This window comes from Lampetra planeri, chromosome 18 (assembly GCF_965212315.1).
Source record: "Lampetra planeri chromosome 18, kcLamPlan1.2.h2, whole genome shotgun sequence".
In the NCBI taxonomy this organism is placed as follows: domain Eukaryota; kingdom Metazoa; phylum Chordata; class Hyperoartia; order Petromyzontiformes; family Petromyzontidae; genus Lampetra; species Lampetra planeri.
This window is the reverse complement of record NC_136124.1, coordinates 13277719-13421897: the sequence shown is the minus strand read 5'-3', so window position 1 is coordinate 13421897 and position 144179 is coordinate 13277719. Positions and strand designations below refer to the sequence as shown.

Genomic DNA, 144179 nt, shown 5'->3' with positions numbered 1-144179 from the left:
CTCACCACTCACCTTCACCACTGACCCTCACCACTCACCCTCACCACTCATCCCCACCACTCACCCCTAACCACTCACCCTCACTACTCACCATCACCACTTACCCTCACCACTCACTATTCACCACTCACCCTCACCACTCACACTCCCCACTCTCCCTCACCACTCACTCTCACCATTCAACTCACCATTCAGCCTCACCACTCACCCTCACCACTCACCGTCACAACCACCACTCACCCACACTACTCACCACTCACCCTCACCACTCTCCACTTACCCTCACCACTCAACATCACCACTCAATCTTACCACTCACCCTCACCACTCACCCTCACCACTAACCAATCTCTCACCCCTCACCCTCACCACTCACCCGCACTACTCACCACTCACCCTCACCACTCTCCACTAACCCTCACCACTCAACATCACCACTCAACCTTACCACTCACCCTCACCACTCACCCTCACAACAGCCACTCACCCTCACCACTCACCACACTCACCACTCACCCTCGCCACTCACCCTCACCACTCACTAATCACCACTCACAACCGCCACTCACCCTCACCACTCACCCTCACAACAACCACTCACCCTTACCGCTCACCACTCACCCTTACCACGCACCCTCACCACTCACCACTCATCCTCACCAATCACACCCTCACCAATCACCACTCACCCTCACCACTCACCACTCACGCTCACCACTCACCTTCACCACTCACAAATCACCACTCACAACCGCCACTCACCCTCACCACTCACCCTCACCACTCACCCTCACCACTCACCCTCACCACTCACCCTCACAACAACCACTCACCCTCACTGCTCACCGTCACCGCTCACCCTCACCACTCAACCTCACCACTCACGCTCACCATCACCACTCACCCCTCACTAATCACCACTCACAACCACCACTCACCCTCACCATTCACCACTCATCCTCACCAATAACACCCTCACCAATCACCACTCACCCCCACCACTCACGCTCACCACACTCACCACTCACCCTCACCACTCTCCCTCACCACTCACCCTCGCCACTCACCCTCGCCACTCACCCTCATCACTCACCAGTCACGCTCACCACTCACCACTCACGCTCACCACTCCCCCTCACCACTCACCCTAACCACTCACCACTCACCCTCACTCACCCTCACAATCACCGCTCACCCTATTCCCGTTTTAAAAAAACTTGCTTACGTGTCGCCAAGTGTACACCACTCACGCTCACCGCTCACCCTCACCGCTCACTAATCACCACTCACAACCGCCACTCACCCTCACCACTCACTCTCACTACTCACCACTCATCCTCACCAATCACGCCCTCACCACTCACGCTCACCACTCACGCTCACCACTCATGCTCACCACTCACGCTCACCACTTACGCTCACCACTCACCATTACCACTCACCCTCACCACTCACTAATCACCACTCACCCTCACAACAACCACTCACCCTCACCACTCATCCTCATCAATCACACCCTCACCAATCACCACTCACCCTCACAGCTCACCCTCACAACTCACCCCTCACTAATCACCATTCACAACCGCCACTCACCCTCACCACTCACCCTCACCCCTCACCCTCACCATTCACCCTCACCCTCACCACTCACCCTCACCACTAACCCTCACCACTCACCCTCACCACTCACCCTCACCACTCCCCACTCTCCCTCACCACTCACTCTCACCATTCAACTCACCATTCAGCCTCACCACTCACCACTCACCACTCACGTCACAACCACCACTCACCCTCACCACTCACCCGCACTACTCACCACTCATCCTCACCAATCACCACTGACCAATCACCACTCACCCTCACCACTCTCCACTAACCCTCACCACTCAACCTTACCACTCACCCTCACCACTCACCCTCACCACTAACCAATCTCTCACCCCTCACCACTCACCCTCACCACTCACCCTCACAACAACCACTCACCACTCACCACTCACCCTCACGTCTCACCACTTATCCTCACCAATCACACCCTCTCCAATCACCACTTACCCTCAATGCTCACCCTCACCACTCACCCTCACCACTCAACCTCACCACTCACGCTCACCCTCACCACTCACCCCTCACTAATCACCACTCACAACCACCACTCACCCTCACCACTCACCACTCATCCTCACCAAAAACACCCTCACCAATCACCACTCACCCCCACCACTCACGCTCACCACACTCACCACCCACCCTCACCACTCTCCCTCACCACTCACCCTCGTCACTCACCCTCACCACTCACCAGTCACGCTCACCACTCACCACTCACGCTCACCACTCACCCTCACCACTCACCCTAACCACTCACCACTCACCCTCACTCACCCTCACAACCACCACTCACCCTATTCCCGTTTTAAAAAAACTTGCTTACGTGTCGCCAAGTGTACACCACTCACGCTCACCGCTCACCCTCACCACTCACTAATCACCACTCACAACCGCCACTCACCCTCACCACTCACCCTCACTACTCACCACTCATCCTCGCAATCACGCCCTCACCACTCACGCTCACCACTCACGCTCACCACTCACGCTCACCACTCACGCTCACCACTTACGCTCACCACTCACCATTACCACTCACCCTCACCACTCACTAATCACCACTCACCCTCACAACAACCACTCACCCTCACCACTCACCACTCATCCTCATCAATCACACCCTCACCAATCAGCACTCACCCTCACTGCTCACCCTCACAACTCACCCTTCACTAATCACCATTCACAACCGCCACTAACCCTCACCACTCACCCTCACCACTCACCCTCACCACACACCCTCACCATTCACCCTCACCCTCACCACTCACCCTCACCACTAACCCTCACCACTCACCCTCACCACTCACCCTCACCACTCCCCACTCTCCCTCACCACTCACTCTCACCATTCAACTCACCATTCAGCCTCACCACTCACCACTTACCACTCACGTCACAACCACCACTCACCCTCACCACTCACCCGCACTACTCACCACTTATCCTCACCAATCACCACTGACCAATCACCACTCACCCTCACCACTCTCCACTAACCCTCACCACTCAACCTTACCACTCACCCTCACCACTCACCCTCACCACTAACCAATCTCTCACCCCTCACCACTCACCCTCACCACTCACCCTCACCACTCACGCTCACCACTCACCCCTCACTAATCACCACTCACAACCGCCACTCACCCTCACCACTTACTCTCACTATTCACCACTCATCCTCACCAATAACACCCTCACCAATCACCGCTCACCCTCACAACTCACCACTCACCCTCACCACTCACTAATCACCATTCACAATCGCCACTCACAACTGCCACTCACCCTCACCACTCACCCTCACTACTCATCCTCACCAATCACTCTCTCACTACTCATCCTCACCAATCACACCCTCACCATTATATTTTTGCCCCAGTCAACGCCGGATATTTCCCATTTGTAGCAGTTTATATCGACTCTATAACCAACTTATATTAAACGGGGCGATTCTAAATGAATCTACAACCTTCGATTCCTTTGCGCGATTCAGAGAATCGATTCTTGGCGCGGTCGGTTTTACATTTTAAATTACACAGTTGTATTTTCATTGGTATGTTATGTTTTAAAGTTTTCAGAAGATTTTAAATGTATTTTCCCCCCGAGCAACGCTGGGTATATCGAGTTTATACCACAAAGTCGTCACCTGAGACGCGTGAGGTGTCGAGGCCTAGTACCGTGCAGAGCCTTCGGCCTCGCCTAGATTGCCCACCCGGCCGAGGCTGGGTGCTGTGGCCGTTGCCCCCCCCCCCCCCCCCGCGCTACAATAATACTGTCTAATCGCTATAATTTTATTATCTACCGACCCTATGATAGTAATTGCACACATTGGGGTGGGGGGGGAGTGAAGAGGACGTGAAACTTTAGTGAATTTACCTCAGCGTCGCGTGTTAATGCGTGTGCATATTTTTAACGGGAATAAAAAATGGCGTCCACCCCACAGCGACGGCGTTGCTGCCAACCGCCCGTTGCCAGGGGCAACCGCCTTCCCGCATGCCAGTCGGCAATAGTAAATAAATAAATAAAGAGAAATCGCTGTAAATCGATAATCGGTCCGATTTAAAGTGTAGAGACGAAAAATCGGAAATGCCTAAGTTTACCGCGGGGCCGGGGGCGTGCCCACCTGCAAATGTAATCTCGGCGAACCCCACGGTCCGAGAGCTACATCCCCCGGAAGCAAGCGTACGCAGACGGACAGACAGACAGACAGACGGACAGACAGACAGACGGACAGACAGACAAAAAGTGACGTTTATAGGTAAGATTAGACATGCGTTTTTCTGGATTTTGTTGTTGTTATTCTGTCTCTCACTGTTCAAATAAACCTACCATTAAAATTATAGATTGATCATTTCTTTGTCAGTGGGAAAACGTACAAAATCAGCAGGGGATCAAATACTTTTTTCCCTCACTGTATCACCGTAGGAATGGCTAGCTTCATAGTGCTATCCATGGTTTCCACCATGAGACCACTCGCTCTTCTTCCCGCTGTCTCCATCAGTCCTGAGCATGTTCTGAGAGTGTATGGAAAGAAATTCCCACATACGCTTAGCTGATCAAATAACTCTGACCTTGCCAAAGACTTGTTGCTCTGATTGTCCATTATGGCGTACATCCTTACTGCCCTTTCAGGATGTCCTTTAGGATACACTCGGACGAGGCCTATATTTGAGCAAGATTTCCTTTGAAGCCTTCTCCACAGACGTCTGTGAATTTGGTTGTGACTGACGAAGTGGATGCGGCGGTCTCACCTTGCTCCCCGCTGTGATCTGCTTCGGGATCGAAAGGCTTAGTGCCACTGGGTTTGGATTAAGGCCACTGTGTCTGAGGCGTTTTGAGCTTCAGATATGTCTGCTTCAACCCGGTCCCATGCCCTTTGTATCTTGGCATCAAAGTCTTGCTTCTCAGCATCATAGCTTTCCAAGGCCTGTTGTGTCAGCCTGGCCTCTCTTTGGGCCTTGAACTCCCTTGATCCTCTTGAGGCAGAATGGGAGGTCCTGGATTGCTTAATTCACTTGCTTCAGCATCTCTCCCTGCTGAACTGTGCCTTTCCTGCTGTGATGCTTGGAACAGAAGTTTAATGTAGACTCACTGCAGAACTGGCTGCTTGAGAGCTCCAAGCCTGAGGAGCTAGCTGGTTGAGAGCTCCAAGAAGAGTATCTTTTTACTGTGTTTGCAGCACAGGTTTAATGTAAACTTGATGTGGAGCTGGCTGCTTGAGAGCTCCAAGCCTGAGGAGCTAACTGGTTGAGAGCTCCGAGAACAGTGTCTTTTTACTGTCTCGGCCTCGCTGTGCGCTGCGTTGCACCACTATCCGAGTAGTTAACCTCGCATTCAATACACCTTCAGAGCCAGGGTGAACATCCGACTCCAACGTATTTAATTAATAGAATGAGGTAAAAAGACAATGCTTCTCAAAGTCCCACAATGAACAGATGCACCTGTCTTCACTGAGATGCTATTTGTGCCTCCATTTTGTATTCTATGTAATGGCTGACACAGCCAATTAGTACGGTTTGTCATATAAACAAAACGTGCCAATTCGTTACTAGTGTAATGAGCAACTTCCGCGACACGTCTTGAAGAGGGCACTCCCTCTTTTATTCATATATGGGCACAACACAGGCCAACCTTATCTCTCACTCTGAGTACAACACTTGGATGTTAGCGTCTCTACTGGCTACGCACACACGGCCAATCACTTGGCGTGGTTCCACCGTCCACACTCGGCTACGCCGCTGGCTGGTGTCGTGCCGAGGAGGGTGGCGGAAACCCGCAGGGGATCTTCCACGTGGCCGGACGATGGAGAGAGATCACGGCGAGCAGCGACTCAGTCCGGGCCCAAGACTTCACACACGAACCCCGAGCTCCGGTCCGGCCCTGCTTATTTCCTCCCAGGCGCGGCTAGGCTCCGCCTCTGGCCACGCCCTATTGTGGAACCTTAAAGCAGGTTCCCGGAGCGTCTCGGCCATCCCCGCCCATTACCTTTGCCCCAGATACCTCTCCCTTTCAGATTTGATGTTTTCTTTAGCGGTGCCCGTACCCGTGCTTCCTTTTCCAGCCAGCAGGTGTCATCATGTCATTACACTAATACAGCACACCGGTGTGTTGGAGAGTAAACGCACAACAATTACAATTCGAGTATGACGTTTCGCGAGTAATTACAATTAGCATCATCAGGTGACAGCCAGATTTGTGGAAAAAGATCCCCCATATAGCCTTAACAGACTGTTGAGGCAAGTGCCGTTTGCGAGCATCTATGAAGGCCGGAACGGCACACGAGGGGGTGAGTGGCCAGCACCACGCCCGGCCACCTTTGTATCCCCAAGTGGCGATGTTTATATATCATATCAGGTAATTATTTGAGGCTGAGTCGACCTAGGGGAGGCCCAGGACCAGTTCAGATAATCGTCACTGTTGTTGACCATGAGCGGGAATCAAACTCGGGTCGCTGGGTTTGTTGCGTAGCGCGCTAACCACTACACAACCGATCCACACACCAATAGCAATACCCCGCCATTCGCCACAATGTGACGGTGACGTCACCAGGCTGCCTGTGCCAGGCGCACTTTGAGGCTACCACGTGTAGTGTCGAAGGCTTGCTGGCAGGAGGTCTCGGGACAGACGCAGCAGGTGCCATGGGTTGGCTTACTGAGATAACAGGTATAGATGCACACCAGCTTTACCCCCTACTGTGCCAACTTGCTGGAATTTATCCACCCGGCGCTCCGCTCGTTGTTGTGAGTGTCGCTCCTCTGCCCTTCGTTGTTGCTGGAACGCGACTGCCTCCAACTGCCCAGTAGCATCCTTCACGAGCCCCCTCCACAGAGCCCGATATTGACACCGCTGGTAATTAGTCTTCGGCAAGTCCACTGAGCTCCACACCCTTCCATAACGCATCAGCTCCATCTCTTCTCCAGCCCATGTAGTGCCCGTTTAGCCTTCTCTACGTGGCCAAACAGAAGCTGCTTGAAAGATCCTTGAAAGACCCCCACACACTCACTTTCACACACACACACACGCGCTCACACACACACACGCGCTCACACACACACACGCGCTCACACACACACACGCGCTCACACACACACACGCGCTCACACACACACACGCGCTCACACACACACACGCGCTCACACACACACACGCGCTCACACACATGCACAAACATACATGCACAAACACTCACCCACCGCGCGAGGCTGACTCATTACATCTCGCGGAGGATCTCTCCGCTGAGCAAAAAAGTTTTGCGGTTTAGTTTGCAAGTGCGAGTTCGCGTGTTAAGTCGGCGTAAACAAATGTCATGGAAGCTGGTTCATAAGTGCGGGTGTTCGTAAGTCGAAGACTGCCTGTACAGTATATATCTTCTTAGGTGTTGTTCCCCTTGCTGTACGACATTTACGTGAAGTAGAGTGTACATTGTAGAAAGGTGCATTATAACTCCAATATATTATTGTCGTTATACAGTATCAGGCTCACCCTGCTGCTATTCCAGGGGCCAGGGCGCTCCCCTGACACATCCGACTTGAGCCGATTCTCTCCTCTCTCAGAAACCCTTGGCTCAGGTCATCCGCTGGGATGCCTGGGCAGAAAACCTTGGGTGGGAGAGCTCTGACGCCCCCCACAATATAATGATATAAAAAATAAAAATTGCTATGCTACGACGGGCAACCATGCACCGCCGTCCAAAATAATCATTAGCAACTGTAATCATAATGATAACTAAACTGAACAAATTGCCATTATTATTACTACCGGTTCGAGTATTACGGTGTACTGCAATTCTGCGTGTGGTGGTTTGTCCAAGTGGTGTTGCCGTACCCCAGCAGAAGCCGTTGCTCGACTGCTGTGGGTAGGTACAATCAATGTCAAACACTGTCCTGTCTCTCCATTTCATTACTTTCAAATGTATTAAAAAGTGGAAAACTAGAATTTAATATGGGTGTTACGTAGGCTATATCAATGTCGAGTGGAAATACACGTTTTTGGTGAAAAAGGGGCCGATTTGCGATTGCTAATCAATCAACCTTCACTAACGTGAGCTCGCATCGCTAAGTAAATTACTTGGCAAGTTAATTAGCCACACAGTCACCCAGCGACCAACAATGGCGCTCATGGGCGTATTCAACTAACGTTAATGTCTTTATTACGTTATATTTGTCAGAAAGCCCACGTGAAGTTTGAGTAAAGTGAGAATATGTTTTCCCCTTTTTTCTGGCAACAAAACAGGTGTTAAGATGTTAAAACACCAAACTGAAATATTTTACAAGGAATCATGTCTGCATTAACCACAATACAAGCTATATATGCAATATATGCATTGTCTTTGAAACTGATTGGTCCACACCAGACGCAGCTTTCTTTCGAGCCTCGTCTCAAACGGTGTTAGACCAGAGGAAGCATTGTGGTTAATGCGGACATGATTCCTCGTTAAAGGTTTCAGTTTGGTGTTTTAACATCTTAACACCTGTTTTGTTGCCAGAAAAAAGGGGAAAACCTATTCTCATATTTTGGTACTGGCAAAGGAGGTCCCATGATCTGAGTAAAGTGTCAATCTTTTATGTTGTGCTGCATGTGTAATATTTGTAGACAGTAGTAGCTTTCATTTATTGCATATTCGTATAGTATAGTGTACTTGCTTATGATAAATTGCATTATTAGCTGTTACTTTGATTAAAGTGCAAGCAGTTTTATTACAGTTAGCTTTCATTCACAGTGAGTGTCATCATGAGCAAGAGGAAGGGTGGCAGTGACATTCGTCAGTTTTTTGGGCAGCCTCAGAAAAGAAGAAAAGTAAGTTGAGAGCAGTGAGAAAATGAGTACCAATCAGATGATATAAGTATACAGTAGTACAAGAGATGAATCAATGTTTTTCGATATAATAATAATTGCTATTCAGATCAGAAATGGTTATTAATCCATTCCTGAACATCATGGCAAGAAACACCACTTGTTTACTGATATTTCGTTCATGTTCACTCTGGTGCATTCAGAGTAAAGAGAGAGAGAGGGTGAGAGAGAGCATGAGGATGCCGACAGGGCAGGGAGAGTAGGTGACATGGAGGTGAGTGAGAAAATGAGCAAATATTGATGGTTAAGACCGAATAATTACATCACAACAGTCTAATCCTAATGTTAATTTAAGCTGAAATATTCCTCTAAGTATGGCTTCTCATGTGTATTTCAGATAATACAATCAAGCAGGGAGAGTGAGTTTGAGACAATGACAGAGAGAGAAAGAGAGCAGACAGGCAAGTGAAGATGAAGGTGCAAGAGAGGGAGGGGAGGAGCTTGGACCTCGCCCAAATCAGCCAAATGTTAATGTCATACCGAGTCAAACCCTATTAAATATGACACTCTACTTTCAGGAGAAATGGTTTAAAGATTATACTTGGCTCCATTACATCCCCTCCTTAAAGGGGTCCTCTGTTTCTATTGTGCTAAATACTTTGCAACACAAAAGTCTAAGCTGGCGTCAAAAGCAGATTCAGCTTTTGTCAAGACTGGCTTTCAAAATTGTAAGAAGGCACTGGTGAAATTTAGTGCGCATGAAGACAGCCAGTGTCACAAATTAGCTGTGATGACTCGGATTCAGGAGCCAAAATCTGTTAATGTGCAGCTTTCACGTGAGCTTGAAAGACAGCAGCAGCAAGCGAGTAGAAATCTTATGAAGATTGTTTGGGGTGTGAAATACTTAGGACGGCAAGGTCTGGCTTTTCGAGGCATTGATAAGGAGAGTGGAAATTTCAGCCACCTTCTAAAGTACAAGGCAGAGGGCGATGCAGAGATGACCACCTGGCTGAAAGGTCACTTTGATTTTACCAGTCCCCAAATACAAAACGAAATTTTGAAGCTGGTGGGCAATACAATCGTCAAAGAAATTGTGTCGGAAATAACATCAATGCCAGTGGTCCAGTTCGCACTTATCATTTATGGCACCCAGGATATATCAGGAGTTGAGCAGGAGTCCATATGTTTGCGCTTTGTAGATGCAGATCTATAACCAAGGAAGAATTCCTGGGACTCTACGAAGTGTCATCAATGACAGGGCAAAATATAGCCAAGATGGCATGTGATGTGATGATGTGTCTCTGTCTTCCTCTGTTCCAACTTCGAGGACAAAGCTATGATGGTGCTGCAAATATGGCTGGATCATTGCAGGGGGTGCAAGCCAGTTTAAGGAAAGAACAATCGCTGGCTATGTATTATATTCTTTGTTATTTGGTTCTTTCGTTAAAGTCACGTAGATAGAAAATAATAATAATAAAGTGAATAAAAATGAAAATTATAAAAATAATAAAAGAAAAATTAAAACCACGACGTTTCGATCGCAACACAAGCAGTCGTCATCAGTAAAAGGGGGGGGGTTAGCCTCTAAAGGCAAACTGTTTATAAAGGTTTAAAATTGGCGTAGCCCAAGTGTCAGCAGCATGGGCAGGCAGCTAATGTTAATGTAAGTGGTGGAACACAGCGGTGGTGGGTTTCCACCAATTAAAGGGCTGCCAGGTAAAGGTTTAACATGGGCATAGCTCAGTTGTAGCAGCATCGGCGGGGCAGCTAATGTTAATGTTGTTGATGGTGGAGGTTGCTGCTAGAGATGATGGTAGTAGTGGGTAATGATGGTACAGGTGGTGGGCTTCCACCAACCAGAGGCTACAGCTAGTGGTGATGAAAGTAGTGGGCAGCCATGGTCCTGGTGGTGGGCTTTCACCAATTAAAGGCTGCCAGGTCTAAAATGGAAACATTACAGCCAGTAATGACTTGAACTGGTTGATAACGTCCTTCCAGTGATTGCTGAGTTTGTACCCATCTTCTTGGTTGAAATTGTGTCAATGTCTGTATATATGGATGGCTTCATGAACAAATATTTGTTGATACCCAGTGGGTTTGCAAAATACCTTCGTCTTAGAGAAATAAATTTCGTGTGAGCCAGCCGCATTAAAATAATGATCAGCAACGGCAGAACTATTGGTCCTACCGTGTTTCACCAAAAACGTGTATATCTCCGCTGAGCAAAAAAGTTTTGCGGTTTAGTTTGCAAGTGCGAGTTCGCGTGTTAAGTCGACGTAAACAAATGTCATGGAAGCTGGTTCATAAGTGCGGGTGTTCGTAAGTCGACGACTGCCTGTACAGTATATATCTTCTTATGTGTTGTTCCCCTTGCTGTACGACATTTACATGAAGTAGAGTGTACATTGTAGAAAGGTGCATTATAACTCCAATATATTATTGTCGTTATACAGTATCAGGCTCACCCTGCTGCTATTCCAGGGGCCAGGGCGCTCCCCTGACACATCCGACTTGAGCCGATTCTCTCCTCTCTCAGAAACCCTTGGCTCAGGTCATCCGCTGGGATGCCTGGGCAGAAAACCTTGGGTGGGAGAGCTCTGACGCCCCCCACAATATAATGATATAAAAAATAAAAATTGCTATGCTACGACGGGCAACCATGCACCGCCGTCCAAAATAATCATTAGCAACTGTAATCATAATGATAACTAAACTGAACAAATTGCCATTATTATTACTACCGGTTCGAGTATTACGGTGTACTGCAATTCTGCGTGTGGTGGTTTGTCCAAGTGGTGTTGCCGTACCCCAGAAGAAGCCGTTGCTCGACTGCTGTGGGTAGGTACAATCAATGTCAAACACTGTCCTGTCTCTCCATTTCATTACTTTCAAATGTATTAAAAAGTGGAAAACTAGAATTTAATATGGGTGTTACGTAGGCTATATCAATGTCGAGTGGAAATACACGTTTTTGGTGAAAAAGGGGCCGATTTGCGATTGCTAATCAATCAACCTTCACTAACGTGAGCTCGCATCGCTAAGTAAATTACTTGGCAAGTTAATTAGCCACACAGTCACCCAGCGACCAACAATGGCGCTCATGGGCGTATTCAACTAACGTTAATGTCTTTATTACGTTATATTTGTCAGAAAGCCCACGTGAAGTTTGAGTAAAGTGAGAATATGTTTTCCCCTTTTTTCTGGCAACAAAACAGGTGTTAAGATGTTAAAACACCAAACTGAAATATTTTACAAGGAATCATGTCTGCATTAACCACAATACAAGCTATATATGCAATATATGCATTGTCTTTGAAACTGATTGGTCCACACCAGACGCAGCTTTCTTTCGAGCCTCGTCTCAAACGGTGTTAGACCAGAGGAAGCATTGTGGTTAATGCGGACATGATTCCTCGTTAAAGGTTTCAGTTTGGTGTTTTAACATCTTAACACCTGTTTTGTTGCCAGAAAAAAGGGGAAAACCTATTCTCATATTTTGGTACTGGCAAAGGAGGTCCCATGATCTGAGTAAAGTGTCAATCTTTTATGTTGTGCTGCATGTGTAATATTTGTAGACAGTAGTAGCTTTCATTTATTGCATATTCGTATAGTATAGTGTACTTGCTTATGATAAATTGCATTATTAGCTGTTACTTTGATTAAAGTGCAAGCAGTTTTATTACAGTTAGCTTTCATTCACAGTGAGTGTCATCATGAGCAAGAGGAAGGGTGGCAGTGACATTCGTCAGTTTTTTGGGCAGCCTCAGAAAAGAAGAAAAGTAAGTTGAGAGCAGTGAGAAAATGAGTACCAATCAGATGATATAAGTATACAGTAGTACAAGAGATGAATCAATGTTTTTCGATATAATAATAATTGCTATTCAGATCAGAAATGGTTATTAATCCATTCCTGAACATCATGGCAAGAAACACCACGTGTTTACTGATATTTCGTTCATGTTCACTCTGGTGCATTCAGAGTAAAGAGAGAGAGGGTGAGAGAGAGCATGAGGATGCCGACAGGGCAGGGAGAGTAGGTGACATGGAGGTGAGTGAGAAAATGAGCAACTATTGATGGTTAAGACCGAATAATTACATCACAACAGTCTAATCCTAATGTTAATTTAAGCTGAAATATTCCTCTAAGTATGGCTTCTCATGTGTATTTCAGATAATACAATCAAGCAGGGAGAGTGAGTTTGAGACAATGACAGAGAGAGAGAGAGCAGACAGGCAAGTGAAGATGAAGGTGCAAGAGAGGGAGGGGAGGTAGCTTGGACCTCGCCCAAATCAGCCAAATGTTAATGTCATACCGAGTCAAACCCTATCAAATATGACACTCTACTTTCAGGAGAAATGGTTTAAAGATTATACTTGGCTCCATTACATCCCCTCCTTAAAGGGGTCCTCTGTTTCTATTGTGCTAAATACTTTGCAACACAAAAGTCTAAGCTGGCGTCAAAAGCAGATTCAGCTTTTGTCAAGACTGGCTTTCAAAGTTGTAAGAAGGCACTGGTGAAATTTAGTGCGCATGAAGACAGCCAGTGTCACAAATTAGCTGTGATGACTCGGATTCAGGAGCCAAAATCTGTTAATGTGCAGCTTTCACGTGAGCTTGAAAGACAGCAGCAGCAAGCGAGTAGAAATCTTATGAAGATTGTTTGGGGTGTGAAATACTTAGGACGGCAAGGTCTGGCTTTTCGAGGCATTGATAAGGAGAGTGGAAATTTCAGCCACCTTCTAAAGTACAAGGCAGAGGGCGATGCAGAGATGACCACCTGGCTGAAAGGTCACTTTGATTTTACCAGTCCCCAAATACAAAACGAAATTTTGAAGCTGGTGGGCAATACAATCGTCAAAGAAATTGTGTCGGAAATAACATCAATGCCAGTGGTCCAGTTCGCACTTATCATTTATGGCACCCAGGATATATCAGGAGTTGAGCAGGAGTCCATATGTTTGCGCTTTGTAGATGCAGATCTATAACCAAGGAAGAATTCCTGGGACTCTACGAAGTGTCATCAATGACAGGGCAAAATATAGCCAAGATGGCATGTGATGTGATGATGTGTCTCTGTCTTCCTCTGTTCCAACTTCGAGGACAAAGCTATGATGGTGCTGCAAATATGGCTGGATCATTGCAGGGGGTGCAAGCCAGTTTAAGGAAAGAACAATCGCTGGCTATGTATTATATTCTTTGTTATTTGGTTCTTTCGTTAAAGTCACGTAGATAGAAAATAATAATAATAAAGTGAATAAAAATGAAAATTATAAAAATAATAAAAGAAAAATTAAAACCACGACGTTTCGATCGCAACACAAGCAGTCGTCATCAGTAAAAAGGGGGGGTTAGCCTCTAAAGGCAAACTGTTTATAAAGGTTTAAAATTGGCGTAGCCCAAGTGTCAGCAGCATGGGCAGGCAGCTAATGTTAATGTAAGTGGTGGAACACAGCGGTGGTGGGTTTCCACCAATTAAAGGGCTGCCAGGTAAAGGTTTAACATGGGCATAGCTCAGTTGTAGCAGCATCGGCGGGGCAGCTAATGTTAATGTTGTTGATGGTGGAGGTTGCTGCTAGAGATAATGGTAGTAGTGGGTAATGATGGTACAGGTGGTGGGCTTCCACCAACCAGAGGCTACAGCTAGTGGTGATGAAAGTAGTGGGCAGCCATGGTCCTGGTGGTGGGCTTTCACCAATTAAAGGCTGCCAGGTCTAAAATGGAAACATTACAGCCAGTAATGACTTGAACTGGTTGATAACGTCCTTCCAGTGATTGCTGAGTTTGTACCCATCTTCTTGGTTGAAATTGTGTCAATGTCTGTATATATGGATGGCTTCATGAACAAATATTTGTTGATACCCAGTGGGTTTGCAAAATACCTTCGTCTTAGAGAAATAAATTTCGTGTGAGCCAGCCGCATTAAAATAATGATCAGCAACGGCAGAACTATTGGTCCTACCGTGTTTCACCAAAAACGTGTATATCTCCGCTGAGCAAAAAAGTTTTGCGGTTTAGTTTGCAAGTGCGAGTTCGCGTGTTAAGTCGACGTAAACAAATGTCATGGAAGCTGGTTCATAAGTGCGGGTGTTCGTAAGTCGACGACTGCCTGTACAGTATATATCTTCTTATGTGTTGTTCCCCTTGCTGTACGACATTTACGTGAAGTAGAGTGTACATTGTAGAAAGGTGCATTATAACTCCAATATATTATTGTCGTTATACAGTATCAGGCTCACCCTGCTGCTATTCCAGGGGCCAGGGCGCTCCCCTGACACATCCGACTTGAGTCGATTCTCTCCTCTCTCAGAAACCCTTGGCTCAGGTCATCCGCTGGGATGCCTGGGCAGAAAACCTTGGGTGGGAGAGCTCTGACGCCCCCCACAATATAATGATATAAAAAATAAAAATTGCTATGCTACGACGGGCAACCATGCACCGCCGTCCAAAATAATCATTAGCAACTGTAATCATAATGATAACTAAACTGAACAAATTGCCATTATTATTACTACCGGTTCGAGTATTACGGTGTACTGCAATTCTGCGTGTGGTGGTTTGTCCAAGTGGTGTTGCCGTACCCCAGCAGAAGCCGTTGCTCGACTGCTGTGGGTAGGTACAATCAATGTCAAACACTGTCCTGTCTCTCCATTTCATTACTTTGAAATGTATTAAAAAGTGGAAAACTAGAATTTAATATGGGTGTTACGTAGGCTATATCAATGTCGAGTGGAAATACACGTTTTTGGTGAAAAAGGGGCCGATTTGCGATTGCTAATCAATCAACCTTCACTAACGTGAGCTCGCATCGCTAAGTAAATTACTTGGCAAGTTAATTAGCCACACAGTCACCCAGCGACCAACAATGGCGCTCATGGGCGTATTCAACTAACGTTAATGTCTTTATTACGTTATATTTGTCAGAAAGCCCACGTGAAGTTTGAGTAAAGTGAGAATATGTTTTCCCCTTTTTCTGGCATCTAAACAGGTGTTAAGATGTTAAAACACCAAACTGAAATATTTTACAAGGAATCATGTCTGCATTAACCACAATACTTGTGGTCAGAACACAAAAAAACATACTCTGATAATATATGCATTCAATCTTGATTTGAAGCTATATATGCAATATATGCATTGTCTTTGAAACTGATTGGTCCACACCAGACGCAGCTTTCTTTCGAGCCTCGTCTCAAACGGTGTTAGACCAGAGGAAGCATTGTGGTTAATGCGGACATGATTCCTCGTTAAAGGTTTCAGTTTGGTGTTTTAACATCTTAACACCTGTTTTGTTGCCAGAAAAAAGGGGAAAACCTATTCTCATATTTTGGTACTGGCAAAGGAGGTCCCATGATCTGAGTAAAGTGTCAATCTTTTATGTTGTGCTGCATGTGTAATATTTGTAGACAGTAGTAGCTTTCTTTTATTGCATATTCGTATAGTATAGTGTACTTGCTTATGATAAATTGCATTATTAGCTGTTACTTTGATTAAAGTGCAAGCAGTTTTATTACAGTTAGCTTTCATTCACAGTGAGTGTCATCATGAGCAAGAGGAAGGGTGGCAGTGACATTCGTCAGTTTTTTGGGCAGCCTCAGAAAAGAAGAAAAGTAAGTTGAGAGCAGTGAGAAAATGAGTACCAATCAGATGATATAAGTATACAGTAGTACAAGAGATGAATCAATGTTTTTCGATATAATAATAATTGCTATTCAGATCAGAAATGGTTATTAATCCATTCCTGAACATCATGGCAAGAAACACCACTTGTTTACTGATATTTCGTTCATGTTCACTCTGGTGCATTCAGAGTAAAGAGAGAGAGGGTGAGAGAGAGCATGAGGATGCCGACAGGGCAGGGAGAGTAGGTGACATGGAGGTGAGTGAGAAAATGAGCAACTATTGATGGTTAAGACCGAATAATTACATCACAACAGTCTAATCCTAATGTTAATTTAAGCTGAAATATTCCTCTAAGTATGGCTTCTCATGTGTATTTCAGATAATACAATCAAGCAGGGAGAGTGAGTTTGAGACAATGACAGAGAGAGAGAGAGCAGACAGGCAAGTGAAGATGAAGGTGCAAGAGAGGGAGGGGAGGTAGCTTGGACCTCGCCCAAAACAGCCAAATGTTAATGTCATACCGAGTCAAACCCTATCAAATATGACACTCTACTTTCAGGAGAAATGGTTTAAAGATTATACTTGGCTCCATTACATCCCCTCCTTAAAGGGGTCCTCTGTTTTTATTGTGCTAAATACTTTGCAACACAAAAGTCTAAGCTGGCGTCAAAAGCAGATTCAGCTTTTGTCAAGACTGGCTTTCAAAATTGTAAGAAGGCACTGGTGAAATTTAGTGCGCATGAAGACAGCCAGTGTCACAAATTAGCTGTGATGACTCGGATTCAGGAGCCAAAATCTGTTAATGTGCAGCTTTCACGTGAGCTTGAAAGACAGCAGCAGCAAGCGAGTAGAAATCTTATGAAGATTGTTTGGGGTGTGAAATACTTAGGACGGCAAGGTCTGGCTTTTCGAGGCATTGATAAGGAGAGTGGAAATTTCAGCCACCTTCTAAAGTACAATGCAGAGGACGATGCAGAGATGACCACCTGGCTGAAAGGTCACTTTGATTTTACCAGTCCCCAAATACAAAACGAAATTTTGAAGCTGGTGGGCAATACAATCGTCAAAGAAATTGTGTCGGAAATAACATCAATACCAGTGGTCCAGTTCGCACTTATCATTTATGGCACCCAGGATATATCAGGAGTTGAGCAGGAGTCCATATGTTTGCGCTTTGTAGATGCAGATCTATAACCAAGGAAGAATTCCTGGGACTCTACGAAGTGTCATCAATGACAGGGCAAAATATAGCCAAGATGGCATGTGATGTGATGATGTGTCTCTGTCTTCCTCTGTTCCAACTTCGAGGACAAAGCTATGATGGTGCTGCAAATATGGCTGGATCATTGCAGGGGGTGCAAGCCAGTTTAAGGAAAGAACAATCGCTGGCTATGTATTATATTCTTTGTTATTTGGTTCTTTCGTTAAAGTCACGTAGATAGAAAATAATAATAATAAAGTGAATAAAAATGAAAATTATAAAAATAATAAAAGAAAAATTAAAACCACGACGTTTCGATCGCAACACAAGCAGTCGTCATCAGTAAAAGGGGGGGGTTAGCCTCTAAAGGCAAACTGTTTATAAAGGTTTAAAATTGGCGTAGCCCAAGTGTCAGCAGCATGGGCAGGCAGCTAATGTTAATGTAAGTGGTGGAACACAGCGGTGGTGGGTTTCCACCAATTAAAGGGCTGCCAGGTAAAGGTTTAACATGGGCATAGCTCAGTTGTAGCAGCATCGGCGGGGCAGCTAATGTTAATGTTGTTGATGGTGGAGGTTGCTGCTAGAGATGATGGTAGTAGTGGGTAATGATGGTACAGGTGGTGGGCTTCCACCAACCAGAGGCTACTGCTAGTGGTGATGAAAGTAGTGGGCAGCCATGGTCCTGGTGGTGGGCTTTCACCAATTAAAGGCTGCCAGGTCTAAAATGGAAACATTACAGCCAGTAATGACTTGAACTGGTTGATAACGTCCTTCCAGTGATTGCTGAGTTTGTACCCATCTTCTTGGTTGAAATTGTGTCAATGTCTGTATATATGGATGGCTTCATGAACAAATATTTGTTGATACCCAGTGGGTTTGCAAAATACCTTCGTCTTAGAGAAATCAATTTCGTGTGAGCCAGCCGCATTAAAATAATGATCAGCAACGGCAGAACTATTGGTCCTACCGTGTTTCAAATCTGCCTTATGTTCACGAACATGGTCCAAGACATGTCGCTTAGTTTCCCCAACGTAACTGCTGCCGCAGATACAGCTTAGTTTGTAGACGCCGATATATTGCATGTCAGGGATCTTGTCCTTAACAGATGTATTGTCATATTCTTGGTTCTTTCGGTAAAGTCACGTGACTTTACCGAAAGAACCAATAATATGAATCCCTGCAGTCACAAAAGCTGTGTATTGTCACTGTGGTCCACACTGTGTGAACTTAGCTACGCAGGCCACCTGTGTAGCCTCTCCACTCGTAATATAATTGTGGTGGAGTAACGCGCGTGGGGTTTTGCAAACAGTGTGCATGTACATGTGAGCTGCAGAAAGTGAAGTCACGCCAGGACAAACAGGTGCGGTGTGAGAGTAATCCATAGAGAGACGACCAATTAGAATGCATAGCGGTGATTGGCTGGCTGCAAATGCAGAAACAGTGTCGGCGCCTCAGAGTCTGCAGATTGAGGCGATAGCTTCTGCTGGTCGTCCCTGCCTCCTCTGTTGAGGCTGAGAGGAGTTTTACTGCTCTGAGGAGGCTTAAGACATGGCTTAGATCTTCGATGAGTCAAACAAGGCTGAAAAATGTGGCCATGTGTCACGTGCACCAGGAGAAACTGGACAGACTGGATCTTGAAGAAATATGCCAGTCTTTTATCGGTGTCAACGATAAGCGCAAAAAGGCCTTTGGATCCTTTGCTTGAAGAATGGCAAGTCAAAACACTTGTCATTGCCTGGAGAGGAGATGAGAGGATAGGAGAGGAGAGCAGAGGATAGGAGCAGAAATTACTGCAGAGCAGGGGAGAGGAAAAGAGATGACTGGAGAAGAGAGGAGACTATAGGACCAGAGGAGATGAGGAAAGAGGGCTGGAGAGGAGAAGATAGGAGAGCAGAGCAAACGCCCCTGCTGCCCACCCAAGTTTACTTGTAAATATGTAAATAAAAATAACAATCTGCTAAACCTTGGCCACAATATCTGGACTTGTCTTCATATAACAATGCATAGATTTATGTTTATATGATTGTGGTTATGGTTGTACTTATTAATCCCTAATGTCTGCCATTACATACAATGCAACAAGAAAAGGTAAAAAAGAAAAAAACAGAGCAATGTAATACAATACACTATGAGACATTATGGGAACCTCATTTGCCAGTAAAAATATGATAATTGTTTTTTTACCCTTCTATCTGGCAACAAAACTGACACCTTTTTACAAGGAGTCATGTTTGCATAGACCGCAATACCTGCAGTCATAATACAAACAAAAGACATAACTCTGATAATGTGCACTGTCCTTGAAGTTGATTGGGCCACACCCGAGACAGCTTTCCTTAGAGCCTAGTCTCACATGGGTTGGACCAGATGACGCCAAAAGGCGCACAACTCAAAGACAATGCACCATCAGAGTATGAGAGCTCGGGGCAAGCATCTACAATATGGGAACCTCATTTGCCAGTAAAAATATGATAATTGTTTTTTTACCCTTCTATCTGGCAACAAAACTGACACCTTTTTACAAGGAGTCATGTTTGCATAGACCGCAATACCTGCAGTCATAATACAAACAAAAGACATAACTCTGATAATGTGCACTGTCCTTGAAGTTGATTGGTCCACACCCGAGACAGCTTTCCTTAGAGCCTAGTCTCACATGGGTTGGACCAGATGACGCCAAAAGGCGCACAACTCAAAGACAATGCACCATCAGAGTATGAGAGCTCGGGGCAAGCATCTACACTATGGGAACCTCATTTGCCAGTAAAAATATGATAATTGGTTTTTTACCCTTCTATCTGGCAACAAAACTGACACCTTTTTACAAGGAGTCATGTTTGCATAGACCGCAATACCTACAGTCATAATACAAACAAAAGACATAACTCTGATAATGTGCACTGTCCTTGAAGTTGATTGGTCCACACCCGAGACAGCTTTCCTTAGAGCCTAGTCTCACATGGGTTGGACCAGATGACGCCAAAAGGCGCACAACTCAAAGACAATGCACCATCAGAGTATGAGAGCTCGGGGCAAGCATCTACACTATGGGAACCTCATTTGCCAGTAAAAATATGATAATTGGTTTTTTACCCTTCTATCTGGCAACAAAACTGACACCTTTTTACAAGGAGTCATGTTTGCATAGACCGCAATACCTGCAGTCATAATACAAACAAAAGACATAACTCTGATAATGTGCACTGTCCTTGAAGTTGATTGGTCCACACCCGAGACAGCTCCCTCACTATGAGACATTATTGTAAAAAGAAAATCCATCCCATGTGTTAGTGAATTTTTTTTATATTTTAGGCAGGAAATTCGTTTTCAAATTTCGAATTTTTTTCTTCTGGGGGGGTGGACCCCCAGACACCCTGGAAGATTTGGTCTCCCCCAATGTTGACTCCATGGCTACGGCCTTGGTTTGTATTGTTTGTGATAACTTTCTGACCCACCCCTATGAATAAGAGCTTCATAGCTCATCGGATTTGTCCACGATAAAAAAAAGATTATGATACTGGTAAAGATTATAAGATTATGATAGGGTTGAAGCTTTCGTGACTGCAAGGAATCATATTCTTAGGTTTTTTCGGTAAAGTCACGTAGGTAAAACATCAAAATTAATAAAATATTTTATTTTCATTAATTTTGATGTTTTACCTACGTGACTTTACCGAAAAAACCTAAGAATATTATGATAGGGCCTTGTACCTACCCTCAGTGCGCCTCCTGCAGTCCCCCTGCGCGGCCATTCCATTTACATTGGCAACGGCTATATCACTTACACAACGCAGTGTGCTCACACCATGTCATGTATGTGTAGAGGTGTTATGGGAGGGCGAACAAACACACCAGGGGTGGTTATGCCCGCACGCGGAAGGATGCTTACATCCACGTCCGCACCGTTTAGCCTGGGGGGCTGAAACGGCGCTGTGATCCCCCACGGCCCCACCCCTCGGTGGGGGAGTTGCTATATAAGGCGGTGAGCCGGTGGGCTCAGGGTTCAGTGTTTTAGCTTAAACCAGTAAAGAAGGAAGACCGGCTAGATAGGCCCTGGGACTCCCCTGGATCGCCGTGCTTCTAAGGACCGACCAGGGCAAGCCAGTAGCGTGGCCCCGAGAGCCCAGAGCCGATGTTCTTGTAAGAGCCGGTCTGGGGACTCAGGGTGCCGTAATCCCAGCTTGGCCAGAGCTGGATCAGCTAGCCTCCCCTAGCTCTGTAGTGGAGGACCTGGGAGTAGGCTAGCCGGGATAGAGATCGTGGGATCTCCCTGATAGACGGGTGAAGGGGCCGATACCCCTTTGAGTGTTGTATGCCTTGGCCTGTATAGAGTGGAACGGTTAATAAATAAGTGTACCTCCGACTACGTCGTCCAAGTCTCTTTGAACCTACTACATATGTAAAACTTATTTCGCACGTTGCAAACTATGCTAATCGGAGGTGCGGGTGGAAGGACAACAGGCTAAACAGTTGTAAAGAAATTAGTTTTGTCAATCTAGATGATGATTTAAAAGTCCATAGCTCCCAGTGGTTTCCTAATATTGGAAGGAAGAGCGTTCCAGACGGCCGCAAAAGCGCATCTGAAAGCGCGCGGTGTAGTGACCGCCGTCTTTGTTGGATGGCCAGCCGATAAGCTTGGTTAGCGGACACATTCTTCATCGTCTGTTTAATTAATCATTAAAAGGACGCAGTGGTTAGAACTCAACTGCACTATTAACGGAGAGAACAAATGTAATCATTAACCTATACACGTGGTCTGTGACAATAATATGTACAATAGAAACGCGCTGTCTACAGCTGAACGAGATAGGGGGGAGAGACGGGCGGGCTGGGGGTGTCATATAAAAATTGTTTTGAGATATTCAAAATGGGACAAGGTTCATTTCACCAACTCCTACACAGATAAAGATCCCCCGTGTAGCAAAAACATACTGTTGGGCCAAGTGCTGTTAGTGAGCACCCTATGAAGGCCGGTAAGGCACACGAAGGAGTGGGTACCCAGCAACCACGCCCGGCCGCCTTTGTCTCCCCAGTGGCGATGTTTACACACCGCACCAGGTATTCGTTTGAGGCCGACTCGACCTATGGGAGGAGGCCCTGGACGGGTACAGATTATCGCTCTCACCGGCGTTCACCGTGAGCGGGAATCGAACTCGGGTGGCAGGGTTCGTTGCGCAACGCGAACCGCTGCACCACCGCTCCCCACTCCGATGCACCGAAGTGGAGAAACATTCTCGGAGCCCCCCTCCCCCCTGCCAAGTTTGAAATGAGCTGCTCGCCACAATTTTACTTTAGTCCAAGACATCAACAACGATGGAGGAGGGCCTTTAACCCGGTGGCAGGCGACCAACTCCGTGGCTTAAAAACAAAATAATCGCATTGTTCACTCTTTCTCCAGAAAGTAAAAACTGACGGGGGTGATGCTTACTCGCATTTATTGTCGTTTCCCCCTGCGTGTGTCAGCTATTTTGTCCCAGTCACGACGCACATGACTCCTCATCAGCCCCGCTTGTGATGAGCGAGCAAAAACGAGCCAACGAAACAAAGTCAGTACGACTCAAGTACGAGGGAGGCTGCCAGGGAGGATGGGTGTGAGCAGCAGCTGTTGCGGAGCGCCGCGGCTTTAAGTTCGCGTGACTCGACACGTGGCTGGCCGGCTCGGTACGGCCGTGTTCCCAGTCGCTGGACCACATTCTTCTCACGGCCCGGGAGCCACCGTTGATCGCGTGAACACGGGGGAGGGAGGGTGGACGTGAGCCGGACTTGCCGCAATGGCTCCATCGCCTCCGCGGCGGCTGGAGCCTCAGGTCCGCCCCACTGGCCGAGCTCGACAGACAGGCGGCCAACAGCCACTGGCGAGGTTGCTGCTGCTGCTGACATCAGCCATCGTTGCGCAGCCTGGCGTCTGCCACCCACAGTGCTTGGACTTCAGGCCACCGTTCAAGCCCCCGCAGCCACTCCGCTTCTGCTCGATTTACAGCAACTTCGGCTGCTGCGATGCCGAACAGGACGCTGCGGTGGAGAGGCGCTACTGGGAGGTGGCCGACTACCTGCAGCCGGACGGCTACCACCACTGCAGTGGCTTTGTTCGAGACATTCTGTGCCAGGTAAATATTCAAGTGGGCGAGCCTGTCGCTACTGGATGGGGTTGTTGTTGTCGCACGATTGGGGTTGTTTTCACACGATTAAACCAGTCTCCATAATAACCTCACGTATTTTTTGGATGGTGGAGTTTGACTAATACATGGGGGATAATGAGTTGGCCTGATAATTTGAATCTAAATTGTCTTATGGTTGTTATTGTTTGACTTGCATCACACTGGAATTTTTGCACATAGCGTTGTAATACGGTGGGTTTATTTTCTGGAAGATTTGCTGGTTTATCCAGGATGTTTCTGTTGCGCGTCGTCGCTTTAAGATGTTCTCTGTTCATATTTTGTTTGTTGCGGTTGCACCCGACTCAAGAGCCGCATGGCTCACAGGGCTACACCTAATACATGAAACTTGAAGAGAGATGAGGGACGCGCACAGTGGGCAGCTGAGCTGCAGGAGCGGGCCATGGCCTGTGATTGTTGGAGTCCCTGCTAGCTTTGCTGTTGGTGCTGTTACGTTTTTTTGATGACCTGTACTCGGCAGAAATCTCAAATTCACAAAACAACTGTCACACATTATTGTGATGGTCACAAGTGTACATTTGGTATTTTATTCAAATGTTACCCCTATTCACATCAATCATTTTACATCATGCTCGGACCTAATTGTAAAAACATAACATCATAATTTTCCATGTAGCTCTGCTAATTTGGACATCTGTGAAACGAGCTTCAAAGATCACGAGATTCCTCCAGTCTAAATACATATTCTGACGCTGACTTTAAACAATGCAGTCCGCTAAGACTGTACCTCAGGTCACAAGCCAAACTTATTTTGGAAAATATTTTCCAGAGAGCGGAAAGGAGCGTTTCTGTGTGCTTCCTGGGCCCACAGTGTCCCGGCCTCAGCACTTCTCACAAGCGCTGAAGCTGCCAAAATTGCAAATTTGAAAATTGGTGCAATATCCCCCCAAAGAAAAAATCACGTGAGAGGGTTGCTGTGTTGGTGGATTGTTTGTTGTTTACACAACAAAAAAACCCGTTTTCTAAATATAAATGTTTTATAAATGTCATTCATAGGTAAATAATACTTTTGGTATGACTGCAGTGAAACGCTGTTTTGTCTACGATCCTATTATCTGTGACTCCTCTTAACCTATGACCGAAGACAAAGACCCCCCTCGTATAGCCTGTAACAGACTGTTGGGGGCAAGTGCTCTTAGCGAGCACCTATGGGAGCCGGCACGGTACACGAGGGGGTGGGTGGCCAGCACCACGCCCAGCCGCCTTTGTCTCCCCAGTGGCGATGTTTACTACACACCGCACCTGGTACTCATTTGAGGCTGAGTCGACCTAGGGGAGGCCCAGGACTGGTTTAAATAATGGTCACTGGTGTTGGCTCTGAGCGGGAATCGAACTCGGGTAACCGGGTTCATATCACAGCATAGCGCTAACCACTACACTACCGCTCCCCTCCTTACCCGTGACCTCAAACAAATTCACACACATCCTGCTCTCATATTCATTTTGTATACCCGTGATTTGTCTCGGTAGTGCCGACCCTTCATCATATGCACAGTACCCATGTGTATACGTGGATGAGAGGATGACAGTGAAGATACCAACAATATTGAGAATCATCAAACAACTCCCCCCAGTAGTTCTCCCACGTTGTGTCTGCCCTCTAGGCCTTCGGATCATATTAATCTGGACATTCCAGGATTTCCCTCCACAACACCATCGCGTCTACAGCTGTATCTCCCATACAAAATATACCTCCATAAAATCCACACAGCATACCCAACATTTTGACGCTTACGTTTTCACAGCCAATGTGATTCACAGTTGAATCTCTTTCATTCTTTCTCGATATCACTTTCCCACTTATAATTCCACCTCAATCTTCTCAATCTCCATCTCTCTCGGTAAACTTTGTTTGCAACCAAGTAACCTTTAACACGTAGGCTTTTGCTACCAAAACATGCAAGAAGAGCGCACAAGTGTTTTCACCACATCTACGCCTCTATATAAGGAACAAAACAGGTGTACTTCTCCGAAAAATCTGGCTGTCGCCTGATGAAGCTAGTTGTAATTACTGGCGAAACGTCGTACTCAGATTGTTAATGTTGTGGCTTGGCTCTACAACACACCGGTGTGCTGTAATCGTGACGAATTGTCATGTTCTGTTTACGTGACAAACCTTACTAGTTGGCTGTTTCGGGTGGTGGCAGGTTTAGTGACACATTTATATATCATTGGAACCTCCTTTGCCAGTAGCAAAATACCCTTTTATCTGGCAACAAAACTGACACCTTTTTTACAAGGAGTCATGTTTGCATTGATCACAATACCTGCGGTCGGAATGCAAACAAAAAACACAACTCTGATAATGTATGCACTGTCCTTGAAATTGATTGGTCTACACCCGAGACAGCTTTTCTTAGAGCCTACTCTCACATGGTGTTGGACCAGATGACGCCAAAAGAGGCACAACTCAAAGACAATGCACCATCAGAGTATGAGTGCTCGGGGTAAGCACTTACACAATTGGTTGTAAAAAAAAAGGTGTCAGTTTTGTTGCCAGATAAAAGGGTAAAAAAACAATTATCACATTTATATATTTACGTGTTCTAACCCAAAAACCTCTTATGAACCAAGTAACCATATAAAACTTATTTCAATCCCTTAAACATTGTTTCTCTCAATAACCCTGAAACCCACGCATCTTCATCTTACCCTGTCCTGTTGCTATTTTTATTTCATTTTACCAGTTAAGGTTTACTGAGCTGTATAGCTCTTTTTCAGAAGCGACCACAAATGATACCTCAACGAAGTGGCTTATCATCATGTGGAAATTGATACCAGCTAAATATTCTAAATGCGTGATGTTGAATTCTTAATGGGGAGGGAAGAACCGGATGACCTGGAGAAAAATCCACGCGACCGCGGGGAGAGAGAGACACAAACTCTAAATATACAGCAGCAGGCGTCAGGGTCGGGATCGAACCCACGACCTCCTGTATACCAGGCGAGGTAGTTAACATCTCACCACCGTGGCGCACCTCTCACCCCAGGCGTGTGCTTTGCATGCCAAACAGGGTTGCATGATGCCCAAAACTCGTCAGACCCAGTAACGTCAACACCGACACCTCACGGCGCCTCCCAACATTTCCCACCGTGTGGCCCCAGTGGAAAGAGAGAGCGAGTTCCAATCCTGGTTGAGGGTTGACTTAGTCCATCATCATCTCTTTGGGGGTCAGTAAAATATGTACCATTTTGTGGGGTAGTCAATAGTAGTTGTCCTATGGATAAACTCACCCCCCTGCCATACGAATGTGGAATTTCCACCACTGTAAAAAGGGAGATAAGCACCGGCTCAATCCTCATTTGGTCAGGGAATCACTCGAATATAACGACACACGGGGACCTCTACACATACGAATCCACCGACGTTTCGTTTACAGGTGTGCTCGCCATACGCCGCGCACCTGTACGACGCCGAGGACCCATCAACCCCGACGCGCTCCCTGCCGGGCCTGTGCCCCGCCTACTGCAGCCTCTTCCACCACCGCTGTCGCCCGACACTCAGCCTCCTGGCCGCCCAGGCAGACGCCCCTGGGCTGCACGAACTCCTGCAGAGCTCTCCCGGCGACCTGGAAGCTGATCGGCAGCACATCTGCCGCTACTTGTCGCTCAGTGACCCCGACTACTGCTTCCCCAGTGTTGTCACAAACACGCGGTTTTCCAAGGGACTAGGTCGTATCCTTGCTGGCGAGTTTCGCACTCATTTTTCGGATCATCACCAATTTCTCAAATAGCCGGAAAACGATGAACATCACAGAAGGGGAGAGTGGCACTTGGCTCAGCGGTAGAGCGAGCGGCTCCTCAGAATGGGAAGGTTACGAGTTAAACTCCTGGTTGGAGGTTGACTTAGCCCATCATCTCTTCGGGGTCATTAAAATGGATACCATTTTGTGGGGTAATCAACGGTTGATCGTCCTATGGATAGATTCGCCCCGCCATATGAATGGTGAATTTCCACCACAGGAGATGAGCACCAATACCTCAATGTTTATTTGAGCAGGAAATCGTGTAGTTTACAATTCCTTTGAACGATAAATTAACTCCAGTTATTACTCTAAAGAGTTGTGCTCTTTTTTATTCTTTCAAGACAGGCAAATATAATTTTGTGATCTTCTGCCGTAAACCATGGGGCAAGGCACGCGTTTGGCTGAACCTGCGTCTCTAATTTGGGCGCATCCAGCAAACACCCGAGTGAGGGTTACACTCTGTGGTTTAGTGAGAGGATTGATGGGCACCTGATGTAGCCCCCACAGGATGTATCTCCCCCAGGATGTAGCCCCCACAGGATGTAGCCCTTTTGTAGCCCCCCATATGATGTAGCCCTCACATGGTGTAGCCCCCACATGATGCTCCTTGTCTCCAAGTCGCGCTCGAACCTTAGTCCGCTTGCGAAATTGTTTCACAAATGAGGATTGCGTTGCTTGTTGACTCCCCCGCCTGATATGCAGAAGGTTCGTGGGTTCGATCTCGAACCTGACGCCTGCTGCATATTTGGAGTTTGCGTGGCTCTCTCACCGTGGTTGCATACCATTATCTCCGGGTCCTCCGGTTTTTCCCTCCATATTTAGAATCAACATCACGCGTTTAGAGTTCTTGGGCTGCGATAGATTTCCACGTGACAATACGTCACTTCGTTGAGCTATAATTTGTGATAGCCAGATCGCTTCTGAAAAAGAGCCGTATAGCTCAGTGGGCCTTACCTGGTGAAACATAAAAAAGGTTGTAATAGTTTGTGATTTTCCCTGATGGAAGACAAAACGAGTTAGATTGATGGAAACTGCCAAAGCATCATCCTCCCCAGGGGGAGACTCAACACCCAGCGAGGCTCTCCACGCAGTCCCCACCCCCGCCGTGTTAGGATGACACTCGCGGAGAGCTACGGGCGCCGAGGGACGCTCAGTTTAGCGACAAACGTGCTGCGGGTCGACGCTGGGGAGTCCGGCTCTGGGTGCTCACGTGCGCCGCTCCACACTTCCCCCCCCGCCCGTGCGTGCGCAGGGGCTGATGGCTGTCTCCAGCTGTGCTTGCAGGAGGTGGCCAACGGCCTCCGGAACCCCGTGGCCATGGTGCACGCAGGGGACGGGTCGCACCGCTTGTTTGTGGCCGAGCAGGTGAGGAACGTGACGATGACGACGACGATGATGATGACGACGGTGAAGAGATGACGATGATGATGATCATAACGACGATGATGATGCCGATGATGACAACGATGATGACGACGATGATGATGATAAAGGTGATGATGACGGTGATGACGATAACGATGACGACGATAACGACGACGATGACAATGATAATGATAACGACAATGGTAATACAATTATGACGACGATGATAATGATGATGATGAATCATAATTTATGGACTCGGCCGCGCAATGAGAAACTTAAATTTATGTTGTAAAAACCTTCCACCACCCGACACAGCCAAACTAATTAAATTGTCGCGTTTAACAATGCACCAATTGTGACTGTTTCGGCTGAGTTGAAGAAAAATTATCTCAACTAAATTTAGCAATCGGACACGATGTTTCGCCTGCAATCATCTTCAGGTTATTCGAACTTCGTGGATTTTGCTCCAACTCCCTGAATCCTGTCCTGAAGATGCTTGGCGCAGTTCCAAGCGTAAACGTCCGCGTCTCTTAATTGAGCTGACTCCGCTTGTGAGAATCGCTCTTTGCCTCACCGGTGAGCGAGCCGCTGCGATCGTCGCCGCGTGACGATTTCACCTGCGTGGCCGTGTCGGGTTGGCGGTGGAGGGTCTTACGACGCCGGTTTGTCCGGATCGTTACGTGGCCCTAACTCAAAAAACCACTATTGCATAAAACACAAAATTGGTTGTGTAATATTTACTACCTGTCAATTATGATGTTGTATATTTCAATAATTACAGGATGATGTGGAATAAACGACAGTGTTATTGACAGGAAAATCAGCAACAAATGTAATATCAATTGTAATGTTCATGATGTGTCTGATGTTTAAGAAACGAGCTATATAAAGGTACAAGTGACATTGAAGGTGGTGGTGGTGATGGGGCAGTGGTAGTGTAGCGGTTAGCGCTGCGCTGCGAACCCGGCACCCGAGTTCGATTCCCACTCACGGTCAACACCAGTGACGATTACTGAACCGGTCCTGGACCTCCCCTAGGTCGACTCAGCCTCAAATGAGGTGGCTGGGCATGGTTGCTGGCCACCCACCCCCTCGTGTGCCATGCCGGCCTTCGTAGGTGCTCACTAAACAGCACTTGCCCCAACAGTCTGTTAAGGCTACACGGGGGATCTTTGTCTTTGTAGGAGTTGGTGAAATGAATTTTGCCCACACGGGAATATAAAGGGAATATAAAATAATGTTTTATATTACACCCCCATGCCGCCCGTCTCTCCCCAACCATCTTCTTCAGCTGTAGAGAGCGCGTTTCTGTTGTACACATCTGATCGTCACAGACCACGTGTAATGATTACATTTCGTTTCTCTCCACTTTAACAGTGAGGTTGAGTTCCAACGATCTGTGAAGGCTTACATAGGGGTTGGGGGGATGGGGAACTTCGTCTTTGTCTTTGGTGGTGCTCTTAGGTGGGCGTCGTGTGGGTCTACCTGCCCGGCGGGTCCCGCCTGGTGACCCCTTTCCTAAACATCAGCGAAGCCGTGCTCACGTCATCGTGGGAGGGCGACGAGCGTGGGTTCCTGGGTCTCGCCTTCCACCCAGACTACGCGCGCACGGGCAAGGTCTACGTCTACTACTCCGTCTACGTAGATTTCGATGAGAGGATCCGCATCAGCGAGTTCATCCGAAGGCCCGACGATCCTAATCGGCTTGACCACAAGTCTGAACGGTAAGCTTGGCTTGCGAGGAGAGACACAAAGACAGAACTTAATGTAAGTCGTTGTTTATTTATCCACACTGAGTCCAAGGACTCTTTTTTTCAGGAGGGTCCTGCGAGGATCTTAAGATGTTTTCAGTAAATGTTTGAGTTGTTTACACAAGTCGGGGAGGAAAGGGGAGCAGTCAGAGAAAGGCCACGCCATGCACTAGCACACAGCACTCTATCCCCATACAGACGGAAACAGATGGCGATCAGTCCACTTGCTGCTGTAAACGTCTTCTCCTGGCGAGCAAGGGTACGGGCACCTCCTTGACGCTCACGGGTAGAAGGGAGTTTCACAACGTTTGTGCAGTGATCCACCAACCCTCCTCTCCTCCACAGTGCTGGATTACAGGCCACTGGTATAGCCACCAGCACCCAGCCGGCCACGCTGTGTTACGAAGCTACCACGATCCCTCTATTAAATTTCGATTTAAAGCTTTCGTGACTGCATGGATTCATCTTCTTGGTTCTTTCGGTAAAGTCACGTAGAATGGAAATAATAAAATATTATTTCCATTTACCGAAATAACCAAGAAGATGGATCCCTCTATTGTAACGGCGAGCAGAGATATTAACACGTAAACGCTATTGTTGAACTCAACTTTATTCGACAAAAACATTCAAACGAAGCGTCAAGTGATGTCTTGCTCCACCATGGCATAAGGCAGAGATAAAATCTCAACCTGAGTGGATTAATTTTATTGAGATGTCTTTAGTAACAAAGAACGTGTCTGAGGAATTAACCCATTTCCGAGATGAAAAGAAGGAAGTTTCAGGCGTTACACTTAACAAGCCAGTAAACCATACATCACATGTTATGACGCTGGTAATGATTATTCAATTGCTGATGGCGTTGATGATTCACCTGGTCATCTGATCGATGCCATGATTGTGTCTGTGCCCCACCTCCTCACCTGCTGGCCAGGTTCATCTTGGAGATCACAGAGCCAGCGGCTAATCACAATGGGGGGCAGCTGCTGTTCGGTGAAGATGGCTTCCTCTACATCTTCACCGGCGATGGGGGAATGGCAGGAGACCCCTTCGGCCGCTTTGGAAATGCCCAGAATAAGTGAGAGCATTCTGCCAGTCACTTAAACTAAAACTATAATCTATGTTTTTTTTTACTTTAACAGTTAAGGCCTACTGAGCTGTAAAGATTTTTTCCAGAAGCGACCTGGCCACAAATTATAGCTCAACGAAGTGGCTAATCATGTGGATATGGAGAGCAGCCAAATACTCTAAACGCGTGTTTATAAATGTGGAGAGAAATACCGGAGAAAAATCCACATGACCACATGACAACTCCAAATATACAGGTGTCGGGGACGGGAACGAGCCCACTACCTCCTGTATACCAAGTTAGGTAGTTAACATCTTGCCAGCAGTATTGTTGTGTCTACCTGTCATGTATCTTCACCATCATCAATGGTGGTGATCAATCCACTGCTGCTGGATAAAGACCTCCTCCCCACCTCACTGCCATCCCTCACGCGCTGGGCATTCACAAGCCACCTCATTCCCGCATTTAACAAAAAAAAAATCACTTCACGTTTGGAGCGCTACGCTTCATCGTCGGTCTCATATTAACGCACTTCAACACGCCGCCACCCCCGCCACCCCACTCCAAGGTCTGCCCTGCTGGGAAAGGTCCTGCGCGTGGACGTGGACGGCAACGACGTGGGGGCGCCGTACCGTGTGCCGCCCGAAAACCCTTTCGTGGGGGAGCGTGACGCCAGGCCCGAGGTGTACGCCTACGGCGCCCGCAACATGTGGCGCTGCTCGTTCGATCGCGGCGACCGGCTGACGGGCGCGGGCCGCTCACGCCTCTTCTGCGGCGACGTGGGGCAGAACAAGTTTGAGGAGATTGACATCGTGGTGCGGGGTGGCAACTACGGCTGGCGGGCCCGGGAGGGATTCTCATGCTACGACAAGAGGCTTTGCGTCAACACCTCGCTCGGTGGGGAGGGGAGCACCGCGGTGCCACGGCAGTCACGTGGGATGGGGAGGGGGAGTCGTGGCTCAGAAGAGCCAGCTTCGTTTTTAAGATTTTGGCCACCCGGATGTTTATTCCTTTTGGAGCATGATTTTGATTTCTTGGGTTCAACTCCTTTGCTAAAATCCTGGTGGCAGCGTTCAGTTGTTTTATTCGGAGGTTAGCCATCCACGTTTTATTCTCGGAATGTATAATTGTTACTTGTTTCTGTGCTGAGCATACTTCATTTTTTAAGGAGTCTAGAGTGATAATAAGTTATTTTGATCGTGATTGAGCATCAATACCAGGGAGGCAGAGGCAGCTGGGCATACATCGTGTTGGCCACGTAACTTACTGTTATTTTACCAGGTAAAGCCCACTGAACGACACAGATCTATAGCAGCCCAATACTCTAAACGCATTATTCTAATTATGGAGGGAAAAACCAGAGGACCTGGAGAAAAATCTACGTGACCCTGGGGAGAGAGACACCGCAAACTCCAAATATACAGCAGGCGTCAGGGTCGGGATCGAACCCACGACTTCTTGTATACCAGGCGAGGTAGTTAACATCCCACCACCGTGGCACCCTACTTCATCGAGTCCTGCCAGCCCCCATCAAGGCGGTGATCACCCCCAGCATGTGATCCGACAGTCAATCTCGGTTTAACACGTAGGCTTTCGCGACTAATATCATCCATAAGAGGGTTTTTTTGGGTTAGATCACGTCAATATATAAATGTGTCGTTAAATGCGCCACCACCCAACACATCCAATTAGTAAGGGTTGTCATATGAACAGGATATGCCAATTCGTCACGAGTACAGCACACCGGTGTGTTGGAGAGCCAAGCCACAACGTTTACAATCTAAGTACAACGTTTCACCAATAATTACAACTAGCTTCATCAGGCGACAGCCAGATTTGTGGAGAAGTCCACCTGTTTCGTTCCTTAAAATAGAGGCGTAGATGTGGTGACCGCACTTATGCGCTCTTGCGCAAAGTGGGGGGGAGGGGGATGATTAATGTGTCAACGTACATTATGCATGCGCATTATGCAAGCACATTGATCTTGTCCTTCCTGTCCATTGTGTGACCTAATATCTCGGCTGACAGCCGGGAACATTTCGCGTTGCTGACCGACGACGCATGGCGCACACCTGCGAATGTTTTCCAACTCCCCACCCTGCCGCTGCGATGGAGTGGTGCAGACGACATCCTGCCAATCTTCGCGTATCCTCACTCGGTGGGCAAGTCGGTGACGGGGGGTTACGTCTATCGAGGCTGCGAGTCCCCCAACCTCAACGGACTCTACATCTTCGGAGACTTCATGAGTGGGTGAGTGCACACCCGCCCGTTGCCGCTTCATCTCAACGACCAGGTGACTCGCCGATTCTTAAATTCAAGGAATGGACCAATTGTTGCTGGTGTAGCCCGGTGTGAGCTCACCTGTGGATAATCGCACGTATAATTGCGCACCGCAGTATATGGGACCCGAAGAAAAATGTTGTATTACATTCATAGCTGTCAACCCCTTATCAGCACCTACCTTATTACAGGCCAATTCAGACTTTATTGGTCACCCGTGCCCTGATCAATCTCGAAGTCCATCCGACAAAGTCCCATCACGAGGGAGAACCACAAACAAATAGACAAAATGTTGCCCGTATTGAAATGGCTGTACGCCATATGGACCTGAAAACACAATTTCCCTGCACAAGAACACGGAGTAAACCATATGGGCCGACAGGTATGCGATATTAACTATGGATCTACATTGACAGAAACCAGTGTGTGTCCGAGTAAAATCGTTTGAATTGTGGAGTGTCTTTTATTTAAACGCATATCAACAATACATTGCCTTCAACATTTGAGTCTTGCGTGAGTTTTATTAAACCATGTGGTGGGTTGACAGGTATGTACGTTTCATGGCTGTAATAGCTACGGGGCAGCCAGGAGCATTTTTTTATGTTATTTGAATGCAACGGTGATCGGGGATTGTACCCCGAGCACCATGTGCACAGCAGAGTTTAGATTGGGGCGGATTCCGTGCTGATACGCTACTGCCCTTTCGAAGAAGACTTTTTTTAAATGAAGTTTTTGCCATTTCACAAACACCCCTCTGGTGCTTGTGGAATCGCCCAGCTTCTCCTGAGGACAGAACAACAATGCGGAGCCGCATTTACTCAGTCTCCGAACTTTATAAAAAATATATTGTTGCTGTTGTCTATTTGTAGTGACATCGCGGATGTCACTGTGTAATGCCGGCCCTAGAGAGGCACGGCGTGCGATGTATAGACATAGCGGACACCACGTATATGTGGGTGCAGTACTGGCCCTAGAGGGGCTCGGTGAGCGCTGACTGACAGTGCTGGATGGCACCATGCTCCGCGTGCAGTGTCGACCCCTACAGGATAGGGTGTGAGAGTGCTGGCAACAGGAATGGGGTTACTAAGGGCCGTGGCACTCTGGTTGACCCCAGAGGACACGTGACCGGTTAAGTCTACACAGAGCCCCCAAGTGGGGGCTAGGGGTGGTCACGTGTCAGGGTCGAGATCCTGCTCGGAGATTCTAGATGGTCGTGGCTAAGGGCGGGGCCAGCCACGCCACAGAGGGACCGGCTGCTGTTATTCATCGTGAAGAATCTACGTTCTACGTCCTACGTCCTACAGAGTCACCAACACGTGGACCGGGACACAAGCTGGGGTCCGGTCCGTTGTAGCTAGTAACGGTGTAATTAGTATAGTTAGCCTGGTGGTCCGCCACCATAGATTGTTATCTTGTTAAGGGGCAGTTACCCCTTGTGTTGGTATTAATAAATGTGTTGCCTCCAAAGAATACATCTGCGACTCAGTTGAATTCACTACAACTGGTGTCGGAAGTGGCCAAACATTTACATGAAGCAGACCACGTACCAGGACGTCGAGGACGAAGACCTCATCCCTCAAACAGCCCCCGGGATGGTGACCCCGGAGGAGGGAGGTGAGGCACCGTCGGCGGAGCAATGCACCGACCGGACACGCGACAGCTCACCGCCGTCGGGGAGGGAGTGCTGGACTGCACACTCCCGCCTCGCAGAGCTCCTTCGAAGCCGTGGCGTCCATTGTCACGGAGCTCCACCGCGAGGAGCCAGCGGTGGAGGGGAGAGTGACGAAGCTGCACGGGAATGAGGATCCCGCCGCCATTTCCCACCAACCGGGAACCTCCGTGGCGCAGCCCACGCTTACAGCCGCCATTTTGGTGGAGGAGTGGAGCGCGGAGCCCGCCAAATCTGAAGCTGCATTGAGGTTGCCTGTGGACGTCCCATCTCTCCAGCGACGACTGCCCTCCATAACATAATTTACAGCTGCCGGAGGCGACTGGGTGGCCTTCAAGTGGCAGTTCCTGACGAATGCCGACTTGGGGCGGTGGACGGAGATGGAGGCTGAGAACGCTGCCCGCTGCACTTGACGACGATACCCTGGTGGCGTTTCTCACCATCCCACTGTTGAAGAGGGCCACGCTGACTCAAGCCTTTGACCAAATGGCTGCGCGGAGGGCGGAGGCCGAGACGCCCCTTGCCTTCCATAGCACACTTTTGGTGCTAGCGAAGGCTGCCTTTCCGAAGATGGACCATGATGGAGTCGACTCGCTGGTCCTTGAGAGATTGCTGGCTTTGGCTAAGGACCTCAACATCGTCCTGCCGGCTGTCGACAATGACGATCTATCGTCCATCAAGGTTGCGAGCTGCATCCAGACGCAACAGCTCTTGTAACGGCATAAGGTGTTGGCGTGTACCATGCCTCGTGAGGTGCACAGTACACCTGAAAACGTGGAGTCCATCCCAGCCTGCGCATCGACCCAGGGCGGATGCTGGCGAGGAGATGGCATGGTGCAACGGATGGAAGAACAGCGATGGCGGAAGACATCTCGTTTTGGGAGCGGGCTGGTCACGTGCTACAACTGCGGGCTGCCAGGACACGTCTCGTCAGGCTGCCGCGTGCTGCAACGATGCCTCTCCGGACCACCGCCATCATCTGCCTGACCGTCCTCCACTCCACTACACCTGCAGGTGAGTCGCGATGCATCCCACACTCGGCCCCTGAATCCATCTCAACCATCTCGTTCGTTTGGATTCCATTCCCGTCCTGCGTCGGTGCGAGAGGGTTCGGAATTTGATCGGGCCAACCAGCCACTCCGACCGGGTCAGTGGTCGGCGTTGGCCCATAAAGTGATTGCAGTGACCACAGGTTCGTCCGTGGTTATTGGATTGATAGAGGGGGTTGAAATCAGGATGCTAGTACCTTATACCCTGTTGAAGCTCCATGCTTCGCCGCAAATGGCTGCTCATTGGGCATCATTGGGAGAAAAACATCGGAGGTGTGCATTTCAGATGTCAAATTGATGGGACCGATTCTTGTATCGACGTCCCTTGCTATTCCTTGCCTGCTTGGCACCGATTTTTTGCGGAGGATGCCCTTTAAAATTCGGATCGACCAAGGATGCCTTGAATTACCATCCGGACGTCGAATGGCATTTTTGCCTTCTCCCACTCACTTGTGCATAGCCAACGCTACCGTGCAAGCACTTGCACATAGGACAGTTAAGATTCCCCCTGGTGCGCAAATGTTGGTCCCTTTGCGATTGCGGAAGCCGCTAGACCGGGAGGCAATGGCGGGAGGAATCCTCTTGGGACCCTCTGATAAGACTGTTCGTGGGTTTACGTTAGTAGGGGCCCAGACGTTGGTATCCAACAATCAGAAACCCTTCATTCAGGTCCTTAATGCAGGGTCAGAGACGTCGATCATTCAGGAGGGTACCGTGCTTGCTCATTCGTCGCCCACGCTTCGTGAAGGAAGCATCATTGGCAGTGTGGGGGCCGCGTCAAATATGCGGCCGCACAAGAGTTCTGGTGAAGGGTGGATGAATACGCTTGGTTTGGAAAATGCGGAATTGTCCGAGGTCCAGAGGGGGAAATTGAGGGCACTTTTGCGCGAATTCTCGGATGTTTTTATCAAAGACAAATTTGACATCAGCTGCACTACGCTTTTGAGTCATCACATCGATACGGGTGACGCCGCTCCCATCCGGCAAAATCCCTACCGGCTGAGCCCTATGGAAAAAGAACACGTACGGCTGGCGGTTGATGAAATGTTAGCCGCGGATATTATTTCACCGTCCACTAGCCCGTGGGGAGCCCCTATTGTCCTTGTTAAAAAGCAGGATAGTAGCTTGCGCTTCTGTGTTGACTTCCATCAGCTTAACAAGATCTCTGTTAGATTCGAAGCTTTCGTGACTGCAGGAATTACTCTTTGGTTCTTTCGGTAATGTCACGTAGAAAATAAAATCAAATAATAATAGAACACGACGTTTCGATTGCAACACAAGCAACCATCATCAGGTAAGAATGAATGAGAAAAAACAACATAGTAAACTTAGAAACACAATGCAACACAACACAGAGAGCCGGACAACACAATAGCCAACACCCCACCTGGCTGACCACGCTCCTACAAAGAATGACAAAAAGAAAGACAGCGCCACTGTGTCCAGGCTTTAAATAGAGAGAGGGGGGGGGGGATTGGGGCAGAGGACATTGAGATGCCATGCAGACATCCACCCTACATCCCTCCTTGTGGAAGAGATACATAGGTGACACGTTCGTCATCTGGCCTATATGTCTCTCTCTCTTGTGTCTCTGTGTGTCTCTGTGTGTCTCTCTCTGTGTTTCTCTCTGTGTGTCTCTCTAGGTCTGTCTCTCTGTATGTATCTCTGTGTGTGTGTCTCTGTGTGTGTGTCTCTCTGTCTGTATGTGTCTCTATATGTGTCTCTCTGTGTGTGTGTGTCTCTGTGTGTGCGTGTCTCTCTTTGTGCGTGGGTGTGCCTCTCGGTGTGTGTCTCTCTCTCCTTCCCTAGATGTGGTGTCGTTTGTTTGTCTAACGAGCTGGATGTCTCACGAGCACAGCCTCCGTTACCGTTGGTTCGTTTACATTGACATTCTAATCTCTCATAATACAATGGCCACCCCCTCGGCTCTCGCAGCTCTCGCATCAACCACACCCCCCCTTCCCCCCCCCCCCATCTCGGTTCCCATATTTAGATTTACACTCGCCTAGGCACAATCTCTAGCCCCCACCCTCTTGCCCGATGCGGCAAATCTCCCCTCCCCCCTCTCGGCTCTAATATATATAAGGACTTGTTTCAACAGCCTGTTTCTCTATCCTACCCACCTGAGGACGATTGCTTGTGTGGCGATCGAAACATCGTGATCTATTATTTTTTCTCTCTACGTGACTTTAGCGAAAAACCAAAGAGTATGGATTCCTGCCGCCACGAAAGCTTCAAATCAAGAGTGTATATATTGTATAGGTGGGTTGGGGTATTTATTTGTTAATTGTTATTGTTGAGACACACATAGGGGTTTTACTCATTTTTTACACTTTATTTGCTTTGCTACTTCGTTCGTTTTAAAGGGGGAGTTGACAGCCAGGACGGCTGAGTACTACGAAGGCGGGGGGTGGGGGGTGATGTAGTGACATCGCGGATGTCAATATGTAATGCCGGCCCAAGAGAGGCACAGCGTGCGATATATAGACATCGCGGACACCACGTATATGTGGGTCAGGTACCGGCCCTAGAGGAGCTCGGTGAGCGCTGACTGACAGTGCTGGATGGCACCATGCTTTGCATACAGGGCCGACCCCTTACAGGATAGGGTGTGAAAGTGCCGGCCACGGGAATGGGGTTACTATAGGCCGTGGCACTCTGGTTGACCCCAGAGGACACGTGACCGGTTAAGTCTACACAGGGCCCCCAAGTGGGGGCTAGGGGTGGTCACATATCGGGGTCGAGATCCTGCTTACGGATTCTAGAAGGTGGTCGTGGCTAAGGGTGGGGCTAGCCACGCCACAGAGGATATAAGCCGGGTCCCTGAGAAGGACCGGCTGCTGTTGTTCATCCTGAAGAATCTACGTTCTACGTCCAACACGAAGTCACCAACACGTGGACCTGGGCCCAAGCTGGGGTCCGGTCCGTTGTAGCTAGTTACGGTGTAATTAGTGTAGTTAGCCTGGTGGTCCACCACCATAGGTTGTTATCTTTCGATTTAAAGCTTTCGTGACTGCAGGGATTCATCTTCTTGGTTCTTTCGGTAAAGTCACGTAGAATTGAAATAATAAAATAATAAAAATAAAACATAATAAAATAATTCTAACGACGTTTCGGCCACAACGCAAGTATCCGTCCTCAGGTGGAGAACAGGTCTGTCGAGGAGACAGTCTGAATGACAAGCCCTAGGCTTGGAGCGACTATTTAAGCTGGGATGGAGGGGAGAAGAGCGCCTTGACAAAATAATTTGCATATCAATATGAATTTAGCATATTTATGAGAAATGCAGATATGCGATTAGTACTACTTGTGAAATGCGTAGGAGGTTTGGCGAGGGGTTTAAAGTCATTATGCCCGTGCATTATGCAGGATTAGCAGCATCAAAGGGAGGGGATAGGGGTAGCATTCATAAAGGGAAGGAGTGTTAATAATATGTAGCTGCAGTAACTAAACCACCACGTAAACAACTAAAGTATAAACTACATAGTATACTAAATATACTCTACAATAAGCTGAGTAACTAACAGTAAGTAATACATTATAATTCTATGTCGCAAAAAATGTAATATGCTACCATCTAAACTTTATTCTCTTACATCACACGAGTCTACACCATACTATATACTGCCATAGACAAACCCAACATTAAATTATATACTGTATTGCTATACACTACCTTATACATTGTGTAGTGGTGATACGCGCTGGGGTAGCGATCGGGTGCCAGCGCGTAGTGATTGGCTGTGTGTGTGGTGACGCGCGCTGACGGTGAAGGATCAGGGGTCAGCGCGGGGTCGTGGGTTATGTGGTGCTGATTGGCTGTGTGCCGGTGACGCGCTTGAGAGGGAGTGATCGGGTGGCAGCGCGGCGTGATTGGTTGGGTAGTGGAAACACGCGCTGGGGGAAAACGAATCGTAGAGATAGCGCGTCGTGATTGGAGCGATGCTCACGTCGAGGTCCGCATCCGCTCCGTCTCCCGTGAGGAGGGACTATATAAGGTGATGCACACAGGCGTACGGGGAGAGTGTGTAACCAGCGAAGACTGAAGACGGAGAGGAAGAGATAGGGCCCTGGGGTACCCAGTCCCGCTGTCCTGTGGGGACCGGGACTCTGTGTAACCCAGAGGCGGAGTGTAGGGTGAGCATGCAGTGTGAGCAGGCAGTGTGTGTAGCCAGAGGCATAGGGTCTACACGAGACGAGTGATGTGTGTGTAGCCAGAGGCATAGGGTCTACACGAGACGAGTGATGTGTGTGTAGCCAGAGGCATAGGGTCTACACGAGACGAGTGATGCGTGTGTAGCCAGAGGCACAGAGTCTACACGAGCTAAGTGAAGAGTGTAGCCAGAGGCATAGAGTCTACACGAGCTAAGTGAAGAGTGTAGCCAGAGGCATAGAGTCTACACGAGCTGAGTGAAGAGTGTAGCCAGAGGCAGAGAGTCTACACGAGCTAAGAGAAGTGTGCAGTCAGAAGAATAGAGACCACACGTTGTATCGTGACAAGTCAAGATTTAATAAAGAGTGTGTTACCCGTCAAGGAGTTTCCTGCCGTCATTGCCAATACTTCAACTGGTGTCAGAAGTGAAACAGTCTTCCAAGCATGGATACAAGGAAGACCAGTCGGACCCACGGGATTGACCGCGAGGATAACCTTGACGACCCGGGCCAGCTGGCATCGGGGGGTGAGGACGAAGAATTGCCCACGCTGCAGGATCCGCCGACGGCGCCGGGCGAGCGACTGGGGACCGATGCCGTGCTCCGCGAGGCGCACTCCCGTCTGGCGGAGCTGCTGCTCGCCGCCGCGTCCATCCTGGCGGAAATCAGCTCGTCGGGAGGAGCGGGGACGGCGGCGGACATTCTACAGGGTCGCCCCGCAGATTCCCGCCAAAATGACTTGGCGATTCCCGCCATTTCATCTGCGCCGACTTTTGGCGGGAACGCCGACCGCCACGTGGTGGCGGTTCTCCAAGCGCGCCCGCTTGCGTCATCAACGCGCGCTGCAGACCGCCATCAGACACCCGCCACTGGGGCCGCCATCTTACACACCGACGGGGCGGCGGCGAGGAACCACAAGGCAGAGGACGACTTCATCTTTCAACAGCGCCTTCCCACATTGTCAGCCTTCAAGGCGGAAGGCGGGGACTGGGGCCAATTTCAGCGCAGGTTTTTGGCGCATCAGGAGATGGCCGCCTGGTCCGACGCTACGGCGCTGCGGGCACTGCCTGCCATGTTGGACGAAGACGCGCTCGCGGCCTTCATGTCCGCACGGAGGTCGGACCGCTCCACGCTTAAGGCAGCGCTGGGTCTCATGGCCAAGGTCTACGGACCTCCCTCGGCGTGTCGCCATCATTTTTATGCAAGGCGGAAGGCGGACACGGAGACCACGCTCGCCTATCGCACGGCGTTGCTGGCTCTCGCCGACGCCGCGTTCCCTCGTATGGATGAGGAGGGGCAAGATGCGATGGTTTTGGAGCAACTGCTCAAGTTGGCGCAGGACCTGGGGGTCCCCATCAACACGGCCGACGAGATCGATATTTCTTCCTTGCGGGTCGCTACAAGTATACAAGCGCACGAGGTCCTTCAACGCAAACAGGGGGTCGTCTGCAACGCTGCCGTGGCCTCAGCTCCGGGCCCGGTAGTCACCGAACCCCAAGTCGTCAGCCCACGAGAGGAGGCGTTCACCGCGGGACGACCAGGGGACTGGAGGTCGGGGGGTCGTTCGCCTCTGCGATCGGCCCGCAAGCTGGAGCAACCGAGATCTCCGACGACCCTCATCACGTGTTATAACTGCGGCCTCCGGGGCCACGTGGCGTCCGGTTGCCGCGCTCCACGTCAGCGCGCCATGGGACCTCGGCTGGACGACGACCAAGGCCCCAAGTCATCCCTACAAACCCCGGCGAGTCGTGGCACCTCACATGCTCGGCTTACATGCACGACACACATGGGCCGTCGCGTTGCGGCAGAGGAGAGCCGGTTAGGGTTCGGGGATTCGGTTCGGCGAGGGGGGTTCGGCCGGGACCGGGGGGACATTAAATGGTCGGAGTTGGGGCACAGAATAGTGGCTGCCTCGGCGGGATCATCCGTCGTTACGGGATACATTGATGGGGTCGAGGTCAGGGTGTTAGTGGACACGGGGGCGTCGGCGACTATTATATCGGACCTCATTTACAACATTCTCCCCGTCCAATGTCGACCGCTGCTCCCAGTGGACGTGCCATTTTACGCCGCTAATGGGGGATCATTGGGCATTATCGGTCAGATTAGGGCGTCCATTTGCATTGGAGATATCAAATTGTCGGGACCCGTTTTCGTTTCTTCTTCCTTGGCGGTTCCTTGTCTATTGGGCACTGACTTTTTGGCTAAAATGCCCATTCAAATTCTCATTGATCAGCGTTGCATTGAACTACCATCGGGTCGCCGTATTTCATTTTTGACGGGCCCTACTGAAATTCGGACGGCGTGCGCTACGATACAAGCGTTGGCGACACAGACCGTGCACGTGCCCCCGGGTTCACAGATGTTAATTCCCCTCCGGTTGCGGAAACCGTGGGTGGGGGAGACTTCGGAACAAGGCATGCTTTTGGGTCCTACTAACAGGGCTGTCGGGGGTGTCGATTTGTCGGTGGCTCACACTTTGGTTCGGGCCGACAAGGATCCGTTTGTGATGGTTTTAAACGCTGGGTCGCGGCCGGCCGTCATTCAGCAGGGCACCGTGCTAGCTCACGCGGCGCGGGTCCCTGCGGATGAGCGGCTGGTTGCGCAGGTTGATCCGAGCCCCACGCAGAACATTGAATCGAGGGAGGACCTTGAATGGGTCCATTCGCTGTGCGCGGACTCGGACGATTTGTCAGCGGTACAGTTGGGTGCGCTGCGCGAGTTGCTAATGGAATTTTCTGATGTGTTCAGTAAACATAAGTATGACATTGGGTGCACGGATTTGTTACGCCACCACATTGAAACGGGCGATGCGGCACCGGTCAGGCTAAATCCCTTCCGACTAAGTCCTGCTGAGAAGGAACATGTTCAGTCGGCCGTTAACGATATGCGGGAAGCCGACATTATTTCGCCTTCCTCCAGTCCTTGGGGAGCACCTATTGTGCTGGTTAAGAAGCAGGACGGCTCCTTGCGATTTTGCGTAGATTTCCGTCGCCTGAATAAGATCTCTGTGGCTGACACGTATCCGCTCCCCAGGATGGACGAGTCCCTCGATGCATTGTCTGGTGCGTGATATTTTTCGACTCTTGATTTATTATCGGGATTCTGGCAGTTGCCACTCGACGAAGAGTCAAAACCTAAGACAGCATTTCGGACTCCAGGGGGCCTGTTCCAGTTTAACCGGTTACCCATGGGACTTCACTCTTCTCCAGCGACGTTTCAGCGCCTTATGGAGTTGGTTTTGTCGGGCTTGCAATGGGATACGTGCTTGATTTACCTTGACGATGTCATTGTTTTCAGTAAAACATTTGAGGAACACCTCCAGCGATTGAGAGGGGTGTTCTTACGAATGCGATCGGCTAAATTACAATTTAAACCGGCCAAATGCCACCTTTTTCGTAAGTCCGTTAGATACTTGGGTCACATTGTCGACTCTTCGGGGATTTCTACCGATCCCGCGAAGACGGACTGTGTCAGTTCATGGCCGACACCCACGTCAGTTTCGGACGTGCGCAGTTTCATCGGTTTTGCTTCTTATTACCGCCGATTCGTTGAGCACTTCGCCACTATTGCAAAACCCTTGCACGCTCTAACGGCGAAAGGAGTGAAGTTCCGATGGGGACCGGAGGAGGAGGCCGCGTTCTGCTCCCTCCGGGACGCCTTGGTGGGTGCCCCACCCTTGCGCTATCCGGATTTTGCGAGTCCCTTCTTGCTAGATACGGATGCTAGCGACACGGGCATTGGGGCGGTGCTATCCCAAGTCGTTGGGGGAGTCGAAAGGGTGGTCGCTTATGGTAGCAGGGTGTTGTCACCGGCGGAGCAGCGCTACTGCGTCACCCGTCGCGAGCTGCTTGCCATTGTTTTTTTGTACAACAATTCAGACCGTATCTCTATGGTCGTCACTTTACGGTCCGGACGGACCACGCGGCGCTACAGTATTCATTGAGGGTCGCCCAACCCTCGGGCCAATTGTCACGGTGGTTGGAAGTCCTCCAGGACTATCAGTTCACGACTACATACCGTAAGGGGTTGCGATACACAAATGCTGATGCCCTGTCGCGATTGTTGCCTTGTCATAAATGTGCATGTATATCGGGATCGGCGCGCTGTAAACCGCCAGTCGTGGAAGCTATGGGGGCGTTGGCTGCGACCGCGGGCGCACCAATCGGGGATGTCCCCGCTACCTCTCAGGGTCAGGACTCGCTGCTCTCACTGTCGCTGAGTGAGTGGGGCCGTCTCCAAATGGCGGACAGCTCCCTGTTAGCATTGCGCCGCAGGGTGGGGGGTCCCAAAGAGGACCAGGAGCGAACTGGCTCCTACGTACTTAAGCGAGGCATGTTAATGAGATGGGACAGTTTGTCCCGGCGGCACGCACTTGTGGTGCCTTCCGCTGTGAGGGGGAAAGTTGTCTTGGCCGCACACGAACGCCTCTTGCATTTGGGAGTAAGCAAAACGCTTGCCCTGCTTCAGCGTGACTATTATTGGCTGGGGATGGGGATTGACGTGGTGAATATTCTGAAGGGATGCGTTGAGTGCGCCAGACGGAAACCACCGCCCGTAGCAGCTAATCCACCGCTGCAATCTATTCAAGTCTCGCGCACCAACGAGCTCGTTGCGCTCGATATTCTGGGGCCTTTTCCAGTCACGCCTAGGGGTAATAAGTACCTGTTGGTGGGGGTCGAATATTTTACCCGGTGGCCTATGGCGTGGCCACTCGCCAACCAGTCGGCGGCGGCTGTGACGGACGCCTTTGTCCAGGGCTACGTCCTGGACAAGGGGGCTCCCGAACGCTTGCTGACCGACCAAGGGAAAAAATTTTCTAGTAAATTGCTGCAAGAGGTGTGCGATCTGTTGGGTACTAAGAAGGTGCGTACCTCCCCGTACCACCCGCGGACGGACGGGATGGTGGAGAGACTCCACAAGACTTTGACTTCTATGCTGTGCCAGCGGGTGTGTGAGGCACATGTTGATTGGGACCTGCAGGTCCCGGGGGTCCTCGCCGCGTATAGAATGGCCCCCCATGCAGAGACGGGGCTTTCCCCATTCTATCTGATGTACGGTCGGGAAGCCGACCCGCCCATGGAAACGCAGCTTGGCCTGTCCGCACCACGAACTAATTCAAACTTGGCAGAACATATTAAATTTAATATTCATAAGCTGACAGAGGCAAGGGAGGCCGCACGGCTTAATTCGCGGGCTCGCCAAATTGCAAACGAGCGGTTGCGTGCACGGAAGGTGTCCGTGCACGACTGGAAACCAGGTGACAGGGCCTGGCTGCATTGCCCTCAGGCACCTTTGGCTACGTCGCCTAAATTGTTGAAGCCATGGCGGGGACCCGTGGAGGTCGTGCGTGTTGCACGCCCCCAGTGCGTTCAGATAAAATGGGGAAAGCGACGGTGGTACGTTCACCCCTCCCGACTGAAACCGTTCTCGCCTCCATATGGCCTCCCCTTGTGTCGTGAGGGCCGAGCATGTGACGTGACCGACGACCCAAAGGGGGAAATGTCTCTGCCTGATCCTCACATGTTTCCGCCTGATCTCCTCCCAGGTGTCTCGGAACTGACAGCTGCCGACCACCGGCGGCCGGATCTTCGCGGCGGGGCCGGTCCTTTCAGGCCCGATCCGCGCCGTCTAGAGCAGCCGGAGCCACCGGACGGTCGTCAGCGTCCCGTCCCATATGACGGACCGGCCAGACGGACTCGCGCCAGGTCGCGCTACTTTTTATGACCTACCACGTGAGGAGTCGAGGAAGCTGGAGCGCCTCGTCACTGCGTTTAGTCACAGAGACGCTGGGCGCGTTCATTTTCTGGAAATCGCTTTTATTGTGTTGTTCGTCGGGCTGTATATAGCTTCTTATCGAGGTGTTGTGTGTGTTGTTGTTGACTTTTCTTGTGTTAGTTGTCAATTTGTACATAGGTTGCTGTTGTGTTGTTGTTGCGTTACGGGGCACACTGGGGGGGTGGGGTTTTTGTTGTGTTAACGTTGTGTGATGTTGTTGGTTAGCAGCCGGGCCGGCTGCAAGCTATGTGGGAGGGGGTGATGTAGTGGTGATACGCGCTGGGGTAGCGATCGGGTGCCAGCGCGTAGTGATTGGCTGTGTGTGTGGTGACGCGCGCTGACGGTGAAGGATCAGGGGTCAGCGCGGGGTCGTGGGTTATGTGGTGCTGATTGGCTGTGTGCCGGTGACGCGCTTGAGAGGGAGTGATCGGGTGGCAGCGCGGCGTGATTGGTTGGGTAGTGGAAACACGCGCTTGGGGAAAACGGATCGTAGAGATAGCGCGTCGTGATTGGTTAACTAAGGAGCGATGCTCACGTTGAGGTCCGCATCCGCTCCGTCTCCCGTGAGGAGGGACTATATAAGGTGATGCACACAGGCGTACGGGGAGAGTGTGTAACCAGCGAAGACTGAAGACGGAGAGGAAGAGATAGGGCCCTGGGGTACCCAGTCCCGCTGTCCTGTGGGGACCGGGACTCTGTGTAACCCAGAGGCGGAGTGTAGGGTGAGCATGCAGTGTGAGCAGGCAGTGTGTGTAGCCAGAGGCATAGGGTCTACACGAGACGAGTGATGTGTGTGTAGCCAGAGGCATAGGGTCTACACGAGACGAGTGATGTGTGTGTAGCCAGAGGCATAGGGTCTACACGAGACGAGTGATGCGTGTGTAGCCATCACAGAGTCTACACGAGCTAAGTGAAGAGTGTAGCCAGAGGCATAGAGTCTACACGAGCTAAGTGAAGAGTGTAGCCAGAGGCATAGAGTCTACACGAGCTGAGTGAAGAGTGTAGCCAGAGGCAGAGAGTCTACACGAGCTAAGAGAAGTGTGCAGTCAGAAGAATAGAGACCACACGTTGTATCGTGACAAGTCAAGATTTAATAAAGAGTGTGTTACCCGTCAAGGAGTTTCCTGCCGTCATTTCCAATACTTCACATTGTAATATTACACTATGTATTATTCTACCCACCCTAATGTATATCACACTGCTGTATATTCACTATACCATTACGATACTATATATTACTTTGTACATTGAATTAAGCATTACAATTTTATACGCATTTCACAAGTAGTACTAATCGCATATCTGCATTTCCCATAAATATGCTAAATTACTTTTGATATGCAAATTATTTTGTCAACGCGCTCTTTGCCCCTCCATCCCAGCTTAAATAGTCACTCCAAGCCTGGGGCTTGTCATTCAGACTCTGTCTCCTCGACAGACCTGTTCTCCACCTGAGGATGGCTACTTGCGTTGTGGCCGAAACGTCGTGAGAATGATTTTATTATGTTTTATTTGTATTATTTTATTATTTCAATTCTACGTGACTTTACCGAAAGAACGAAGAAGAAGTTGTTATCTTGTTATGGGGCAGTTACCCCTTGTGTTGGTATTAATAAATGTGTTGCCTCCAAAGAGTACGTCTGCGACTCAGTTGAACTCACTACATATTTAGCCGACCTGTCCCCCCTCATTAAGGATTCATGACGGGAGGAAGAGGGGCCGGGAGTACCGGCGACACCGGATTTAAAAGTTGAATCGCATTTTAAAAAATTTAATAACCATATAAAATTAGGGAAAGCCTGGTGTTTATGTGCGTGGGCTCACCCAATCCCATACGACGGATAAGAGAAGCGTACGGCTTTAGAATGACGACTGCACCCACGCATGACATCTCCCAAGACATGCAACTTAGTCGTGCGCATGCAATGTGCTCCAGTCGGAGTTGTTTTTTTTCAAATGTGTTTACTTATTTATTTCGATAGCATTTTGAGCTCACGCCACAATCTGGGTTATTCGGGTCAGGCTCCGAGGTTTTTTTTGTGAATGCGTGTATCCGCCCATGTGTATTGTGTGCGTGCGCACGCGTATGGTGTGTGTGCGCACGCGTATGGTGTGTGTGCACACGTGCATTGTAGGGAGCTGTAGTGTCACTGTAAGCGCACTGCGCTATGAACCCGGCGACCCGTGATCGATTCCTGCTCACGGCCAACACCAGTGACGATTATTTGAACCGGTCCTGGGCCTCCCCTAAGTCGACTCAGCCTCAAATGAGTACCTGGTGCAGTGTGTAAACATCGCCACTGGGGAGACGAAGGCGGTCGGGCGTGGTGCTGGCCACCCACCCCCTCGTGTGCCGTGCCGGCCTTCATAGGTGCTCGCTAACAGCACTTTCCCCTACAGTCTAAGGCTATACTCTTTGTAATTTTTTTTGTGTACGTGTCCATTTGCATTGTGTACATGTGCATGTGTATTGTGTACGTTTGCATGTGGATTGTGTGCATATGCTTTGTACACGCGTGCACGTGTCCACGAGTGCACGTTCCCGTGTGATGTGGTACGACAGGGTGCTGATGGCTTTGGAGGAGGGTCCGGACGGAGCGTGGCACAAGCGTGACCTGTGCATGGGCACTGGTCAGACTTGCGCCTTCCCAGGACTCATCAACAACTACCACAGCGCCATCATCTCTTTTGGAGAGGACGAGTCTGGTGAAGGCTACGACACGCACGCGCCACGGCGGCCACACGGCCCAGACGTAGCCTGTTGCCCGTTCATTTGCAGAGGCTCGCGGTTCGATATTCAGCGGGCCGCCCCGATTAACACTGCGGGGATAGAAGTACTCCGCACTGTCCGCTTCGCAGCCGACGTTAAAGAGCCGGCAACTGTGGCCTGGCTCCATGGTCACAAATTGCCAAATATTAAAACATTACACCGGAAATTGCTCAATTGGAATCACACAATTAAGTAATCATCACCAATCGTATTGGGGAAAACTGAGCAGGGCCTTTATGAAAAAGAGTCATGTGACCCTGCGAGGCTTTCCAGGGTAAATGAAGCGTCGTAAAATAAAATAAGACTCACGTGCCATCGGGTCCACCGAGGGGCCCGTGCACTATGGAGTGCACCCAGGCAATCGAACAACAGTCCCATGTGACCCTCAAACGCACACAGGCCACAGAGCCACGTGGCGTGAGAGCCAACAAAGTCACGCACGCTAACAATAATCTAGTACATTTCATATTTGCACCATTCCTATAGTGCAAGTCTATAATGCAGGTGCTGTGTTTCACAGACAGTCTGCCAGTCGGGAATGATGATTGTTGCGTGTCATCCCAATTGAGTAATTTCCAGGGGATCTTATCAAATTCTGGCCATGACACTGGTATGCATGTATGTTGAACTTCTTTCACACCGTATGTAAGCCAACCGTGCTAATCGGAGATGTGTGGGGGAAGGACAACAAACTACACACAGAAAAAGCAGTTGTAAGAAAATGAGTTTTTGCTCTAGATTTAAGAGTGCATAGCTCCCAGTGGCTTCCTATTATTGGTACGCAATGGCCAACTCATTGTCGCATGCTGTCGGGGGATCTTTAACATCCACTGTGAAGTAAATGCACCCCGACCAGGGCGGCTTGCCATATTTGAACTCAGAACCTCTGTGCTAAAGCTGCCCCACGTCACCACGCCACACGCACGACATGACCCTCTTGAGGTGTTTTTGTAGTCACCGTTTGCTTGGCACAAGCCTAAGGGGCCAGCAAAGCACATACGGATGTGTGAGGTGGGGGTAGTGCACCGAGCTTGTGGTGGAAAACTATAAACTACTTTTACTTTATCAGAGAAGGCCCACTGAGCTACATAGCTCTTTTTCAGATAGCCCAACGAAGTGGCTTATCATGTGGACATGTATAGCAGCAGCCAAACACTCTAAACGCGTGATGTTGCTTCGTAACGTGGAGGGAAAAACCGGAGGACCCAGAGAAAAATCCACACCACAGGGAGAGAGCCACCACAAACTCCAAATATACAACAGGCGTTAGGGTCGGGATCGAACTCACGACCTCATGTATGCCAGGCGAGGTAGTTAACATCTCGCCACCGCGATGGCATTTAATGTGCAGGGGAACATAGGCACTGCAATCTTAGATTGATTCTTGGCTATATACATCCAGGAACAAAAACTTGCATTTGAAGCAGCTCGGGCTTCTTGTAATTCATGGTAGCCTCGAAGTGATTTGTTGTCATCAGCACTGGGGAATGCCACCGCTCCTTTGTATATATGTATCTCTGTTGAACTTCTTTCACACCGTACGTAGCCAACCGTGCTGATGGCCTGGAGAGGTGCTTGCTAATATCACTTCCCCCCTACAAAGTGTGAAATGGAGAATCCTTGCCTGCTGCGTGTGCATCTCTCAAAAGGCGAGCTCTACTTCATGTCCACCCCTCTCGCCATTTCCACGGAGCCACACGGAACGTTGTACAAGCTCGTGGATCCCTCACGGTACTTGGTGAAACACACAGGGGGCTGGACAGCATGTATGGGGAAAACCGTGACGGCTTATGAGTAGCACAGCATGTCACGCAGCGAACAAAACATGGGCACGTTTTATTTGCTGAACTTCTGGTTGAGAGCCCCATAAAAACAATATATTATACTCTTGGTACATAATGAATGTAATAAATAAATACATTTGTAGAAATTTGATAGAAATGTTGCCAAATGACAACAAAAACCTCGACGTTTTAGATGGCGGACCTATGACCCCATCCTCATGAATCGTCACGGATATCTCATCGTGAACAATATCAGTTTTACTGAATATGCTGATAGGTGCCGTGATGGCGAGATGTTAACTACCTCACCTGGTATGCAGGAAGTCGTGGGTTCGATCCAGACCCTGACGATGCCTGCTGTATATTTGGAGTTTGTGTGTCTCTCTCCCCATGGTCGCGTGGATTTTTATCTGGGTCCTCCGGTTTTCCCCTCCACATTTAAAATCAACGTGCGTTTCGAGTATTTGTCTGCTATAAAAGTCCAGCTGATAAGCCACTTCGTTGAGCTATCATTTGTTATAGTCAGGTCACTTCTGAAAAAGAGCGACATAGCTCAGTGGGCCTTACCTGGTAAAATAAAAATCTTTAGAAATTGTATGAAACCCACGCCTGGGCTGAGCCATTTGCATCTCCCGCACTTCTCCACACCCATATGAACGCCATCTCCCATTGCAGCCGTGCCGCTCCAGGGAGCTGCCACTGGGAACCGAGACCTGTGCATGTGCTGGGAAAGACCGTTGCCTTCATCCCTAGAGAGAGTAAGTCCTCGTCGCATCTTTGATGGGAAGGAAAGACATGGGGGATGCACATGGAACGCTCTTCCTTGCGATATTAGGAAGCCACTGGAGATATGCGCTTTTAAATCTAGGTTGAAAACTAATTTCTTTAGAAACTGCTTGTTGTGTTTGTTGTCCTTCCCCCACACCTCCGATTAGCACGGTCGGCTACGTACGGTGCGAAAGAAGTTCAACATTCATACACACGAATTGAACAAAATCTTTTTACGCGTGCTGCTTTGATTATTAACTGCTCCTCACTTGTCTAGGGTCAGTGACTCACTACCCAGGTGACTGCACACGTATCAGCAGGTGCACCGATTACTTTAGGAAGCAACACATTCTACGGTTTCATTTCCATGTTGTGTAGGTAAAGCCATAAATACTGCAACGACCTGTGCTGCAGTACAAACCATAATTAAATAGAAATAGGGCGACTTCACCAACGACTTTTAATGAAGTTGTTGAGGCTGCTGGCCCCCGGGTCCTCCGCTGGCGGGGGGCTGACCTCGGGGGGGCTGCTGCCTCTGGACTCCTCACTCGTGTGAGAGCCGCTGCTGCTCAACTCCTCGCTCGCGGGGGGAGGGCTGCTGCTCCCCGGCTCCTCTCCTCGCGCCGCGGCCCCTCGGGTCCGTGAGTCCTGTTTGTGGGGCATAGCTCGGGGCTGGCACTCGGCTGCCTAGAATCAATGCTTCTCAGCCATTCAAACGTGACGTCTCCGCTCACACAACCCCGCGCACCAATCACACGCGCGGAACGGGGGTCAGGGGTCAGAGAGCAATGACGTCCTTCGCACACGCGCTGCCACCGAGGGTGGGCAATGGAGATTGTTGAAAGGGCTGTGGGGTGGGTATTCGGGGTTGGTTTCAGCGCGACACACCAATCGCACGCACGGAAGGGTCAGGGGTCAGAGGGGGGTTGTATTGGAAATGATTTAAAGGGCTGTGGAGCGGATGTTTAATGTTAGAACAAGTGTTGCTGTGTACTGGGGAATTAAAGAAATGCTTTAATCATCCTCCAGAGTAACTGGCGACAGGATTCACACACCACGCTTGGGCACAATCTAAACAATAGCCGTATAAATAATCCCACGCGTACTCGCGCGATTCTACCATCGCTCACCGCGGCCACACCACTCCCAGCACTCCTCAACACCACAGAGACCACACAGCGTCGGTATCCTATGCTTTAGAGTTTATTTCCGGCGCGTCTGCGAGTCCCTATTACCTGAATCAGCAGGGTAAGGCTAGCCTATCTCCCGACGGTCTAAACCCGACCTACCTCGTCTATTTGGAATTAATCTCCCTAAATCCCAACTCTCTCTTACGTACTCACGGTTCGGTTCAGATGTGCGGGAAGTCGCGGAGAGATGAGGCTGCTCGCTGCTCTCGCTGGTAGCGGGCCTGGCTTGCCCTGCGACTCGTCACACGGATGATCTAGTGGCCGGCAAGCTGACTGATCCTGGCTTGTGCTGGACACGAACTAACTGATTCTACCTTCCCTCGCCTTTTATTGTTCTTTACATCAAAGAGAATTTGGCGCTGATCCGCTGGCCTTTCCGGCCAATCAGGTGGCTCAGATTGCCTGCCACTCTCACTGGACCAGTGCTTTCTCAGACGTCTGCACTTTACCTTCCACATCAAAGGGGCTGCCGCTGATCCTAGGGGGTCCCCAGCCAATTGGAGAGCTCCCCTGCCCGGTCGTACCATTCGGACCGGTGTTTTCTCAGACGTCCGTGTTTCGTGCAGTGTGTTTTCTAACCGCGGTGGCTCGGCAGCCCCGTCTTGACCATGTAATTACGACCCAAGTCACGGCGCCGCGGTGCGAGTTAGCCTCGGGGGAGATCGCACAATTCCCTGGCCGCAGGAAACCGTGAAGATTAGTCCCATGAGAGGGCTTCTGGGTGAAAATCTGTCGGCCAGGTGACCTCCCCTCGAGGCCCTATGTGGGGGTGTGTGTGTGTGTGTTCATGTGGGGGGTGATGAAGGAAGAGCAGCGTCGGCCCCGTAGCTCGGTGGTGGCGGCGTCGCGGCCACGGCGTCGGCAGAGCGGCCTCGCCGGTGTGGCATCACAAAGTTACACCCGCAGCTACACATGGAATAAGTCGAAACTGTGAACGATTAAACTTTCTTGACAACGTCGCAGCTCTGATCCTGGATGAGGTGCCCCTGACGGAGGCTCCCAGCACTACGCAGCCACCCAGGCAAGAGCAAAGGCCTGAGGTGACACAGAGGCGGCCCGCACCAGACCGGCAGCCGGACACGGCGGGACGCTCCCACACCTTCAACTACCACGAGTACGGGATCCTGCCAGGCACCCAGTCGACCCCACAGAAGAACATTCCGGACGCAACTCAGCATCCGACCGCGTCCAAGAGGAGAAAGGACTCCACCGCGAAGCAGGTGGGACCAGAGTTTCCGGGGCTGCACTCTTTGGGGTTAATGCTCAAATATTTGCAGTGAACACAAGCTTGTGAAGTTTCAGGCTGACCGTCTCTTCCCAAGATGCATGTTGTACTGTGTCGAACTTATTTCGCACCATACAGGCCACAGGGCCACGAGGGCACACGTGGAGTGATATCCAGCTAAGGCACGCACAATAGCAATAATTTAGTACATTTCAGATTTGCGCCGTTCCTCCAGTGCAAATGGGCTCACCGTCTCACCCGAGTGGGGACCGCGAGCGGGACATCTAAACTTTGATATGGGGAGTGGAAGACAAGGGAGGAAGAACTTAAGTGAGGGGGTAAAGAAAAAGGGGAGGAGGGGCGTTTTCAATCTAGATGATTTAAAAGTGCACAGCTTCAGTGGCTTCCTAACATCGGAAAGAAGAGCGTTACCAGACGGCCGCAGAAGCAGCGCATATGAAAGTGCCACGCGATGTGGTGACCGCCTTTGCTCGATGGCCAGCCAAAAAGCCGCCGCTGCTGCTGTGAGGATGACCAGAGTTCGAGTGATCGTTTGTGCTCGTTGATGAGATCAGCATACACAATCACACAGAGATTCGGAAACCTCTGCAGCTTAGCCACAGCCGGTCACGAGCACGTTGCCTCATCCGTGGAAACTCCACCGCCCTCGCGGCAGCCACCACCTCACTCATAGTTGAGGGGTGTGTAATGACATGTAGGAACCGGCCAGGTGCTTTGTTTTTGTGGGGCTGATGGAAAGGCCCCTGAGTGGCCAGCTCCAGCTTCAGCAGCAGAGCCTCAAAACTCCTTCTTAGAATGAGCAGTTATCACCAAGTCAACAGCATATGTACACAATAGCGTGGGTTATCCAGGAGAGAGCCAACCCTTAATTACACTCGGGCATTGATCAGCATCTCGTCATATCTGTACCAGGCACACATTCCACTAGTCCAGCCATGGAATCCTTCCTGAATTACGTGGTAGAAAATTATGATGCTGTAGAAGCCAGAGGATACGCCTGTTGCACACCAATATATGTTTTTAATGTTTTTACTTGAATACGCTTCATAATCTTAACCCTAACCCTATATTGAGATAAAATCCTACAGTCTTTGGTTCTTTCGGTACGTGACTTTACCGAAATAACCAAAAAGTATGGATTCATGCAGTCACGAAAGCTTCAAATCAAGATTAAAATCCCACAGGATATGCTATAGTCAATGGGGGTAGGGCACTAATGTGCCTTGTTTGATACATGAAGGCTGTTTTTTTATATTTCAATAAGACTCAAATATTAATTACTAACATGAATCTTATCCCAGATTTATGATCAGCTATAATGAAAACAAAGTTATGAGGAAAAATATCAATCCACGGTTTAACTTAATACAGTGATGATAGGGTGTGCAAAGGGCTTTGTAGTGGTGTTAATAAAATCAGTTGGTATAGGAGACCACACCGCTGCCTCAGCATGCATTTAAAAGCCAGAAGTGATTTTCCGCTCACATGCGCATCGAGGCATTGGCGTTCATCACCCGTTCACAGCCTCTGAGCTGTGAATGGGTGAGCAAATTCCACAATGCGACAAGGCGAGTGATGCTACCACATTAAACTACCACCGGTCGACTTCCCCGCAAAAGCGTCGCCTCGCCTTTTTGGTCCCCGGACGTGATTGATGGGGGCCAAGTGACGCGCCAGGGCATTCGACTTCACCCCGACGCGGTTCCTTCCGTCAGGGGATGCAGGGCGGGAAGCGCCCGCGGCAGGGCGCCGTGCGGCTGGCGGGCGAGCGAGGTGGCCTGGCCCGGCACCTCGGCCGCGTCGAGGTGTTCGCGGGCGGTCGCTGGGGCACGGTGTGCGACGACCGCTGGGCCTTGCCAGCGGCGACCGTTGTGTGCCGTCAGCTGGGCTTCCCCGGCGCCCTGCGCGCCTCCAAGCGCGCCGAGTTCGGCGAGGGCGGCACGCTGCCGCTGCTGCTGGACGACGTGAGCTGCGGCGGCGGCGAGCGCTCGCTCGTGGCGTGCCGGCACCGGGGCGTGGGAGTCCACGACTGCGAGCCGGGCGAGGAGGCGGGCGTGGTGTGCGCCACGCACGAGGCCCAGCTCACCGCATGGGCCAACGGCGACGAGGACGACTGAAGCACGGGGGGCGAGGAGCGGCGGGTGGTGCATGCGCACGCGCACGCGGGGAGATCGCTGCGTGGGGTTGATGGCGCCGTTGGGTGAATGTGGGTTGTTAGGCTCGCGTCGAGAATGGTTTCAGACTAAGGGATGTGCCGTTGGAAATGGTGTACAAGCACAGCCATACACATGACTGTCATACGCTGGGTTTGGGCGACTTTGTGAATTAGCTAAGTGTGCATGGATTTGACAATTGACTGCAAAATTCCGTGGATAATTCTTTGTAGGTTAAATGTGAACGCCTGGATACGGACGACAGAGCAGAAGATGACTGTTGATTAATGTGGGTGACTGAGGGAGGGTGAACATCGATGATTGAAAAGATGTCTTGTGACTCGTTATGAGGCTAGTTGTGGATAACTGATTGGATGAGTACGTCTAAAATGACGTGTAGATGAAGAAGCGTTGACCGAGGGATGACTGTGGGATGACCAATAGTTGGATAGCTGTGTGCAGGTAAAAAATTGCGACTATTTCAGGCCATGGAGCCACATTTGGCCTAATGCTCAATAGAATGATCAATAGAATAGAATTGCATTTCAAATTTAAGAGATCGCTTTTTAGATTATCCAAATGTGGATTCATAAAAATATAAGAAGTCCGGTGCCTGGTGGTCCAGGGGTCAAATCACTGAGCCGGCACTGCTGAGATTTTTGTGTTTAAATCTGGGCAGCCACTCTTGATTAATGCAGTTTCTGTGAAGTGTAGCGGGTCGATAGTGTGTCGATAGTGTCGTCCTGTCAATTGGCGATCACCTCAAGTGGGTTGAACTGTTCTGTCGGAGTTCCCAATGGATACTTCACGACACGATACAAATGGCACAATTAGGATGAAAGTGGGAAGAAAAAACAATCAGATTTAAAATTGCAATGTCACTTTATTCAGCTCTCATAATTAAATAATTGTGTTCATTGCAATGCAGAGCAATTATAATTTAGCTTTTTGTAGGGGATGCATGTCTTTAAACCGGTGATTCGCAACGTTCGTTTCGGTGAATTGCAAATATGCAAATCATGAATTTCTTGATTTTGAGCATTTGGGTCTGTTGTGATTATGTGTGTGAAACACCTGCAGGGAAATGTCTATATGGAATCGAAGACAGTATAAGTATATTTCGGGCAGGCAATCTATGCTACCGCCAGGGCCGTCCATAGGGGCGGGTGCAGGGCCTGAGGTAGATCACACCATGTGGGCCCCCCGACGCCTTCAATTTAACGCATAAGTATTACATCTGACACCGTGACATCGAAGCACGGGGGGGGGGCCCAAAGTGTGGGGCCCGGGGCAGTCGTCCTAATTCACTGTGCACCCTACAAACGGCTCTGGCTACCAGTGGTTGCATTATCCTCTCACATGCGTGGGGTTTACACAGGCTTTCGAGACTAATCCCACACTCACACATTTTCAATCGTACTTTTAACGGTAACTATTTTATATTGTAAAATAAGTGGCTAAAGGAATAATGCCCATTTTATTACAGCATTTGAAAATGTCACATTATGTAAAAGTGGATTATTCTGCCCAATGGCAGAAGAGTCAGTTTTGGCTTATATCGTTCTTAAGGGGCAATCACGTCAATATTTGGGTAATTTCAGGGAGTTTGAGTTCATTTTGATGGAGCCTGCACCCAATCGTCCCTGACTCTGCATTTTGTGTTTAGTTTGTTGTCTTTCCCCCACACCTCCGATTAGCACGGTTGGCTACGTACAGTACAAAATAAGTTCAACATGCACACAAACGTAGTCTGCCTAGATGACTGGCCTGCTTGGGACACAGCAGAGCCTCAACCCATGTTGGGATCTCACAGTCGCCAGAGCATGTGACCCATGTCCTCGCAGGTCGTGATCCACCCGGGCGTTGTGGGGGAGTGGAGGAGGCCAGCGACCAGGGACCGCTTGGTTACTCGACTAATAGGCCACAACCCCAGCTCACAAATGGTTTAACGCATACATACCCACACCAGTGAATAATAATCATAAATTAAAGTATCAACAATAATTCATATTAATATGACAAATTGTGTTACCCGTGGCACACCACGACATGGGGAGTAGAGTCAAGGATATGATGTATGGAAAAAGTAAATTGAACGGGAATGGAAATAAAAGAAAGGAAGGGATGCCGGGACGGAAGTCCCCAAGACAGACAAAGAGGGTACAGCTCAAGAGCAGTGGGAAGAGGAGGAGGAGCGCCGGGCACGGAGGGGAGGAGAAGACATGACTATGCCGAGATGTGGGGGATAAGAGGGCGACGATGAGAGGGGATGGAAGACAAGGAGAGAGAAGGAGCAGCAGGAGTGAGCTGCACACAAAGCAGCGACTGTTTTCACAGTGGGCGGGGAGAGGGGAGGGATTAAGAGTTGAGGGTGGCCACACACAAGTCACGTGATTTACTGGAGGCTTGAGCTGATTTATATGCATAGATTTGAAGGTAATAAAGTCAATATTTCCGTCTGCTGGTAATCGAGTCCATTCCCTTGTCATATTACAACAGTATAAACAAGCTGTGTGTGGACTAAACTTGGTTTTCATGGGAATTCTTGAGTTTTGATAAGAAAACCGATCAACTGGAGCACCACGAGTTAACCAGGTTTTTAGACATTTTTCTAATTAGATTATATATCTAATCTCATCTGACCACTATCTCTGTTCTCCTAGACCAGGGTGGGCAACCAAAATAACAAGAGGCATTTTTTTACCAATTCGGTACAATACTCAACACTTCAAGATCCACAATGAATGTGAATACACACACACATACACAACAACCGCCATTCGCCACTAAGTGGCGTTGACGTCACCACGACGCTTGTGCCAGGCTATGTGCACCTTAAGGCCACGTGAGGTGTCGAACGCCTGCTGGCAGGAGGTCACGGGGCAGACCCAGGTGCCACGAGTCGACTGACAGAGATGACCGAGATGACTGGCTGATGCACCACCTGTGCCCCCTACTGTGCCAACTTGCTGTGCTTTAGCTACCCGGCGCTCCGCTCATTGTTGTGAGCGTCGCTCCTCCACCCTCCGTTGTTGGAGGGTGACTGCCTCCAACTGCGCAGCAGCGTCCTTCACGAGTCTCCTCCACAGAGGCTGATCTTGACACCACTGATACCAGTCATCGGCAAGTCCACTCAGCTCCACATCCTCCTGTACCACGTCACTCCATCTCTTATCTAGCCCATGCCGTGCCCATTTAGCCCCCTCTATCCAGCCGAACAAAAGCTGTTTAGGCATTCAGAGATTGGGCATGCTGACTACATGACCCAGCCAACGCAGCCTTGCCTGCCGGAGGACCTCACCTTATGGGACTTTGCCCAGATCTTTCAAGGATTTGTGAGCTCCTCACACAATCCAGCCTGGCTAAACCCAGGATGGATCATAGGCAGGCCAGCCTAAATGTTTTCAATCTGCGAAGATGCTCCATTAGGGGGGTCCACGTTTCGCAAGCGTAGAGAAGGGATGGAATGACCGTGGCCGAGAAGACTTGAAGCTTCGTGCGGAGCGACAGACCAGGTAGCTTCCGCACAGCGTTACGCAACCGATGAAAAGAAAATGCCACTCGACTGATTCTGAGTGAGACCTCTGCTGTCAAACCAGAGCTGGTCATGAGCACACTGCCCAGGTATGGGAAACTCTCCACTCTCTCCACAACTGCCCCATCACCGATTGGGAGTTGTGGGGGTGGGCTGCCCGATGGTACAAAATACCCAGGCAGGTGCTTAGTATTCTCAGGTTTTTTCGGTAAAGTCACGTAGGTAAAACATTAAAAGTAATGAAAGTAAAATAAAACAAAACAAAAATAAAAATAATAATTAGTTTTGGTGGAGCTGATGGTAAGGTCCCACCTCTTAGTGGCACACTCCAGTTTCAGCAACAGCGCCTCCAACTCCTCCTCCGAGTGAGCGGCAATTACCAGATCATCGGCATACATAACATGGTTGACCAATAGGGAGCCATCCCTTGACCGCACCCGGGCATTGATCAGCCTTCCATTGTATCTGTACCATCAAAGGCTTCACAGACTACGTGGTCGAAAAAGATGTTAAATAATGTGGGAGCCAGAGGACATCCATATCGCACCCCAAGGTGAATAGGGAATGACTCTGACTCCCGGCAAAGTAGTTTTACCCGGGCCCGATCACCATCATGAAGGTCTTTAATGATCGTGAGCAGAGGGTCAGGGACTCCAAAAGCATGAAGAACAACCCAGAGCCCAGGCCTACTGATGGTATCATATGCCTTTACCAGGTCAATAAAGCAGAGATGTAGGTCTTGTTGGAATTCCCTACACCTCTGCTATAGCAAACGGACAGAAAATATGGCATCTGTACAGGACCGCCCTTTCCTGAAACCACATTGAGGCTCCGCAAGCCTCTCCTCAGCGTGTCTGGCAAGGCGATGTTGAATAATCATTGCGAGGACCTTTCCCGGCACACTGAGGAGTGAGATGCCCCTGTATTTGTAACAGTCTGTGCTGTCCCCCTTCTTAAAGAGGGGGACCACAAGGGCATCCTTCCAATCCTGTGGAACCCGTCCAGTGGTCCAGACTGTTGTTATGATGTCATGTAGGGCAGTCTGTGCATAAACGCCACACTCCCTCAGCATTTCGCTTGGGAGATCATCTCTGACTGGTGCCTTTCCTGGTCTCAGACTCTGGATCGCCTTTAGCTGAGTCGACTTAGGTGAGGCCAGGACCGGTTCAGATAATCGTCACTGGTGTTGGCCGTGGGTGGAAATCGAACTCGGGTCGCCAGATTCAAAGCACGGGGCACTAACCGCTACACTACCGCTCCCCATCACATACACACACATTACGTTAGGAAGCAGTTGTTGAGGCTGCTGCCCCCCGATTCCTCTCCCCCTCCCTCCTCCTCTTCTCTCCCCACTGCTGCCGCGTCCCCTCTGTGAAACATCGCTCTTTGCTGGCTCTCGGCCACCTGGGGTCATTCACCCACACTCCTCGCGTGCATTCTCCCCCAAATGCTCGGATGAGACTCCTAGTTCACGCGGGCCCGTGCACGCCGCTGCCCACCCTCGGGTGCGTGCAGCCACCCGCGCCGATTGGTCCTCCACGTGCACGCGCTAAAAATAGCGGCGTGAGGGTGCGCGGCCGCGGCGCAGCACGAGCCCACTGGCCGTACAACCAATCACAATCACCACCCCCACCACCATAACTGCAACAATCGCGGTGTGAAGAGGCACGTGGGTGCCCGCGCACCTCGCGGTGCAGCTCTACACACGCGGCGATCACCGCCAGCAGCGCCACGTAATTGAATTTCGTAATATTGTTTTATTGGCCGTCGCAGCCGTTCGGGAGCGATTAATTAATTCGCGCTTCTTGCTGGCAGGGCTTCAACACGTTTCATCAACACTGCGAGGCCACTGATTACCTCACCGCTCCGGGTCGGAACTCATTAATGAAGCTGCAGCCGCGGAATACACGCTCGTCGATGTGTCTCTGCGCGACACCCGCGCGGCGTGTGCTGTTAACGCTGCGCTGCCGCCCCCGCACATCCCCTGCAATAGCGACTCGGCGACCAGAGGGCCTGCTCGTTAATTCCCATGGCAACAGCACGCTACGGATGATAAGGCAATGCGTGTTAAGCCCCGAGTGACCACGCATGGGCGAGCGCAAACACGTGGTTAAAAACGCCCTCGCGCACAAACAACGGCCCCGACGCGTGGTTGTTTTATCACTGAATACGCACGCGCTCTTTACGTACGCCCGTACACACACCACGTTACCACTCTCTCCACCCTTCGCAGAAAACACACGAAACGGTTTATTGATTACTAATGGTTTTATTCCCCGTGTGACTGAGATTACCCTCTACGTGGCTCGGAGCTGAAATCGGCGAGGAAATCACTCTGTCTCTTGGCAATCTGAACCCAGTTTACCCAGTCTGTTTGGACTTACTCTCCCTCGACTGTTTAAACTAAATCCCAACTCCCTCTCTCTCACGTACTTACGGTTCCGGCTGCGTGGAGAGCCGGGGGGAAGGCGAGGATGCACGGAGCTCTCGCTGGGAGCGGGGCCTGGCTGCGCTGATGATCGTCTCACGGACGGTCTAGTGGCCGGCAAGCTTCCTGTCCAGAGGCGGACTTGAGCAGAAAGAGACCTTCTTGCCATTTCTACGGCCCATTTATTGTTACCTACTTCAAAGATAACTCGGCGCTGACCTGCTGGCCAATCAGGTCGCTGGGATTCCCTGCCTCGGGCCATTGCTTTGGCGCTATGCACGCGTCCCGGGTTGCTGCCGAACGCCCGACCAATCAGAGGGACGTCCCCGCTTTCCCGCCGTTCGTGGCTCCGCCCCCTATCTGCCTGCCGACCCGTGTGTGTGGTGTGCGTCTTAACCGCGGTGGCTGGGCAGCCCCACCGTGACCATGTAATTTCAACCCAAGTCACGGTACCGCGTGTGCGAGTTAGCAAAGGAGGAGATCGCCCAATGCCCTGGCTGCAGGAAACCTTGAAGATTATCCCCATGAGAGGGCTTCTGGGTGAAAACCTGTCGGCCAGGTGACCTCCCATCGGGGCTCTATGTGGGGGGGGGGGGGGGGTGTATGAGTGTGTGTTTATGTGGGGGGTGGTGAGGGGGAAGCAGCGTCAGCCCCGTCGCTTGGTGGTGGTGAGATCGTAGGTGGGGTGCCCGCAGAGCGGCTTCACGGCTGCGGCATCACACAGTTCGTAATGAGCCGCCGAAGCAGCTCCTGAGCCGCAAGGTTGCCGACACCCCTGTTCTAGGACAATGTTCCACGAGGTCGGGCCCTAGACTGAATCTCGTCAGCTCGTACCGCGCGCCGCACAGCATTCTCTCGATCCCGGAAGAGGGAGAACGACTTCTCGAGGAGCAACCTCGGACGAGTGTGTGGAGGACGGGGAAGGCAGCAGCCAGGCAGTGAGCCAGCTTTCAATCCCTCCCCAAGCTCTGCGGTCCTCTTATACAGCAAGGCCCCCGCTTCATGCGGAGGTTTGCGTTCCCCGAAAATTGCCGCGTTCAGCGGCTAGGTAATTTTCCCGTAAGGAATAACAGCTAAAGGTGCGGGTGCCATTCCAACCTTTAATTTTAAGGTCGCTTTTTTTTGACGTCCACTGTTTTCCATGTTTCTTTTTAAATGTGTTGCGTTTTTTTGCATTTCTAGAAGTATGCTATGTTTTTTTAATATAAAGTATGTGTAAGAGAGAGATATGGCAAGTAAAACAGATAAGGGAGCGAGATGACGCTACGCACACAAAGATGCTGCCGGACCAAGGACAGAGGAAGAGATGCCGTATATCACAGTGCGCATCAGTGCCACAGTACTATAGTACTCAGCTCCCAGAAACACCGAACATGTGGTAGACTCGCGTTATAGCGGCATGGTGCGCATTAAGTGAAAAAGTTCCATAAAAAACCCGCATTGAACCGAAAATGCGTCGTGTGAGAGCGCGGTAAACAGGGATTTACTGAACTGGAAAGATCATGCCCCTCCCACCTGGCCCCAATGGTACAATACACTCCTCGAACATGCGGGAACGGAAAAAGTATGCCACAAAGTGAAGAGACAGGAGAAGGAGTTTGCTACTAGGTGGCCCCCCTTCATTCAGTACCTGCAGTGAAATACCGTGGCGGGGGGTACCGAAAGGGGGGGAAGGAACCTCTCCAGGACGGATAGAGACGGAGCCCGGACGAGCGGAGGGAAGGGTATAAAATAAGCAAAAAGTAAAAACAAATCCACATGTAGTTTTTTATTTAATTTCAGGGTGGTTAGGTTACCCCCATCCACCCTCCACAGCCCCCCTTTCCCAGCCCCCCTCCCCATGTCAGAGGTACACCTCCTTCCCCACTTATAACGCCCCATGGAAGACATCTGCAGATCTTGTTGGGGCCGCTGGCCCCCGCGGTCCCTCCTTGCTGCTCACCGACGGCAAGGGTTCCATCGTTTGCCGACCCCTCGCTGGTCTGCGACCAGCTGCTGCTGTCGCTGGGCTCATTGCCCGACGGCTCCCTTCCCTGGTCCGCCCCTCCGCGAGCTCGCGTGAGAGGCATAGCTCGTCGCCCGCTCCCGTTCACCTATAAACGCTGCGTTGTCTCTCCGCCAAGCACATTCTCTGAACGAAGTCAGGGTCGGAGGGCGAACGACGCTGTCCTCACACCGCGTGAGTCCCTGCGGTGATAGACGGAGCGGGTACCTGCGGACGCACCGACTCCCCCCCACGTTACAAGCGCACACACCTGCACACAGCACCACACGCTTTCACTCACTCGTAAGACCACTCGAGGCTGCGCTGGGTTATTAATGATTTATTCTCGGCGACTGCGCTTTACTGTTGGGTCAGTATCGATCGGCGTGGCAGGCCTACGTTATCGTCCCTGGGTCTGTACCCGATCTATCGGAGGGATATGTTCTAGGCGGCTCTGGACTCTCTAGTCTCTTTCCCAATACCCCCTTTACACTTACTCACGATTAGGTGCCCACGGCGTTCCGCTGATCCCGTCTTCACTGCATACCTCGATGTGTCTCACGGACGTCCGAGTCGCTGGGCTGGAGAGCGTCTCGTAGCCTGCCTCTGGAGCAAGAGAACCTCCACCTCGCTACATCCGCTTTTTATCCTATCTCCCCATCCCCAGGGCCCCGCCTCCCCAGCCCTCCTCGCTCCCGCGGCCCTTATGCGCGGCGCGCATTCTAAATTAGTCCCATTCTCATGCTCCTCCATAACAATGCTTATGCGCTTATTCTAATTATGCTCCTCCATAACAATGGTTATGCGCGGCGCTTATTCTAATCATGCTCCTCCATAACAAGTCCTATTCTTATGGGTGGTCGGCCTGACCGTGCCGGTGCACGGCGCCTTTGTCATGCCAATTAGCCGTCTCGCTCCTCCTCTGCCTGCCCCGTCGATACGTGCGTGCGTGGGGTGCGTTTCAACCGCGGTGGCTGAGTGGCCCCTCGCCGCAACCATGCAATCTTAATGCCGGTCACAGCGCCGCGGTGCGAATCAGCATCGGGGGAGGTCGTCCAATTCCCTGGCCGCAGGAAACCGTGAAGATTATCCCGGTAAGGGCTTCTCGGGTGAAAACCGGTCAGCCAGGTGACCTCCCCTCAGAGCTCTATAGGGGGGGGAAATGCGTGCGGGTGTGTTTATGTGAGGTGAGGTGAGGGGGAAGCGGGGTTGGCTCCGTCGCTTGGTGGTGGCGAGGTTGTAGATGGGGCGCCCGCCGAGCGGCTTCGTGGCGGCGGCATCACATAGCCCCCCGAGGTGCCGGTCCCCGTCTCGGGTTGACTGGAGCACCTTGCTTGGGCCGCGCCCACGAGGAAACGCTGCGGGGTCCGGGGGATCCGTCCGGACCTCGTGGCTGGTCTCGGGGTGGGTGGCTCCGTCCTCTGTAGCTCCTGCAGCGGCCTCCTCCTCCACTCCAGCGGCTCTCCCCGTCCTCCGGCACCTGTGGGCTGGGGCACAAACTCAGCAGCGGAAGGGTTTAGGGGCCGTCGTCCGCGCCGTCTCCTGACTAGATCGGGGCGTCTCGGGGTCGGGGGCCCGGTGGGGCCCATGTAGTGTGCGAGGCCCCCAAACACAGGGGGTGCGGGTACCCCGGGATTTCGGGGCCTTCGGGGGACGGGGTTCTCTCTCGCCGGGGCCGCTTTCCATGGTTTTAAGCGGCGGACGTCGACCACCGTCTCTCGACCCCTCTCCCCGCCATAGATTAGTACCGTCCAGGGGGAGATCTGCCGCACCACGGTCCAGGGTCCTTGCCAGTAGGTCGTCAGTTTCCCCACCTGCCCGGCCCCGACGCGAGGGGTGTGTAGCCATACCTTAGTGCCGGTCAGGTATAAGGGGGGTTCCATGCGGGGTCGGGCGCCCTGTTCTTGCCGCCGATGCGCGTCTTCCCCTTGCGGGTATGCTCGGCCTCGGGCTTCTTGCAGGGTCTCCATCAGGTGTTCCACCGGGTGGCTTCCCTCCTCCGGCTGGGGGGAAGGAACGCCGAACAGCAGGTCTGCGGGTAAACGAGACTCACGGCCGAACATCATTAAAAACGGGGTTTGTCCCGTCGATGTGTGTACGGTGGTGGCGTAGGCGAAAAGGGCGTAGGGGAGGTGTTCGTCCCAATCCCGTTGATTTGCGGCCGCCATAGGTTTGAGTTTCCCCGCTAAGGTCTGATTCATGCGCTCCACCATACCGTTCGCTTGGGGGTGGTACGCTGTGGTTCAGTCCTTCTGGATTCCGAACTCTCGGCACAGTGCCTGGAACAGCTCGGCCTCGAACTCGCTACCCTGGTCGGTGAGGACTCGTTCTGGGATCCCATGCTTAAGTACGTAATGCTCCACGAATGCCCGGGCCACCACCAGGGCCGTTTTGAGCTTGAGATGAGCCGCTCACAGTCGCTGGAACACCTCTCGTAACCTGGACCAATGCTCAGACAAAGATCTACTGAACACTATCACACCATCCAGGTAAATCAAGCACTGTTCCCATTGCAAGACCCGCATCACCAACTCCATCAGCCGCTGGAACATCGCAGGCGCGTTGGTGAGTCCTAACGGGAGTACTCGAAACTCGAATAGTCCCATGGGGGTGGTGAAGGCGGTTTTCGGCTGATCCTCGGCCGCCATCTCCACCTGCCAGTACCTGGACACGAGATCAAGGGTGGAAAAATACCGCGCTCCGGCGAAGCTGTCAAAGGTGTCGTCGATGCGGGGTATGGGGAAGGCGTCGCCGAGGGTGACCGCGTTCAGTTTGCGGTAATCGACACAAAACCGGGTTGACCCATCCTTTTTCGTTACTAGTACCACTGGGGCTGACCAGGGGTCGCCGAGGGCTGGATTATGTTATCACGGAGCATGTCCCTGACCGCCTCCTTGATCTGGGCCCGTTCGGGTGCGCCCACTCGGTACGCGGGGAGTTTGATGGGTCGGGCTGCGGCGGTGTCAATTTGGTGCTTAACAAGGTTTGTCCGACCCACGTCCGAGTCGTGCTCGCTGAACACGTCGGCATACTCCCGCAGTAACTCGCGCAGCTGATCGGCTTCCCCCTTAGGTAAATCTGCCCAAGGTACATGTAACGCTTCGGGCAGGGGAACGACCTCGGCTCGGGGAGTCGAGCCGACCCGCCAGGCCAGGTCCTGGTCGCCCTCGGAGCGATTGGGGTCGTCAGCCCAGAGTGCAAATACCGAGTCGTCAGAGTGGCGTGCGTGCAGGGGGTGTACGGTGGCTATCGGGGTGTGCCGTCGCAGTATCACCGGGGTACTGTGAGGGTTAAACATCCGCATAAACAATCGGCCCCCATCTGCGTTTACCAACGTGGCTGAACCCACCACCCCATACCGTTTCGCCAACTCCGGGTGGGGGGTTAGCATTACCTCACCCGATGGTTGGTGCGCGGGGTTGGTGGATAGCGTTGTCACCGGTACCAGCATCTCGGCGAGCGGTCCGATGGTGACAGTCGTCACCAGGGTAGCGGCCACGGGTGCGAAGAGGGGTCGACTCAGCTCTCGTCCCAGGAAGGATATCCGCTCCCCGCTGCTCTCCATGGTGGCGCACCGCTGGCGGGGCTGCACGTTTAGCCCCAGCTTTTCTAGGAGGTCGGTACCTGCAATACACTCGTGGCACAGCACACTCGACACGTAGAACTCCTGGGTGCACACCTGGCTGCCTATGCGGACCTCTAGGGTGGCCCTCCCCAGTAGCCCCATCCCGGCTCCGCTCGCCGTGTGCAGTGCGCGGTCCGGGGCCTGCGGTCGGCTCACATCGACCCCGATCATGCTGCAGTGCACCGCACTCAAGAGTGAGGCTACCGCCCCCGTGTCCAGTAGGATCTGGGTACGCCGTCCATTGACCTGCCCCTCCACCAGCGATGTAGCCCCCGTAATTCCCGCCACCAGTTCCCGCAGCCAGTCGCCGGGAGTCGCCGCGCTCTTGGGTGTCGCCACTGGAATCTGTATGGAGATCACTCGCTCGCTATTATCATTACCGCTTGTTTGGTTCGGGGCTACGTAGATTTCACTCCCCGGTGGTCCCCTCTCTAGGGAGGCCTTAGTGTTTGACCTTAGCTCTTGTCTAGCTCGGGCGATCTGAGGACAGTCCCTCATTCGGTGCCCTCGTTGGTCACATATATGGCATGCAGGGGGAAGGGTGGCGGCTCTGTAGTGGGCTCTCTCCCCACTCCCTCCTCCCCCAGTTCGCCGCTGCTCATACTCTGCTTCTAGCCGGGCTATCTTTCCAGTTAGCCCCCCCACCTCGGACTGGACGGTCTCAAAGGCGGACTGCAGCTTGGTCATACTTCGGCTCGTTTTGTCGTCTACTTGGGTTACCCTCACCTACTTGGGTTACCCTCTCACCTACTTGGGTTACCCTTTCACCTACTTGGGTTACCTTATCGTCCATTTGGTTTACCCGGCCGGCAATATCTCCCATGCCGGTCTGTAACCCGGCTACCCACCCCGGGGTTGTCTCGCGGGGTCTCTGGGGCTCTCTTGCCCGTCTCGTTATTGGGCTGGCGGGCTCCTCCTCGTCCTCCTCCTCCTCGTCTGGGATCAGGCTCGCCACGGTGCACTCCTGTCCCGACCCCCGGAGCTGCGCGCGTTCGCTGGAGAGCTCCTCACACTCAAGTGCGCGCTCGACCAGGTTATCGAAGGGTAGGCCTGCACTACCCCTTTTGGGCTGCCACCACGCGGTGCGAGCTAGGTACCTGAGCAGCTTGTCTGCAGCTAGCGCGTCAATGACCTCCTTCGCGAACTCTGGACGGGCGATCCGGGTTAGTGATCGCACGTCCTCGGCGTAGTCTCAGAAGTCCTCGCCGGGTTGGCGTCGGCGCGCCTCTAAGGCCGTCTTTGCCCGTATCGCGTTGCGCGTGCCGAAACGCAGGTCTAATCTACGCATTAGTTCCTCTAGTTGGGTTTGCGCGCTTTCGGGTAGTGCCTCTACAAAGTCGGCTGCCCGCCCATCCAAGTTCAACATAAATTGTCGTAACGCCTGCGCGTCCGACCAGCCATTAAGCTCTTTAGCCCCTATGATATTGCGGGAAAACGCTTTCCATGTAGGGGTCCCTTAGCCGGTGAACACATGCCTTACCTTTGTGTGGAGTAGCGCGCCACGTTCCCGTGAAGATGTGAGGGGTCGTACGACTTCTGACACCATGTTGTTGGGGCCGCTGGCCCCCGCGGTCCCTCCTTGCTGCTCGCCGACGGCAGGGGTTCCATCGTTTGACGACCCCTCGCTGGTCTGCGACCAGCTGCTGCTGTCGCTGGGCTCATCGCCCGACGGCTCCCTTCCCTGGTCCGCCCCTCCGCGAGCTCGCGTGAGAGGCATAGCTCGTCGCCCGCTCCCGTTCACCTGTAAACGCTGCGTTGTCTCTCCGCCAAGCACATGCTCTGAACGGGGTCAGGGGTCGGAGGGCGAACGACGCTGTCCTCACACCGCGTGAGTCCCTGTGGCGATAGACGGAGCGGGTACCTGCGGACGCACCGACTCCCCCCCACGCTATGAGCGCACACACCAGCACACAGCACCACGCGCTTTCCCTCACTCGTAAGACCACTCGAGGCTGCGCTGGGTTATTAATGGTTTATTCTCGGCGACTGCGCTTTACTGTTGGGTCAGTATCGATCGGCGTGGCAGGCCTACGTTATCGTCCCTGGGTCTGTACCCGATCTATCGGAGGGATATGTTCTAGGCGGCTCTGGACTCTCTAGTCTCTTTCCCAATACTCCCTTTCCACTTACTCACGATTAGGTGCCCACGGCGTTCCGCTGATCCCGTCCTCACTGCGTACCACGATGCGTCTCACGGACATCTGAGTCGCTGGGCTGGAGAGCGTCTCGTGGCCTGCCTCTGGAGCAAGAGAGCCTCCACCTCGCTACATCCGCTTTTTATCCTATCTCCCCATCCCCAGGGCCCCGCTTCCCCAGCCCTCCTCGCTCCCGCGGCCCTTACGTGCGGCGCGCATTCTAAATTAGTCCCATTCTATGCTCCTCCATAACAATGCTTATGCGCGGCGCTTATTCTAATTATTCTCCTCCATAACAATGCTTATGCGCGGCGCTTATTCTAATTATGCTCCTCCATAGCAATGCTTATGCGCGGCGCGTATTCAAATTAGTAATATTCTTATGCCCCTCCATAATAATGGGTGGTCGGCCTGACCGCGCCGGTGCACGGCGCCTTTGTCATGCCAATTAGCCGTCTCGCTCCTCCTCTGCCTGCCCCGTCGATACGTGCGTGCGTGGGGTGCGTTTCAACCGCGGTCGCCGAGTGGCCCCTCGCCGCGACCATGCAATCTTAATGCCGGTCACAGCGCCGCGGTGCGAATCAGCATCTGGGGAGGTCGTCCAATTCCCTGGCCGCAGAAAACCGTGAAGATTATCCCGGTAAGGGTTTCTCGGGTGAAAACCCGTCAGCCAGGTGACCTCCCCTCGGAGCTCTATAGGGGGGGGAAATGCGTGCGGGTGTGTTTATGTGAGGTGAGGTGAGGGGGAAGCGGGGTTGGCTCCGTCGCTTGGTGGTGGCAAGGTCGTAGATGGGGCGCCCGCCGAGCAGCTTCGTGGCGGCGGCATCACAATCTCGTAGAACTTACAGGCTAACCTGATCGCATGTGGGCGAAGATAGAAGCGTCGGTTGGACGCCGCACCAATGTGCGTGTTGAAAATATGAACCCCGCAATGCATTGTAAGGGGCCTGCGGGTTGTTTGGTTGAAAAAACGGGGATTTTTTCTGTATATTCGTGTTTTCGGCTAACGAGTGAATGTTTGCACGTGGGAGGAAAGAGAAAAAACCCCGCTACTTGTGCGAGGGGATCCACACGTTACAATACAGAAGGCACCAATGATAGCATGAAAAAAATAAGAATAGGTATGTACCCTATCTGGCAATACATCAAATAGAAACCTTTTGCAAGGAATCATGTCTGCATTAACCACACGTACTTGTGGTGACCATGCAAACATACTGTACATGCTGATAATGCATGCATTGACTTTGAAACTGGTTGGTCTACACCAGAGACAGCCTTCTTTATAACCTCGTCTCACCAGTGTCACACCAGAGAACGCCAAAAGGCGAACAGTACAAAGACAATGCACTATGAAAAGCATGTATAGCTTGGGGTGAGTAGCTACAAAATGGGACCTTTTTGTCAGGATCAGAGGATAGCACTTTGCTTATAGCGCTATCTCCTGGCTAGCCAGGGTATACACTCCTGCTGGACGCTCACGGAAAGGGAGTTTCACAACATATATAAGCCTCGTTACAAAGTGCTTTCCACAAATAAACCACAATACTGTATTCTTTGGGTCTTTCGGTCAAGCCACGTAGATAGAAAAAAATAATCAAAATAATAACAATATCACGACGTTTCGATCGCAACACAAGCAATCGTCTTGAACGATTGTGTTGCGAGAGATAACAGTAAGCACCTATAAAGGCCCTCCTGCGTGCCACGAGAAATCAGCGACATCGCCACTGCCAACCGGTATCTGAGGTTGATGAGCCTCTGGGCCCTCTGGTGTGTAGAATATTTATAACGAGTTCATAAAGGCTGTGTTCGCCTGGCAAAAGTTTTCAATAAATATAATGAACCTGATGGGGGGGCGGGGGGCGGGGGGCGGGGGGCGGGGGGCGGGGGGCGGGGGGCGGGGGGCGGGGGGCGGGGGGCGGGGGGCGGGGGGCGGGGGGCGGGGGGCGGGGGGCTGTCGCGTTGCTCGGCGTGCGATGACGGCAGCCAGAGTCGGGGCGGAAGTGAGCAGCCGACCACCACAATCACAACAACCACCACCACTAACTACTACTACAGCTAGAACAGCTACACCCACAACAACCACCACTAACTACTTCTACAGCTAGACCAGCTACAGCAACCACCACTAACTAATACTACAGCTAGACCAGCTACTACAACCACCACCACCACTCCAGCGAGACCGACGACAGCAGTCAACAGCAACGAGGAAGAGCCGGTGGCTGTGGCAAACAACGTCGTGGTGGTGGCAGAGATGGTGATGTGGTGGTTGTGGTGGAGCCGGTGGTTGTAGAGGTGGTGGTTGTGGTGGTGAGCGGTGGTGTCGTGGTTAGCGCTACGCTGCGCTACGAACCCTGCGATCCGAGTTCGATTCCCGCTCACGGCCAACACCGGTGACGATTGTCTGAACCGGTCCTGGGCCTCCTCCCCTGGGGTCGACTTGGCCTCAGATGAGTACCTGGTGCGGTGTGTAAACATCGCCGCTGGGGAGACAAAGGCGGCCGGGTGTGGTGCTGGCCACCCACCCCCATCGTGTGCCGTTCCGGCCTTCAGAGGTGCTCGCTAACAGCACTTGCCCCAACAGTCTGTTACAGGCTGTACGGGGGATCATTGGTGGTGGTGGTTGAGGAGGTTGGTGGTGGTTGAGTTGGTGGTGGTGGTTGAGGAGGTTGGTGGTGGTGGTGGTTGAGTTGGTGGTTGTGGTGGTGGTTGAGGAGGTTGGTGGTGGTGGTTGAGGAGGTTGGTGGTGGTGATGTCCCGCGTGTGTCTCGCTGTGTGCGCCGCCGCCTTCTTGGCGCTCCTCGCGCTGATGGAGGCGCCGCGGGCCGCCGAGCCCGGGAGGCGCCGCGCGGAGCCTCCCTACCCCGGGGCACGAGCCCGCAACCTCGCGTGGGTCCTGCAGGTGCGGCCCGGCCTCGGCCCTCCTTGTCGGCCCCCCCTCGGCCCCACTCCCTCCCGGGCGCCCGCGGCAAGCGGTCGGCAGCGCGGCCCGGCTGGAGCGCATTCGTTGTTGAGATTCGCGGTTTTCCGATGAATACTGCGATGTGTATTAATAATAAATTAATGCACACCGCAGTATTCATGATGATGATGATACGGAAACGTGCCACCTGCTTCGGAGTGGAGTTAAAGATCCCGTATAGGAATATGTCTGGTCCAACATTTCCCAAATTACAACAATTAAGAAGAGTACGTGACGAAACCCATATAAATAAGAATATGCTTTACTCTTTCTGGCAGTAGAACAGGGGGTGTCAAGATGTTCAAACACCAAAATAGATACATATTTAAAGGAATAAAGTCGGCAATAATCACACATGTGCTTGTGACAAAACATGCTCTGCTAACAATAATATACGGTCGTCTTTAAACAGATTGGCCTCCACCAGAGACGACAGTCTTCTTCATGGCCTCGTCTCACCACCAATGTCAGTAGACCAGAGAACAGCGCCAAAGGACGAACAGTACAACGACTCGATTTGGTTTATACAAAGTGTAACATCAACCCGCAGACTGACACCAATCGCGTGCCAGGTACTCTGCCACCTTGTGTTGGCACAGGGACAGCTGAGATGTGAAGCCACACGGAGAGGCGCTGGTTTGTTACCCGAGGTCGCTCTATCATCAACAACAACAACACACGCGCCCCATCACTCTCCCACTCTCCGTCGTGGTTGCCGCACGTTGTAGTGCAGTGTTCTTCACTCAGAGAGGCGGGGGTGCACTTTCGCCAATAAGACATCATCAGTGTGAGGCCCGGCCCACACCCACCGTCTTCAATGTGTGTGTTGAGCTTCTTTCGCACCATTGTAAGCCAACCGTGCTAATTGGAGATGCGGGGAAGGACAACAAACTAAACGCAAAAAGCAGTTGTAAAGAAATGTTTTTCAATCTGTTCTCAGGTTATGACTACAATTTTAAATCTTGAAGGAGGAGTTTAAATGATCCAACAGCAAGAATTGATGGTTGTTATTATGTGAATATATCTGATGATGTGGATGCCTTCATCATTGCCATAATTTCCAGTCATCGACAATTCTACCGCAACCACAAAGTACATGTTAACTGGCCGTCACTGCACCGTACCTCTCATGCAGAGTTTACCACCGCATGCACCGTTATCCGTATTTATCTGCCCCTATAATGACTCGTGTCTTAGAGGTCAGGATCTGATGATTATCTGAATTGTATGGTCAGGGTGTTAGGGTCACAGGGTTTTATGATTAGTGTCGAGGCTACGGTCAGGGTTGTAGAGCTACGGTTAAGCCTCTAATAATGTGTGCCAATACATCTGCATCCTTTTCTTCCCTGGTTGCAAAGATCTCGGATATTCACATCAGCCGTTTCCAAGATCCCACACGTGCCTCTGATCTGGAGCGCTTTTGCACCGAAGACTTGGACGTCCTGAAGCCAGCGCTGGTTCTTGTTACCGGTGAGTGTGTATGGAGAGAGGTAGTGTAGTAGCGATTAGCCTGCTGCACTATGAACCCGTGACCCGAGTTCGATACCCGCTCAACATCAATGACGATTATCTACAGTGGTCCTGGGCCTCACCTAGGTCGACTCGGCCTCAAATGAGTACCTGGTGCGGTATGTAAACATCGCCAATGGGGAGACATGCGGCCCGGGCATGGTGTTGACCACCCACCAACCTCGTGTGTTGTGCCGGCCTTCATAGGTGCTTTCTAACAGGACTTGCCCCAACAGTCTGTTCAGGCTATACGGGGGATCTTTGTCTTTATAGTGGAATGACCAAAACTTAAACCTCAACATGAATTTTCTTTGTGCTTCTTAGATCCCCTTCTTGACCCTGTATCAGCAAACACAGAAATCCATCAATTTATAATCCCACTGGAGATATTTTACTCCTACTTACATTTTTATACCACCTCTTGTCATGTTTAAATCTATGCGAAGACGTGTAAAGTCTACAATGAACTTTTGAAGCCAAAGCATCCCAGCTGTCACCCTCCCACCTGCACCAAAGTCCGTGTCCACGTGCAGGTCCATTGTCCCTGGGGTGGCCCCAGACCACGTGGAGGACGGGGGGGGGCTTGTGGGAACAGAAGAGCTGAGGGGTATCGAATTCGTGGTGACACCTTAGGCCAAGGAGTTTTGTTTATATTTACACTTTTCCCTCGTTAATCGCGAGGGATACGTTCCAGAGATGCTCGTGAATAGCACGTTTCGCAGATACAGTGGAACCTCGGTATACGTCGTTAATTTGTTCCAGAACGTAGGACTTATACCGAAAATGACCTATACCAAACGGATTTTTCCCATAAGAAATAAAGGGAAAGGAAATAATCCGTTCCAGAGGAAAATAAATTATATTTTATGTGGCATATTATACATTAATGGGGTTGTATAAAATAATTTAGACACTAATTACTAAAATGCCTACAGAAGCCACGTGACCACACTGCTGCCAGTTGCGCTGGTCACGTGACGTGCCTCAACCCCGCACGTCGCGTGCGCCTCGACCCGGGGCTCCACCTTCCATGGGGGCAGACCCCACGCCTCCTGCCCCTCTCCCCAACGCCCCCCGCCCCTCTCGCTTTGTTTCAGTCGTGAACGGGGCATACGCGGGTATTGTACGCGTTACTCATCCCGACCCATACAAGTTCTAGCAAATGCGTCGTATCCCAAGCAAGACGTCGTATCCAAAGACATTTTTTTCTCGAAAAAACACGACGTATACCAAATTCGACCTATTCCAAAGCGGTTGTATACCGAGGTTCCACTGTAATGATTTTCATGAATTGTCTTAAATACATTCATATATAAGCTATTGAATACGTACAAATTGTCATAACGCGAAAAATTGTTATAATTAACAAAGGAAATAAAAATAAATATGAAAGTGTTAAATAATCATTTATTAATTAACTTACCTTAAATTATGATCATGATGCTGCAGAGTGGAAGGACGCAGTAACGATGTTGCTTTTGACGATGATGATGGTGATGAGGATGATCACTATGATGTCATTACTGCTCCTACATAGATACATCTGGATAGACTTAAGAGTCATTCAGATCGTCATCACTTAATTTCATCAATTTATTTAATCACTTTCTTGCATCACATTCTCTTTCATGACTTTACCTCATCACATTCTTTCTCTCTCTGTCGATGCAGTCGTGTAGAGTTCCAGATGCGATTTACAGATAGCCAAAATCATGAATATCGAGTTTGTGAATAACGATGGAATACTGTATAGGATTGTGGACTGATGGCCCATATGTGGGACTAGGCCCATGGATGATCCTAGGGTCATCCATGCATTAACACAGTCACGGAAGTGTAGCTTTAGCAGTTGAATTGGTCATCGTAATCTGGGCTCTGTGACTGGCTTAGTCCCGACACAGTGGTCGCTTGAAACTTGCCAGTATGATTTTATAATTGCACTTCCTGTTGTATTAGGCTACGGCACTGTGATTGTGTGAACCCTGGCGCTGGGGTTTGTTTAGGTCTTAACAAGTCCGTTTTTTGGCAGGTGACTTGACAGATGCAAAGACAGAGAATCGCGTGGGATCCATGCAGTACGAGGTGGAGTGGCTGGCCTACCAGACTGCACTCAAGCGCTCGCGTGCTCTGGAGAAAACTGTCTGGATTGACATTCGCGGCAACCATGGTGAGGTTGCGTTATCACTGTCATCATCATCATCAATCACTTTTACTATACATATAAAAAATCTATCCGTTCTGAGAATGTGAAAATTCCACTTTGGTGGAAATTAGTTCAGAATCAGAATATTTATTTATACTGGAAGAATCCGATGAGCTATGAAGCTCTTTTTCACAGATGTCCAGTAGGTGCGGGTAAGAATGTTACAACAACAAACAATACAAAATCACAATAGTATTGCAAAGTACAAGAAAGGTAAACAATCACGCAAACACATACAAATACGACTAAACCTTCCCCATCCTACCAGGCAAAGCCCACTGAGATATTAACTTGTTTTAGAAGCAACCTGACCACAAGTGATAGTTCAACGAAGTCGACCATCATTTGGACATTTATAGCAACAAAATAATCTGATAATCTCAATGCATGTGTAAAGACTGTCAGCAAGTCTCGATGTGAAGACAGGGTGTCAGCGAGGCTGGCGCAAGCAAGTCTGGAGGATCTTGGTTGGGAAATTCCCCAGAGGTCCTTGGTTGGGGAATTCCCCAGAGTGTCCAACATAGAGGGCTGGGGAAATTCCCCCAGAGAATCCACGAGGATAAAAGCAGAACAAGAAGGGAAGTTCGGGGCTGTCGAGAGGGACTAGAGCCATCATCGCTGTCTTCACGTCGTCGCCGTCTTCACGTCGTCACTGTCTTCACGTCGTCACTGTTTGCTCGGTCATACGATCTCCACGTTGGCATTATCTCATGACGACGGGGCCCGAAGCTACATTACGTGCAATAATATAAACCTCTACAGCTCGAGTCCAGAGTCGTGACACATGTTTATAAATGAGAAGGGAAAAACCAGAGGACCCGGAGAAAAAATCCACGTGACCACGTGGAGAACACAAAAACTCCAAATATGCAGGTGTTGTGACATAAAAAAATCGAAATCTGCTGTTCTATTTGAAATTACGTTTTTTGTAGGTAATTTCAAAGGTATGTGTTATAATATGTGAAGATGTTTAACTGCAAGTGTATGAATGAAAACGGTGTTATACTTTGAGCTCGATGGTCAACAAACCAAATTCATTAACCTATAATACCATTCATATTTTTCTAAAATCCAGTAGTTCCAGCCCCCATTCCCCATGGCGGCGAGAGGTGGCACCCTCATGAGCAGGAGTCACATGAGAGTGGTGTCAAAGGAGTTGTGGTGACCTTAAAGTGCACATAGCCTGGCACAAGCGCCTTAGTGACGTCACTGCCACTTAGTGGCGAATTGCCGTTGTTGTTTTAGTACAGATACCAAATGCAGGTGTGTCCAGAACCATCAAGGCAATCGCAACACAGCAATGGAACCTTTAGTAATCATTGACAGCAAAAGCAGATGAGCCTCCACTCGGTCAATGGCTTTCCGGATGAGATAAGCAGCCTGCTTAATAACCTCTTTGCTGGGACAAATGCCAATGTACATAATTGTTTTGTAAGATCATTTGGTTTTATTTAGTTTATATTTTTATTATCTTATATCTTGTATATTAACTCTTGCTGCAAAGTCTGTCTGCTGGCCAAGTTACTCTTGAAAAAGAGCTGTGTAGCTCAAAGGGTAATTTACTCGGATAAGAAACTTCTGATTCTGCTTATGTGCTGACACAAGTAAAACAGCGAGAAGTGAATAGACTCCACACAGATGGATCATCAACCCACTTGCACAACTGGCTCATGCATTCACCACCTCTCGTTGCATGATATAGGGGTGTCGCACGCACATGACGTCTATACAGTCCACCATGCCCGTGCCTAGCAGTACTGCAATTAGTATGAATTATTTACTGTTGCAGGAGCTATAGAATTCCCACGGTGAGCTTACTTCCCTTCCTTCTTCTTTGATTTGCAGATGCCTTTAACATACCTTCCCTGCACAGCATCCAGAATTACTACAGGTGGGTGTGGGTCGGTGTCCGTGGGTGTGCAAAATGGGGAGCCGTAGTATAGTGGTTAGTGTGGTGCGCTACGAACCCGGCAACCTGGGTTCCATTTTCGCTCACGGCCAACAGCAGTGACGATTATCTGAATCAGTCTCAAATGAGTACCTGGTGTAGTGTGTAAACATTGCCACTAGGGAGACAGCTGGCTGGACGAGGTGCTGGCCACTCACCCCCTCGTGTGCTGTTCCGGCCTTTAAAGGTGCTCGCTAACAGCATTTGCCCCAACAGTCTGTTAAGGCTAAACGGGGGGATCTTTCTCTTTGTTTATCTTTGTGGGTGTACAAAATCCCACCTCCATTCAGGGAGATTCTGGGTTTTGAGGACTTCAGTTGTGGTCTGTCCAGGTGGTGCCTATAGTGGTCTGTCCAGGTGGTGCCTATAGGTACAGTGAATCATGGCGTCTTGTCCTTATAGTCGTCCAGGATTAAAGCCAATACTGATTTGGCAGACTGTAACTATATCGAACTATCTATCACCGCATCAACATGACTAGACATTTCAGTAAAAGCGGTACCCTTTATGTTATTTACTTGAGGGGTAGAATGTGGAATGAGGTGTGGGCCCTACTCGGGTGCTTGGCCAGTTCCTCACACGGGATTTCTGCACGTGGGAGGGAGCTGTTGCACTCAGAGAAACCCTCACCAATTACACTCCAGTCGATTTTCCGCGTGCGGTTTATTAACCACACACCTGAGATTTTGAGATCAATTAACAACTCATAGATTTTCCCTCAAGCTCAAATTAATCATATAAACACAGTTATTGTTATTCTTGGAAATATTTATTACAGGTCACGTGCTTAAACCGAACAAATATGTGCTCCAGTTAATCCAAAATCCTCGTGATTGCCGCTACAGTACAGTAGTTGCATATCTTTACAACAGTGGGCGGAGTTTGATTGATGTTGATTGTTGTGGCTCTGCTATCATCCACTTAGTGGGCATAGTTATTTTGCTCGGGAGCAGGAAAGTGTTATTATCACTGAGCACGCACATCGAGCAGTCGATCGTTAGTATTCGTTCTAAATCTAAATTGTAACAATCGAAATTGTCAATTGTGCTTCATTTTGAGTTTGGGTGATTTTGCCCATAATTTTTTGTGAGTTTTAATTTACGAAACTTGTGTCATGGCAGAGAAACTTAAACATAATTTAAACCTATATTAGTGGTTTTTAGCTTAGAGATCCTTGGAAAATGATTTTTTTCGGATTACCCGCTGCCATCCTTCCCGTGATTAGTGCGGATAATCGAGAGTCCACTGGAGTTTAAAAAACTAAGACTAAGCAAAGGGGAGGATGGCTCTCGAGGTCCATTTGCTAGGCCAGTGGTGTCGTCGCGATGTTGCCGCTTAATCTTCTGGTGGAACACAAACTTCGTACAACAGTGAATGTGAGAGTGGAATTTAGGAGGACAAATAGCAGTCATCGAGTAAAACAACAACACAGTATAGCCATGGGTCTGACTACCTCAAGATAAACCCTCGCAAGCCACATGTTTTGCAGTTGAATTACCATTGAAGCATATTGTTATTATTTAACTTGGGTATTATTTTTCTGTTGTTGCTCCGTTTAATCTAATTCTACAACTCTTTTGAGAGGTCAAGAGTTATAATGCAGTCAAGCACAACTTTTTCCTGCCTGGCTAAGTACATTTTGTTTCTAGTGCCATTCTCTGCTATTCACTGCTCCCATTGCTCTGATGGGTTAAAGTATGTAAGTATGTATGTTGAACATTTTACGCACTATACGTAGCCAACCGTGCTAATGGGAGGTGCGGGAATTGCCCATCATCATCCCTTCTGAGGGATGGGGCATTAAAGTACACTGTGCTATCTGTTCCCTGTCCTGTTCTGTGTTGCACATATATTGCAAATGCTTTTATTGGAAATAATGACGAGGATACTGTGCCATACTGCACACTTCATTTATTCAAAATTGGAGCAATTAATTCAAAGTGTAATTGATTAAAAAAGTGTGTAACTGGTATGCGTAAAGGTGTAATAAAATTAAGTAAATTTTGGAGTGATTCGCACAATTTTCAAATACATTGCACGTTTGTGAATATAGGATTAACAGTTTCCAAGCATTGAATGTCGTCACGTTGTGCTTGTAACATATGCAACGTCGGGACGTTACAGGAAGTATTCGGCCCTGGGAAGGGAAGGCCCCTTCCGCCACGTCCTCACCACACCGTTCGGAAACTACTCCTTCATCTGTGCTGACGCCACGCTCACGCCAGGACCCAAGCGGCCAATCAATTTCTTTGGGATCCTTGACCAGGTGAGCAGACTGTGCCCCGGGTGCGGGAGGTGTGGGTCAGTGAAGCGTGAACCAGGCCAGGAAGTCCTGGAGCAGGAGTGGACAACCTGTGCTTCCGGAACCGCGTGCGGCTCTTTATCCGGGTTTGCTTCATGACCGTTGTTTATTAAGGACCCCACCATCTTGTATGCGTCATCACGTTGCATTGCAGCTCTTGAAATATTGAGGTTTTTTTATCGAATTTGAAAAAAAAGGCTCTTGATATTTTGGTTGGCAACCCCTGTCCTAGACCAGATGAGGGAAGTGTGTATAAGGTGAGGAAAGGATGGATTGCATAAGCCAAGCATAGACCATGTGAGAGGCGTGGTCTAGCCAAGCAGACCATCATTATCTTTTATAATTTGTTTTTAATAGCGCCCTTCACGCTGGGACATCCCAGGGTGTCTCATACGATTCAAAGGGCCCTGCTAGTGGCAGCTGTCTCTGCGCAGCACAAGGTGACTTCAGAATTTGGCCCACAAGTGGGCATGAGTGTGCCAGTAGGGGGGCGATAGTTACTGTCGTTCCAATCGTCATCCCCGGATAAGAAAGTCTCAGAACGGGTAAAGAACGCAAAGGCACGGTGAGGAACGTGAAACCAGACTGAGGGAGGTGTAGATCAGGTAAGGGAGAGCATAAACTGTTGGAGAGGAGTTGTAACCAGGTGAATGAACTGCACACCATGTGAGGAAGCTTTCGACCAGTTTTGTGAACCGTGTAATTCGGTGAGTTTGCCTCAACCCCAGTAATCGGAGCCTTGAGCCACATGTGATGCCTTAGAATGGGCAGAAAGAGTCCTATTCTACTTATGGACCCTGTAACATAAACCACTAAGTTAAGGAGCCTTGGGTTAGTTGAGACAGCTTTAGAGCAGGTGAGATAGAGATACTGTAATTTATTGTAATTATTTTGTATGGCCAATGAAGAGCAACTTTGAGAGATTCCTTTTCTAAGCGGTTAAGCCATTTCATTTCTTTGAGAATCCGTGAATTTCAGATACGCCTGCCCACCGCCTTCCAATTTATATTTGGGGCAGTGCGAAGTTACACGCACCGTGCTTCAGTGTCTGTAACCGCAGTTGCACACAGACGAGATTATTTTATTTTCCCCTTGTACATTGGGTATCCGCGTCTTCTGTGCTTTGTGCCGATCCGGTTAACCGCCATCCATTGTTTTGTTGTTTTGTGAAAAAAGCCGGGCAAGCCGGTTGGGGGGTCGCTGGCTGTTCAGGTGATTGTTGGGCGCGTTGCTTGAAGCCCACTGCTCGGTCCACGCCGTTTCGATGCTGACATTCGCATCATGGAGTTTGTGCAACGTGTTTCCACAATGGCCCAGTTCTGGAACTCAGCCGTGGATGTGGAATAATAATAATAGCAATAATAATAATAATAAACACAATTTTTAGTGCACATATTTCACGAATCAGACGCAATTGCACGATCGAGAACTTGGAGGCACAAAACCAGAGCTCAGACCCCCCATATGCCACCTGGCAGGTGTGAGCCTTGTGCTGCTGCTTGAAGGTGGATGATTCTTGGATGCTGCTGCATATATGCAGTGGGAGAGAGAGAGAGAGGTACAGAGGATGAGTGCATCTACGTATGTATGTTGAACTTCTTTCACACCGTACGTAGCCAACCGTGCTAATCTGAGGTGTGGGGGAAGGACAACAAACTAAACACAAAAAGCAGTTTTTAAGAAATTAGTTTTCAATCTATATTTAAAAGTGCACAGCTCCAGTGGCTTCCTAATATCAGAAGGAAGAGCGTTCCAGATGGTCACAGAAGCGCTGTTGTATCTATACCCCCTTTTTTTTATTAAGAATTATTCTACCAACATATATAATTAATTTTTTAATAGACACGGGGCAACTTGGGAGCAAACAGAGACGCGCGGAAAACCCGTTTCCCCACTTCCACAGATGCGCGCATTAAGCTCGCTTCAAAGGCCAGAAGGCAGGAAAAAGATAGCAATAAAATGTCATAAAAACTCCCCTAATTTCACACAAGGGGAAAAAGGGAGGGGGGAATTGCAAGCGGGGGTTAGGATAACACCTATTCCTTCAAAGGTCCTTTTACAATACAAAACCAGGCCACGAAATATAAATAATAATATTCTTAACAAAGAAAATAACATTGACAACAAGAAGCACAGACGGGTTTTGAATCCTCATGTATTAATTCCATGCGGACATTATGTACCCTTAATAATTTCTACGCGGCCAGACCGAAGCATCAAAGAATACTTATGGCAGTCAGGATCGCTCCTAAAAAAAACATAAAAACAAATTCCCTAGCCCGGGATATCAGATTAAATAATAACAAAAAGTCAAATAATAAGTACGAGATTAAAGTGGATCTCCTAGGAGAGTTAAGGGCGGAGAAGTCTATCATAATTAACCAACACGCAACACTCCATGGGAAGCGAGCAGCTCACAGCCGTCTTTGTCTTCCCGAGAGGATCTCCACGGAGCACACACACAAAGCCCGGAAATGACCCTCATAAAGGTCGGGGCAACGGCTCAGAAAGGAAATTAACACATGCCTCCAAAGATAAATAAATAAACACACGCGCAGGGTGCTCCAATGACGGAGCACAGCCGTCTTTGTCTCCCCGCAGCACGGACAGCAAGATTTTCGCACGCGAGCAGGTGGCATTTCCCATGGGGAGATCAAATCACGATGAAATACCGTGAACACGGCTACGACATGCATGGAGTCACTTACAATCAAATCACAATGATACTAAGCAGCAAATGAGTCATTTCAACTTCCAAACCAAAATCAACTTAAGCTGTGTGAGACAAAGGATATAACGCCCAGAGCGAGGGAGGGGATCATTAAGCTCGCTTAACGCGTAGGTTTTCGCGACAAATATTATTCATAATCAAAAACGTGGATTATGATTTTTATAACCTCGGTACGAACGCAAATCGTCGGTCGGGTTTAATGAATGACTCGGGTGGCGCCGTTCGCGAGGAAACCCCACCCCTCCTTCCAGAATGATTACACAGCTGGTCTTTAAAGCTCCCATAAACACACACGCGACATACGGACGGACACGCACACGACACACACGGACGAAACGCACACGAACAAAGGAAAAGTTATATGACCCGGCCTTTGAACAACTCGGGAAAACTGAGTGGATTTTCCCGATATAAGCCGAGGAAAAATCCATTCAACTCAGATCTCCAGGGCTTCGGCCCCACCACAGATCTCCACGGGGCTTCGGCCTCCATCTCATCTCGTCTCCGGGGCCACGGCCCCCACCAGAGATCTCCAGGGCTACGGCCCCATCTCATATCAACGCCGACAACGAGGAAGCTCTTCCGTCATCCAAAATTACGATGTTCGCGGGGTAGCGACGTGCATCGACAAGCTGAGGTCTGCACCACTTAAGAAGAATCGCTACCCTGAGTCGCCGAGCTGCGAGTGAAGCTGACGGAGATTCCAGCTATCACTCTCGAGCAAACAAAGACACCCAACGTCCACCCAACAACGAACGAAGCATCGTTCATCGCCAGAGTGACAACGAGCGAACAACCTGTAGGAAGGACGGAGATCGCCAAGCGTCGACCAAGCGAGCATCGCAAAGGACGAGCAGCAGCGGATGAGCAACAAGATCCATCGTTCATCGCCAGAGCGCTCCAAGCCAGTGAGCGCGCAGAGCCGTATTGTCCAGAGCTCGAGCCAACACCGCCTGAAGGGCGTGTTTCCTGTTGAAGTTGGCAGCGATCAAGGAGAGAGCGACGACGATTTCATCGCACACCGCCGAAGGCGAGCATTGTGCCGACTCAACAATCGTCCAGCAGTGGAGAAAGAGAGTCAAAGCCTTCCGAACGAGCGCCGCCAAGCGCCGCCGCTCACCTCGCAGCGGAGAAAGTCTCGGCTGCAACCCGCACGGACAGAGGAATCTCCGGATCGGTCGTATCACTTCCCCCACTCACAGACTCAAGGAAGCACATAGTGAATATCGTGTCAAACCTGTTTCTTTGCCATAGAGTCTCGCCGAAGAATTAATTAAAACGGAGCCAGATTCGCTCTCCCACCAACACACACGCCCTCACCCACCATTGTCTCAAACATTCCGTTAACAGATATAATCTTGCCAACGAATCGATTGACGTATGCTTCGCCTTCGGGGTACAATAAGTGCTTTTATTGCCTTCATATGAATATTGTCGCATGCCTGTTTTAAAACTCGGCCAGTCGCCGATTGTGCTCGATACATGGGGGAACTAATGAGATGTCTGGTGGAAAGTAGAGGTTACGGTTGTTAGAAGAGTTTTAGCCCTTCAGTTCGTTAATTGCATAATCTCGCCAATGGATAAGAGTTTTAGTCATTCATTTTCGTTAATTGCATAATCTCATTTCGTTGATTGCATAATGGCTCATGAATTTATTGACGTATGCTTTTGCCTTTGCATATTAGAGTGTCATGTGTTTGTTTAGAATTAAAATTGCTTAACACCAACTGTTCGAGTGCTTCTTTCCAAGTCCATGCAAAACTGTCTTATTCCTAAGAACTGTAGCCTGCGATGAGATATGAAATTGGAGACCTAACAGAACATAAACACTAAGATAATCAGTAAATGTTTAATCAATGATAATCGTGTTATCCTGATTGATACAACTCTGGATAAACGAAACTAAGCTTAATTATCATAACTGCACACATTAACATAATCGCAAGCATTCGCATAAATTACTACGATTATCTCTGTAATTATCATAATTTATGCATATAAATACATACATTAACATAATTTATGCGACTTGCGCATTTTTCGGGAAATTATTAATGTTTATTATTTTTATCAAAATTTCATAATCCAACATATACAACAGCGCATCCGAAAGTGCGCGATGCGGTGATCATCTTTGTTTAATTGCTAGCCAAAAGCCACTGCGAGGATGACCGGAGTTTGCGTGGTGATGGTTTATGTTCCTTGACGAGATCGGCAAGGTATTGTGGTTCATTTGTGGCAAGCACTTTGTAATGAGTGCGACCTTATAATGGCTTCGTTCAGCAACCGGAAATCAATGCAGCTCAGAGTGCACTGGACAGTCGGATCTTGCAGTGCCCATCATGACATGTGGCGAAGAATTTTGTACACGCTGCAGAGAAACGCCGCTCAGCCTGGTTCTGGATCCGATGAGCAGATTGTTCGACGTGCTTTGTAGGACTGCGGTGGTTGGCTGTGGTCAATGGAGTGAGCAGGGTGGAAGCGTTATGGCGAGAGAGCCTGAAAAAAGCGTTCTGGCACTGCGTAGCAATTTTGTACCACATTCTATATTTGATGAAGGATCCAGTGAAACATTTTTTTTCGCGAAGCCACGGAAGTTTGTGTGGTCACGCCTAATGCCCAGGACATCACGAGATCCGTTGCTTTGGGAGGTCGCTGAAGTTTGTTGGGTTTTTATCTGATACTTTTTTATACGTAGGCTTTCGCGACCAATACCAATCATCATAAATGTTGCTTTTTGGGTTAGATTGCGTAAATATAAATGTGCCGGTTTTTTCTGATGTCCGAGCAAGGATTGCATTTCTATAATCGAGGGGAGTGCCGAAAATGCTGCAAGCCAACAGTGTTTGCTTTGGCCACAGTCAACATTGGCGCGAACGTGCCATATGGCCCGGAGACGGTGACTTCCGCTCATTTGTTGTGCTGAGGATGTGGCCTGTCCAGTGAGATTGTAGAGTCCACGTTGATGCTGAGCATATTCAAATGATTCGAGAGGCTGATGGTGATGCCAGCGACGCGTAGATGTCGAGGGAGCGACGCCGATGTTGGCTTGGGCAGATCGCCGTTCATTTGCAGATTTTGTGTCAGCTTCCCTGTCGGCGCAGTTCATGGAGCCTTAGAGCAGCACTGCGGCAAATATCTGGCGGCGGTGCCACAATTGACGTTAGAATAAGCCAAGCTAGTGACTTAGATGTTAAATCTCCCGTGATAGACGGCATGGAGATGTTCGGTTTGGACATCAATGAGAGGCGACAGTGGGTGTCTTTTTTTGCTCAAATTAGAGCGCGCACTTCTCTGCGGTCATCTACACCAGGGCAGTGGCCCCGACATTCGAAGCGCTGAGATGTCTGGCACCACCCCCCCGGTTCGTGCCGCGATAACTTTTGAACGAGGTTCATCCGCGCCTTGCTTTTGGCAGCGGCATTTGTTAGGTGTTGGTTGAAAATTAGCATGTAGTTAGGGGGTCACGACAAAGGAAGGTCGTCCTCAGGGTTACATTGCACCTTTTCTAAACTGAACTATGCATGTTTTTTTATATTACCAGGTAAGGCCCCACTGAGCTATCTATGTAGATCTTTTTCATAAACGACGTGGCTATCAAAAATGATAGCTCAATGAAGTCGCTTATCATCATGTGGAAATTGATAGCAGCCATATACTCTAAATACGTGACGTGGATTCTAAATGTAGAGGGGAAAATCAGGGGATCCGGAGAAAAATCCATTAGACCACGGGGAGAGAGAACACGCAAACTCAAAATATACAGCAGGCGTCAGTGGTGGGATCGGACTCACGACCTTCTGTATGCCAGGTGAGGTAGTTAACATCTCGCCAGGAATTACGTTCAAGTGTGGCTTCGGTCGCAGCCACCACTTTCGGAAACACCCCACCATGACGTTGAGGCTGGATCAAAGAAAGCTGTCTCTGGTGTGGACCAATCAGTTTCAAGGAGAATGCATATATTATCAGAGTATGTTTTTTGTTTTCATTCTGACCACAATTAGTGTGTTTAATGCAGACATGATTCCTTGTAAAAGGTTTCAGTTTGGTGTTTTATTAGTGTTTTTATATTATTAGTGTTCTCTATTAGCTCTCTTCACTTACTACAGTGACTTTGGCTGTAACGGTTCCCCCTGAAGACGGAAGCTTGTGTTGCCTCCGAAACGTCGTGATTTAATTTAGTTGTTTTCATTTATTTTATTTATTTTTTACGTACGTGACTTTACCGAAAAAACCAAAGAGTATGAATCATTGCAGTCACGAAAGCTTAAAATCTATCTTAACACCTGTTTTATTGCCAGAAAAAAAGGGGAAACCCGATTCTCATGTTGAGGCTGGAGTTGAGAGAGTGGCTTCCACCATGCAGAGTCTGCGCGCACTAAACTTGTGGGACGACGTCTGTGGCGCATCGCTCGTGCCTACGTCGAATAGCATCTGGGAGCACAGACCCCAGGGGAAGCCCACTCTCCAGGGTGCGAGGCACACTGCTGTGCTCGTCCAGGTCAGCCCCAGGTCAACTCGCATCCTGCGGTCGCCACAGCGTTGGACGCATGGCAGGGGGTTGCTTCAACATGAGGCCTTACTTCCAAGCCACGTCGTAAGCCATAGACAAATCGATGAACGTGGCACCGGTCTTGACTTTTCTTTCGAATCCGGCTTCAATGTTCGTCGTAAAGGCCAGAACTTGATCGCATTTCTTACAATATAGTTTTGTCACCCATGACCAAAGCTTTCTTTCACACACTTGTGCAAATTACACGATATCTTTATCGTTGTTTTTAAAGGAGTCTCCTTGCTTCGTTGTGAAATGAATGGGTGGCTGCACCTCACGTATTCTCTGTGAATCAACTGATTTATTTTGTGTTTTTTCTCGTCTCTCCTGTAAATGCTTGCCTGAACATCTTCAGGCCAAGGTGGAGGAGCTATCTCGACTGGAGGAGGAGAGCCAAAGCAGCAACCACACCTTTTGGTTTGGGCACTACACCACCTCCACCATCGTCTCCCCACACCCGGGCATCCGCCAGCTCATGAGGTGGCGTCTCCAACTGCATGCTCACATTTTCTCTATGTTTATTCAATCGTTTTTTAACCTTAATATTCTGAAACCTGACAGAGATAAAATATCTATGGGACCTTTTTGCCAGTTTCCAAAATTATGAAAAATAAGAATATAACTGCTCGACCCGAGCTATGAGTGTTCTGATACTTGCATTGTCTTTGTACTGTTCGCCTTCAGGCATTCTCTGGTCTAACACTGGTGAGAAAAGGCCATAAAGAAGGCTGTCACTGGTGTAGGCCAATCAGTTTCAAAGACAATGCATATCTTATCAGAGTATGTTTGTTCGTATGTTTTGCCACAAGTATGTGTGGTGCTTGAGCATCTTAACATCTGTTTTATTACTACTCTTTGGGTCTTTCTGTAAAGTCACGTAGATAGAAAAATAATGAAATAAAATAAAATCACGACGTTTTGATCGCAACACAAGCAATCGTCTTCAGGTGAAAAATACAACAGGTGGACTGCTGAGGCAGGAAGAAATATAGCGAGAGAGCTACTGCAGCCAAAGCTTATATAGGTTTGAGATGGGTACAAACCAAGGGTAAATGGGCAGGGCTAGAGATGGAATTTGCAAGTAAATGTAAGATTGCAGAGCTAGGTATACCCCGGCTATTGTGTTGCTAGAGATTAGCATGTCAATCTGTTAATGTAACCCCACTGCTATGGTGCTGAAGAAGCCATTGTATTGCTCGAGATTAGAGATTAGCGTGTCAATATGAGACGGTTCCCGCAGCAGCGGCTGTGTTAATGAGAGACATTCAGGCTATTAAACATCGAGCGCCACCGCCGCGTCGAGGAAAAGGGAGCAGCAGCTATGTTAGTGAGACATTTAGCCTGTTAATGTAAAGACATTTAACAAGGTAATGTAACTCAGAGAGTCGGAAATAACTACTAACATAGACAGGTAGGATGGAAGCATCACAGCCAGTTATAACTTTACCTGGTTAATAACGTCCTTCCAATGATGCTCAGTTTGTACCCATCTCGGTTGAAATTGTGTCTGTGTTTTTATCTGGATGGCTTCATGAAAAAATCTTTGTTGATAGCCAGTGGGTTTGCATAGTCCCTTCATCTTGGAGAAATCCATTTCATGCGTGCCCACAGCGTTAAAACAATGATCAGCCATGGCAGAGGTGTTGGTCCTACCGTGTTTCAGATCTGTCTTGTGTTCGCGAACACGGTCTGAGACATGTCGCTTAGTTTCCCCAATGTAACTACTGCCGCAGGCACAGCTTAGTTCAGAGACACCGGGGTATTGCATGTCAGGGATCACATCCTTCACAGATGGGATCAGATCATGAATTGTATGTACTGTGTTGACTCGGACCTGGATCTTGTGTTTGCTCATGATTTTTGGATTATTTTTGGTGACCCCTGCTATGTATGGCAAGGTGATGGTTTTGATTGAGTCCTCAGGTAGTTCTCTCCCAACGGTTGGGGTGACAGCTTTACGGATTGTGCAATCCGAATATCCATTCATCTTGAAGGCTTGGTGTACGTGCTCCAGTTCACTGGCTAGGTGGTGATGGTCGGAAATGCAACGAGCCCTATGGTGTAGAGTTTTGATGAGGGAATTCTTCTGGGCTGGATGGTGGTGCTAGTCAGGTTTTAGATAGGCATCCGTGTGGGTGGCTTTCCTGTAGACAGTGTCCCAATGAGCCATCTGGTCCTTTTTCGATTAAAACATCCAAGAATGGTAACTTTCCATCCTTTTCCACCTCCATGGTGAATTTGATGGCTGGGTGTATGGAATAAATGTGGTTGGAGAATTGGTTCAGAGCTGGAAGGCCATGTGGCCAGATAATGAACGTGTCATCTACGTATCTCTTCCACAAGGAATGACGTAGGATGGATGTCTGGATGGCATCTGTCTCAAATTTTTCCATGAAAACATTGGCTATCACTGGAGATAAGGGAGAACCAATTGGGGTACCTTCAACTTGTTTGTAGAATGTACCATTCCAGGTGAAGTAAGTGTTGGTGAGGCAGTGTCTCACCAGGGCCGATATATCAGCATTCAGTCCTTGTTGGACCAAATCTTCAATGATTGCAATGGTGTCAGGCACAGGGACTTTGGTAAACAAAGAAACTAAATCGAAGCTGACAAGCAAATCACCTGGTGATAGTGAGATGTCTTTAATTAGAGATACCAATTTTCGATTTAAAGCTTTCGTGACATCAGGGATTCATCTTCTTGGTTCTTTCGGTAAAGTCACGTAGAAGGGAAGTAATAAAATAATAAAAATAAAACATAATAAAATAATTCTCACGACGTTTCGGCCACAACACAAGCAGCCGTCCTCAGGTGAAGACCAGTTCTGTCGAGGCGACAGCATCTAAAAAAAAAAAACTTTAGACGCTGTCACCTCGACAGAACTGGTTTTCACCTGAGGACGGCTGCTTTTGTTGTGGCCGAAACGTCGTAATAATTATTTTGCTATGTTTTATTTTTATTATTTTATTACTTCCCTTCTACGTGACTTTACCGAAAGAACCAAGAAGATAGAGATACCAAGTGAGCTGAATTAAGTACAGCTGAGGTAGTCTTGCAAGTGAATGGCAGCAAGGTCTCAGACAGAAATCGGGCCAGTTTGTAGGTGGGTGAGTCAATGGTGGAGACTATAGGACAGAGTGGTGTACCTTCTTTATGGATTTTAGTTTTTTTTCATAAAATCTGGGTTGTCTAGCAGCAGAGGGTTTTAAAGAGAGCCGCTTGGTTGGTTCGATTAAAGATGTCGAATCAGTGATGATATTGTTGGTTTTCGTAACCAGGCGGTTGGTAGGATCTCTCTTGATTTTGGTATAGTTTCCACCATTAAGTAGGTTCTGAATGTTGTTACTGTATGTGGTTTTATCCATGATGACAGTGGCATTGCCCTTGTCAGCTGAGAGGATGACTATGTCATCTCTCTTTTTCAGTTGAGCAAGCTCAACGCGCTCATCCTTGCTGATGTTGCTAATGGGTTCTTAGCGTTCTTTAGGATTGCAGCAATTTCCGATCTCGCCACTTCTGCAAGAATGTGTCCCAAACCTTTAAGGGCTGCATTGACCTGAGCAATGATATCATCAACTGTTTTATTACTGTATATAAAATATGTACACATTCCGAGAGGCGGGGAAGAAAAAGGAAAGGAGAATGCATGGAAAGAGGGGAATTAACAACAACACAACAACAAATGTACACGATACTGGCTAACCCGCTTACCCCATGGCACAGCCCACCCATTGAAGAATGTGATGCACGCACAGTACAATAAAAGGCCAGGTTCAGCCAATGACCTTGACATGTGAGTGTGACAGTTGAATGACGGTGGTGTGTGCGAGTCATGTAAAACGGCCAGTCTTCGAACGAGTTCGGACCCCCAGGCGAGGTGGGCCTGAGCTCCCTGGGAGGCTCGGGGAGGACTTGCACACGGGCCGACGCCTGCGGTCCTTCCATAGGAGACGACGGCGCCGGCAGAGAATGGCTGGTCAACGGTGGCTCCGCACCATGCAGAGCGGCCGGGGCAGGGGCATCCGGCGACGTCGAGGGCCTCACGCACTCCGGTCCTGTGGGCGGGACCGCAGAACCACCCTGAGTAACCACCTCAGCGGGCGCACCCCAGCTCGCCCGGCACACCCGACACTCGGCCCTCGTGGTTAGGAGATGAGGGGATGTGACAGGGAGCAACAAAAGGCTTAAGGCGGGACGGATGCACGAACCAATTACGGCGACCGAAGCGGATTTTAACACATTGTGGCCGGTTGGCCTGAATCACCTCAACCGGCCCACGTCAGGGTTTGTACAGCTTGGGGGATGTACCCACGGGCACCTAAGGGCAGTGCAGCCATGCCCTGTCCCCCCGAGCCCACTGTTTACCCGATACCCGAAGCCCCCTTAGCCGCTCGTTGGCCGACTGCCGCAAGGCGGAATTTTCCTTGGAAGCCTCGCGTGCCTCCGCGACCCGTTGAAGGGTAAATCGCATGGAGCCCGAAATGGTGACTTTCGGCTTCCTTGGCGCCGTGTTCAGCTGGACGTCAATGGGGGGGCTATGTTCCCTACCATACATTAAAAAGAATGGTGAGTAACCGGTGGAAGCGTGAGGGGCCATGCGATAGGCCGCAAGCACCCCTGGAACGTGCAGGTCCCAGTCACCCTGGGACCTGCTGACTCAGCATGGAGGTCAGAGTCCTGTTGAGTCGCTCTACCATCCCTTCCATCTGGAGATGGTAGGGCGACGTGCGAACCTTCTTCGTGCCCAAAAGGTCGCACACCTCTCGCAACAGTTTGGATGAGAAATTTTTCCCTTGGTCAGTAAGGAGGCGTTCTGGGGCCCCCTTTTCCAGCACGTATCCATGGAGGAATGCGCTGGCGATGGCCGCAGCCGATTGGTTGGGGAGCGACCAAGCTACCGGCCAGCGGGAGAAATACTCCACGCCCGAGGACATCGAGCGTGACAAGCTCGTTAATGCGCGACACTCGAATAGATTGCAAGGGCGGACAGCACTTAGTAGCTGGCGGTTTTCGGCGAGCACATTGCACATAGCCTTTAAGTATATTCTTCATATCCGCAGCCATTTCGGGCCAAAAAGAATTGAGTTGAAGGGTAGCCAGGGTCTTCTGTACACCGAGATGCATAAGTCGCTCATGTACAGCCACAATCAATCTACCCCTGAGGGTCGTAGGCACCACAAGACTGTAGCGATGCAAGCCGCCGTCTCAAAACATTAAAAGGCCGTCCTTTAGAATGACAAGGGCCACCCTGCGCCGGCCCAACACGTTCCCCTCATCACCGACGCGGTGCCGCAGCTTCAAGAGGTGTCCTCCGCCTGGAGGCGCCCCCATTCATCGTAGCTCAAACTGAGGGTGGCATCGTGCGCAACTAGAACCCCGGGGCCATCAGGGGTGGAAGCCCCTCGCGACGCTACAACCACAGGGGATACCGCTGCGGTGGCCAATTTGCAGCGGCCCAAACCAGAGAGGCACGCGCAGTCCCCAGGCGGAAGGAGCCGTGAAAGGGCGTCTGCAATAGTGTGCCACACACCCTTACGGTAGGAAACCTGAAAGGAGTAATCTTGCAGAATTTCCAGCCAGCGGGAGAGCTGGCCGGACGGTTGCTCGACGCGTAAAGCGCATTGGAGAGCGGCGTCGTCGGAACGCACCTCGAACCCCACTTCCGACACCAAATGTAATGGGTTCGATTGAGGTGCACACTCAACTTGGAGGCAACACTATTTATTAACGCATAACAACCAACTGGAATATTATACACAGAGTGGTGACCACCGTTCCTAATCTCACTAACACTCTGGGAATACTACAGAGCGTGACCAGGGCAGGTGATGGGCTGCCTGGTCATGGACGAAGGTCGGAGACTCCCAAGACCGTTGATGGTATCTTTATCCCGGGGTTAAACAGCCCCGCTCTCTTATAACCGCTGCGGCATGGCCGGCACCGCCCCAGGCCACGCCCCCCTTCTCGATCCTTCGAGAAGGTCCGGGCCCCCAACCACTTGACCCCAAAGCTCCCCCCTAGGGTCCCTAGCCGCCCTTTATCAGGTCACGTGTCCTGTTGGGTTCACGCAGAGTGTCACGGCCTGACACGACCCCCATGACACCCGCCTACAGCACCCATACTGAGCCAACACAGTAGTGACGTCATATGTCCCTACGCTCGTACAGTCCCGACACAGTAGTGACGTCGTATGTCAATACACTAGTAATCTATTCCTACAGAAAAATACTCTGTATTTAAGCTGGAAGGTTGCACGTAGAAGAAGACTCTGATGATGCAGGCAGTGGTGAGAAGGAAACTGGGCACATATGTGGGGTGGACAACAAGAGGACAATTAAAAGTGTGTTGTTCGGAAAAATGGAAGGAAACGGAAACAGAGGAAGACCTCACAGAGAATGGCTTAATGACTACAAGGGATTGGTGCCAGACCGATATGGCACGACTTGAGCATATTGGCATGAGACAGAGGAAAGTGGAAACAAATGACGACATGTGCAGTGGACACCTACGTGCTATCTGCCCATGGATCGTGATGATGATTTTGAATCTTTGGATGTAAGGGTTATTGCCATTCTTCTCATCAAATTATTTATCTAATCTAATCTGACCACTCTCTCAGTTCTCCCAGACCAGGGGTCGGCAACCAAAATAACAAGAAGGGCCATTTTTGTTCGAATTCGGAAAAAAAACTCAATATTTCAAGAGCCGCAATGCGTGTGATGAATACGAGATGGTGATGGTCCTTAATAAATAACAGCATGAAGAAGTCCTTAAAGAGCCGCATGCGGCCTCGGAGCGCATGCTGCCTATCCCCTGTCCTAGACCTTTATGATGCTTTGGGATCCTGGGATGAAATGCGCCTTACAAATGTAAATTATTATTTTAAAACCACAGGCCGGTGGTTCCCGGCCTGTGGGGCTACGTTTCTCAATTCGCCTGTCATGGTGAGGGTCAAGGTGGCAGCATGTTGAGTCGGGTGGTCTCGACCTCCGTCTCCCTGGCGACAGACTCTTACTGTCCCTGGGGAATTCCCAGGCGTTCCCAGACCAGCCGAGCGCCAGCGTGTCCTGGACTGGCCCCGGGGTCTTCACCCAGTGTGACATGCCCAGGAGAGTTCCAGAGGAAGTCTACCGGGGGGCATCCTTACCAGGTGCCCGAACCACCTCAACCGTGGGGGGGGGGGTGCGCGTGACAAACCCCGTCACGGCGGCGGTCACGTGGAATTATAAAGCAGCAGCGCTTGCTCTGCGTGTGCATGCACGAGCAATTCTACAGCCGTATACTAATCTTCTGGAGATCTGTGAAAAAGAGCTTTATATCTCATCGGATTCCTCCAGTATAAATAAATATTCTGATTCTGATCTGTTGCATGGAATTCAGTGAACCCGAGCACTAGTCCTCCTGGGTTATCCGCGTGCTCTTCTAGGGCATGTTTTTCTCTCTCATTTAAACAGATTCGTTTAACTTTTGTTACACGTATTCTATTAACTCACTCTGTTGTTGTATCCTCAAGTCTTATAACTCAATTTTAACCCACTTCCCAATGTGGTATCGACTGCAAACTTGGTATACTTATGTCATACTGATGACAATACCATATTCTATCATTAAAAATATATATATTTAAACATTATTTTTAATATGTAATGTTTCGGCTTGGGTCTAATTGTCCACGCTCAACTGACGTTGGCTGTAAATCACCACGGTCCCTTACGTTATGGCAAGCTTCGGGGCCACTTCCTGGAGTCATGGAGTACTTCCATTACTAGAACGGTACATTTCTTTAAAGCATGTTTTAAAAAAAAGTTTTTAAAAATATTACTGTGAATATGCAAAAAAGATGATAAATGTATTCCTTCAAGCCCGGCAGAAAATCTCTTCAGTTTTTTTTCTCACGGTTTAACTTAACTTGATTCATCTTTGTCGTGGTCAAATCTTGTAATCAAAATGTAGTCTACTTCCTGTTGTCCAATCAATTCCAAATTTTGCACACGTACACATATCCGGTGACAATGCGTGCCTGTATCAAAATCGGCATCAATAAATCAATTATTTGGCTCCTTTAAAGCAATTAACATTTTGTATGGGCGCCTTATTATTTATATATATTTGTGTAGGTCAAAAACGCCGCGGTCCCTAAACTCTCGAATCGCCTCGCCCAAGAAGCAGGCGCCACGTGTCTCAGGCGCGCCTGCTCCGTGTGAACGAGTTACGGGCACCCTCACTCCACAAAAAAGTTGTACATTGAAGATTCATTTATAAAATAACTAATTTATTAAAGTAAGCGTTGATGTGGGAGCAGGCGCTGCATCACTGACGACATTCTCGACCGTGAGTTAAACGAAGTTGTGAATAAAACCGTTGTTAAAAAAAAAAAACTTTTTTAAGGAGTTTATTAAGAGTTAAACTGACTCAGCCTCGCCACTCCGCTTCGTGGCGATGGGAAGTGACCCGGCTTTATCTGCACAGTGGTGATTTCTTGAAGTGTTATTGAAGAGTACATATTAAATTGTCAATATTTAGCTAAGTGTTATTACATGGTAAATAAAATGTGTTCAATATTAATTATACAGCAGTAATTAAAATACAGTGCATATTCTATTATGTAATTGAATAATAACTACTCATACCAAGGACAGCCACACCAAGTCCGAAGAATCTTGTGAATAGGGTCCTGCTACATCAGAACGTTTGACCAACACCAATGAGATTGTAACATTCTAGCAATGGGAGGAAACCAGAAGGAATCCCATGCTGAATAGAGGGAGAATATAAACTCCACCGAGGTGTCCGAATCAGGAGTTGAACCCAGGTGCCTCTTACTGTCAGGCACAAGTATGACCACTGTGCTACCCTGTTGCCACACGAATATAAAAATGTATGCTGGTAGGAGGTACACGGCAAGCAACATGTTGGGAACCAATGCCGTAGACCATTCCGTGCCCCTTTAGTGTCGCCATAATTACGCCACGGTGCCGAGATGTTAACTACCTCGCCTGGTATAAAGAAGAAAACTAGATTCGAAGTTTTCGTGACTGCAGGAATTACTCTTTGGTTCTTTCGGTAGTCATTTAGAAAATCAAATCAAATAATAATAGAATATGACGTTTCGGTTGCAACACAAGCAACCATCATCAGGTAAGACTGAATGATAAAACACAGAACAGCATAGGCAGACACACATGCAGAGAGAGACACACACAAAGACACACTGAGCGAGACACACACCAAGACAAACAGAAGGACAATGAATCTGTGCTGAGGCCTGGTATAAAGGAAGTCGTGGGTTTGATCCCGACCCTGACAGCTGCTGTATATTTGGAGTTTGCGTCTCCCTGTGGTCGCGTAGATTTTTATCCGGGTCCTCCGGATTTTCACTCCACATTTCCCACATTTAGAAACATGCATTAAGAGTAATTGGCTGGAATACATTTCCACATGATAAGCCACTTCAAATGTGGCCAGGTCGCTTCTGAAAAAGAGCTCAGTGGGCCTTACCTGATAAAATTAAAAATTGTCTAGTTTATAGGTTATTCCGTAGGAGTCTCCGGCACACTTCTCTCAGGGATTTGCTCGTCACCTCTAGAATCGCTCCTTCGATTCTGTACGGGGCCCATGTCTCCCTCTGTTGCGCATGCAGCCGAGCCTCTGCGTACCTGTGCGGGCACCTGCACACACTGGGAGGACTGGCACCCGTGATGCACACGCGGCACAGCACCGGCATGCTGGAGCTGGAGCTGGGAGACTGGATGCACAACCGCAGGTACCAGCACCGCTACCAAACTGCGGGTCACCCCACTTCCCTTTCTGGTTCTTCCACTTTGGAATTCCCTCCTCCCAGCATCTTACAAACACCTTGCTCAATTCAAGAAACGTGTCAGCCTATCTATTATAACTTTGATGTTTTGGGCCTTTGGACCTGTGCTCAGCACCTATGTTTCAAAATAAATTAATTCAGATCTATGCAGCCAGTTGTAGAAACGTAGATTCATGCTTGTAGCTTCACTGCATTGAGGTCCCGAGCAGGATACCTCCAATTAGTGCCACGGTTGGCTACGTATGGTGCAAGATAAGTTCAACATACGTACACACGTACGTTAATCACACTTGAACCCCCGGAGCAAAGATGCGACTGGCAGATTGTGGTGGAATCCCCCCCTCCCCCTACTCGCAGGTACCGCGTCATGGCCATTGATCACGACCTGCTGAGCTTTGGGGACTTTGAGTTGGACCGCTGGCCAGCGGTGCTCATCACCAACCCCAAGGCGGCGCTGTACAGCCGGGCCACGCGCGAGCCGCTCGGGCGCATGAAGAGATCCAGCCACGTCAGGTCGGCACCTGCCCTCCTCAATGGGGATCGGAATCGGCATGCTTATTTGTCCTGGAGAAATCCAATGAGCCTGTAAATCTCCTGGAAGGGGGGGGGCGGGTTAGAAAGTTAAAACAAACAATACAACAGAACGATAGCAGTGTAAAGTATAGGAAAGACTAATCAAATCACTAAAAATGTATAAATGTAATAAAACTAAACTATTTTTATTTTATCAGAAGCGACCTGGCCACTTATCATGTGGAAATGTATTGCAGCCAAATACTCTAAATGCATGTTTCTAAATGACTCCTGATATGGGACACCTACTCTTAATACGCTACGGTAGCGGGATGTTAATTACCTCGCCTGGTTTACAGAAGGTTGTGGGTTCTATCCCGACCCTGATGCCTGTATATTTAGAGTTTGCATGTTCTCCCTGTAGGGTGCTGGTGTTCTCTCCCATGCCCGTGTCCCTGACCCGTGTCTGTCACCCTGACCCTGTCCCTTTTCCTGACCTGTGTCCCCCTGACCCTGTCCCTGGTCCCTGTCCCTCACCCGTGTCTCTGACCTGTGTCCGTGACCCGTGTCCCTGACCCGTGTCTGTGACGCGTGTCCGTGACCTGTGTCCGTGATGCGTGTTCGCCCCGCAGGGTGCTGGTGTTCTCTCCTGTGCGTGTGCTGCGCGTGTCCGTGAGTGTGGATGGCACGCCGCTGGGAAACGCAAGCCGAGCTGCAGGGGACGCCCCGCTCTACGTCCTGCCCTGGGATCCACGTCTGTACGCAAATGAAGCGCTGCACCGCATCGCCGTCTCCACCGTGGTGAGCGAGTGCACCGCATGTTCCTCCGCCTTCCTCGTGCGACCCGGGTGCTGGCGGCCGTGCCGCACGTGACTACCTGCAATCCAGCACTGCGGAGGCGGCGAGGGTCGGTGGGTTTGCACGCAGGCTCGTTAAACTCCCTCTCGGCCCGTGAGCGTCGAGGTCGCCAACTCCTAGCTTGCCAGGGTATGATGGCAGTTCAGCAAATAGATTCATTTCCATCTCTATTCCATCTATAAGGACATTGCTATGCTGGCCGGCTGATCGCCGTTTGTGTTTGTGTGCGCCCCACAGGACGCGGCTGGCCGGGAAAGCCGTGCGGAGCATGACTTCTGGCTCTCGGAGGAAGACCCTGGGTTGAGCTTCTCCGTGTGGCCGTCTGCAATCCTCCTCATGGACCTGCACACCCTGGTGCCCCTCTCTCCCTCTCTCAAACCGGCACGCCCTGGTCCCCCTCTCCCTCTCTCTCAAACCTGCACACCCTGGTCCCTCTCTCTCCCTTTCTCAGACCTGCACACCCTGGTCTTTCTCCCTCTCTTGGTCTCTTCCACTGTTTTGATTTTCAGCTTTGGCTTCCTCCACTTTTCCTCTCCTGCCGTGTCTCTCATTTCCTTTATTTCGTCTCCATCTTATCACCTCTCTGTCCATCTCGTCTTCTTTCTGCCTCTATACTCTCAAAGTCACGAATGTGGCCAGGCCATATTTCGGGTGGCAGTGGCTAGTCTCGTGAGGTTGTATCCATGGATAGCGCAAGCAACTGGGCCTGCTGGTCATTTTAGAGACGTGAACTTATGGCAGCGTGAGGACGTCGATGGGACGCATCTTGAAAATGTTCACGAGCTACTTGCACGCTATCTGGCAAAGTCCCTCCATGTTTAGTCGGAGGATCCCTCGTTTCAGGACCGATCCGGCGTGTTTGTCCAGCGCTCGAAAAGCAGCGGGCCATTACGGTGGCTCGAGTTGTTGCTCTGGAGACCGGGAAATCGATGATCGATGTTCGGTTTGCCACGTCAGTGGCATTAGTCATGATTTCTCACTTAACAGAGCGGTCCGCGTGAAAGCTGCTGCCATCTTCCACTCCATAACGTCCTCTTAAGCTGTAAACCCCCTTAAACCTGCCTCCCTCCTCCCATGACTCACTGCTCTGTCGCAAACTAACTATAAACTATAAACTCTAAACTAAACTATTTTATATTACCAGGTAAGGCACAATGAGCTATATAGCTCTTTTTCAGAAGCGACCTGGCTATCACAAATTATAGCTCAATTAATTGGCTTATGACATGGAAATTTATAGCAGCCAAATACTCTAAACACATGTCCCACTCCTATCCCGCATGCAGGCGACCTCACCGTGCTGGTTTTCCGTGCGTGTCCGCAGGGCTGTGTAGTCTTCTTGCTGTGCTCCCTGCTGCACACACTGGTGCTGGCGCTCGTGCGCTACCACGGCTTCCCTTCCCTGCTGGGTGAGTCAGTGTCGGGTTGACGTCGGCTCCATGGGACGGATACGTGACTCAAATGATATCTTTGGGCACGACTGGTACACCATGTACGTGGCATCTAAAACTACCAGCCACAGTTTTTGTTTTATCAGGCAGATAAACTAAAATCTAATTTTTATTTTACCAGGTAAGGCCCACTGAGCCATGTGGCACTTTTTCAGAAGAGATCTGGCCACAAATGATAGCTCAACGAAGTGGCTTATAATGGAGAAATGTATAGCAGCCAAATACTCTGAACGCATGTTGATTATAAATGTGGTGGGAAAAACCAGAGGAACCGGAGAATAATCCATGCAACCGCGGGGAGACATACAATGCAAATTCCAAATATAGAAGCGTCAGGGTCGGGATCCAACCCACGACCTCTTGTATACCAGGCGAGGTAGTTAACATCTCGCCACCGTGTCACCCTCGTCTCATCCAATACAAAACTCTCATCCATTACAGAACCTTTGTGTTGTTCAATGCAGAAACTTCGATTCATCCAAAACAGAGCCTTCAAACGAGATGCAGAACCCCCTGTTAACTTCCGGTTCACTTTGCAGGCCAGTGTCAACCACTCATGTTAGCTGTGTAGCTCAACACGCTAACCACTGCACCACCGCTCTTCCCAAAACCTTTTTCCACGTCTAAAAAAAACAAAAACACCATTGCCTAACTTATTCCTAAACCTTTGTCTCATCTGACAAACAATTCTTCCATTTCCAATATCGAATACTTAGCCTCATCCAAGACAGAATGGTTGATCGATCCAACATTTAACCCTCTTCACATCTAATGCCATTGCAGTATTGCTACTGATCAAACCAAGGTTAAGAAGTGACCACGGCCAAAGCCATCGATGCCACCCCACGCTTTATTGCTTTATTGCCCCCCACCCCTCGCTAGATCCATCAGCTACAGAAAAGTCACCGTGCGACCTCCAAGCTCTACTCTCAATCTTGTGTACCTCGCAGAAATCATCATGCATGACGTCGACTTGCAGAGCTGCGAGTTGACCAGAAATCTGATCGTACCGCTCAGTCAGTTAGTTACTCAAGAAGACCATTTCGTGAGCACACGACACCCTTGTCCTTGCATTGGCTACTAATCTAATATCGAATTCATTATAAAGTTCCTGCTATTGACCTACAAGGCTGTCAATGGGTTAGCCCCACATTACTTACAGGAACTGATCAACTTCTATACACCACCAATGATGAGGTCCTTGAGATATTCTGATCGCCTTCTTCTTAGTTTACCGCGGCGAAGGCTCCGTTCCTGGGGTGATGGCGCTTTTGCCAGTGCAGCTCCAAGACTATGGAACGCGTTGCCTCTGACAATAAGACAATCAAAATTATTCAGAGCTATTTAAATCTCGCCCTGAAAACTCACCTCTTTAAAATATCCGTTTCCCCATAATTTTGGTCGTTTACCACTCGCTCTGTCTTATTTCCTGCTTTCCATAAGTCAGAGTACATTGTGATCCTTGGATGAAATGCGCCTTAGAAATTTTAAATTATTATTACTCACCCCCTTATCTCTCGTTTATTGATGAGGACCCGGCTTACGAGACTGACCGTTTCGTCTCGCACACACCGTGTTCATCTGCCATACCAGAAGTGACGTTGCTCTCCCCGCTTCGGAGAAAAGGGTTGTCGTTTAAGAGCTCGTGGGGGGGGGAAGGAAAAAAAAAGACGATGGGAAGGGAGTTCCAAAGTAGCGGAGCACTCTCCGTAGAGAAGCGCTTTCTGCTTCGGAGAGCGCTCCTCTACTTTGAAATTCCCTCCCCATCCTTTTTTCTTTTTTCTCCCCCCCACCGAGCTCTTAAACGACAACCCCTTTTGTTTAATTCGTGAAACACGGCAACGTGTCGATTTACACGCGCCGAAAGTGCTGCCGTGGCTGCTGCCGGCTGCTTGATGTCTTTTTGTGCGTCGTCGTGCTGTGCGCTTTGTGCAGCGTCGTCGGGGTGGCTGGCGCGGTGCTACCACTCCTTCTGGCTGCTCTGCCGCAGCGACGGACTCTTCTACCCCCTCTTTGTGCTCTCCGTCTACACAATAATTGGTGCGTGCAGAACACGTGATGCGTGCCGATCTGTAGGGGTGCAGCTACCTACTTCAATGGGGGGGCTATGTAAGATCCCACTGTGGGCCCCCTACCTTTCTCCTGACTCACTATTACTGAAATAGCTACCGATGTTTTTCACCCCGTATACAATGTAGACAAAACTATATATATTATTTTAGTTGCACCGTGTATTGGGTTTAGATGAAGAAGTCTCACCGCAATGACAGTATTAATAAAAATATTTAAAGGTAATTAAGTTTTCGTGTCAGTTTGCAAAACAATCCTGGTGGTGTTCAGTAACAAACACCATCGGTAGCGGCTACTAGATTTTACACTGTGCGTATCTTTCAGAAATATTGTTTAACTTGTAATCATGTTTTTTTTACCATTTATGCTTAATTATTGGAATAATGTTTCTTAACATTGTATTTTTTTTGTATTTAGTGTCCCCCTTGTGGCCGACTGAGCCCCTATGCGTCACATAGCGCTGCCACATACCCGTGCCTGTCTGCCCTCAGTCCTTGGAATGGAAGAGCATCCCCACGGGTCATCCCCTTGTGTGCATCCCACTCCACGGCTTGGAATACAATGGCCACTCTCATGGCCGGGCTCTTTCGATCGCTACGGTCGAAAACATTCACAAACTCTCTCGTGTCCACCCCCCCCCCCTCCAGGACCGTGGTTCGTCGGAGAAATAATCGATGGCAGCTACGGTGCTTGTTTCTCGTTCGGCATCGTCACCAGAGAGAAGTTTTTCCAGAGCGGCTTGACGTTCTACATGGGTATCTTTCAGGTGATGAGCGTCGCAGTACAGCACCGCTTGCGGTAGAAACAGGCATCCACGTTGATTGTTGGGCACTCTGCTCCGGGCCCTTGACCTCCTCAACCACGTGGCTCGCCGCGTGTGCCAACCCATGGGCGTTCGGCTTGCCGTCGTCGCCACCATCGTCGCCCATTGTGTCCATCTCGTCATTGTCCCTCTCACCCCCCCCACCCCCCCCACCCCCACCCGGGCCAGGTGCTGTTCTTCAACGTGCCGCTCACGCTCTACTCCTGCTGGGTGCTGCGCCTGCGCGTGTCCACGGGTCTCGCGTTCGGGTCGCACGCCCGCGGCGCCGCGGGACGCTGCCGCACGCTGCTGGTGCACGTGCCGGCCCTCGCCCTGCTGGCATGGCAGGCGCAGGGCGCCGCGGCGACTCTGCAGGCGTACGGCGCGCTGGCGTTCGTCCTGAGCCCCATGCGCACGTGGACGCTGGTGCTGGCCGTGGTGCTGGCGCAGCGATCGTGGACTTGGGACTGCACGATGCCGTGTTCCACCCGCAGGGACAGCTGAGGGCGCTGGAGCTGACCGCTTCCCCTTTAGTTACCCAAAACTTCGAATGAAAACAAATACACCAGGATGTTTAATAAATTACTTTATACGCAGGCAAACTGCGCCTAGCGCTCAAGGTGCGTTCCTGGAGAAGTGAGCACTACTCGAATCAGTGCTAAAAAGGGGTCATATCATTGTATATATAGGGATGCGTTCCCAACATCGTTATTTCGTATAAGCAATGTATGAGGGCTTCATTGGATTATCAGTAATCTAGATTTGAAGTTTTCGTGACTGCAGGGATCCATACTGTATGGTTATTTCGGTAAAGTCACGTAGGTATAAAATAAAATATTGTGCAATCATTGGAAGGATTTTATTATCCAGGTAAAACCATAACTGCTTTTGGCCTGCCTTCATATCCGAATCTCCAGTTTCCTAACCCTCCCACTCCCAGCCCCGCCCATTTCTCCTCCCCACCCCGGAATTTTTTGCCGTGCTTGCGTCTTACTTGTAGCCTCCACTCCCCCTACCCCACACCCCCACCCTCCCTGTCTCTCCTCCCTGGCTCCTCCCTCCCTTCTCTTGCCTATTTGGCCTCTTGTTGCAGCAGCCCCTTTTGCCCACTTCAGCAATTGTTTCTTGCTGTGGTTGTCCCACCTGATGACGGACGCTTGTGTTGCGCCCGAAACGTCGTGATTTATTTTATTTTATACCTACGTGACTTTACCGAAAGAACCAAAGAGTATGGAGTATCAGTAATCACGCTAAGAATAATACAGATGGTAAACATTTGATGAATGAAATTTATTTAATAAAATAACATCAGTAAGTATTATGTACTGTACTCGTGTGCATTCTACTGTACTTTTTATACAAGGCAGCGGTAGGAGAGTAGGTTGTAGGAGCTGTTGCTGCTGCACTCCTGATCTGCGTCAATCTCAGAGAAGAGCTCCAGGACCTCTGTGGTGGTCTTAGTGATGCCCTCAGTCTATATTTCTGTGGCGAGGTTTCTCTTAGGTGGTGCTTGAGACTCTATCCTGGTGTCGTGAGTTATCACTGGCTAAACACGCTGGCTGTCGCCTGATGAAGCTAGTTGTAATTACTGGCGAAACATCGCACGTGACTTTACCGAAAGAACCAAGAAGATGAATCCCTGCAGTCACGAAAGCTTTAAATCGAAATTTAAATCGTACTCAGATTTTAAATGTTGTGGCTTGGCTCTCCAACATACGGGTGTGTTGTACTAGTGACGAATTGGCATGTTCTGTTTACGTGACAACCCTTACTAAACTTGATTTGAAGCTTTCGTAACTGCAGGAATCCATACTCTTTAGTTCTTTCGGTAAAGTCACGTAGGTATAAATTAAAATAAATCACGACGTTTCGATCGCAACACATGCGCTTGTCCTCAGGCGGAAAAAATATAATCCAGCAGTGGAACTGCTGAACTAGCGAGAGAGCAGCTACAACAAGGTTATATATGTGGTGATGGGCAAGCAAGTGGGGTCTGAGCCGGATACTCGGACCGTACAATCTGCAAAGCTGCCTCCCGAGCCATGGAGAGACAACCTTCTGAGGATACAACCAAAACCATCACTTTGCCATACATAGCAGGGTTTACCAAAAAGATTTACAAAATCTTAAACAAACACAGGAGCCAGGTTCGTTTCAACACAGTACACAAAATCCGTGATTTAATCCCATCTGTAAAGGATGTGATTCCTGACATGTAATACCCTTGGTGTCTACAAACGGAGTTGTGGTTGTGGCAGCAGTTACATTGGGGAAACGAAACAACATGCTATCACTGAGACCTCCTTTACCAGTGGCAAAATATAGCAATAGGTTTTTACCCTTTCAACTGGTACAAAAACTGACACCTTTATACATGCTATCATCAGAGATTTGTTTATGAAGCCATCCAGATATATAAACACAGACAACTTCAACCGAGAAGATGGGTACAAATTGAGCAATCATTGGAAGGACTTGATTAACCAGGTAAAGTCTTAACTGACTGTGATGTTTCCATCCTACCTGCCTATGTCAGCCGTTATTTCCGACTCTCTGTGTCTCTCTCTCTCTTTATGCCTCTCTCTTAGATCTCTCACATGTCCTTTGGATTGCACTCTCATGCTCACATGTCCTTTGGATTGCACTCTCATGCTCACATGTCCTTTGGATTGCACTCTCATGCTCACATGTCCTTTGGAGTGCACTCTCATGCCCACATGTCCTTTGGATTGCACTCTCATGCTCAAATGCCCTTTGGATTGCTCTCTCATGGTGCTAATCTCTCATTAACACTGCTGTTGTGCGCATATGCGGGCATGATACTCTTATGCGGCGACGGAAGCTCATTCATGCTAATCTCCCTCCCTAATCTCTCTCCCTAATCTCCCCCATTAACACAACTGAGGTGCTCACGTCTGGGGGTGAAATTCCTTTCCAGCTCAGACCCCGCTTGCTTGCCCATCGCCACATATATAACCTTGTTGTAGTTGCTCTCTCGCTAGTTCAGCAGTTCCACTGCTGGATTCTATTTTTTCCACCTGAAGACGACCGCTTGTGTTGCGATCGAAACGTCGTGATTTATTTTATACCTACGTGACTTTACCGAAAGAACTAAAGAGTATACAACCCTTACTAGTTGGCTGTTGGGTGGTGGTGGTGGGTTTTAACAACGAATTTATATATCTATTATGGACGCTGTGATAACATTAAAATATATATGTATAGCATCGATATATTATTTTTATGTAATCGTTACCACGATGCGTGATAATAGAATCGCGGGGGGTGGAGGTCTGTGGTTGGCTCAGAGCCGTGCGTCGCTCTCATTGGCTGAGCTAGTGGCAGGGGCGGTGTGACGCTCCCTGTGCCAACGCTGCTGCGTGCTCTCGCGCGTGTGGCCTTCAGGGGCCATCCATTTAGTACGGACGCATGGGGACGCATGGAGGGAGGGGGAGGGGGTTAACCCAAATGCGTACGCTTATGGCGGGTCTGCTGAAAATGCAGTTTCATTTATTTGGTATAGCCCTGCAAGCCATTCGGCTCTTGAATTGGGCGCAACCGCAACAAACAAAAAACAAAAACATGAACAAGAAAACATCTTAAAGTGACTATGCACAAACAGAAAGATCCAGGAAAAAACTGCTAAGTTCCAGAAAAAAAGCACCGTACACCAACGTTGTACAAAAATCCCAGTGGGATGCAAGTCAAACAACAACCACAAGACAACTTAGATTAAAGCCATCATTCTAACTCTGTACTCCAACAAACAAACATGGCCAAACCAAAAAACATTTCGAAATCAAAATAAAGCCATACGCAATGTAACGGTGATCATAGGAACTGTGACCGAAATTTCACAATAAACGACATAAACAACATGTACCACCAAACCCTGTAGCCATAGCTGACTGCATGAGTCACTCCACAACAGCAGGAGCATCAGTACGCATAGGAAACGGGGGGGGAGGGGGTGAAGCCTCGATAATAATTTGTCTACATTGGCCTTCAAATGAGCCACAGTTCAGTCTCTTCAGCTGTCAGACAACAAGTACTACCGGGAGAAGTGGGACTGTGGGAGAGGTGTCACTCGTATGCCACCATACCCCTGACTGCAGCTATCACGCAGCTCAGCAGTGAGTGACATCGTCTGGCGGCCTGTCCCATGGATGATTACACATCCTTCAATCTGGCCTCACTGCAGACTGCCGTTGGCTCAAGATTGTAGCTGCTGCGGTGCTCTGTTCGCGCTGCTGCTGCCTGGACTTCAGCACTAACACTGCTCTGTACGTCGGTCTACTGCTACAGCAGAAGTTCAGTCGACGCACTTTATATAGAGACTAGTTCACCGAGGTTTAATTGTGTTTTAAGATCATAAGACGTGTTTTTTTAATTTCCAGTCAGGATGGATAACACAGTCAGGTATAACTGTACAAAGCTGTGTGTAAATGTTGCACACTCGAAATGAAGGACGTGGGCAGGTGCTCCAAATCGAGGGCAAGCACATTTATGTATTGTAGTTAATAATAATCTTGTGAAGAACCGCACCGTCACTCTGTAAAATGCAACAGCGCGAGTTACACGCAGCAATCCTTCCGAGACGCCATTAACCATGTGGCTGGTTTACACGTGCGGTTATTCATTTACCCTTTCTCTTAAACCCAATTCTACTAATAAACCATCCTTGTCTTTGACAATCACATTTGCACATCACTATTCGACTATTACTTTAATCCTAAGCTGTATGTCTATCTATACCATTCACATATATCGGTATATTACACCCATTATATGTGTAACGGGTTCCGGAGACACTTGTAGAGGTAACTTGTTTATTACAATACAACACTCCAACAGTCCTGATACTCTGTTACAGCCTAGGTACACAGCCTAGGTACACAGCCTAGATACTCTACTCTGGCTATGCTCTGGAACTCGCCCTCACAAGGTCGTAGAGTCGGGAGTTCCAGAGTCCCACCACTCGCTCTCACAACATCCCAGGGTCTTCAGATGGCTGGTCGTGGGTCTTGGGTCTTGAGTTACAACTGGCCCTGATCGTCCAGGGAGCTCCGCTTTTATGCCCAGTCCCCAACGAGGGGTGGGCCCGTGTGCGCCCCCAGATCTCCCACAGAGCACACACAGCCCCCCCCCTTTGGCGGCGCCAAGGGGATTAAGCGCCTGGGAACCCAACGCCTGACGCCAAGAGGCTTAAGCGTCTGACCCGCCTGAGAACCCACGCCTGGCGCCAAGGGGATTAAGCGCCTGGCCCTCCCAGGGACCCAGAGCCCCCAGCAGTCCCTCCCTTCTTATGTCACTACATATGTACTGTATGTGTACAGTATACGTACTGTATCTCACCATTGTACAGCTTACTACTTTACATGTGTTCTATTCTCAATAGCATTGCAAGTAGTCATACTATGGGTACATGGGCATGGTTATAGACTAACCAGTATTAGAGTTAGAGAATTACAATGACAGTAACTAATTACAGTGCGTGATCTCTTTACAATGCAGTGCTAAAATGCCTCTAATTGCATATATCACAAACGAACAATTCAAAGCCAAGCTTAAAGTCTAGAACAAGTCTATAACATTTATATAACGATCAAAAACAACCTTTGGGTCCTTTACCTGTAAAATGCAACAGCGCGAGTTACACGCAGCAATCCTTCCGAGACGCCATTAACCATGTGGCTGGTTTACACGTGCGGTTATTCATTAACCCTGCCAGCCACCTACAGGCCCGACTCAGTCATCACATGCTGCTGTACACACATGCGTTGATGCACTGCACAGCACATCAGGACCTTCACAGAACCACACTTTACTCCCTTGCTGCACAAGGACATACTTAAAAGAGTGATCCATTCCTAATGTGCCACATAAAGCTAGGCCGATATTTAATCTGCGTGGATTTGGATTAAATATTGGCCATTCTATAGGATTCGGGGGGGGGGGTGTAGAATGTACGCGTGTGTACAGGGAGGGGGGAAGGAGTTAAGTTTTGACAGATTTTTGCGTACATACTAAATGGATGGCGCCTTAAGGATTTCTAGATTTTCTTATTTTTTATCGTAAACATTTTCTCCTCCGGGACAAAGAGCGCCATCACTTATCGGAATTCTAAGGGGCTGTGCTAAGCGAGGTCTGCCTGTACCCCCAATAAACGACTTTTAAATACTCTGTAAGGAGCCGTACCCCCCCCCCCCCCCTTCGTCACACGACGTCACAAAAAGTCAGACCCCCCCCCCCTCAAATATGACGTCACAAAGCTCTGCCCCCCCCCCCCCAAAAAATAATAAACATGCTTCAAATCGCTTTAAACTATTGTCAGTGTAGTGCATATTTAATGTGGCGCTGCACTGTGATGTTGTAGCAGACAACATTTATTAAAACGTATATTTAATTAATTAGAACGTGTTGTGTATACTGTATTTATTTAAAGTTGTGCATTTTGATGTCACGTCACATTTCTCAACCCCCCCCCCCCCGTCATACATCGTCACAAATGTCTGACCCCCCCCCCCCCTAGGTGCGTGACGTCATTTATGGACGGCCCCTAAGTCACCAAAAGGGATGTAAAGCATTCCAGAATCCATGCATGTGTCGTGTGCAATACAAAGGCGCACACACTATACTGGAGGCAACACGTTTAATAAACAACCTACACTCTGGGTTCTAATAGCTCGGTGTGGCTATACTGTTCGCTATGTGCATGGAAGTTAACTGTAACCAACGGGCCAGTCAGCACACACGCTGCCAGACCCACGATCCCCAGCTAAGACTTAACGAGGAGCGAAGATGATCCTCACAACGAACCCCGCTCCCTCTCGGGGCTCCCCTTTATTTCCCTGCTTGCGGCCTCGCCCCCTGCTGCTGTATCAAGTCAGGAGCTCCTCCCGGCCACGTGTCCCTTAAGCCTCCCAGAGAGGTTCCCGGCGCTCGGCGGCACTCCAGAAATAGTGGCTGGCGCTAACAGTGTCGTGACAGTATTTACGTCGCTATACATGTGTAATAAAGGACTCGATCACCGGGTCTGTCTCCGTTGTCCTTTATTTGGGTTCTTACACTTGTCCCACACGGCCCTCGCTCAGAGCCCCTCCGCTTGGCAGCTCCACAGCTGCCTTCGCTCCCGTAGCCTCCTCGCCTCTGCAGCTCCGCTGCAGATCCCCTGTGCAGTCCTCCGGCTGCCCTCACTGCAGCTCCACCGCTGCTCCTCGTTCCCCCGTGCTCGGTCACCGCTGGCCGACGGTGCCGAGTCTTACTCTGTGTGTGTGGCGATCTCGCCACTCTCCAACCTCCGCCCTGCGTGGCCTCACTCTAACTCTATCTCCCACACTCTCCCGTCTCTTCCGGTATCTCTCCCTTAAGACCTCACCCCTCTCTCACACGTGACCTAACTCCTCCCCCCCCCCATGACGTCATATCCGCGAAGCCGTTTACGCCCGCATTACACATGTGTCTGCTCTTCCTTCTTGGCTTTTATGTATGGGTGGCTCTCTTGATACAGCATAACATTGAAGACGTTTACTGCATCAAAGGTGACATCTAGAGCTTTCTCTAATTCACCGATTACTGGGCCGTATAACAAAAATGTTTGCTTGAGATCAGCATTAAATTCCTCCACTGTTTTTTCCCCGCAAGAGCGACCATTTGTGAATTTCTAGTCATTTCAAACCCCTTTGTTTCTGCTCCAATGCTGCCACTGCTTGCTCCGATGTCTTCTTCAATCAAAACAAAACATCGACACGTTCGTTCATTATTGTTGCGTCATGTTCTGTTTCTCATTATTTTCATATATTTTTTTTATAGAGGTTCATTTTACCCAACTTCATTCCCGTATATTTGTCTACTCGGTATTGCGATGCTGCTAAAGGAGCCCCATTTCTAACGATGCTGCTTCTGCCAGTTCGCCAATTATTCAAGTGACGATCACCCCTCTCTGTACCTGTGTTGCTCTCTCTGTGTATCTTGGTGATATCTGTCTGCTTATATGTCTGTCTGTGGTTTTGTGGTTAGATTTTGTGTCGCTATTTCATTATACCTGATGATGATTGCTCGTGTTGCAATCGAAACGTCGTATGCTATTATTTAATTTATTATTTTATCTTTATACGTGACTTTACCAAAAGAACCAAAGAATAATTCCTGCAGTCACGAAAGCTCCAAAATTAAGATTGGTGATATCCAATTAATACATTTACTCCAGGCACGTTACTCTTTGTTAAGATCTAAAAATAAATTCAGCTTTGATATCCCATGTGACGGTTGTTTTTTATATGATTTTAATTCGGTTCATTGCTGTACTTTATTAGTTTTGATTTTGTTATTTTGGAGACCCAGGTAACGTTTGCAAATGAGACTGCCCTGGTCTGGTTGGGTTTACACCTGGTCAAACAAATGAGTTGTGCCATCTACTTCAATGTGTTAACGTGCAACTTGCATCGCACCAAACTGAGCACCTCCTGGAAATTGTCAAATAGAAAGTGGAGAATATAATATAATACAATTTTACTTACAATATCGAGGCCCAATGTTGTGATTTTGTTTTGCTTGTTAGAGCAAGTGTGAACACATCCATTGTTGTGTTGGTGATAGTGTTTATGAACAGAAAACAGGATTTTTTTTAAAAAGAAAGTAAGTGTCTGGCTTTCAAAGTTTTGGCACAAGTAGAGTGAACTGCAACTTAATGACGGTGAAATGAAATTTGTCACGGATCGTGGAAAGAAAGCGTTGTGACCTGATGATGATGATGTGATGGGACGGCCACGTGTGTGGTTTAAACAGTTGCTAAGCACACGCCTAAAACGTCAAGGGGCCAGCAACAGACAGCACCGTTAAAAGTCCCAATTACTACTATAATGAGCTAAGAATGTCTGCTTGTGTGTCCCGAGCGTGACGTCACTCCACATGCCCCCCCCCACCCTGTCATTAATATTCATGAGCGGGTGGATTTTTACACTCACGCTGAAGGTCGGGCGGAAATAAATATTTTTTCGCAAATTCGCTTTAAGTTTGACGTTTCTTTATTGAAAGTGAATCTAATAAATATTTCTACGCAGCAAGAAAGTGGATTTGGTGTCTTTATTTCTTCACCACTTGAGACAAAAGGCAAGTCTAATTTATGCTTCAACATTATGGTAAAATAGACTTTTTTCGGTGATTTTCCAGATATTGTATCGATTTCCTATTTATTTCAACCCCAGCGACCGAAAGCAGAAGAGCAGTAAATTTGAACAAATTGAAGGTCAGTTATATACAGTGCTACAGTGACATGAAGTGAGGTGTTTTATGACTTAGTTTTGTGCAAGAATTACTGCCATTAATACAGTGCTACAGTGAAATGCAGTGAAGTGTTTGACGTACTTTTGTGCAAGATTCACTGCCATTAAATTTACACAAGATACAATTATACTCTGCTCCATGTTTTTGTAAATATTACAGCTTCCGTGCTAGGACGGGCAAACAAGCTAGTAGATAAAGAGTTCACGCGTAACCCTCAAAGGAACAAGTTGGCAGATTTGTTTTCTTTAAGCAAGTGAGAACTCAAGAGACCAGGAGAGTATCATTTGCAAGAGTGACCATGGGCATTATTCTATTTAAAATATATATATTTAACCAGGTTAGGCCCCACTAAACTAAATAGCTATTTTTCAGAAGCGACCTGGCCAATAATGATAGCTCAACGAAGTGGCTTATCATCATGTGGAAATTTATAGCAGCCAAATACTCTTAAACACATTTCTAAATGTGGACGGTATAACCAGATGACCCGGAATAAATGCCACGTGAACACGAGGAGAACATGCAAACTCCAAATATACAACGGGCGCCAGGGTCAGTGTCGAACCCACAGCCTCTTGCAAAGCAGGTGAGGAAGTTAACATCTCGCCACTGAGGCTAGTCGTCGGGGGGCAATGATTGCTCTATATAATTCCAATTGAGTAATTTGTGGGTACGGGACTGTAATTTTAGAATTTATTTAATTTGGACCCAGATACCGACACACAGTGGCACAGTGGCCCACTAGCAAATTACGTCAGGAGATATTTAGCGCCTACCGTGAAGCAAGACTACGTGTAGTAAGGTTTTATCCATAATAAAGGTATTTTGGGTTCGATCGCGTAAATATAAAATGTGTTGTTAAACCGGCCACCAACCGACACAGCCAATTAGGGTTGTCACGTAAGCAAAACATGCAATTAAAACATGTCAATCAGTTAGCACACATCGGTGTATGCTGAACTAGTGACTAATTGCCATGTTTTGTTCACGTGCCAAACCTTACTAAGTTGCCTGTGTCAGGCGATGATGAGGCTGGTTGTAATTACCGGCGAAACGTCACAGTACTCGAATTGTAAATGTTTGTTGGTTTACTCTCCAACACACCGGTGTGCTGAACTAATAACTAATTGGCATATTTTGTTCACGTGGCAAACCTTACTAATTGGCTGTGTCGGGTGGTAGCGGGTTTCTCGACACATTTATACACCTGCAGTAATTATCAGGATGGCCTCTGGAGTTGAACTGTGAACCCCTACGACGGTCAGTGAGAAAGGGATGATGGGGAGGACATTCGAAAATGGAGCAGTGTGAGGAAAGAAGCAAGAACGTGTTGTAGCCTGCGGCGTAATGTGTGGTGGACAGCGTGGAATAGATTAACCGGGTTAGTCTTTGTAGAATCAGAATTTTGATTTATCCTGGAGAAATCCGATGAGTTATGAATCACAGATGTCCAGTAGGGGGCGGGTCAGAAAGTTACAACAACAAACAATACAAACAAAACCGATTGGAGTGCAAAGTATAGGAGAGGTAAGCAAATCGCTGAAAATAAATGTTAAATAAATTACATTGAGTACAAATTGGAAGAGTATATAATTTTAACAATGAATGCAAGCTAGGGCAAGGCAGCAAACCAACAACAGACCCAGAATACGGCAAGACAATAACAACACAGTAGTCCTTCAACAGAATTGCACATTAAAATGGAACTAGCGATGCCACACGGGTAAGGATCAAAGTTACAAATCACATTTGCAAATGTGGTTGTATGCAGCACTCATGTTAGGCTTCGGGATATTTTTTAAGGAAGATATACGATGCTAAGGGAGGACCCAAGGTTGTTCCAAAACTTCTGTGCTGTAACAACGAAAGGTTTGTTACCCATTCCGATTCTCGTTCTTGGGATAGTTAATTGGGGTTGCGGGGCCAATGTAGATTTCATCTCGCATCAAGTGATTTGAGATTGGATTTGAAGTAGAAGTCACAATGTGGGTCCTGTATGGTACAACCGTTGCAAATCAAACAGCAGACCCATGAAGGAAGCGGGTTTAGTCTGTTTAGTGTTTCATTAGTAGCTGCTAGACCAAGTGCTCAACATGGGTGGAGGGATCACTGAGTATGGGCTCAGGCAGGCCACTGAGATGATGAGCACTGGAAACAGATTAAAATATTCCACACCCAGTCATCTCGATAATTGAAGTACTGTATGTAAATGACGAGAAAACCCATCGTACCACAAACGTTAGTGCACGAAGGAAAAACGAAAAATGTTCAACAACACGTAAAAGAGGGCACTGCATGTACAAAAGCTTTCCACAAATTCATTATGCAGAACCACCAGTTCCTCAAGAAGCGCATTGTTGAGCACCGTCAACAAATTGAGACAAATGTGACTTACTGACATGCGGTAGTGAGACAAACCGCGGAATGGTGTTGGCGCTGGGGACTCGTCAGCATGGTCACTGAATGCGGCGCAGTCAGCTGCTCAGCCGACAAGGCCGTGCGACCGCCGTTATCTTGATGTCCCCCATTATCTCGATGTCCCCCGCAATACGCGTGAATGCAAACGGGCTCTTCCCCCGGGTAAAGTTCAACACGGACCTACGAAGTGTACTGGGTCCGTGATTACACCTGGCCGTGACACGGGGAGTCAATGTCAAGAAACCCGAGGGTCACAGGGAGCCACAGAGAGCCGCAGGGTTCGGATCCCGACTTGGCGCCTCTCTGTGTGGATTCATGCGCCTCGCGGGGGTACAATTCTGGCTGTCGCCTGATGAAGCTGGTTGTAACCTACCGGCGAAACTTCGTACTCGAATTTTACTGGACAATGTTTTATTTTACCAGGTAAGGCCCACTGAACTGTGGTTCTTTTTTAGAAGCGATCTGGTCACAAATGATAGCTCAACGAAGTGGCTTATCGCGTGAACATTTATAGTAACCAGATACTCGAACCGCGTGTTGAGTCTAAATGTGGAGAACATACAAATTCCAAATATACAGCAGGCGTCAGTGTCGGGATCGAACCCACTAACTCCTGTATACCAGGCAAGGTCGTTAACATCTCGCCGCCGTTTACGAGTAACTAATTGGCACGTTTTGTTTACATGACAAACATTACTAATTGGCTGTGTCGGGTGGCTACGTACGGTGCAAAAGAAGTTAAACATACATACGTACAAGGCAACTGGCAGAGGCCAAACATCCCAAATGCTGAAGAATCACCTAAAAACGACTCAACTAGGATCACACAGCAGCAACATCGCCCCCCTACTGCGCAAACTTGGCAGAACTCGCCTTTTGAAAGCACTGCGAAGACTCAGTGAGGTCACATGGGGTCAACAAACACCACGAGCACAGGGAGAGCGGGGGGGGGGGTCACGATACCTCGCCCCGTACACCCCCCTGCTCCCAAACACCCCCCCTCTCCGCCACCCCCTCTCCCCCACCCCCTCACCCCCTGCCCCCCACCCCCTCTCCCCCCCACCCCCTCACCCCTGCCCCCCACCCCCTCTCCCCCCCACCCCCTCTCTCTCACCCCCTGCCCCCCACCCCCTCTTCCCCCCACCCCCTCTCCCCCCCCACCCCCTCTCCCTCACCCCCTGCCCCCCACCCCCTCTTCCCCCACCCCCTCTCCCTCACCCCCTGCCCCCCACCCCCCCTCCCCCCCACCCCCTCTCCCCCCCACCCCCTGCCCCCCACCCCCTCTCCCCCACCCCCTCTCCTTCACCCCCTGCCCCCCACCCCCTCTCCGCCACCCCCCTCTCCCCCACCCCCTCACCCCCTGCCCCCCACCCCCTCTCCCCCCCCACCCCCTCTCCCTCACCCCCTGCCCCCCACCCCCTCTTCCCCCCACCCCCTCTGCCCCCTGCCCCCCACCCCCTCTCCCCCCCACCCCCTGTCCCCCACCCCCTCTCCCCCACCCCCTCTCCCTCACCCCTGCCCCCCACCCCCTCTCCCTCACCCCCTCACCCCCTGCCCCCCACCCCCTCTTCCCCCCACCCCCTCTCCCTCACCCCCTGCCCCCCACCCCCTCTCCCCCCCACCCCCTGCCCCCCACCCCCTCTCCCCCACCCCCTCTCCTTCACCCCCTGCCCCCCACCCCCTCTCCCCCACCCCCTCTCCCCTCCCCGTCTCCCTTCACCCCTCCCATGCCGGGGCGCGGATGACGTCACTGCTGTTTACGTCACGAGGCGACGGCGGTGGCGGCGAAATGGCGGACGGGGATCTGAACGTGGAGAGCATCATAGCGCGCCTGCTGGAAGGTGAGCAGCGCTGGTGGCTCTCCTTCCCTCGTCGTCGCCGTCGCTCCCTCGCTCTCCCTGCTGCTGCTGCTCCCCGTGTCACTCCTCCGCGCGCTCACGGTAGCGAGGTCGCGGCGAGAGAGGACGCGGTGCTCGGCCTCGGCTGTCCGCGAAGCGACGGGACGCGTCACCCACCCCCCGTCAACTCTTCCCATAGCCCCGTCAACTCTCCCATAGCCCCGTCAACTCTCCCCGTCAACTCTGCCTGTGCTCCCTGTGATAGTTGCCGTGTCAACTCGTCCCGTGAGGTCACCGCGTGAGCTCTCCCCACAAGCTCCTGGCCACACCAGAGCGCTGTAAACGGCACACAGACAGCTGCTGCCAACCCACGGCGCTTCACTCTGTGCAGTGACATTCACTCCTCACGGCCATGCGGCGTACAGCCGTTTCAATGCGGGCAAAACAAAGTTACATTTGTTTGCGTTTCTCTCTTGTGATGTGACTTTGTAGGATGAACCTTTCAGTTTTTAAGCGCACGGGGTGACCAATGAGGTCTGAATTGGTATGTAATAAGATAGGTACTGATAAGGGGTTGGACAGATTACAGATATGCATGTTATAAATCCCCCCTGGTGAGTGCTATCTTATAACCAGCCTCTACATCAATCTAGCCGCTATAAACTCACCCCTCATAGCCTGGCCATTAAGCCAGCCCGATAGAACCGTCGTCCTATGTAAAATACTCTTAGGTTTTTAATTGGTCGATAATCCCGTGTTTGCGATTCGTCTGTTATAGCAGGCAGCATGCACTACTCTTGTGTAACTTGTTTGGTCACATGCTTACTAAGTTCAGCTTTTTCAAAGGCACATCATCAACCTGATTCGATTGCATCGTGTTGATACCTGTCCACATTCATTAACTGCCTGCGTTATCCACACTGATGCGTTTTGTTTGCCAAACTTTTCGTGTAAGCATTTGATTTTGCCCAATTAAGGTCATAGTCCTACTTACGTATGGTTATAAAACTAAACTATTTTTTTATTTTGCCACGCAAGGCCCACTGAGCCACATAGCTATTTTTTCCGAAGAGACCTGGCCACAAATGATACCTCAACGAAGTGGCTTATCATCATGTGGACACTTATAACAGCCAAGTACTCTCAACGCGTGATGTTGTTTCTAAATGTGGAGGGAAAACCGGAGGTCCCAGAGAAAAATCCACGCGACCACAGAGAGAGAGACGCAAATTCTAAAGATACGGCAGGCGTTAGGGTCGGGATAGAACCCACGGCCTCCTGCATACCAGGCGAGGGAGTTAACATCTCCTAGCCACTGTCAGCCAAATGCTGCCGATGAAACATTGACCGGGCACCGCAGCGTGATAAGGAACGTTGCTGACAGCTCGATAAGGCGGAAGCGTCTCGTGTGGTCGCTGGCTGAACGCAGTATACCTGGGAGATCACATTGCGGGTCTCAGCAACGCTCTCGCCGTCTTTCGAGTTATTCACAGACGTGATTCGACTCAAGAATTGGTTCTCACGTGTTTTTTTTTTATCAGCTCGCACGTGGTACTTGTAAAAAAATATTTCTCGCTCACGCACAATTTTTGTTTGTCCAATTAGCCTAAGTGTAACTGCATATTTTCACAAATTAACGTAATCATCTCATGTGATGCTTGTACTGTTGAAATTTAGAATTGAGGTTGAATGATCAGGCTGCACAAACGTGCATCGTTACGCTTTTAATTTAAACTGAACGTTTATCTGTACAATGGTGTGTGCAAGCCATCGTTACAATGTATTGTGGCGAGTCCGGACAATTAATGACCTTCATTTATACATGGCCAGCGCACTGTGTGATAAACCCGTTTACCTGAGTTAAATGCCTGGTTATGACCAACACCTCTGGTGAAGTATGGCCAAACAAATTCCCTTGAATGAAATGGCCTTCTTCCTACGCTAGGGTGACATGTCTCCATTGTTACTGTTTTTTTTTAAATAGGCTCGAGTCCATTAATACAAAATCGTGGGAGGCCTTGATTTATGTAGGGCGCCATGGTCGCGTGATGTTAACTCCCTCACCAGGTATACAGGAGTTCGTGGGTTCGATCTCGACCCTGACGCCTGTATATTCGGAGTTTCGCGTGTTCTCCCCGTGGTCGACTGGATTTTTATTCGGGTCTTCCGGTTTTCCCTCCGCATTTATACTCAACGTCACGCGTTTAGAGTATTTGGCTGCTATACATTTCCACGTGATAAGCCACTCCGTTGCGCTATCCTTTGTGGCCAGGTCGCTTCTGAAAAAGAGCTGTATAGCTCAGTAGGCCTTAACCAGGTAAAATAAAAAATAGTTTAATAGTTTATGTACAAGGAGGAAACTTGTGCCAATATTCCGTGAAAATGGTATCACGGGTGAATTTGGGCAATGCGTGCAATCTAATTAGAGTATTTAGGTGAAAGTGACATGGAGCAAAGGTAGTGTGCCATACACGATTAACCCATTGTTAAAACCTCGTTAATCAATCGCAACTAGGACAAAAAAAACGCAACGCATTTGCTCTAGCTAGAACCGGCAGCCCAGTGAAAGTGGGGGATACCTTAGCTTTCGGCACGAGGAGACTTGAAAACTAATATCACTCAGACACCAGCTTTAAAGTGTATATAGGTTATCTCTTTGGAAAATGAATAAGATATAATAACACTGTTTCAACATGTGTACAATGCTGCACTGTATAATCTTAATTTACCATCATACACTGCATTCAGAACACAGGTAAAATGTGTTGCAATGAGCGCATTATGCATGTATCTAAAACGGATACTTTGCATTTTTGTGTACGATTTCAGGCAACATTTTTTTTAAAGTGTATAATCTATAATGTAATTAGTTAAATTATAAGAGCACATAAGGTTTCGTTAATTTCACTGAAAACCAGTGCATATCAGCTCTATAGTAACTTTAAGTTTTTGCTATTTTTATTTAAAAATGTGTTTATTAAAGAACGTTTCGACCTCAAATAATTGCTTTGCAAAACCAAAAGTGCCCTGCGCACACCAAAGGGATTGTTAGCAAATACCAAAGAGGGCTTCAGTGGAGTGTCGGCTGAAACGCTCCTCTGTCGTCGTCTGGCTAAAAATGGAAATGCGCCTTGCCCTTAAACTAAAGGCCATAAATAGATAAAATATTTCCATGACCAAAGCTCAGGAGTAATAGGAAGGCTGGACACTTGGTGTAGCAAAATAGTTCTTCGTAACTCAAATGCGTCATGGGCTACAGGAGACGAACTGTTGTGGTGGCGTTTGTGATGCCGAAGTGAGAGCTTTACTTTGCGGTTTTATCTATTTAAATCGTCGATTAATGTGTTTACATAGGGACCGATTTAAATTTTAAAACATCCAATAGGCTCCTTGTTACTACAATCAGGAAATGTTATTTACCTCCATCGGCGGATACTTCACATGCTTTGATGGAAACTACAATACTCCCAAACCAATCTCTGCCACACTTACTACGCAACTTGTCAACACCCATTCCCAGATCCGAGTAATGTCTGGGTAAGATTCACAACAAAAAATGAAAAATATTTTTGATGTATAACTATAAGAGTAATGTTTTTCTGTGAATTCGGACCATTCGCAGGCATGCTTAAAAGGCATGTGCATGGGTGGGTGTAAGCTCATGTGGGGAGTGGTAGTATAGTGGTTAGCGCGCTGCGTAACGAATCCAACAACCCGAGTTAGATTCCCACTCGCGGCCCACACCCATGACGATTATCTGAAACGGTCCTGGGCCTCTACTAGGTCGACTCGGCCTCAAATGAGTACCTGGTGCGGTGTGTAAACATAAGCATTGGGGAGACAAAGGCGGCCCGGTTTGGTGCTGGCCACACCACCCCTCGTGTGCCATGCCGACCTTCATAGGTGCTAACAGCACTTACCCCGGCAGTCTGGTAAAGGCTATATGGGGACCTTTGTCTTGTAAGCTTATGTGCCTGATGTGTGAACCAATTTCTGTGTTTCCAAGGAGCCATTTCTTTATACAGTGATCCCTCGTTTATCACGGTTAATGGGGACCGGAACCCCTCGCGATAGGTGAAAATCCGCGAAGTAGGATTGGCCCCTAGGAATTTCCGTATATGTGTGTGTGGGTACCAGAATGTTTAAAATATATATATTTATACTTTATATATATATATTTTACTTAAATCTATTTAATTATAAAACCTTAATATTATACATTCTCTCTCCCTCATACGATACGTATTATGGTGTTCTACACTCACCAATGACAGTAGTATCTTGAGACTTGACTCCAGTAATGACGACGACGATGACAATGACAATGACGATGATGACAGACCTGTGCAGTTCTATGAATGTGATGATGAATGATGATGATGATGGTGTTACTGCACAGGTATAATGAGGCCTTTAAATCAGTTCGAAAAATCCGCGATGCACTGAGGCCGCGAAACTTGAACCGCGAAGTGGCGAGGGATTACTGTACAGTCAAATCCCCCCAACAGAAGTGTGCCTCACTTAATGGAATAGCTTTCTAGTTTGCATTTTATTCCACAAAATCAGGTAAATCGAATTAGGGGTTTGGAGCAGTTTGTAAACTAAACAAGGCAGGTGAGAAGCCTCCGCTCACCATTCTTCTGTTATAATGCCATCCTTGTGGTTTCGCGAGTTTGGCCTGTGACATCAATCCGTGTCATTACAGCCGCACACAGTCATGCGGGTGAAGTCACTGTTGTGTGAAAAGGCCAGCCCAGTCCACCATCAATAACCCTGCCCATGGAATGATAAATGAATGTTGATGAACCAGTGTGAATTGATGAATCAGCACCATGGTACATTCTTAAATCCTATCTTGTCGGTCCAATTCGTTACCGACATCTGCACAATCCCCCATTCATGTCGGTGCACATTCCTCAATCTCCAGTTACCATTGAAGAAGGCAATTAATGGTCCCTTATCTTTGGTTCGTTTGCTAAAGAACTGAGCGAGTGACTTGACGGCGTGTGCCCACAGTGCGGGGATGCCGGCCGGGGAAGACGGTGCACATGACAGAGGCGGAGGTGAGGGGCCTGTGCATCAAGTCTCGCGAGATCTTCCTCAGCCAGCCCATCCTGCTGGAGCTGGAGGCCCCGCTGAAGATATGCGGTGAGCGTCCTCACCGTCGTGCTGCATCTCGGCCGTGTACGCGTGTGCATAATGTGTGGCAGTTGGCAATCCTGCTTTAGTGGGGAATAAACTATTGAAACTATAAACTTTTTTTATTTTATCAGGTCAGGCCCACTGAGCTAGCTCTTCTTCAGAAGCGACCTGGCCACAAATGATAGCTCAACGAAGTGGCTTATCATGTGGAAACTTATAGCAGCCAAATACTCTTAAGCGCATGATTCTAAATATGGAGGGAAAGACCGGAGGACCCGGAGTAAAATCCACGTGACCACGGGGAGAGAGACACGCAAACTCCAAATGTACAGGCGTCATGATCGGGATCGAACCCACGACCTCCTGTGTACCAGACGAGGCAGATAACATCTCGCCAGTGGATCATCCCTGCTAGTCCACTGCTTATGGATCCCCTTTTTTCCTGGAGTCTTCCTGCTCACCCTTCTACCTGTGCAATCCCCCCTCATCTTCATTTCTTCCCCATCGTGTGAGACCACTTTTAGTTATTTGTGTAGGCCTTTGAATATCCCAAATGAAGTGTTTATCCTCATTAAAGCCCCTACTGTTTAGTAGTGTTAATTATTGTGAAAAAAATATTTAACACTGGTCGAAAAAGTAAAGTTGAATTATTGCTGCATCAGTAAATTTGTACGTAAATAACATACATACTTAGTAAGTGCCTTATCATGAAAATTTACATATCCATACCGTTAAAAAAAAGTTGTTTGACTTGCGCGAGCGTGGATGATAGCAGATGGACTAAACCAGTGGGGAATGGCAGCCAAGAGAGAGCTTGCCTGAGAGGACAACCAGAGCAGTGACGAGTGCGGGAGCGAGCTTGGATCACCACGGCATCGCTAAGACCACGGATGGCTAATGGAAAATTATTATGACGACGCTGACGTGGGGAGGGAATTCATCCAGCGGTGATCGCTCGTGGCTGTTGGCGAAGTTGCCCGTTGCAAGGAACATGAATGTGTTGGGGCCGCTGGTCCCCGAAGTCCCTCCCTGCTCCGTGCCTATGGCAGGGGCTCCGCCGTGCGCCGACCCCTCGCTGCTCTGCGAGCAGCTGCTGCCGTCGCTGGGCTCATCGCCCGACGGCTCCCCTCCCTGGTCCGTCCCTCCGCGAGCTCGTGTGAGAGGCATAGCTCGCCGCACGCCGTCGTTCACCTGCAGACGCTGCGTTGTCTCTCCACGGATCACGCGCTATTAAACGGGGGTCGGAGGGCGAACGACGCTGCCCTCACACTGCGCGAGTCCCGGCGGCGACAGACGGAGCGGGGCCTGCGGACGCACCGACCCCTTCCCCCACACTACGAGCGCACACACCTGCACACACGCGACACCCACTCGTGCGCCGCTCTACGCAGCGCTCACTCACGTGGCGAACCACTGTGTACACACGCGCACCCACACGTTCCCACTGCTCGACAAGATCGCGTGAGGCCACGCTTCGCTATTAATGATTTATTATTCGCTACCTGGTAACTAATGTTGAATCAGTGAGTCGACGAGGCTGGCCTATTCCACTAAACCTGTACCGATTCATTATCTATCGGCTATTATCCCACTTCACCTTCTTACTCCCTGTTAGATGCCCACGGCGGTTCGTTGATCCCGTACTCGCAGCGTGCCTCGATGCGTCTCACGGACGTTCGGGTCGCTGGACTGGAGAGCGTCCTGTCGCCTGGCGCTGGAGAGAAGAGAGCCCGATTTCCCCTTTGCGCCCACTATTTATCCTCCCTACCTCAAAGGGTGTCGGCTCTGAACAATGGGCTCGCGCCCCTCTGGCACGTGCACCGCGGTTCCGGGACCCTGTGATATGCTGATCAGTGTGCGGCGTTGCGCGGCGTAAATTCTAATTAATCCCTTTCCCTCCCTAACAATGGTGCCTGCGCGCTCAAGCGTAATTATCCCAACCATCCGTGACTATGCGCAAGAGCCCCTGCGGTCCCGCTACTCATGCTGTCCCGTCCCTCCCCTGCTTGCCCCGTCGACACGTGGGTGGTGTGTGTGGGGGATGCGCTTCAACCGCGGTGGCCGAATGCCCCTCGCCGCGGCCATACCATCTTAAGGCAGGTCGCAGCGCCGCGGTGCAACGTAGCGTCGGGGGAGGCTGTCCAATTCCCTGATCGCCGGAAACCGTGAGAGTTAATCCCGATAAGGGTTTCTCGGATAAAAACCGGTCGATCAGGTGACCTTCCCTTCCAGCTCTATGGGGGGGGGGGAATGCGTGCGGGTGTGTTCATGTGAGGTGAGGTGAGGGGGACGAGGGGTTGGCTCCGTTGCTTGGTGGTGGCGAGGTCGGGGATGGGGCGCCTGCCGAACGGCTTCGTGGCGGCGGCATCACATATGCGCAACTCTTGAGTGGCACATTTCTACACAATAATGTATTTTCTGTGCATTGCTCGTTCCCCCTAAAGTGTGTGGAGTAGGACACTCACAGGGGTGCTTTGACGTGGTGCAACTGGCCAACAGTGCAACCTTTCATGCGGCCGTGTAAACAAGTCAGCTGAGTTTCCGGAAAAACATAGCAAAGTGGGGGTGGGCATCTGGATTCAATTTGCTGTCTCAATTAAAACACATTCTCCTTGTAACCGCAGGCCAAACTTGTTGGGATATAAGTTAAATAAAAATGGCTAAATTTAGCACCTAACGCGTTTACCCTCGATGGCCCTCGCTGGCTTGTGATGCGGTGACTCGTGGATTTCAATGGCCAGAGTTTTAAACATTTTCTTTGACATTCAAACAGACCAAAATAAAAAATATAACAACCAACATCAATGATTTATGTCCAGATTGCAATTATTATATTTTGCCAGACAGTTTTGCAATTGGGTGCACATTTACACAGAAAAATTAGCTGTCAGGTTTGTTGTTACGTTGTGACAGAATTGCCACAAACGCAACCTTATGAAGTGACTTGGCAAGTCGATAGATACTTGTCCCACTTTGCAACTGGACACCATCCGCGCCATTTTTTACAGTGAGAGAGAAGGAAAAGTCTTGGCCGTCTCACTCTGTGCAGGAGAGTCGTGAGTGTGTATGTATCGAAGCACATGGCCTTCATTTGGGAGCGGTGGTGCAATGGTTAGCGCGCTCACGGCCAACACCAGTGACGATTATCTGAACCGGTCCTGGGTCTCCTCCCCTGGGATCGACTTGGCCTCAAATGAGTACCTGGTGCGGTGTGTAAACATCGCCGCAAGGGAGACAAAGGCGGTCGGGCATAGTGCTGGCCACCCACCCCCTCGTGTGCTGTGCCGGCCTCCATTGGTGCTCGCTAACAGCACTTGCCCCAACAGTCTGTTGAAGGCCATAATGGGGGGGGATCTATCTTTGATATAAATTCAGCAGCAGGGTATTGCCTAGGAATGGGTAGCCATTACGAGGTCATCAGCAGCAACATAACTTGAGTAACCAGTTTTTAGCCATTCCTTGACTGCAAGTGGGCATTGATCAGTCTACCTGTGTAAGTTCAGATCTTTGGTAGAAGTTTTTCTCAGATATGAAAGTTGGAACATTTAACACACAACAAAAATACTTTTATGAAATGTAATGGTAACTAAACGTTGTTGTAACTTTAAAACGGTTAACGAACTAAAGGAAGATTCTGCAAGTGAAGTTTCCTTTCGCATCTTGGGGTAGAAATTTGCAACGTTTGTCAGCATCTCAAAGATGACAAAGCAAGATAAGCAGGAACACAAAACAGCATAGACAACATGCAAAATATATGGTTTAAAAAACACCCTCAGCCACAGAAGCATCAATGAAACTGGGTCCCACTGGATTAGTTGACCTGGTATAGAACAATGGTTACTTTTGGAAATGGGCCTGGGTGCCTTTGGAAGGAACCTTGTTGGCTCACATATCGGCTCTGTGGTCACTTAATGGGGGAGGTGGGGTCTGTCGAGTAAAGTTCAGCATGGCTTCGTGAGCACTGTACGCGTGTGTTTTTCTTTATCTCATTGCGTCCCTTCCACCTTTCTGATATCTTAAAAATGTGTGTCCGCATTCTTTGTTTGTTTTTATTTTCTCTCTGTTTCACTGAAGTTATGTTTGTAATGTATTGGCTTGTAACCACACTTCTTTTCTGTTGTATGTTACAGTTTTTTAAAGACTTAATTATGTGGTTCAGGCTTTGGCTGGCTACATAATTAAGTATTCTGTGGTCATCCTGAATAGGTACTCAATACACATTACTCCCCCTGAAAGTGTATCATTCTAAACTGGGATGGGATGAATGAGATTGTTCTTGTTTTGCGCGCATGGTTGCACAGGCGACATCCATGGGCAGTACACGGACCTGCTCCGTCTGTTCGAGTACGGTGGTTTTCCACCTGAAAGCAACTATCTCTTCCTGGGCGACTACGTGGACCGTGGCAAGCAATCGCTTGAAACCATCTGCCTGCTGCTCGCCTACAAGATCAAGTACCCCGAGAATTTCTTCCTTCTGCGGGGCAACCACGAATGTGCCAGCATCAACCGCATCTACGGCTTCTACGACGAGTGTGAGCCATCGCCCAAGCAGCCACGCGTCCCCTGTTGTGTCCTGTTCTCCTTTGTAATTGCCCTCGTCACAAATATGTCCTCGTGACTGGATTAATTAATAATAATGACAGTGTTATTTGCATATATGTGGCACTTGAATGTGTCGTACTCGAATTGTAAATATTGTGGGTTTTACTCGCCAACACAATCGGTGTGCTGAACTAGTAACTAATTGGCACGTTTTTTATTTACTTTACAAACCTTACTTGTTTGCTGTGTCAGGTGGTGGTGGTTTTAACGACAAATTTATATTTACGCGATCTAACCGAAAAAAAACCCCTCTTATTATGCACTTAAATGCCTAGGCGAATCAAAGTGCCTTTTTATATATAACATCTCAGACATTTAAACGGCTGTCCCAGTGGCAGCTGTCGCAATCAAATGTGAACGTTAATTGTGCAAGCGACACGAAGGTTGACGAGCCCTTTTACTTGCAGGTAAGAGGCGCTTCAACATCAAGCTCTGGAAGACGTTCACAGATTGCTTCAACTGCCTGCCCATTGCTGCCATTGTGGACGAGAAGATTTTCTGCTGCCATGGGGGTGAGATGAGTTGGGGTTTTTGTTTCATAACGAGTAGTCTGAATCTTTTTGAACATGTGCTTTCAAAAAAATATACGGTAGATCATCGATAATTATCCAGCGGCTTCGGGGGGGGGCGCTGGATTTTCAAAAATGCTGGATAGTCACTAATCATTTAAAATAGCTTATTTTTGCACATTATTGCACGACATGTTTTTAGGTTATGTGTTTTTTTTTAAGTGTTTTAAATGTGTTTACCAAGTGAAATTGGCATAAATAATCATACAAATGGACAAAGATAAATATCCTACTTTAAAAGGTTACAGTATTTACTGTACCGTACTTACCACTCCAATCTCGAAGTTTTTGCATCATGGGGTGATTTATATACGTGCAGTATTTTTATTATTTTTTGTATCTAGTTTATAATGTACTGTATAAAATATTTAACACTGAATTCAAGCAATAGCTACTTCTTTGTCACACACACGGTGCCAATTGCCGGACTGGTTCCAACATTTGGAGGGGTTTTGCTTAATCGGCCCGGGTCTGCCGGATAATGTTGGAAGTCGGATAATTGTGCGCCGGATAATCGATGATCAACTGTACTTCACCTATTGTCAAATGCAGTTGCGACTGTATTTTGATTTAATTTTGCCACCATGAATGTAAGTAGCGATCCTAAACCTGTGTATTTTTCAGGTGGTTCATGTAGCTGCAGGTACTTTCATGTGTGCATCAGCCATAGATCATGTCCTGTTGAAGAAAGAGTAACAGACAGAGATTTTCAGGTTTGGTTACATTTGATTAAGTACAATGTGGCACTTTGGTTCTAGCCTACTTCTCAAGGCTCACCTTTATTGCTGCCACTATTATATTTTGGTCAGCCAAGTAACACCCTTATATAGTGTGGGTGGAGTCTAGTGAGAGAGAAATGGATACCAAAACTGAGGCGATTTAAGAGGGTTGGTTTGTCTTTCATTTGTACCCCAGCTCCCCCTGCCTGCTTTCACACCATAGCATATATCTGGACAACACGGTGCGCTGACAGTATACCACAGGACGACCCCTATGTCCCGACACTCACACTTGAGAATACGCGTTCCTGAACACACACACACCCTTAAGGCACGTTTAGCTTTAAATGGCGTTTATCACCCAATTTGGGCTACATTCATAAGAAACTTCGAAGTGATGCTCGACGTCACTTGCCGTGGGCCACCGCCGGCCCGCCACCGTCGTCCGAGGAGGAAGAGAGCCGGCGCCTGCTGGCTCCTCTCCACAAAAGGGGAGCATCAGAGGCTGCCTCCCTGCGTTCCTCTGCGCGTCCCTGCTCCCCACCGGGTGTCCAAGCTTGACGCTTGTATGTTTTCTGGGACTGCTCCTGTTCTCTACTGGCTGGAGCTCGAGAGCATAATTGGGTGGGGTCTTCCTCCATTCACCCTCCGCTATACCCTGGTGAGGGTGGGAGGTCCCTATGTATAGGAAGCTGGCCACACGAATGGTGATTGAAGCCTTGTTTGCTGCAGGTGTCTCTAATTTTCAATCACCCACTTTCCCTAATACAGGTGGACCCCACCCTCCATTGTATTTTGCCTTGCCACTTGGTGCCATGTGACACAATAGTCCCTCAGTTAAAGTTTCTAATCTATGACACGAAAACTACTGTTCACTGATTTAAATGTTAATATAATATAGGAATTATATTTCTGCGAAAACAGAATGTAAACAAAGTCAGTCGAGGTCTCAACGTTAATAAACCAGCATCGCTGATTGGCTGAGGTCATGGCTCAGGCTCCCCTTATGAGCACTCGGATTGGCCAAAATTGGCGCCCAGCATGCATAAAATGAACGTACCATGAATCAACAATGTTAACGTTAGTCAAAACCATGGGGGGTCCTACGGGAGGCGAAATGTCAACCGAATAACCGTTAACGGATGTCACCGTTAACCGAGGGACTGCTATATCTTTACCACAATATTTGTAATCTGAAACTTCTCAGTGAGTTTGCTTTTTAAAGAAGATATAACCCAATATGTAAAACGCTTTTGGCATTGGAATCCAATTGTTTGTTGTATTTGAGTTACGTAAATGAATGGGTTTCGGTTAAAAGACATTTGTCTCTGCAGGTCTCTCACCCGACCTGCAGTCCATGGAGCAGATCCGGAGGATAATGAGACCCACGGACGTCCCCGACACAGGTAAGCTTCTCACCCGGGTCACCTAATACCCACCCACGTCTCAGTGCCGCGTTCGAGGCGAGCCAGTGTGGTGGCCCTCATGGTTCGGGTGGTTTTCCGACCAGACTACCGCGACGAGATCCAACCAAAATCCGTGAAATGCTGGCCTTGCAAAACAATCGCGCTCGGAGCCACCACGCAGGGCCAGGGGGAGAAGGTTACTTCGCGTGCAACGCTGAGGACACCGCATCACCGCGCCACCTAGACGTGACACGGACTTCCATCGTTGTTGTCCTTCCCCCCCGCACCTCCGATTAGCACGGTTGGCTCCGTAAGGTTGCGAAAGAAGTTCAATATGCATGCATTGTATGTGACATCACGTCACATTACAACAACGGTCTTCGTATTACTGTTGATTTATTTTTGCTGGATTTGGTCCTAACCCTTTGATAAATTTGCCCAGTTGTCAAGAAGCTAATAGTAGCACAGCATTACAATGAACCCTTATTTACATATTCGATCATCTTAACGATAATTATTATAACCTCCCCCACCGCCCCCATCGCAGACGGGACAGAGCTATTGCATTAGCACTTTGAGTGTCAGTTTGGAAAGTGTTCAAAAACACAGTAGTAAGCAGGAATGATTTGGTTGAAAAACTAAAAAAATCAGAAGCATGCAGCAGGGAAATGTTCTTCTGACATCACACCTTGGTGGATATTTACTCACATCTTGATGCCTCCAGCTGTAAGAGAACGCGGTGTGCACGCCTGTGTGTGTGTGTGTACGTTGCAAGGGCTGCTATGCGACCTGCTGTGGTCGGACCCGGACAAGGACGTGCAGGGCTGGGGAGAAAACGACCGTGGAGTTTCCTTCACCTTCGGCGCCGACGTCGTCAGCAAGTTCCTCAACCGCCACGACCTGGACCTCATCTGCCGTGCGCACCAGGTGAAGGAGTCCCCACGGCCGGCTGCCTGTTTATCTGCCCGCCCGCCCGACCTCCACACCACACACTCACACCGGTCCAGCCCCCTTCAATGCTCCTCCTCCTTTTCGCCCCCTTCACTGCTGTGCCACACGTGGCCTCTACGTATGTATGTTAGAACTTCGAACCGTATGTAGCCAACCGTGCTAATCGAAGGTGCCAGGGAAGGACAACAAACTAAACACAAAAAACTAGTTAGATGATTTAAAAGTGCATATCTCCCAGTGGCTTCCCAATATTGGAAGGAAGTGTCCCAGATGGGCGCAGAAGCGCATCTGAAAGCGTGCGATGTCATGACCATCTTTGTTCGATGGCTAGCCCTTCTAGATGGGGATGAGCCACCGAGCTGCCTTTCACAAAGTATAGCGTTGAAACGCACCATTGAGTCTCAAGGGTATTTCTTGGAAGACCATGATTTTTATTTGTTTAGCCCAGTTCGTTATTCCTGGCTAAAGTAAGGTTTCGTATGTAATTAACTTTAACAGGCATCTCTTAATCATAGGCCTTTTTTTTTTTTATAAATATGTAATGCGAGCGTAAATGGGAAGGCCGGATGTGACGATCCGAGAGGGAGGAGTCAGGGTCACGTGGGAGAGAGGTTATAGGAGGGAGCCCGGAAGAGATCAGGGCCAGTCGATGGAGTGAAGAGGCGGGACCACGTTGGGTGGCCGCCGCGCCATCAGCCACGTGGCTGATGGGGGCTTGGCACACCGTCGGCCAGGGTGTGAGGAGCGAGAGAAGAGTGTGCGGGGCACACGGGGCTAGCAGGGTGGCTAGCGGAGCGTGCGGAGTGCACGGGCTAGCGGAGTGGCTAGCGGAGCGTGCGGAGTGCACGGGCTAGCGGAGTGGCTAGCGGAGCGTGCGGAGTGCACGGGGCTAGCGGAGTGGCTAGCGGAGCGTGCGGAGTGCACGGGGCTAGCGGAGTGGCTAGCGGAGCGTGCGGAGTGCACGGGGCTAGCGGAGTGGCTAGCGGAGCGTGCGGAGTGCACGGGGCTAGCGGAGTGGCTAGCGGAGCGTGCGGAGTGCACGGGGCCAGCGGAGTGGCTAGCGGAGCGTGCGGAGTGCACGGGGCCAGCAGAGTGGCTAGCGGAGCGTGCGGGGTGCACGGGGCTAGCGGAGGGGCTAGCAGGGCGTGCGTGGCACGCGAGAGGAGACGCTGGTCCGAGGAGGAGGCCAGCGGGGTGCGGAGGAGAAGAATCTAAATAAAGGACCAACGGAGAGCGACATTGTGTGTGAAGAAGTCCTTTATTACAAATATAATCATGGTGCAATTTGTAACATGCACAGTATTTCACACACATAATTGATCATAATGTAATAAAGGACTCTCTCTCAGATGTCGATCTCCGTTGTCCTTTATTGGGTTCGTAGAATCTCGTTACCACGGCGTCCTCGCTCAGGCCCGCGTCCCTCCCGACGATCTCTCCACAGTCACTCGGCTGCCATGATATGCAGTCTCCCTGCTGCTCCGATATGCAGTCTCCCTGCTGCTCCGTTAGGCAGTCTCCCTGCTGCTCCACCTTGCAGCCACACCGCTGCTCCGCTCTCTAGCTTCACTGCTGCCCCGTACACAGCTAGCCTCCCACAGCCGCTAGCTCTCTGCGTCTGACACCGATGGCTGACGGTGTCGACGTCTTCCATCGCGTGGCGACCGCGCCACTCTCTCCGTCCTGCCCAGCGTGGCCTCCTCCTGTTTCACTCCGTCTCAACTCCCCTTTCCCCTTCCGGTTCTCCCCCTAAATCCTCTCTCCCACGTGACCCAGACTCCGCCCCCCCTCAATCCTTGCTCGCATTACAATAACTCTTGAGACACAGAGCCAAGCTCCGTGTCACTTGAATGCCAGGCAATAGAGGTGGAGATTTTTGTTTGTTGTCCTTCCCCCCACCTCCGATGAGCACGGTTGGCCATGTACGGTGTAAAAGAAGTTCAACATGCAGTTGATTATCCGGTGGTCCCTGCCGATCCGTCAACACCGGAAAAACCCCTCCAAATGTTGGAACCAGTCCGGCAATTGGCACCGTGTGCATGACAATAAAAGTAGCTACGCTTGATTTCAGTGTTAAATATTATATACAGTACATTATACACTACATACAACTTAAAACAATGAAAACTCTGTACATGTACTCATCACCCCATGCAGAGTCTTTGAGATTTGAGTTCTAAGTATGGTACAGTAAATACAGTAACTTTTTAAAGTAGCATATTTATTTTTGCCTATGTGTATGTTTATTTACTGAAATTTCCTATAGTAAACAAATTTAAATCACAAAAAAAATGCAACACCTGCAAACATAACGTCACCCAACAATATGCACAAATAAGCTATTCTAAATCGTGATGTAATGATAATTATCTGGCGTTTTTGACAATCCCCCCCCCGAAGCCGGAACATAATCGATAATATAATCTACTGTACATACGTACATTAAAAGTCTGTGTAGATTGTATGCTGCAAATGTGCAGCAGGATGGCATTCTGGATGGCAGGTGGGCTGCCACTGAATAACGACGCCTGGCAATGTGACGGTTCTCGTCCTCGGTGGAGAGAGGAGGTTGTGAGTTGCGCCGCTGCAGAGGGTCCTGCCGTGAGCTGTTGTGCAGGGTGGCCGGTTGTGAAGGGAGATACGGTGGTGGATGATGACCAAAAGTAGAGGTCAGGTGCCACAGGCAGCAGGACATCTTATAGCTGACCCTGCTTCTGGTGATGGTGGGGAAGCCAGTGGGGCGGAGTGGAGGGAGGTGAAGGATGACAGGTGCAGAGAACGACGCGGGGGCGAGATTGTTTTACATCCATTGGAGTTACTTGAGGTTGCTCGATGGAGATTGAATAAGGACGGAGTTGTAATGTATGCATTTGTGGATGTTGAACTTCTTTCGCACTGTACGTAGCCAAACGTGCTAAATCGGAGGGACGGGATAGTCGAGGTGAGACCCGACTATTCTACAGGCGAGGGTATCGGCAATTTTAGAGGTGATGAGTGGACGTATACATGACAGAGGGCCCTGAAGTGGTGGTTGGAAGATGTGATGATTCGGTTGGTGTAGTTGTCAAAAGGATGAGGTGGAGCCAAGAATGGCGCTAAGGAAGTTGATGTGGTGGGAGAAATGGATAGCGGGAGACCGTGATTAATGTGCCAGTAGGCGTCGACACGGTGAGGCGCTGTTTGGCACCGATCACGGTTTGGATTTGCAAGCATTCAAGGAGAGATTGTGTACCCAGAACCACTTCTGCTCTTGACTCCAGAAGCGTTGGTAGAATGGACATGTGAACGGAAGAGAGTGATCTGCGTAGGTATGGTATTTGATGCCAAAGCTCTTGATAAGGCGACCAACAAGAGATGTTTAGGCCGTCAACTGCAGGGGGCTGAGGATGTTTGGGTTATGTTGTTTTATTTGCGGTTATAATGTGGTTGTGGTTTTGGTTGTAATTGTTTTTGTGGTTATATTCTGGCTTCGGTTGTGGTTGTAAATTAGTTCTCCAGGCATTGCTAATATTCATACACATGGTGTTGATGATATTCAAATTAATATGGTTGATGTTAATATGAAAAACAATCTCATTGTTAATTGATGTTGATATTTGGTTATTGCTGTTGATGTGTCAAATTGTTGTTGGTGATGATATTTTGTATTATTGGTGTTAATAATGTTAACATTGTTACATCATATTGTTTTTGATGATCAGGGAAAGTAAGCCAGCAAGTGTCCATTAGAAAGTAATAACAAGAAATCCCTATAGCTTGCAATTCACTTACGTTATATCCTACGCAAATTCTTTGCCAGTGTTAGATGGTCATAATTGTTGGGAGTTCTGTGGCACACTTTTTGAACAGAGAACCGGGGCCGATGCCCGGAGGAGACAACTTCATGTGAAGTGCGTGGATTATGGTGGAGACATCCTTCAGTAGCACAGGCGAGGAGGACAGGAACGTAGTCTATGGAGTCGAGGGATGGGGGCCGTATGTATGTATGTACATATGTTGAACATCGTTTGCACCGTACATAGCCAACCGTGTTAATCGGAGAGGGCCGGCTAGGAGAGGAGTGTGGGCGAAGTTTGAGGGATGCAACTTTGGTGATGGTGGAAAGTTTTTTGATGAAAGTACTTTTGCTGAAAGAGGTTGCGAGCTTCACTGACGTTTGTGGGTCATTTTGACTGGAGGGCCAGCCTGATGCTTGGGATGGAGGAGGTTTCTTTTTATGGCTTTTCCAATGGTCACGAGGGCTTTCTTCCTGTGGAGGTGCGCGATGCAAATAATCGGCGCGTTTGCTCTCTTGCAGGATGCTCTGTATTGGGTCTAGTTGGTGGTGAGCCTACTGTGCGATTACAGTCAGTCCATTCCCCAATGCCCCCTGATTTGCTTGGCACGGATGGCTTCAGTGGAGAGCCGGTTGGAATTGTGTGATGATGCGCGCGTGTGGCTCGAAGTTTGAGAGGTGCCAATTTTGTCCAATGCTATCCTGAGATCACCTTCGAGCTTATGGGCACAAACATCCGGGTTGGGAGAAGGGGGAAAACATGGAGAGGCAGTTGGTGAATAGATGCTGAAGAATTTGGGAAATTCGATGCCTCCTAAGGTTGTTGTGTGAGTTGTCAGTAGTTTTGATAATGGGAGGCCTGGCCAAGTGTAGAGAAGTGATTAGAATAGCCGACAAGGATATACTCGATCGGAGATTCGCACCGGCCGAAGTCCGGATCAATAAAGAAAGATACTCAGATTGGGCCAGCAGTTGGAAAATTTACAAGTTGTGGTAAGAGCCAAAGTTTCCTTGTGACGACCGTCGATGGTGGTTGAAGCCGGGCTTGCACGGTTTAAATATCCTGCAAGCACCAAGCGGTAGGTCACATCAGGGGAGAAGAATAAAGTAAGTTTGGAAAGGAAGCTCATTGAAGAAGCTGATGATGCTGCCATCAGGAGGGTGGTAGATGAGGATTGAGGGATAGTTGATAGTTTGCATGATAATTCTGGTACTGGGAGACACTGACTGGACCTCGTGAGTGGAGGGCACATTGCAATATGCATGTACGTACGTTTTTTTTCGATGGCTCGCCTTCTAGGTGGGAACGAACCATTGAGCTGCCTTTCACAAAGTATAGCGTTGGAACGCACCATTGAGTCTCAAGGTTATTTCTTGGAAGATCATAATTTTTATTTGTTTAGCCCAATTGGTTATTCGTGGCTCATGTAAGGATTCGTATGATTCACTTTAACATAATCGATGAAAGGCCTCTTTTATCAATATAACCAAAATGCTATTTGTAACATGCTCAGTATACAGAATTGTTTTGGTTAAGTCGTCCCTATGGATGACAGCCGGTCTGCCGCCACGGTGGTCACTCGTGACTGGCGGTGTGCGTTACCCCCTCACCCTCTCACACTCTCCCTCACCAATCCCCTCGCCCCCCCAATGGCCTGCAGGTCGTCGAAGATGGCTACGAGTTCTTTGCCAAGCGCCAGCTGGTCACGCTCTTCTCCGCCCCCAACTACTGCGGAGAGTTTGACAACGCGGGGGCCATGATGAGCGTTGACGAGACGCTCATGTGCTCCTTCCAGGTGCGCCTCGCTGCGTTGCTGCGGCGTATTCCCGTTCGCATGAATGTTTAAGGATGCAGTTGGTGCACCAAGTCCTCATTTTAAATGCAGTTGATCGTTGATTATCTGGCTGCTTCCAACATTATCTGGTGGTCCCGGGGCCGATCAGGTGAAATTGGCAAAACCGCTCCAAAGGCTGCAACCCAATCCGGCGATCGGCATGGTGCACGTGACAAACAAAGTAGCTACGCTTGATTTCGGTGTAAAATATTATAAAGAGTACATTATACACTACATACAACTTAAACAATAAAAATACTGCACGTGTATACATCAACCCATGATGCAGAGTCTTCGAGATTGGAGTGGTAAGTACGGTACAATAAATACAGTCTATAGTAAACATATTTAAAAGACAAAAAAGTAACACCTACAAACATGATGTCACACAGCAATGTGCACAAATAATTTAAAATAATAATTATTATAATGAGTAATTATCTGGCATTTTTTAAAATCCGGCACCCCCTCCCACCCCGAAACCACCGGATAATCGATGATCTACTGTATGTACAAATATATTTGGCTTATTCCTGTAGTTGAGAGGAGCGCAAGTGACATTATACACTTCCAGCCACGACACCCCATGCTGCGGAACCCTTGCTGCATACTGCGTAAGAGCCCTTACGATCCTCCAATGTAAACAAAACTCTACTATAAAGTCGTGCCGCTGTTAGGGACTAACCCAGTTGACAACTGGGAAAAATATATCAAAGGGGTTGGCTAAAACTAGGTAAAAAAAATTCTGCATTATTTAAATAGGCCTCATGACCCAGTACAATGACGGTGCATGGCATACACCCAGAGTGCGTCATGTAATTTCGCGATGCGAGGTCATGCATCAGCCTCCCGATGACATCGCAGTGTGGTGTTATTGGGAGGGAGACACCAGTCACATCGTATCCTGTGGGACGTCAGCTCGTACCAATTGGAAACATTCTTCTTCATCATTATCATCATCGTCTGCCATCGGCAGCTTAGTAAAATGATGGGGACCGACCATTGCCTCAGATTGTTATTTTTGCTAGGAACCATGAAATGTCAGGTCTGTCTACAGTTCAATGAAACATTTGTTTGCCTTAATGTAAGCAATCAAATGTCACAAATAGTTAAAAACAGTAGTTGTAACAGGCACCGTCATGACATACAGTAGGCTCTCGATTATCTGCGGGTGGGTTATCGATTTGGATATTAACCACGCACCTGAGATTTTGACATGAATTAATAACTCATGGATTTTCCCTTAAGCCCAAATAAATAATCTAAAAAAGTTATACATTGTTACTCTTTGATATGTTTATTACAAGTCACGTGCTTAAACCGAACAAATATGTGCTCCGGTTAATCTGAAATCAATTTGATCGCCTCTACAGCACAGTAGTTGCATATCTTTACAACAGTGGGTAAGAGTTTGATTGATGCTGATTGGTGGGGCTCTGCTATCATCCACTTAGTGGACTGAGTCTTCTGCGCAGGAGCAGGAAAGTGTTATCATTGAGCAAGTGCATCGATCGGTCGAAAGTTATTTTTTGTCAAAGAGATCCGTGGTAAATGGATATTTTTGTATTATCCGTGGCCATCCTTCCCATCATTAGCGCGGATAATCGAGAGTCTCCTGTATTTAGGTAGTGGTTAAGAATTGTTTAGATTTGATTTACAATACTCCTACGTTCTCGAGAGCAGTTCCACAAGTGTAGAGTCACATTTGTATGCTATTCTGTTGTGCGACACAATCTTCCGTACTATATTTAATGTGACTGTTTATATAGCTGGTACTATGTTAATTGTGTTGCATTATGCAAATCATCCAATCTTTGGCAAAAAATTAAGAACCACAAAAAATGCGGTTCTTTAATCTGCTCACTTTCCATACTTCAAATATATGTTGCCAAGTTGCCTGATCACCATGATCAATCCACTGCTAGAGGGAAGCCACTGCCTATCCCCCAAGGTCCGGTGATGTAACAATTCACCCATGTCCTCGCAAGCGCCTTCCCCTGCCTTGGCCGCCACTTCATTGTTGGGCCACCATTCCTAGGGGTTGTGCAGGCTGCACCCATGAAATACATCAAATATATATTGGCAGTTTTGCATGTGGCTAAGTTATCCAGACATCAAATTTTATTCATGACTTTAATATTGAATACCACGTATAAAGGCAACGATTTAAAATATCTTTGCATGGGTGGCCCGTCTGAAAATTAACTCTACATGCCTACAGCCTCGGCACTTTTGTGGTGGGTTCCACGGAGGGACACACTTTTATCTGGGAGGCAACACGTTTATTACACGGCCCCAACAGGGCTACTACTTAACGTAACAAACACGTAACTAGACCCCAACAGGGTAACTACTCAACTAGACCCCAACAGGGTAACTACATAACCGGGCCAGGCAGTAACGTACTGCCTGACCCACGATGCCGAACGTGACGACCGAAGACCGAAGATGGAAGAGACGTAGCCCGACGGGATGATTCCAAGAGACAGCCCCGCTCAGCTCTCGGGACCCCCTTTTTATCCCCTGAGCGTGGCTTCGCTCCGCCCTCGGCCACGTCCCCTTCGGGATCTGCCCAGAAGGTTCTGGGGCCTTCCACCACCTGTCCTTCTCGTCACCTGTCGGCCCCCCCTCGTTATTTTTTCCTCATCACGTGCCCTCTCGGGTTTCCATAGCCTGTCACATTCTCGGGTACCAGAGGGAGGCTGTGATACGCACAGTTCCACTCATCTCTCAGTAGCTGGCGCTAACGGCGTAGTGACTCAATATACGTCACTACACTCTGATAAAAAAAAATATTTCTAGGTGCGAGCCACGCCATTTCTTTGAAGCATTTGTGAAAGTGTTAAGTTGTCTTGAACTATGGGAATTTTTTTTGCCATTATCAAAAATTACGAAAAATAAGAATAGGTTAACCCTTTCTAGCAATAAAGCTGGTGTTTACAATGTTCAAACGCAAATAGATACCTTTTCGCAAGGCATCAAGTCTGCATTAACCATAGATATAACTGCTCGACCCGAGCTATAATTGCTCTGATACTCAATGACGGAGCCAGGATATTCAGGTAGGGTGGGCAACCCCTCCAGCAATGAAAAATGGTCGGAGTTGTTAGTAAGTAAGGACTTGTCCCTTGCTTTTTATTCGACGCGTGTGCGGCGATGGCGCAGCCATCGATCGAGGGTCGAATTTGAACCGCGTTGTGTGATCGGCATCGCGCTCGCTGAAGGTCTTTGCCTTCAGGGAAGTCGTGTACTGTAGACGCAACTGCGCACAATTCTGTGAGTCACTTATAACTGCTTTGCCGTTACTTATTGCCAATTATGGACTCAGACTATTGTCCTTTCATCTCATAGAGTCCCTGGCACGTAATAATATGCTACACAGTGGCAGTGGGGGTCGAAAAATGCCGATGTATTACTAATAATCCGATGATCCGATCGAAATTAGAGATTTCAATCAGATCATTGGGGGGGCACATGCCACCCCCCCCCCCCCCCACTGGCTCTGCCAGTGCTGATACTTGCATTGTCTCTACTGTTCGCCTTTTGGGACTCTCTGGTTGAGCACTGGTGAGACTATGCCATAGAGATGGCTGTCTCTAGTTGAGACAAGGCAATGCATATATTATAAGGGGATATTTGTTTGCATATTTTGCCACAAGTATGTGTGGTTAATGCAGACTTGATCCATTGAAAAACGTATCTATTTGGTGTTTGAATATCTTAACGCCAGAAAGGGTAAAACCTATTCTTATTTTTCATAATTTTTGAGACTGGTAAAAGGTCCCATATATATAACTGCTCTGATACTTGCCTTTTGGCGTTCTCTGGTCTCACACTAGTGGTGAGACAAGGCCATAAACAAGGCTGTCTCTGGCGTAGGCCAATCAGTTTCAAAGACAATGCGTGTATTATTATCATCGGAGCATGTTTGTTTGTCTTTAACTAAATGGCGTATTGTTCAACAACGTTTGCTTATTTTCGACCAGATCTTGAAGCCGGCTGAAAAGAAGCCAAAGTACCAGTACGGAGGACTGAACTCGGGCCGGCCCGTGACTCCGCCCCGCACTGCGCCCGCACCACCTAAGAAGAGATGAAGCCCATCTGTGTTGTATAACCACCCCCCCCTGCTCCACACCGCACACCACACGGAGAGGGAGTCACGCAAACGCACTGATGCCATCAGAAGTCAATGGCAAATGCTGTAGCTAGAAGGTAGAAGCTACAGCAGTGCCTCTTGAGAATAATAATCGGGATACTGGAGGGGGTGTACATCTCGTTTTCGAGTCTTTTCACCAATCGGTCACATAGCTGTGACTGGTAAAGCTTACGTGAGTCCTATGTTAAAAAATGTGATACATTTTGGGGCAACAGGGTCAATGGCTTATTTTGATTAGGCATGTTCACCATTCAGTCTTTTGGTAAATAGCACTTTCCCGCCACAACTGCAAACACGTTGATATGTAACGGTGATATGTATAATATATCCCCTTGCAATTACTTTTATTCCAGATTGGTTTCGAACATAAGATAATGCCACTGGCCTCTGAGCAGCAGTCAAACGGACATTTTTCACGCTCGACGTGCATCATTAACAGCTGGTGCGCCGTCGCGTCAGGATTTACCAACGGAGCTCTGCCGTGCAGATTTCCAAGAAGGCGTCTTGCTGACGGGGTGCGTTTGTCCGCCGCCCTTGGTGTTTGCGAGGGCTGTGGATCTGCCTTGAGTCCTTCGGTGTCTGCTCAGTCCACTCAACGTCACTTCAGTACTAACCGGTGCCGTGACCTAGCTCTGTTGTCGATGCATCTAAATTTGCCCACACAATGTTGTTTTTCTTTGTCAATATGCAAATGTAAAATGCTAAAATTCACTTGCCTCACTAAAGCTCTTGTGCCATTTTATGCATCACAGTAATATCTTAGGCCCCCACCATGCTGAGTTTTCCACAGGCAGAATGTAACGTCAAAATAAACATTTTAATCTGTCACTAAAAATAAGTTTTGTATCGTATGATTTGGTGTTTGTTTAATAACAGTGAATTCTTTAAAATGTTCACGGTAAATGGTAAGCATTTTCGGTCATAACTAAAGGTGTCATGCAATTATAGAGCTTAAACAAATCTAGTCATGTAACAGATAAAATAGACACAATTAAGTGATATTTGAAAGCAGTCCTTTGCCTATATACATTCACACGTTTCTGTAGGCTGTATAATTCGGTGCATCTTTTAGCACTCTTTTTGCAAATCAATATTTCCACATGCAGAGATGGGATGTTACAACGTTTCCTGTCATGTTTTTGCATGACCACGTAACCACGTGAAACAAATCACACAACACACTCTCACCCACAGCAAGGCGCTCCTCTACCCTGCACTGGGGTGGTGTGCGCTCACCGTGTAAGCTCACTCGCGTTACGCAGGGCTCCCTTCTTATGGGGTTGGTGGAAACACTGGCGTTCATTTGCATAAGGGCGCGTACCCAGATGAACCAGAGCCCGATTGGTTGGCTCTGTTCGTGGGCAGGGCTTGCGTCATTACATCATGATGCCCAGGCCAGAATGCCGTTGTTACCATCCGCTAGCTGATGATTGGCTGGTGTGTTTAGTACAGAATGCAGCCACATCAGTGCCTTAAAACAAATTGGTATATCTACAGAATAACGTTTTTCCCTAAATATACCAGAATTTCCACAAAAGTCATGAGCAAACTGTTCAGAAATCGGGCTCAGTATATAGATGTGATGCAAATAACATATTGCACAAGACCATTCAGATATAAATGATAGCCAGTTGGCAGTTGGGCAGTTTTGTGAGTTGTCATCCCCTTGGGTGTGAGAGATGTCTCTAGCTACTCATGTTTCCTTCCACTCAAACATTTTCAATAAAAAATTGGCCAAATTTCTCCAGTCACCAGAACCTCTAATATCCTAAGGCTTGGTAAGGCAACTATGGGTACATGTTTTACAAATAATAATATGTATCATCGCTGTGGGAATGCCTTGGCTCTTTTTTGGGTCCATATTAAGCAAGGGCTATGGAACGTAAACACGAGCCCACGGTTTTTCACCTGATTCACTGTACTAAATATTGCAATCAAGTGACTTCACATTGCAAAATAATCCCTTGGACTCCTCCACAATAAGTTTGTGATGACCACCACCAAGGCTGCATTTTAGGATTCACTCGTAGCTTCCTGCATTTTGTTAAAACCATGAAACATCAAATTGAATTTCTAACAAACATTTATATTTGATGATACAATTTCAATTCTGAAAGAATTTTGGACATGGCAAAGTGTAGGGTAAATCATATAATTAATAAATGTATTAATATAATGTATTAATATATTTAATGAAGTGTAACATAATATATATAAAGAGTTTCAAGTGAATGAAAAGTGCTCTACTAACAAAAAATCGGGACAATCGTAACCGCTTGTAAATTGTGCAGAATATGCCATGTAATTTGTGTGTGTGTGCAGTCGTGGAGCGATCGTGCAATGGTTAGCGCTACACATGCGTTGCAAACTCGGATACCTGAGTTCAATTCCCGCTCACGGCAAACATCAGTGATAGCGATTATCTGAACCGGTCCCGGGCCCTCCCCTCGGTCGACTCAGCCTCAAATGAGTACCTGGGTGCGGTGTGTAAACGTCGCCACTGGGGAGACAAAGGCAGCCGGGCATGGTGCTGGCCACCCACCCCCTCGTGTGCTGTCGGCCTTAATAGGTGCTTGCTAACAGCACATTCCCAAACAGTCTGTTAAGGCTACACGGTGGGAGTGGAGGATCTTTGTCTTTGTGTGTGCAGTGATCACTGTAATGTTTGCCTTAAAGAATAGTTTGTCTTGTTTGGAACACTTTCTTGTGTTTAGATTGGTGTATTGCTGTACTTGTTGAATCCCAATTTTCTGTTAAATATATTTTCTGAACTTTCAATGGGCTCTTAACTGGTTATACATAATTTTTCGATCAAAATAAATAGCGTAGTTGGACGTAAAATTGAAATTTGCAAGTAATATATTTCATTCGCCCAGATTTACTTTTGAGGTACCACATTACTTTGTTTATTGAAATTTGACGAGTGAAAAAAAAATCAGTGTTGCAAAAAGTGTTCCTCGTGAGAAGACGACTTGTCGTGAAAAATGTAAAGTTTAGGATTTTATTTCAAACGGTACTTTCGTGTGTCTGCAGTGTTGAATCGGCACAGAACGATTCACCACCCAGCTCCTCCGGCGTCAAATTGAAATGTGACTTTTGTCCAGCAATCCGACGAGTGACGTCTTCGTTCCGTTATATTCGTACGGTCCCATTCCCTCCATTGGCCAGCGGCGGCTTTGCTGTGTTGGACAACGTCGGTTCAGAGCCTTTAATATTAAAGTACCTTGTAATTGGCATATAATTAGATGATTTGTGTAAATTGTAAATATTCTGCTCTTACAACGGTGCGATTCGATGCATGTATCCTGAGCATAATGATCTTTTCAACTATAAATCAACATCGTTGCATGCCTGATGTATGTGCAGT

General features: G+C 49.0%; 3 protein-coding genes and 1 long non-coding RNA gene across 6 annotated transcripts; 3 read left to right on the top strand and 1 right to left on the bottom strand.

Annotated features, from left to right (window-relative positions):
- Positions 1–11701: 11701 nt before the first annotated feature.
- LOC144723698 (HHIP-like protein 1) lies at positions 11702–57722 on the top strand. Of its 3 annotated transcripts, none has more exons than XM_078602623.1 (13): positions 11702–11754; positions 23202–23845; positions 27295–27601; positions 28913–29025; positions 30493–30752; positions 31711–31854; positions 32414–32742; positions 33969–34095; positions 49337–49479; positions 51193–51274; positions 52003–52085; positions 54249–54505; positions 56247–57722. In XM_078602623.1, exons 2-13 carry the CDS (start codon positions 23510–23512, stop codon positions 56646–56648), a joined length of 2583 nt encoding a protein of 860 aa, XP_078458749.1. In that variant the 5' UTR covers positions 11702–11754; positions 23202–23509; the 3' UTR covers positions 56649–57722. The 3 variants fall into 3 exon arrangements, with proteins under 3 accessions (XP_078458749.1, XP_078458748.1, XP_078458750.1); XM_078602622.1 differs by lacking the exon at positions 11702–11754 and adding an exon at positions 15443–15526; XM_078602624.1 differs by lacking the exon at positions 11702–11754 and having other exon boundaries at positions 22974–23845; positions 56256–57722.
- A 14643-nt stretch (positions 57723–72365) lies between these two features.
- Positions 72366–108815, top strand: TMEM62 (transmembrane protein 62). Its single transcript, XM_078602621.1, has 14 exons — positions 72366–73299; positions 74718–74829; positions 76898–77035; positions 78917–78962; positions 81144–81285; positions 88960–89084; positions 98246–98368; positions 98780–98935; positions 99568–99736; positions 100031–100147; positions 101118–101202; positions 103180–103284; positions 103962–104080; positions 104306–108815. The coding sequence occupies exons 1-14, from the start codon at positions 73150–73152 to the stop codon at positions 104618–104620; spliced, it is 1902 nt and encodes a 633-aa protein (XP_078458747.1). The 5' UTR covers positions 72366–73149; the 3' UTR covers positions 104621–108815.
- Positions 92173–110002, bottom strand: LOC144723697 (uncharacterized). Its single transcript, XR_013586262.1, has 3 exons — positions 109748–110002; positions 98186–99825; positions 92173–92660 (listed from the first exon to the last, which is right to left on the bottom strand). It is a non-coding gene; the product is annotated as an uncharacterized LOC144723697 (long non-coding RNA).
- Positions 110003–117551: 7549 nt separating this feature from the next.
- LOC144723695 (serine/threonine-protein phosphatase PP1-beta catalytic subunit-like) lies at positions 117552–141647 on the top strand. Its single transcript, XM_078602620.1, has 8 exons — positions 117552–117660; positions 122674–122805; positions 127101–127331; positions 127809–127913; positions 130024–130095; positions 130871–131022; positions 136483–136617; positions 140643–141647. Exons 1-8 carry the CDS (start codon positions 117561–117563, stop codon positions 140748–140750), a joined length of 1035 nt encoding a protein of 344 aa, XP_078458746.1. The 5' UTR covers positions 117552–117560; the 3' UTR covers positions 140751–141647.
- Positions 141648–144179: the final 2532 nt, after the last annotated feature.

Coding starts and splice junctions, on each gene's coding strand:
- LOC144723698 (XM_078602623.1), top strand. CDS start 23,510: ATGGCTCCATCGCCTCCGCGGCGGCTGGAGCCTCAGGTCCGCCCCACT. Junction 32,743..33,968: donor TTGCGTCAACACCTCGCTCG/GTGGGGAGGGGA, acceptor GGAGTGGTGCAG/ACGACATCCTGCCAATCTTC. Junction 51,275..52,002: donor AAGCTCGTGGATCCCTCACG/GTACTTGGTGAA, acceptor CTCCCATTGCAG/CCGTGCCGCTCCAGGGAGCT.
- TMEM62 (XM_078602621.1), top strand. CDS start 73,150: ATGTCCCGCGTGTGTCTCGCTGTGTGCGCCGCCGCCTTCTTGGCGCTC. Junction 89,085..98,245: donor GGCATCCGCCAGCTCATGAG/GTGGCGTCTCCA, acceptor TTGCGCATGCAG/CCGAGCCTCTGCGTACCTGT. Junction 98,369..98,779: donor GACTGGATGCACAACCGCAG/GTACCAGCACCG, acceptor CCCTACTCGCAG/GTACCGCGTCATGGCCATTG.
- LOC144723695 (XM_078602620.1), top strand. CDS start 117,561: ATGACGTCACTGCTGTTTACGTCACGAGGCGACGGCGGTGGCGGCGAA. Junction 117,661..122,673: donor CATAGCGCGCCTGCTGGAAG/GTGAGCAGCGCT, acceptor GTGTGCCCACAG/TGCGGGGATGCCGGCCGGGG. Junction 136,618..140,642: donor CGCTCATGTGCTCCTTCCAG/GTGCGCCTCGCT, acceptor ATTTTCGACCAG/ATCTTGAAGCCGGCTGAAAA.